This window comes from Podarcis gaigeae, assembly GCF_964106915.1.
Source record: "Podarcis gaigeae genome assembly, chromosome: 4".
Lineage (NCBI taxonomy): Eukaryota > Metazoa > Chordata > Lepidosauria > Squamata > Lacertidae > Podarcis > Podarcis gaigeae.
Window position 1 is genome coordinate 54,341,899 of NC_139677.1, and position 143,844 is coordinate 54,485,742.

Consider the following 143,844-nt stretch of genomic DNA (forward strand, 5'->3'; position numbering starts at 1 on the left):
GAAAAGGGGCCAAAGAGACCCTCTTGGCCCAAGCGCAGCCATGATTTCTTCTCCCACATTTAGCTGACACCTAGTGCTTTTAGCGGAAGGTTACCCGTAAATGGTCAGACTTCGTGGATGGAAGTTTCCAGCTAGTGTCAAAACAGCAGTGTCCAGCAAGAAGAGGTTGGAAACAAAGACTAATCACATAGCTTGCTTAAAGCTGCTTTTTGAGGAACTAAGTTCTCGCATCTAACTCAAGATAAACCGTAAGGTTTTCCTTTGGATATCCACGCCTAAGCTTAATGCTAATTAGCAACTGCTTGACTTTAGCCCATCATGTCTATGATCACAGATTTTTCACATGTAACAATGTATTGGAACCGTATAAGTGTTTGCCGTGCACTCTGAGGAGTTGTGCAGATTCTTTGGGTGTTAGTCTACTCTCTGCTTTCTGGCATAGCTAAATAAACACTTTGGCTTCCCACCTCGGTATGATTCTTTGGCTACCTTCACCCAAACTCAATTGGACGTTTGTCTACAACACTAGCTCACCATACTATACAGTACTGTCACCGTATAGCGCAATACCTCCAGTTTTACCGCTGATGGCTTGCAATGAGCTAATATCACACTCGTGCAGAGACTGCTGAATCTAGCCTTGCCATTATACCCACTGCTGCACGTACACACATTCCTTAGAAAAAGGGAGCGTGCATGAGTCATGCTTTAGGCCTTTGACCTTGGATTATTTATAACCACTCAGTGCGGCTGGGATTTTTCTCTAAACAGACTCCAGACATGGGAGATGGGCTATTTGAGGCATAGCCCAAGCACGTAGTACAATTACACCCATTTTTCAAAATGGCTGGTAGCAGTGGTAGCTTACAACCACAGAATTTAGAAGAGGGGTTAGCAAACTTTTCCAGCAGGGGCCAGTCCACTGTCCCTCAGACCTTGTGTGGGGCTGGACTATATTTTGGAAAGAAAAAAAATGAACGATTTTTGCCCGCCTGCAAAGAGGCCTGAAGATGCTTCGCTTGACCTGTCCCAGTTGTTGTCCCAATAGCCGCAGTTGGGATTCTCCAGCCAGCCAGGTGCCGTGGCAGGGTAGGAGGCTGTGTTGGCCAGCGAAGACAGAAGCAGCAGCCCCGGCAGAGGAGCCACGGACGGAGGTAGGGGAACCAGGGCATCGCCAGAGCTTTTACCCACCCCGCTGCTGCTTCCTGAGAGGCACTGTGGAGAAGACAACAGCTGCCCAACCCGCAAGCGGCAGCCCTGCAACAACCTGCCTGAACACCATGAAAGGAATGAAGGGACGAGGGGGGGGGAATGAAGGTAACGACCACGAAGAAAGCGTGTGAGGAAGTGGCGCAGAGGAATAAGGAAGGAAGGGCTGAGGGAAAGAGAGGAGGAGGAGGAGGAGGAGGAGGAAAACGCAGCAGCAGCTGGCGTCATCCCCCCCCCCCTTCTCAGTGCCACCCTGCTGAGGGGGGCAGGCAGGCAGGCCGACTCCTGCTGTTGTGGGACAAGATTGCTCTGTACCCGAGGAGAAGTGCCGCCGTATGAGGGAGAGGGAGGGAGAGGGAAAGAACTCGCCTGCTGGCGATACACAATTCCTGGACCAACCATGGGCCAGATCTAGAAGGCAATTGGGCCTGATCCAGCCCGTGGTCCTTAGTTTGCCGACCCATGGTTTAGAATATCTTCTAGGGGTGTAACCTCTACAGCATAGAACGTCTAATAAATTATGAAGCGTTTATATTTTTAAAAAGTCTGCATACATGTACGTTCGTTTAATTCTGTTATCGGTTTTCTGGCCTGGCTGTGTGAAACAGCAATCCGTGTGCGCGGACAGGCTAAATATTATCAGAGAGATCTCAGAATGCACTCCCAGTTGCTTTAAGATGAGACTATAAATTTGTAAGTACCCAGGGAACACCACAATAAAGCAATGAAGATTTCTGACAGGTCACGTGAGTCACAATATAATAGCCAGGAAACGAAACTTTTTAGAAAGAGTACACACCCTCTTTAGTCACATATTAGCCTGTATCTGGATTGAGTCCTACTTCCCAGTATTGGCACCATGGATGGAAAACAATGAACAGATGTACACCATATTAGATACAGCAGATATATTGTTATAGAAAGTGGTTCATCTAACCCGGGGGTTGTTGCCCCGGAGCTGGTTTAATTGATTTCCCTTCCATTGATTCCAAAACGAGACAGTCTGTTTTAAGGGGAACACACTACAGGACAACCACGGAAAACACCCCTACCTTTTGGCCTGCCAGCATGAGCAATCACTTTTTCTTCCTTGTCTGAAACTTATAAGCTCAATGCTGACCTTCAAGTACTGTAATTATTTAGACTTTAGCCTGATATCAGGTAATAGTACTGAGCTATAAAACAGCAAATACAAAAATATACCCCCCCATTTAACCCCCAAAATATGGTGTTTGCTAACACTGCCAAAGGAAAATTATTTTGAGAATCTTGGTTTTACAACTTGACTATTTTGTTATTTTACTGTTTTGTTGTTTATTTGCATTTATTGTTATTTAGAAAGGTGGAATGCAAGGATTAGAAATAACTAAAACTGCAAAATACAAGGAAAATTAACAGGAAAAAGACCAAGCTTTTGATGTTTCAAGAGGTATTTCTGAAGCCTTATTTACCTAGGGATCCATCAGCCTCGCCATCCCCGGACCTTGGAGGGAACAAAAGTACCAGGAAAGCAACTTCTTTGGAGAAAAAGAGTTTATTGAAATCTGTGCACAGAGACAATCTGTGCACAGAGACAACCAGCAGGATAGCTCCTGAAAACTGGCTGTGTCTCAAGACACTTCAGCAGACTTTCTTATACTTTTCTGAACACTCTCCCCCCTCCCATACCCTTTACAGACTTTCCCCATCAGCTGGCAAATGTTCAACTTATTATTGCTTGCTTAACACATCTTTCTGCCGGCTAAGCACTTCCTCATACGTGTCTTTCTGCTAGTTAAGCACTCCCCCCTCCCCTCTTGCTTGTATGTGTCTTTTCTTATTTTTGCATTAGTAAGCATAAGCACAGGAAGGGGGCCTCTTTGGCAGGCCTGGTTAAATCTGCAAACAGCAGCTAAAATATTTCTGCAAGCTAAGAGACGGACTCTTGACCCGCCAGCCAATTTTAGCAATTAGTCACTTGCTTTGTGCTAACCGTCTGGCCAATATTTGCAGAAGTGAGATTAGCACAGGATTAGCACAGGAATTTGCTGCAGATAGTAATTGAGAGCAACCTTTCTTAGGTACAAAGTACAAAGCACAGAGAACCCCGAGAGAAATCCTTCCCATCTCCCTTTATTTCAACACAATGTTTAATATGAAAGTTACATTCAATTACACAGTACAACTTTACACAGCAGCCATTCTCTCAGTTACTACATTAGACTCTTCTTTGGCAATATATTTTAATACCACAAATGTCTCCTGTTTTTTTTTAGTACTTTAAGGATGTTTTCTAAGGTGTACCAACTACAAAACCCATAATTTTTAAAGTAGTAATATCCATTAAAGCAACAATCAAATTTGCATTTTCTTTATATTTTATATCAGTAGTAGGAAAACAAATGTCAGTAGCAATATGAGAAATTATTCCCCAAATTAGCAAATACAAATATTTAAATCAATTTAACTAATGCAGCTGTAAGTTATGAATAGTAACTCAGAAACATTATAATGGACCAGAGAATCACAAATCTAACTCCGTGTTGTTATTCCTATTCCCAAAATGGAATTATTTTTGCACAACAAGATGTGGGAAACTGGCCCTGAAGAAACAAAGGCAGGATGCTGTTTGTTACATTGAATGTGAACCTGCAGTATGTGATATTTAGTAGACATCAAGCAACAACACTTCTAGTAGACAGGTTGATGTAATTTTGTAGAAAATTAAGAAAATGTTTAAATGGCATGAACTGATAAATAGGATAGTCCTCAGATGGTTTCAAAGAAAGGGATGGTTTCAAAGAAGAATGAAAGTAGAAGAAAGCTTAGTGAGAGATGTAATCTTGATTGGTACAGCAAGTTACTAATTAAATGCCAAGTATCTACCTACTTCTGTGGGTTGAAAATGGCGTGAACTGTATTGTGAAATATCTGAGATTAGCTGCACTTCACAGTACTAGTAATAGGACAAGAAAGAATGGAATACACAGAGAGTTCCTTATCATACAACTAAGGTTGCAAATGAAGACTTTTCTGTTTCCCTGAGTGTTGGCAACATTTGCTTAAAGTTTTGAAATTGTTTTAAAATTCCAATGAACGCGTAATATTGGAGCGGCAAGGTATGCTTTAAAATGGATACACCACCTTCATACCTTTGATAAAGCAGCTTATGAAATTAATTTACATTCAGATGAATTTAATTTCACATTCATAATGAGGGTTTAGCTTAGAAGCATAATTTCATCATCACTTTACCAAATATATTAACAAGCAAAGGCTTATTTTAGTCCCTTTAACATAATTACAATAAAGCATGTAATGCATGTATCAGCATTTTATTTAGTATCAAAATGAATTCCGAAACCCCATTATTAATTGGCCGGTAGATAAGAACACACAAATAGTCTACTATATAAAATGTTGAAAGAATGTTGTCAGAAACCTTTGTACTATACACCACGTGTTTTTGGTACTGGTGGGCAGTTTTCTAAAAAGTGACAACACTGCAATAAAAAAGGAAAAAGGAAAACACCTCTTGGCTTTAATTATTCAAATCCAAGTGTTCCACAAAAATATTGCACACACACACAAAAACGTGCGGCACAATTCATCCATATCCAAGGACTTTTAAGCCCCATTGATTTCAGTGGAGAGATTTAAATAGATTAAAAAAATTCCTACTGAAGGAAATGGGAAATAAAAGTGCTCAGGTTTGGCTGGATTCTGCCAGGTCTTTTTTTTTAGGAAGTGAAGGTGCTAGATATATCAATATTGTGGGGGAAAGGAAATACATGCTAAAGAAATAGTATTATTTACATCAACAGTTATAAAAATAGGAAAGCATAATATCCAATACATTTAAAGAACAGGCTAGCAATTCTGTTTATCTAGACTTCTTGTTTTAACACTTTTTCCAGTTGAAGCTAGCATAACACCCATCTAGCCAATACCCTCCACAAATCCTAGTCTGCTTGTGCATTACAAATGCTCTGCCAGAAAGATGGCAGAACCAAAACCTTCTCCCTCGAATTACCCTAAATCACAACAAAAGCAGTTGTTTCCAGTCTTCTGCAACACTTTAAAAGAGGAAATATTTATCTGCACAGATGTTTTCGTGCAGCACTGTGAAGTATTTGCTTAGAAAATTAAGTACCTCTAATGCTACATTTTATCATATATACATGCCTTTCAAGAATTGTGCAGTCCCTATGCACACAATTTTTAATGTTTTTCTCTTTTGTAATTAAAAAAAGAGAGATTTTCCTGATTTTTAAAAAATGTTTTTCTAGGCCTAAACATAATTCAGCAATGACTCAGCAAACTACAGAAGACAATAATGACTTTAAAACCAGTCAAATAAATTTCCAATAATTTCTTTTTTCCTTCTTAGTTGTATATATCCTATGCAAACATATCCCTTGTAACCTAAAATCTTATGAATCTTTACCAAAAAGCAATTTCCATTAAGATGAGCAAGGCCTACTCCATATGCTTGTAGGCTTAGGCTGTAAAGGCTACGGCAGAAGGATCACAGATATTTTGTTAGAAAATATTTGTTAAAAGATATTCGTACCACATGCTATTTTGTTTGCATCTGCTAACTACAGAGATGTTCAGAGGCAGGACTAAAATAACTTCAGAAGAGTGTTCCCATCTGCCAACAAGCCTGTTATAAACATTCCATGTTTATATCTTGATCCTGTCTTTAAAATTTCCTATGAATTATAGTCTTGTTCAGATTGATTTGCTATCTATTGCCTTCATTACATGAGGAACTAAAGTATGCTTGTTTTACTTTGGAAGTAAAACAAACAAACAAAAATCATCTTAAGACATGTGCACATTCATAATGCTAATTTGCTTCCACAAAACCTGAGGCGACATGCAACTTATCAACAAGACATAGAACAGGTGAAAGATTACATCAGTGGGGAAAAACAAACTGAAGTAAAATTGGCAACATTAAAATGTTTCATTCTCATATTTACATTTTTTCAATACAATTGAAACTGAGTGACAATTACAACCTTCGTATAATGCAAGTACTTTAAAGCATATTAACTTTCCATATTTTCTATAAAGTCATGCTCCACACACTCTTCCAGTAGTTTCAGTGTCCTTGTTCCACTGCCAGTTGGATAGTCCAGTTTGAAATCCTTTGAGCTATGCGTATTCAGTGCCTTGCTGCTTTCAGTTTTAAAAGCACAGCTTAGTATTCTGAAGAATGGCATTAACTGTGTGATGCTCGAGATAGAACGAAGGTCCAAAAGAGGGAAGCTATAGTGCTTTGTTGCTCTCTCATTGGTAGTTTGATCCTGTAAGAACACAAAAAAATTAAAGTTGCAAATACACATTTACAGGAATTTTGTTTAGTATATAAACTGAAACATGTATTGAATACTGGGATTTTAATTTTAATTCAGCAGTTTTTAACACTGTACAATTAGTTTATTTTACCAAAGCTTAGATAACAGGTTTTTCAATTCCAACAATTCCAACCGCTTTCCTTTTTTAGATTACAATCATACCTTAGTTTTCGAACAGCTTAGTTCTCAAACATTTTGGCCCCCGAACATCACAAACCTGGAAGTGACTGTTCCGGTTTGTGAACTATTTTTGGAAGCCGAACGTCTGGTGGGGCTTCTGCAGCTTCCAATTGGCTGAAGGAGCAAAAAAGCGGCTTCCGGCGCTGACCACCATGGTGATCAGTTGTGCCCATGCCAGCAGAGTCGCTTCGCGTGGCTAATTGAGGATGATATGGGAGTAATTATCCTCACAAAACTCCCCCAGGGCCGGGGGATGCTAGCTTCACCCGCAGATCGTCCAATACCTCCCACCCGTTCCGAAGGAATGCGGGGGGGGGGGGCAGGGGGCTCTGGGTGTTATGCACCACGCATAATCGACAACTCTCCAAAGCCAACGCCATGAGTGGAAGTACTCCTGTTAAGGTGATATTTGGATTTAATTAACAGGCATGCTCTGAATTAGGGGAGATAGAGACTGATTCAGTTGGCAGGTTGTCTTGAGGGCTAAGGTTTCGATCTGGAGAAGGACTTCTGTCACAATTGGAATGGTATGTTGGTGGGGGTGTGAGCCTCCATTTTTTACTCTCGATATATTTTATACTTGCTGTTTTATTCAACAAATCTCCCCCAAAATGTTAAATGATTTGAAAATGCAAGCAGGATTTAAAGCCCATTTGATTATTTCTATGGGTTAACTAAAGGATGGAACTGTGTAGAATCTTGATTAGGATTTGGCAACGACCCTAACTGGAACGATAAAAAGAATTCTTGACTAGATTTATCAGGGTTTGGGGAAGAATCTGCTCATTAACAGTTGGAATGAGATCACAGTACAAAATCTTGGATATCTGCCCGGGGTTAATGGCGGGATGCCAGACTTCTTTGTTTTGGAGTGATGCACTGAAAATTACCCTTGTGTGCAGAAACGAAACCAACAGAGTTGCTGAGACTTTTGGATGACAACAGTAAGAAGAAGCTCAGAAAATATTCTACACAGAATAACACAGGATTAACCCTCTTGCTAAATTAACAGATGGACTATTTAAAGGCGAAAGAAAATTGTCGGATCAGTGACTGACAAAATAAAAGAAGGATTAACACAAGAATTGTATTATTTGGACTAAATTCTATTGCAGGTCATTAGATCATTATGGCCCAAACCTCAGAGCATGGGAAGCCACACAAAGTTATGTGATATGGTATGGTATAATTGGTTATTTTATTTGGATTATATTATAATTTGGAATTGTATTAATGTGGCCTACTGGATTATAAAAATAGAATATTAATAAAAATATTATTTAAAAAACCCACAATTGGCTGAAGTAGCTTCCTGCAGCCAATCAGAAGCTGCGCTTTGGTTTCTGAACGTTTTGGAAGTCAAATGGACTTCTGGAACGGATTCCGTTCAACTTCCAAGGTACAATTGTACTTCCCTTTTTTTTACTATGCTTGGGCATGGATTGTGCTAGTTGCACCATATGCTAGGCCACTATTCTGACTTGGAAGGCTTATTTAATATTGTTGTCAAGTAAGAAACATGATACAAATATACTATATAAAAATATAATCTGGACAGTCAGGATGTTTAGGTTTCAAAATGTAGCTAGGTAATCCTTCTAAACAAACTATGAAATCATTAGAACTATGAAAACCAACTGAAATTTAGACTTTACCCCATATTTCCGCTTTATTAAGTCCACAATTCTAACAATATGTGGTTTGCATTCCTGATGATTTTCCATTAGATCTGAGGATGTCATGCTGTAAGCCTGTGTGTCTACCTCTGGAACAAAGGCCCACCTGTACCTGGAAACAAAAAGCATTTTGATATCAGGAAGCATACACAGGAGGAAACTATTTTGAGAACATTGGTTAAGAAAGAAAAGAATAAACATTCTTGCCCAACTATTGTCAACAAGCAGATTTACTTAATGAGAAGGATGGTAGTTCAGGTCCCTCTTTTCCTGATTCTCATTTGGCAGAGCAGAACGTATTTACTGACATTTTCTCCACATTCATCCAGATATGCTTGTCATTTTGAGATGCTTTTGGATTTATATGCAAAACATATGTTGGGCCTTCATTCCAAACCAGAAATTCTATTCTACTACAAGGACAAAAACTAATGTTTCCATTGGTTTCAAACACTGAAATGAAGCACCAATGTGCAAACTCTAGTTTGATACTGCAGTAATTACTTTGATGTAGCAGGCCTCTTGTTTTCTGCAAGAGTGCTTAACCTGCAGCCTGGATGCAGCTGCCAAGCTATGGTGTGGCATCTGATCAAGGCCTGTATTTTAAAATGAGCTTAAAGATATATTTGCAAATGTTTGTATGCCAGGCAGAAGACCAGCTGGCTAAGGACTTTGGCAGATGTTTATCCTCCTGGACAAGGGCCCCCCTGATTTATAGCAGGAGCCAAAATTCTCAAAGTTGTAAAAGGGAATTATAGGCTGGGAGCAAAAAGGTTACACTGACCCCACATATTACAGAATACAATCAAGCTGCAAAAACACTAATTAAGAGTTAGTAAATAGTAGGATTTATTGTTTAACAGAAAATAATACCATGTGCCTCCCATTAGAGACTTTAGCCACATTTTCCCAAGGTTAAAGGGCAAGAGCTAATGGTTAAAGGGCAAGAGCTAAGCAGCTGGCCAGGAAAGGGGGGTGTAAATTGAAGAGTTTTACTTTAAAAAGCTATCTATGTTAATGTATGAGATTTGTTGGCTTAAATGTAATGATGCAAAGGATTTAGAAAGTAAGAAATGTTAGATTCTTATTTTAGATTCTTATTTCATTGATGGTGTGTGAGAATGTGAACCCAAGATCTCTGTTTAAGACAAAATGTAAGACAGAATGAGCATCTATTTTAGCCATCTATTTTGGAATGGAGGGGCAAGAAGGGCAAAAGGTGATCTGGTAATTAAGGTGCCTTGTTGAGGCAAATGTAAGATATATGGCTACTTGTTTGCCATTTATGGATAGAAGGAAATATAGCTCTTTGTCTCCCATAAAAGGTAATAGGAAATGGGTGTATTTTTATGATTGGTTCTAGCAAACAGCCAATAGGAATTTCAACCAGGCTGATTGGACAGAGGCAGCCAAAGGAGGAGCAAGGGGGCTGGGTTGAGGAAATATAAGTGCTGGCCATCAGGGCTGGAGCATAGGCAGAGCTTTGGTAACCATATACCACTGTGCCTATCATTTATTTGTCTGACAAATAAATTATTATTTTAATTTCTCTATTGCTGCGTTGAATATTTCATTCCAGCTAAGCGTTAACCACAAGCAGGGTGCTACAATGGGAAATGACCTGTCAGCCCCTACAGGCTTATCTGCTGATTTGATTGAGTTAAAGTATTCTCCCTGATCTTTAGACGGCAATCTCTACAGACCAGCCAGAGTACGTTATCTCTTGATCTCAGGAAATAAGATCCCTCTGGCTGCTCTTTCAAGAGTAAAATGCAGTATTTTCCCTCATCCCAGCAATGGATGGGATATGCTGCCTTTTTACTTTGTACAGATCCTTTTGTGCACAGTAAAAGGAAGTTTGTAACCACCTGAGTGCTCTGGGAGGAAGGGCTGGGAATGCTGATAATGTGTGTTTGTGTGAGTGCACATGAGAAAGTGAGCATGAGCTGTGTGACTGCATGTCTGGTGAGGGTCCATGTGTTCTGTACATGTAGTTTGCATGTGTGCGCACTCCCACACTTGCATTGGCCATGTTTGTCACTGACCCATGGTTCTCAGAGGGATGGATGACCGTTAACACAGCCCACAGGTTGAAAAAGGTTAGCCACCCCTATTCTATGGGGAAATGCTGCTGATGAAGTTATGCCAGTTCACCACTGTTCTTTATGGCCCTTTCACTTAAGAAAACAATTTTATTATGGGAAGCCCTTCTCATGTAAAAAGTTGTGAGGTTCTCTACACAGTCCTTCTATGTGACAAGTGTAAATGTCTATTCCACTGTGGTGAAAACCTATTCCTGGTTAAGGAATGAGTTAATCCTCCATAAGTTGGTAAAAAAATGTGCTGTTTTCCCCCAGGGTGCAGGTACAGACAACTTGTGACTGTCTTAGTCTTTGTGCTGTGCAGCCTTAGCATGTAGTTCTGGCCTATATCAGAAGCATTCTGCATAGAGACAACTTGTGGAGAAGAGACAGAAGACTGAAGTTGCAGGAGTTTGGTGGCCTTGGACTTGCTGAGAACTTTAAGCAAGGACTCTGAAAGCTGAAAACCTTCTCTGGGCTCAGAGAGAGAAGCCTTCTTGAAGTAACTGTGTAGAGTGTGTTTTGTATTTATTAAGTAAAACCACCTCTGTTACACTTTGGCTGCTGTGGGAAATTGAATCACTTTGCTGAACTTCTAACAGCACACAATCATCCAACAGGTTATTGGGCACAATCATTCAACTCGTTTCGGTTCAACACACATGACCAATGGACAGCGCCATCTCTCTTCCTTCACACCATCAGGGTGGGAGCAACTAATGTAGGTTTGGCAGTGAACTGTGCAGAGGACATTAGTGGGGTGCCTATTCTTATTGCAGCACCATAAACTAAACTATCACACCACAAAGGCAAAAAGGCACCCACCACATTTTCTACTTATGAATTGAAAGTTTCCAGGTGGCAATGGGACACTAGGAAAGCAGGATACAATCTGGCCTCCCTGCATATGGATGGCTCACAAAGAGAAAAAAGGCCAGGGGGAAAATGCAGCAAAGGGATGTACAAGGGCTACCTGATGACCTTCACATGCTCTCGTGTCTCAACATGCTGCGCTATCTGACTGTCATAGGAATAAAAATAAGCATGCTTACATCTGAAACAATTGCATCTTGTCAGGTGGGAAAGAAAGTGCAGTGTCCAAGAATTTGCAGGCTGATAAATACAAGGAGAGCTCATTCTGCTGTATGTCACCAAGCAATGGGCCATTGCCCTCTGATGTTTTCTGTTTACTTATTTTACTGTTGTGCCTGTGAAATTAATAAATATGAAAATTAAGGATTGAAACACATACATGGCTAGCTATATTTAATCTTGGATTTTTAAAGAAAAGGTAAATGCTGAATAAGAGGCAAACCAAAAATGACTTACAAATTTATATCCTTGCAGTTATATCCCACCTTTCTTCCATCATGTACCTCAGGGAGACCCTGGGGTTTTTCTAGGAGGTCTCCCATCCAGCCACGTACCAGAAACCCATTTTAACTTCAGCAAGTTGGTGGCTTCATGTGCTTTCTTACCATATCCTAGGTGAAGCCCTGCCTAACAGGTACATACATATAGATCTGATGCCCACTTATGGGGAAAAGGCGGGAGGTGATTTTAAAAGGGAAAATGGCAAACTGGGAAAAGACCAAAGAGCGCCCTACTCAAAATCACAGTTTCTCATAAAAGGAAAATGAGAGAGCTGGGACTTTGTGTGTAACCTGCAGCTTGCTTCTGCGAGGTAGCAGCTATTAGACATGCTATTTATAAAACAAATGTGCTACATCTGAAAAGACTTTGGAAGGTGGTTATCGAGCCCCCAGAGGTTCTGTTCCACAGGGACAGGTCCACTTTGGCCTCAAGTGTTTTCTCGAGGATTTTCTCCCATGTAAGCAAATAGTTGATATTCAAATATAATGCTAAGCCAGAACAATTTATCAGCAATAGCAGTATCCATTATAGCATTCAAATTTCTGATGTGAAATTTGATCTTTTATCAAATATTCCAACCCATCTAGCAAAAAAGGGGCACATCACTATTCTATCCCACATATCTTACTTTTCAGCTTTCAGAAATACAACTTCTAAATAAGGAGCTATTCCACTACCAAATCTTTTGTGTATCTGCAAGCTTTGGCTTCTCTTTTTCTCCCTTGAAATTACTGGCCTGGTTTCAGACAAATGTTCATTCCCCGAAGTGACTGCAGTATAAAAACTATGATCTGCATTTGTGAATCAGCCATCACAGTCTAGTAACACAGACAGAACTCTCAAAGTCATTTCAAGTACATTTATTTTCAATTTAGTCTGGCCACACCTGTCAGCTGCCATCAGGTGCTGAGTTATCAGATGTTGAGGGGGAAATATATATATAAATACATGCGTGGACCAGCCCATTGTCTTCCCTACAATGATCCTCATCCTATTTTATTTGTGTAAACCTGGGAACACAAGAAATTACCTCACATCAGGATCAGACTAACAATCCATCTAACCCAGTATTGCATATTGAGGCTGAAAGTGGCTCTGCAGATTGTGCTCCCCCCCCCCATCCCAATTATTTGCTATCTGATCCTTCTAACTGAAGATACTAGGGACTGAACCAGACAACTTCTGCAAGGACAGCATGCACTCTACCACTGAGCAATGGCTCTTTCCCAAAGCAAGCAGACTTATGAAACAGGTCACAAGGTCGCAAGCAACTACAATTGTCATACTGAATGGTCTCGCCAAGCATCATCTGTTTATTATGTACAGCAAAAAAATCTTACTTTGCTGGTTCCTCCTCTTCAGCTAAATCTTCCTCTAGCTGTATAAATGCTTGAATCTGGGTAGCAGAATTGAAAGAAGAAACCAACAAGGTATTAATATATACAATTCAATATTAACTCAGCTTTACATTACATTATGCATATAGGAACTATCTCAAGGCTCAACTGTCAACAGTTTACTGAAATTTCCTATTAGTTACACCAGCGATGGGAAAACCTTTTGGCCTGGTGCGCTGGATTTTTATCTGCCCCCAGATAAAAGTGCTATAGGTCTGTTCATGTGGGTCATTCATTTTAACTTTTTCAATAGTGAGACAATTAACTTCTTTAATCTGCTTGCTAGTGCTTTATTGCAAAATGGCTTCCTCAGCCATTCTATTTAGGATTGTTCGGCTAGAAGAAAGAGAAGTGCAAAATATAATGAAAATGACATATATATAATGGGAACAACCCTCTGAGGGCTGGCTTTGGGAGCTATAAATTTGGTGCTACGTTTGGACTTGGATTAGGGTCTTATCTTTAGGGTTCAATCCTGGTGAGAATTTCAGCTGTCAGATTGAAAATCAGCTGATATTGTAAAACCTTACACTATAAATTTTCTTTTCTGCAATGTTACTCTTATTCTTCAACAAACAACTCTTTACTTTACTCTTGATCTGAACTGGTGATTAACTGGGCCAGTCCATTTCCCCTCAAGGCCTAGAGTCTATAAGTCTGGCGGTCTAGAGAGCTACCTACACAGGAATCTATTATGATTCTGCTAAAATAAGGCACCTTCCCAGAAAGCAAGGCCTCAAATGATGTTTCTTTATTGCTTAGCATTGAGTTCTGTGAAGTAGATTGATCTGCTCTAGCATGAAATGATCTGTGGGAAGGTCCATTTTGCTTAGTGTTGGGTTTTGGTGTGCAAAGCCTCTTTAGGCCAAGCCCCATCCTTATTTGCCCCAGATATGATGCCAGGTATGATGTCAGGGACGTGGGTAGTGCTGTGGGTTAAACCACAGAGCCTAGGGCTTGCCAATCAGAAGGTCAGCGGTTCGAATCCCCGCAAAGGGGTGAGCTTCCGTTGCTCGGTCCCTGCTCCTGCCAACCTAGAAGTTCGAAAGCACGCCAGTGCAAGTAGATAAATAGGTACTGCTCCAGCGGGAAGGTAAATGACGTTTCCGTGCACTGCCCTGGTTCGCTAGAAGTGGCTTAGTCATGCTGGCCACATGACCCGGAAGCTGTACGCCGGCTCCCTCGGCCAATAAAGCGAGATGAGCGCCGCAACCCCAGAGTCGTCCACGACTGGACCTGATGGTCAGGGGTCCCTTTTTATGATGTCTGCTGTAGGGTGGGTGGCCATGGCTTCCTACAAAAGGGCTTGCAAGCCAAATGCCAAGACCTGGGGGGCCAAGTATGGACTATAGAATGGAGATTCCCCTGATATTTTGAAGGCTATTGTCTCATCTTGTTTCTAAGGACCATTTACCAGCTCTGTCACCATGATCGGCCATAATGAAGTTAGGTGCTGAGGGGAAATTCTTAGCAAAAGAACCCTGAAGAACAGAAACATCTGGGCAGCTACTACAGAAGTCTGTCCAACACGCAGGTTGTCAGTCAGTCGCTCTAGAATAAAATTTACAAAAAGATTTAAGACACTTTTGTATTGAACTGTAATGAATCAGGAGCACTAAAATGTATCTGGCTGGCTTAGTTATATTATCCTGGGACTGATCAAACTTCTTACCCATTGGAAAATTATTACACTTATGAACTAGGATAACAATTACAGTTGCAAAATAATGTCAAACTGCATAATATGATCATAATGCTCAGTCCCAGTTAGTAACCTGGCAGCCATATTTGGCACTAATACAAAAGAGTCTTCAGAAGGAAGCCCACAAATGTGATTTGACTCCAACATAGAGGTTACCAGGGATAACTGATGTTGCAAGCATATAAGGAATACCAGTTGCCCACTCAAAATGTGTCCAAGAATCGATGGACGCAGCAGTGGCGAAAAAGAAGGCAAAGTTTATTGCTGAGCAATAAAGACCCAGTGGAATATTTTCCAGAGCCTGGGTCCCGGAGCCCCTTGGGCATTGGGTTTATATACCTGATTACAAACAGCATTAGATATTACATATTCATATATTGCAGCAAAATCAAGCCAATGAGTGGGGCAAGAGCCCTTCCTATGCCCATGTAAAGAATACTTCTGCTTTTCCATATTGTGCATCATGATGCCCTTTACCCTAATTTTCAGCTATAAAGAGGAAAAGAAACCTATTTGACAGTTGAAGCCTGAGTAACCCTCCCATCTGTTATTGGGCTAGAACATTGCATTCTGTGGCAGACTTCTCTTTTCTGTCCCCCATCTCACCCTCTATCTCGTGAGCATGAAACAGTCTGGGGAAGGTTCCCTATAGAAAAATGCCAACACATCAGATTTATTGTTGCCTTCAAGCACAATATCAGGGCAGAGAGAAATAGGGCAAAGGTAGACTTTGCATTCCTGAGATTTAGGCACTTCTAGCTCTACTGAAGCCTTAGTGATTTAAGCATCATTAGGATACATGGATATATAGAAATCAGCATTAGGATACATGGTTATATAGAAATCATAAAGGTAAAATTCTCCCAGGTGGTCTTGCCACAAGGCAAGGGTCACAACTAGTATACCAGTCTAAGCAGGTTGAAGGAACCTTGTGCTCCAGAAGCAACTTGTGCCTTTATCTTTAATGATGGACCAAGGATCATCCTTAAGCTGCAGGCTTGTCCCTCCAGGGTGTGCAAGGCTGTCTAACATAAGACAAACACCTCTCCCTTGAGCAGAAGAATCACTGATCCACATTACCTCTGTTTTGTCTTGACTGAGCTTGGGTTTATTGGTCCTTATCCAGTGTATTAGTGAAAATATAAGCACTGATTTAGTACTTCCGCTGCTTTACTCAGATTTGATAAAAATGGGTCTAAGAGATGGGTGCCACTGGTTTATTGATGATAGCTCATCCCAAACCTCCAGAAGACCTCACTCAGTGGTTTCGTGCAGATATGAAATAGAATGGGGGGCGAGGGAGAAACATGCTTGACCCCTTACTAAGGGGTGGAAGACTATTCCCCCAGAACCACCTCCAGAGACTGCCTATCTAAATAGGGGTGGAACTGCTGCAACACAGTGTCTCCAATTTCCACTCCAGTCAGACTATTCTGAAGGGTATAAAGCTCTGTCTCTAAAATCAGAAGATGAATTTGCATCCCTCAGATTTAGAGAAAGTCAAAGCTCAACAGACCCTCATTTTGTGAGCAATGCACCTCACTGCCAACTTGGAACCTTCACTTGGCTCCGTTCATATGTAATATCAAATCATAATTTGGCTTATGCATAAGCAAGCATCAGGCTCATTTTCCCACCCCGTCCCCCTTCTTGCATGCTCCAATGCCCTCCCCTGCATGGCAGATCATAGTTTGTTGTTGCATTTTAACTGGCAAACTATGCTTTGTGATTGCCCTCCAAATCAGAATTTCAAACCTGTTTTATCCTGATTTGCAGTTCTTTCCATTTCATATGATTTGGTTTAAAAGAGGAAGTGCAGGAGGATATGAGTCTGTGGATTGTTTATGGAACACAATGGTTTGTTGTTGTTAAATGAACTGAGCCTATGTGTATGCATGCTTCTTTCCATTCACATCTTTTACTGAACATCTGTGAACAATGCAAACTTTAACACTCACCTTGTATTAAAGGAAGGTAAAGGTGATATTGATCAATTTCTCCACTGAAAACTGCAAAGGCCTGACGCTTTAACAACATTGCCTTTTGCTCAAAACTTGGAAAAAGTTTTAAAGAACTGCTCTGCATAGCTGTAATCAAGAACAGAATTGCTATTAACATCAAGTTGTTTTTATATATAAAAACAGCTGCTATCTTGATAAAAAGTTTAATTGGTTGTTTTCTTCTTGATTTGAACTTTCTATTAAAAGGAATGGGATAATAATTATGAAAAAATACTTACTCATCAAATCTTTAAACATAGTTTTCTCATGTGTCAGAAGATGATCGATAATGGCTCGCCAACTGAAGAAATTTAACAATTAAGTAAAGTTTAGTGTAATTTAAGTTTAAATCCTCTAGGCCCAAAGGAAGCACAAAGGAAGATGACATTTCTTTCAAAGTCAACCATGTGCTGGGCAGTAAAATTGTGCAAATCTTGTGCTTAGTTTATGATGAATGCAGATATTGACAACTCCAAGCTGCACAGTTTATCGCAATTTCCTACACATGACAGTCTAACTTCTCTTTAGAAAATTTCATATTGCTACTGAAACAGTCCTGAGGGACAACTTTCGTTTTTACCATGCCTTGCACATCTTTAAAATAATGTATTAGAATAGATGCAGAAGTATTATAACCAAAGTTTTAATTAAATATACTCTCTCAACACAGTGACGATAACCTGCTCTTTTTCTAAAGACCAATATTCATTTTTCTAAATGAATTCACTGGAAAATTAGCAACTTTAGAGAGATTCCAAATTAAAAGTACAACTTCATTGTAATCTACTGGAGTTTATCCATTTGTACATTCAGAAGCCAATAACAAGACTGCCCGAGTCATACACCTTACTGAATGCATGAAGTATCCATCTGGAAGAAAGCTGGATCCATATATAGTTCTAAGACATCTTTCTTCCATGCGCGCTTGGTATAAGCATAGCCACTTAAAGAACTGAGCAACTGTGTACTAGCACGAAAGCTAGGAAGATTGTAGGCACTGTAAACAAACATACACAACAGACAAATCACTTACTTTCCAAATACGTATGTCACTCACATGCTCCCAAAACTGACAGACTTCACCGCAACACTCTACTTTAACCTTGTTGATATTCAATTAAATATTTATTGATTGAACAAAAAAATTATGTTAGTTGCAAGGAAAATTCATGCGTTATCTTTTCCAAGCTCAGATCTGGAGTCAGTACCACCAGCAAGCAGAGGAACCCTATCATGGCTGATAAATTATTATGTTCCTCTTTTGACATTTCTAACCTCTGGCAATAAGATTGCTGCTTTGCTAAATTTGTATTCAAGGAGCAACCTTAAACCAAGTCATATCTTGTAAGCCAGGACTGTCAACTGGAGAGGAGTACCTGTTTCCATAGTTGAACCTGAATTCTCATTGTACCCTCCCAAATTCCCACATACTTCCATGCCAGTCAAGCATCCATTTCACCACCATCAGAAAAAAGCATCACAATTACTATTCTCTTGACTCTCAGGAAGCATGTGTGCTATCTTGGAAGTAGGCGCCAGTCACTTAATGCTTGGCAGATCTATGAAGTATATTACGGAACAACAGTCTTGGAAGAGCTTTGACCTTGAAGCAAGGAATCTGCCCAAGTTAGGTCCCCAAGTATGGTGCGTATACTGCATGAGTTACATATAGGTGATGTAAGGAAAAATTTATTTACCTGTGATTGCGTAAGTAAGGAAACACATAATACAGCAAACGTGAGATCAAAGGCACTGCTTTCTCTTTTTCATCACTCCGGTAAACCATATCCAGCAGAGAAGCAAGAACCTATGGAGAAAGTAAGATCCATTTAAAAAAGAACAGCTCTTCTGATTTCATAGTAATCCTGAAAATTGTGAAGTGTCACATTTCCAAAACAAAATAAAAAAATTCCTTCCAGTAGCACCTTAGAGACCAACTAAGTTTGTTATTGGTATGAGCTTCCGTGTGCATGCACACTTCTTCAGAGAGATTTCCAAAACATTAGCAATGCAACTGATCCATCCCCTTTTCCCTCCTCCATGGCTGGCATAATGCTGTATGCTCAAGCAGCTCTGCCTGTTAATGGAGGGTCAGTGAACATGCAGAGCTTTCACTTATGGAACATATATATAGGAAGGATAGTGGCTATAGAGCAGTTTCCCTCTCAGAGTAAAAAGAAATCAGGACTCACCTCTGCAAGGATAGAGAGGGCCTGAACACTGTACACTGATGGGGCAGAGGCAGAGACCATTGAAGAAGGTACTGCTGATGTATCTGTAGAAGAAGGAACATTTTATTGTTCTTTCATGCTCTCCCTTAAACTTTTTTCCACTGGTAGTAGGTGGGTTTTTTGGGGATGGGAGGAGACCGATAGTTAGAAAATTGTTCTGAAGACATTGGGCAATACTTATCTAGTCTGAATGTCTAGCCACATGCCTTTAAAACAAGCAAATCTGCCTGTTCTTCACCAAACAGAAGGCAACAAGCATTCAGAACCCAGTGTGGGGCATTAAAAGCAAATAAAGGATTGAGTACCCCTGGGTCCCCAATGGCTTTTCTGCTCTAAAGTTCAACCTCATGGCTTTGCTCCCCTCCCCCCTTAAACACATTAGCATTTAATGTGTAGTTAGAACTACAAAGACCCCAAGCTGCCTTTCCTTATGGAAAAAACAGCTGCTGGGGGGTCTTTATTTATGCACACAAAATGCAATGTGTTGCCAGTCCCTGAATTTAGCAGTTTAAAATGCCCTTTAAAGGGAAGCTGCCTGGTGCCACCCCCATTTTCTTTTTGGCACCAAGTGAAAACCTTCTCAATTATATTGGCCTTTTAGCGATCCATTTTATGTTTTTATTTTTGCAAGTCACATATTTTGGCTGAAGAGTAGCTGATAAATCAAGTAAATTATTTAAAAGAGAAGTTCTATAATGGAAGGAAGGAAGTTGCTGGATATTTGTGTCATCAAATACCTGCACAATTCTGAGGAGACTTCGCCTCTTAAAGTGTTTCAGCCTGACTTGGGAATATCAATCCATTTATCTTCTGATTCTATAACTAATTTATCTTAAAAGTCACACACACACACCTCTCCAGCTTTGCTAACCTAATGACTTTTACTGTTTCCTTTTTTCTATTATCTACCTTCTAAAGAGTCTGTGTGCTGTGGTCAGTACTCAAGGGGCAGACAGAAATGAAAAGGCATATTTGAAGCATCTCTGCCCCACCTTAAGCCAAAAATAGGGTTCCAGAGGGGCTTACAAAGATTAGTAATAAGACAGCCCCTGCCTTCAAGCTCACAGTACCAAAAGCATGAGACACACATGGAAAAATGAATGAGGAGAGAGGAGGGGGAAAGGGAATCTCAGACATTACTTCTCAAAGTCACATATCTTACAGTAACCATGTGGGACAGAAATAGTTCAAGTAACTTGACTGAATGAATGTCTCTAGGGAACAACTGGGGAAGAGCTAAAGGCAACTGGTCTCAACAGATGTGATGGAAAAGCTCTGCTGTTTCTCCTCTCCAGTTCTATATTATCAGTTATCTAGCTAAATGAATTTGTGCTCCAAAATGGAAGCTGGTGGAAGGGCATTGTGTGAAACCGAAACATTCCTTATATGGCCAGTGTTTTAGAATTGCCCAATCCTACTTCTTCCCTCCACCTTAAGCAGACTTGTGGGACTAAAATGCTTGTATAAAACAACAGCTAGCCCATAGAACTGTCTCCATTTTTCTTACCGCAGAAATCATCTTCAGCCATGGGCTCATCTAAAGCAACCTGAGGCTGAGCTTTCACCTCCAGATTCCTGCTCAGCCAGCTAGTTTGTTCTAGCGAAGAACCAGCAACATTCCCGACGGCTTCCAATATTTTCTGGGTTACCTCCTGAAAGGGAAAGCAGAGTAAGAGAGACGAGTGATTCGTGCATATAGACATCACTCAGGGCATTTTGTCTTATGGAAGTAATATTTGTTTTACTGTGAAGAGGGAGACAAGTGGCAAACCAAAATATCACTTTACTCCATTTGAATTCTGTGAAGGCAGTGCATGCTACAGAGTCATTCCCCCTCCCCACCAAATACTGGTTCAGTGTGGCTAATGTGTGATGTGCAGTTTGCAAGGCATTTGTGATATGCCTATTGGCCCATTAGAATAATGAAATTTTCATTTTTCTATTAAAAAGCCATCCTAAAAGTTCTGTTGGACATATTGTAGATCTATAACTACATGTTGGCTATGTTCTTTTTAGACTTGTTTTCTGAGTTCAAGGGTAAAGTACAGAAGGAAGAGCTCCACTTATGGTATGGACCAATGTTTGGTAAGAACTGTTTGCTGTTTGATTACAAGAAGCCATGATGATCATTATGCCCAGGCTAGAGGAGCAGGAAAGATGCTGGCTAAGCATCTCTGAATACAAGTATCATCTTTACCATACAGAGCTTGAGATAAACACAGCAATGGGCCCTATATCTTCCTTTGAAGATGGGTGTTTGAAAGTTCTCTAATAGTAGCACCAAAGGGACCCCTAGATGAGCAAATTCTGGTTACTCCCTATGCTAATTAAAAATAGGTTACTCCCTATGCTAATTAAAAAAGATAATTTATCTCTGTGATCTTTTTGAGTTTGTGCTGGAACAAAAACAGACTTTGTTTAATCAGGAATAAAATACCTTATTACTTTCATCCATTTTTATCTTTGGGTACCTTTTAATACCATGCTTCCTGTTCAGAGTTTAAGAATTACCTATGCCTCTGTTTAATTAAACTGGGAAAGAGTATTCAAGGGAAAACACCCCAGATATAAACTGTGGGGGGGAAGAGGGGTAAATGATATGAACTAGGCACTTGGAAGGTTGTGGTGTTGTCATGTCCCTGGTGATGCTTGTTACATCATAAGATTCTTTTTACTTTTATCAACATTTTATTCCCATTTTAGAGTCAGAAGCTTTTGTTTTGTGCAATTAATGTAAGGCAGTAGGGCAAGATCTTAATTAGAAACCAGTTGGTTTCAATGTTCTTCATCCAGATTTTGGCACAATTTATGACTTAGTTGCGATAAGGAAAGCTGAAATATTTAAGGATGAAAGTGAAGGAAAAGAAACAAAGAAGGTGAGTATCTTGCTATAAGTCATAAATTAACGAAGGACTAATTATTAATGGAATATTAATAATTAATGGAATTATTAATGGCGTTTCCGTGTGTTGTGCTGGTGCTGGCTTGCCAGAGCAGCTTCGTCATGCTGGCCACGTGACCCGGAAGTGTCTCCGGACAGCGCTGGCCCTTGGCCTCTTAAGTGAGATGGGCGCACAACCCTAGAGTCGGATATGACTGGCCCGTACGGGCAGGGGTACCTTTACCTTTAATTATTAATGAGAAGTGAAATTGTTCAGGGGTACCAGAGAGAACCAGAATGTGGTTTGAGATCTGAAATGAAAGGGGGGTTTCTATTAGGGAAACACGAAGACAGTGGCGTAGCGTGGGGGGTGCAGGGGGGCCGGCCGCAACATCTGGGGGTTACGAGGCGCAAATTCACGGGTTAGGGGGTGCAAATTACTTGCCTTGCCCCGGGTGCTGACAACCCACGCTCCGCCACTGCACGAAGAAGAGAGAGACTTTGGAAAGGGGGGGGCACTCTCTCAATGTTTTCTTAAATCTTCTAGCTTACACTGGTTTCCCTCCCTCTCCCAACAGCCCCTTCCATGAGGGTGTGCTGATTTGGTGTTACGGGGAGGGGGAGAACAGGTCTGTGATTTCTGCATTTCCTTGGGCAAGCTTGTCTGTTTGCTAAGAGGCCTTAGAGAGGCTAGATTTTTCTCATGGTGTTTACTATTTCATTATGTTTTTGATTCTCCCTATTTTTGCTCAGGAATCTTCCAATGGAAAACCAAAGCCCTCATTTACAGCAAGTCTGGTAGGTATGGACCTTTGATTTATCATCCCCCAAAGCCCCCAGTACTGCCTCACGGGAGCAGAACCTTTTTGAAACCATGGGCCAGATGGTTCTGCCTCAATGGTAAAATTTGGCAGGTGGATGGGGCTGCCCATCTGCCAGTCAGCTGACATCACGTGACTTAGTGCTTTGAAGTCCCTAATTTGTACCTCACAGGTAGCAAGATCCTGCTAAAACAAAGGTTTTCCCCTTTTGTCTTAGTACCCGCTTCAACGGAAGACCCTGCTGATGCAGTCAATTTATATGGATTGAATTTAGAACCCGTTTTTCACAACAAGCTGGTGGTTTGGGACTATTAAGCATATATCTTTCATTAAGTAGTCGAGTTTAGTGCATGACATGGGGGAGCAGGGAGAAATCAAGATCTACATGTATGAACTGAAAACATGCTATGGAGTACCTGCAGGTCTTTCTGATCCTTCTTGTTTTCCTGGTTTGGAGTTCTAGTCACAAAATCATTCAGAGTGCTGCAGAAGAATAAGCCCAAGTTAGTGTACCATTACACTACTAGTGTACACTATGAGTGTGCTACAATTGTAGTGTGCAAAAACAACTGCCGCTGCCGTACCTGAGAAGCAAGAAATAACCAGGTGGTGCCAAATTCAGCTGCACAGATTCCTTCAACACTCCTAACAACGACTGGAAGTTCTCTTGCAAGGCTATGACAGGAAGTCTGAGGGGGGAAAAAAGCACACACAAAGCCATCAGTTCCAGTGCTGAAAAATACTGAAACCATGCACACAGCAAGTATCAGATAGGGGCTTACAGAAGAGGCTATTTAGTTCAGTTTTATGTTGAAGATTAACCATTCCTACATATTGTTGCTGTCAGGCAATTTATGCAATTCATTGAGGTAGCAGTGAATACACAAGTGCTCTAACTTACTTCAGAGCCTTCATGGTGAAGTGATGAATAAAAGAATCCCTGAGTGAATACATTTCTGGGACATTTACAATGACAAAGGAACACTGCCTTCAGCTATACACGATGTTGGGTACCCTATTAAAAACCCAGTTTCAGAATGGATAAAATCTGATACATCAATAATAAAAGTATGATTTAGGAAAGAATTTTTTAAAAATTGTTTCATTGGCCCTAAGAGCACTATTGACCCTAAGAGAACTGAATCACACCAAAAGGACCATGAGTTTTGCACACAGAATATGTAAATAAGATTGTTGCAAACACGCAATGATTGCTAGCTGCTTGAAAATTGTATCTATGTGATACATGTTTGTTGCACTCATGCAATATGCCAACATGTGCAAAGAAAAATAAAGCAATGCCAAACTAAAGTCAGGAAAGCATCATCCTCCTAGCCAGCATTTATTGTGCATCAATACTGTACCTATCACATGAATTGCCTAAGTCCCCTATCCAGAAATCTTACAATCCTCCATACAATCATGTAGGTGTCCAAGATTGGACTGAAATTATGACCTTTTTGGACTCATTTTCTGAGCTCTGTGCAGAGGGAGCAGACCCAATAAGGGCGTGAAGCAAAGTTTGGTTTCAGGAAGCAATAGTGATCCACAAGGCCTGGGAGCAAAAAGATGCGGGCCAAGCATTCTTTTTTGTGTTTTTATTAAAATATTTTTTTTATGAGTAACAAATGTACATTCAGTTTTCAAAACGTTGAGTCCTTCGTCAGTTAGATTCAGTTTGATACATTATTGTTAGGGGACGTTTTTGTGTCAGTATCACATGGGCGGTATGATTGTACTTTGTGGATGTCTTTGAACAGCTTTGAGATAGAAACTATTTTGAAGGAGGAGCACCAGGTTTCAGGACCCCTTTATGATGTCGTTAAACAGGCTAGTCATGTGGGGCATCAGGGTTTCTTTGAATTTCTTGTTGAATTCTGCTGTAAAGCCATCTGGGCAAGCGGCTTTGTGTTGTTTTAGGTCTTTGAAGACAGTCTCTATTTCCTCTGGGGTAATAAAGCTGTCCATGTATTCTTGTTCCTCTGCTGTTAATAAGGTTGCCACGGGCAATCCTGCCAGGAAATTTTAAATTCCCTGTTTGGGCAGGTTCTGTGAGATGTATATATTTGAGTACAATTCAACAAATTCTGAGATTACTTCTTTAGAGGAGAATGTTACATTGCCATCCTTCTGGGTGAGGCAATGTATTTTTGTTTTGAGTGGATTTTTTCCTGCATCTGTTTGCTAGTAGCCTGAGGTTTATCCCTTCATATTTGTAAAAACATTGTTTTGGGAACAGGATGCTGATCATTGTCCTATTAATTTCTAGTGAGTCAATCTCCCTTCTTTTATGTTCTATTAGTTTAAGGAGTTTTTATAGTTCCTTAAATTCTTGAGCACAGCGGGTCATTCTTTTACAGTTTTATTGTTGGAAGGTTGACACTGCCTTGCTGTCAAAACTGGGGACTTTGTACCTCAGGAGAAATTAATCTTTTATTTTACTTTATTAAGAGAGAGGGCTGGATGGCCTAAGTTTTGAAATGTTCCAAATGTTTTAATAAATCCCACCATATGGGACACTACAGAATTACTATTTTTCTTTTAAAGAGCGTATTTTCCCTGTTTAGAGGTAGACACCGTTAGTTTGGGCAATTAGGGTGACAAAGGGAGGGGAAAGATTTACAACCTCTCTCTCAGCTAGGTACCAAATGGTGTCAAGATTCCTCTTCTTGGTCTCAACAATATTTATGACCCAGTTATGATAATGAAGCTGAAGGAGCTCAGGTTACAATGAAGATGAAAAGAATAGACAATCCAAAATCTGGAGACTGTCGTCATAAATTAAGTATTCATTTAAATGAGTAGTACATTCTTCAGAGGTGAAACATGACAGAAAGAACCAATGACCTCAGTGTTGGAAATAATCTGAAATGAAAGCAGTCTTTACAATGAAAACAAATACATGTTACTCCTTATCTTTCTATCCTGATCTTGTGTCCTTTTCACAATCCTTCAACCTACATGGTGTTTTTCCTCCTCTCACCAAAGAGCCTCTCTCCTAAATGCTACAGCTTGCAGGTTTGGCGCTCCCTTCTCATTCTATTTTGGATTTTTGGATGACTTTGGACCAGGAGCCTTCAACTGAAAACCACAGCAAATCTTGTAGAGGTGCACACTTTGACTAGCTTGTTAATTAGATAGTTAATCATTCTTACTGTTTTTGCAACGCATTTGCTACCTCTGGTAAAATGAATTAAGTTGCTACTATACCTCACAATATCTTACTGCAGCAATAGGGCACTTGGGAGCTGTTTGTATTAACTCTTTTGCAGCTCATGCTATTTGAACAAAGTAGTTCTATAGTTCTCAGCATCAGGACCAAAAAAAATCACTGTAAGCATGCTGTGCAATTAAAAAAAAGAGGAAATAATAGAAAGCAAATGCATTAATGTTTGTAGTTAAAGGTAAAGGGACCCCTGACCATTAGGTCCAGTTGTGGATGACTCTGGGGTTGCGGCGCTCATTTCGCTTTACTGGCCGAGGGAGCCGGTGTACAGCTTCTGGGTCATGTGGCCAGCATGACTAAGCTGCTTCTGGCAAACCAGAGCAGCGCACGGAAACACCGTTTACCTTCCCGCCTGAGCGGTACCTATTTATCTACTTGCACTTTGACGTGCTTTCAAACTGCTAGGTTGGCAGGAGATGGGACCAAGCAACAGGAGCTCACCCCGTCATGGAGATTTGAACCACAGACCTTCTGTGGTTTAGACCACAGCGCCACCCGCATCCCACCTAATATTTGTAGTTACTGGATTCAAAAAGAAGTAGAAATGTATAACAGCCTAGAAGCTCATTTACCTTTGTATGAAAGCATAGCAGAACTGGAGCACTGGGATATCCACTAGAGAAGATTTCTGGAAATAAAGAAAAAACCCTATTACCCAATTCCAAAGAAAACACAATAACGCAAACTGAAACATATTACAGGCAAAATAATCTACAAATTATTTCAGTGATGACTTGCTTCTAAGTAAACTTGTTTAAGTAGTGGTTTTGTAGCAATAAAACTGTAATTTCAAATTTCCTACAAGTTGTTTACAAAAACCAGGGACACCTGCAGTTTCTTGAAAGATACTTGGGTTTGAATAGAGATCCCAAATTAGCCATGCTATCCCAGATATATACCCTTTTGTTTACTGTCTTGGATAACCCTCAAGTTACTATGTGACTGGCCAAATCTGAATGCTAATCAATTCTGTATGCTGCTCACAATCCTTTAAAGAGTGATGAGGCAAAAACCAAGAGCTCCTGGTCTATTCCCACCTTTCAGCTCATTTTATCCTCTCACTAACTTCTTCATTAAAGAACTAATCAACTTAAGGAATTTATCAGGTTAAGATATCTCTCAGAACTACAGCCTTTTCTTTCCATGGAGTGTGGGGACAACAACCACGAATAATCCATTTTTTAACCTTGATATAGTAGGCTGATGAGCAATTGAAACTTCCTAACTTGTGAGTAACAGAAATTATAGACAGAGTAAAAACGACACCTACCTCTTCACCTTTGATTTGGGATGGTTTCTTTACAACTTCTTTTACAAGCTGCAATATAGTGTCTGTCTTCAGGGTATTTAGGGCACAAACTAGATCAACAAGTATAAGCTGAGATGCACTCGCGGCGGGAGGAATCTGAAACAAAAACATACATAAAGGACCACCCCTTGTATATTGATTTGTAACATGCCTTTTCAGAAATATCTGGTTCTATTCTACAAGCATGCACAGAAGCTGAAACTGTGGTGTTCAGACACAGGAAAAACAGGAAACCAGGCATACTGTGTGTGTGTGGGGGGGGGGGGGGTCCGGCAAATGCTTTGAAGTAGTCTTTGCCAACCTGGTGCCCTCTAGATGTTTTGAAGTTTTCCCTTATCATTGGGCAGGGGAATGAACTATTTATCACACCACATTTGTGATTTCTTCTTCTTCTTTACCTTTGTTTTGTTTTGATGCCTGTGAGATTTTTTGCTGCTCCACACTGCTGCTACTGCAGCTATAAGTTGCACCCCAAGCTGCCCAGTGAGGGGATTCAAGAAGTCAAGGATTTTATTCTTCAACGTCTATAAAAAAGAAAACAAACACTTCTTCTAGAATGGGTTTGGATGGAATTTGTTTTCCTACAGACAGGTGCCTTGATAAAATGTCATAAGCAGCTCACTATTTTTAAATCACACTTTTTGTTCTCATACTGGGGGAGGGGGGAGAGTCTAAATTCCCATTGTGCATGTATTTATCATTATAAGCAAGAATTTATCATGCAGCAGTTTTCCCATGTGGCACCTGGAAGTTGCTTCTGAAAATGAACATTACAGTTGCTGTTGAGAAAACACAGTCCATAACTGTGTTGCGTGCATGCACAATGTGCTTTATACCAAGGCGATTTCCTGAAGGCTTGTTTACTCAGGGAGGAATCCTAACTCCCAGCAAGGGAGCGGTGGGGATAAGCACAGTGGGAGAGCTATCGCTATCAAAAAGGCTATCAGTGACTACCAGTTGCTGGGAAGCACAAGTAAGAGTACTGTTGCATTTAGGTGCTGCTTACTGGCTTTCCATAGGCACTTGGCTGGTGACTGCAAGAACAAAATGCTGAACTTGATGGGCTTTTGGTGTGATCCAGCAAACCTTTTCTTATGTACAAATCTGAAACTCTGGCATTCACATTGGCTAGAGCGGATGGGATGTGTGTGGGGGGGGGGGAGGTACTAGTTTGAGGCTTATATTAGGCTTGTCTCTAGTTACTGTCCAGTGAATCCATGGCTAGTCCACCCTCCCCCCACCTCATTTGGGGGCCTTACACCAGGCATTGCTGGTGGCTGCCTGTCAATAGCTTGCGCTGTCATTGGGGCAGCAGGGCCCTACAAGGAAGAGCCCCTATGATGACACATCCTACACAGTGCCACATCCTGGGTTGACACCAGCAATGCAGATTAAGGATAAAAGCCTCCTCTGTATTTGGTGTGACTCTCTGACAAATAGAGATGTATTTAAAGTGGTTGACTACATCTGCAGATATTCAATGGTGTAGGCACCTGAACTTTATCTCTATGGCTTGTTGCAGAAGCATTGCCAATCACTTCCAAAAATGCCTATTAACCTAAGCAACTTCCTATCAGAAAAATGTGGACAAGGTTTTCCCAGCTGTGGTGCACCTGCCCACAGATCGCCCAGGCTTAATAAAGCTTACTTTGGTTGCCTTAAAGTAAACCGAAGAAGAGCCTTTTGATCCAAGGAAGTCAGCTGGTCTTTTTTGAGAATCTTCCTTTTTTATGACACCCCAAAGGAGAGACATGGTGTTAATGATACGAGGAAACTCTTCCAAAATGGCATTCCTGGCATTTCTTAGGTTTATAGGGTCAACATTCCACGGTGACTGGGAATACAAAAATAAATAAATAACCCGTTAAATCCAAATATGACCAACACTGGAGATCACCCACACTATAGATATGCAGCAAAGAAACAACACATTCAAAATCCTAAACAATATAATATATAAAAAATAAGCAAGGGTGTTCTTTGCAATAATGACATTATAAATCAGACCCTGTTTTACCACATTGTAAAATTCATTCCAATTTTTTGGCTTAGCCTTGTTTATGCACATATATGGGTACAAACAATTGCACTACACACCACCACTTCCTATAATTTGCAAAAAAAAAAAGGGGTCCAAATCAGAATTTGTTTCAGCAGTATTACTACCTTGATAATGGATAGCCATCTTGGCTTTGCAGTCCAATTTAAAAATAAAGTGGAAAATGAGATGTGTTGGCAGGAAAGATTTTCAATATCACCTCTAATAAATCGAGTGCACATTCACTTGATATTTTAAAGAAAATCCTATATGGGATTTCAATTTTTTTAAAAAATGTCTGGCCATATTTCACATCTCATAGTATATTGGGGCATAGACTATATAAACATACTTTAAACTAAAATACCTGCTGTTCCCCCGGCTGCATTTTAAATCACAAACTCAAAGTAGTTATCTTTGAAAACATGAAATTGATACAGAAGAACATTTTCACAGTCACATAACGAAATTTCTAACTGTGGCTTATCTTGACCTGACAAAAGATTTCACTATTCCATCTTTTCCTAATATGAGGCTGTCATGGTTTCAATCCAGTAACACCCTTAAAGTTCAACATAGTTTGAATGGATATTCTTTAATAACTGGAAACATCACCTGTCAAAAGTATATATTAGACAGCAAAAGAAAGCAAGAAAAACAACAACATCATTACCTTTTTGGTTTGATTTGGATGATCCAAAAGACAAAAATGGCCAATAGTGGTTAGTCCTTCCAAAAGGGTAAGAGGATAATCTGGTGTGATGTTTTCCCTTTTAGAATTCATGCTTTGGGGAGAAAGTTAACAATTCAGTTGGTTGTTTCAGTCTTGTAAAGAAATTAGGGGATAGCCCGCATTCACTTCCATTAAGCTAGAACCTTTCCTTTGCACGCTATGCTTTTAATCCACCCAGCCAGTTATCTGCTGATGCTTTGCTATCTAGGGAGAGTTTGCTCACTGGCTAACTCATAAAAGCAAAGAGAGAGCTGTGTGTAGATTATCTGTCCTGGATGGGAGGGGACAACAACAGTGGTTTTTGGGCGGGGGGAATACCAGACAAACCTTGCAAGATGGTGAAAATGTGGCAGGGAAAAGCCTGTTCTGATTGAGACACCACAAGAATTGAGTGGGACATTTCCCCTACTGGTGGAACTGAGAAGCTGAAACAAGTCTTGCCTGCATAGCTCAGTGGCACTACATGTGTTGCATGCAGAAGATCAGCTGCCCATTTCAACCCCAGACACCTCCAATTAAAAGGGTCAGATAGCTGAGGCTGGGAAACACCTCTTTCCAGAGACCTAAGAGCTGCTGCGAGCCAGAGTAGAAGATAATACTGGGCTAGAAAGTCAAGAGTCGGACCTGATATAAATGTAGTTTCTTATGTTCCTACATCCTTCTGCTCCCCAAGAAACCAAACAAATAATTTAAGGAAACTTACAAATAGAAAATGAGCCACTGACCAACAGCTAAATTAGCTAAACATGAAAAAGCCAGATTTTATGAACAACATTCTCTTACCTTACAGATGACTTTGGTGACACTTTCAGAGTTTCATATTCATACTGTTTGACAAGTTCGTCTAGGTTCTTGCATATCTGTACAATAAACGGTGCCACTGTCCAACCTAAAGATCTCCCAAAGAATGGCAAGGAATATGCAACCAAACCCACCCAAGCTGGATGCATGCCATAACCATACTCAGGCTGCAAGCCTCGGACTACGGCAGACACAAATAATCCCTGCGAGGTTATAGGGTGTGGATGCACATACTGCATTGCACTAATGGCCTCCTGGAAGTTAAGTGACTTTTGCCATTCCTTAGATAGGCCTGGTTGATTTTCCACCTCCTCCTGAGTCTGTCCAAGGTGATGCTCCAAGACTATCAACACTTGCAGAAGTTTAAGCAGCTCAATCTGCAACGGGTGCTCGCTCCAAATCTGATCAGGACCAAAGTTGATTAGGCTTTCCTCGAGGATGCACTCTTCACTTAACCCATTAGTCTTACTGGCCATTGTATGTCCATAGCACTTCTGACTTACATACATAGAAGCGGATAGAGAAAGGAGGACAAATTCTTGAACTTTGCATCTGCCAAGCAAGTTGCGTATAAATTCTGTGTTCCTGCTCTCTGATGATTTGGCCATTGTAGCCAGCTGCGTCATCATTCTTATCAAGACTTCGACACTTTTGACCTGGACATCCCTATTGCCAAGCACATCTTTGTGAGTCACTTTTAAGTAACAAGGGTAGTAAGAGCGCAGGAAACTCAGACACAGGTATGTCAGCAACTCTATTAACAGTGAATGGGGACACACAGTTGGTGACTGAGTCTGAAGCTTTCCGTAGAAGCTCTGTCCCACCAGAGCTTCCTGGTGGCGGGCTAGAAGATTGTAGATGAGATTCAGATGAGCTGTGGAGCTAGTATCCATGCTAGTGCTGGCTACAGATTCAATAAACTCCCTAGGGTTTGTTTTGAGTACTGCCTCAAGTACAGAAAAAGCATATAGGACCCTTTTGGAATCATACGGCTGCAGGTACAAAAGAATGTGCTTAAACAGAGCCTCGGCCATTTCCTGTTTTTCCTTCTGCTGTTTTAGCAACCTAGCGGTGGTAAGGGCTTGAAGCTCCAAATCCACCTCATCATCGCTTGAGAGAGACTCCGATGCTTGAGTTTTCTCAGAATCTGCGCGTACCAGGTTGAGCATGGTGCTGGATTTGGAACTTTCGGGAGGATAAACATTAGAAGAACCAACGAGCTTCATGCTTTCTTTGTCGTCTGTCGAGCCACTGTAGTTCTCGTCATTGCTCATATCCTGCTGGTCCAGAGAAGGAGAAAAGGATGATGTATTATCACTATCCGTAGGTCCAGTGCTGGTATCAGCAGACTCTGTGTGTTCACTATTATCCTCCTCGTCCACGTATCGTGAAGCTTCTGCACACCGATAATGGTCACTTACAGCCAGTTCATTTTTAAGCAGGCATTTTTCTGGGTCTTTTTCAACTTCAGCCCAAATGGCTTCCCTGTCCACAGTTGTAAACTGGCTCAGTGGCAAACTTTCTTCAGAGCTGCTTTCAGAACGCCCCAAGGACTTCTGGAAAGGGACTTTTTTCTTTTTGTACCAGAAACGCATGTCTTCTGAAAGAAAGCAAAATTGCCTTTCTAAAAAAGTGACCACTCATTCAGTAGTGAAGGTGCAGCCTTCAGACAGCAGCCGCTTTCTCGTCCCGGTATCTGAAGACAACGGGTGACCCTCTTCCTTTGCAACTGTGCCATGTGTTCACAATAGACTGTTGTTAAGGGACCTATGTTCTGAAGCAATGTATACCTACTGTATAGTTTTAGGTGTCTGATTTTATTCTTCTTTTGGCCTGAAACTGTTGATACTCCAAACCTATTTTATAATGATATTTTATCATTTTATTTGCAAGCCACCCAGAGTCCAATGTTCTTGGGCAGCCATTTATAAATACAGCAAATAAAAATTAACACGTATTGGCTAGTATTTGTAGATTATGATCTTTAACAAACTGGACTTCTTACATTGGAAATGATGGCATCCTTTGTATCTTTGTGATGCTCATATGCACATCAAGTCATGAGAGACAAGCCACGCTCACATACTGATCCTCTGGTTTGTCCTTCCCTATCTTAAAACAACAAACCTTTAAATTGTTCCCTAGAACAATAACTAAGCTGGATAACACCTATCATAAAAGCTACAAATTACTAATTGTACCCAATTAGCCAGGAAATATTGTTTTCATAAAGACAGCAAAGCTGAAATAAATTCTCTAAATGACAACTCTTAGTATGCTCAGACACACACCAAGCATTTTGCTATGTCCAAAAGTTATAATATTGTTTAGACTATGATCAGACCTACTAATGCTGGGATTTAAATGCTGGGATTTGTTGCATTTAATGTAGCCAGACTATCCTTGTGGATTTATAGTCTCTCTTTTAAAATAGTTTATTTCTCTCTAGTAATTGGGTCAGATAACAATTAATTATATTAATGTATAATAAACCTTAAGTCTTCACAGGAAATTTGGATATAGATATTGTCATTGCTGGGCTATTCCTTCGTGCTCTCCTTCTGAGAGGAACACTGCTTGCATCCAGGTAACTAAAAATTTAACCTCAACCCTTTTTATCAATGCCTTGGATTCTGCATTATCTTGTTTATTTATGACCTTCATATGCTTGTCTACTATGTTATTGACTAACATTGTTTATTTCTTCTTTTGAAATGCCAAACAATTTTTATTAGTTAAAAAAAATAGAATTAAATGTCTGAGATTCACCCTTAGATACTGAGTTCTGTGTGCTGATATGAAGGGAGGAACACACACACATGGCACCTGTTACAGGTAAAAGCTAAGGCACAGCTTTTAAGTCCAGGTGTACTACACAGAAGGCAAATTTAGACTTCAACCCTGTGGAGGCCAACATTTTCTATGCTTGGGGTTTCTGTTTAGACAAAAAGGTGACATGCCTAACAAATATTTTTTCCCCCTCCTGCTCCCATACTACTATAGGCTGGGTCAGCCCATGAAAAGGACTAGGAGTGGTTTCAGGAAATACAAAAGAAATATACTGCCCACATGTAATTTATGGAATTTATGTCCAAAAAAATGTAGTGATAGCTACCACATTGAAATGGAAATTGGAAGCATTCATGGAAGGCCAAGTCTTATCACTTCCTGCTAGCCTTAATGGCTAAAGAAACCTCCAGCATTAAATATAGCATTGCCATGTGGGGGGGGAGGGAGATGTGTTTTCATGTATGGTTTGAAGGCTCTCCAGGGGCATCTGTTGGGAGACCAAATGCTGGACTAGGTGGACCTTTCACCTGAAGGAGAAGGAATCTTCGTAAGTGAAATCTTACCTCCTGAATTTTTCTGCTTGACACAGTGAATAGAGGTACGCTGTGTCCTGGGATGAAGCAGAAGCAGAAGGATGGGTTCCAGAATTCGTGCAACATCATTAAGTGACAGCGCTCGTATCAACCAACCCTGTGCGGCAGCACCAATAGCTCCATCCGAATTATTAAGACTGTCCAACACAACGAACAGAGACCTGGATGGAGAAATTACAGTAATATTTGTTCAAGGTGACAAGGCTAGAATTACGTTAAAATGTTGAGTTGGAAGACTAGTTTACAAAAAGGGACACACACATTTTAAAAATAGCTTTTCCAGCAATAGTAACATTCTCTGCCTTCTTCAATTTGTTTGTTAAGGACCAGCAGTAGAAAATGAAACCTTTATGGTGGTGTTGGGAACATAAGAATCTTTGAATTGGAGAAATAGGTGAATGTTGTTTGTGTGTGTATGTGCGTGTACACACACACACTCACACGTATGGATGTTCACATCAGATAGGGAAGAAGCTATGGCTGGCCTGCAATAATGGGTTGAAAGCAAACTTAAGTATGCAAATGTGGGAGGTTTCTGTACAGTGCTAAGCACAATGTTAAAGATGCCCATCAGAAAAAAACAACAATATTTTTGGCTTAGGTATATTTTGGGTACATATGAAACTGTAGTCTTTTCAGTTCAAGGACCAAAAGTAAATTTAATTTAAACCTACACCATCAAAATAGACATAAAAGTAATAGCAATACCTATCAAAAGAGCGATTGTGGGAAGTGACTCTGCTGCCTTGGATTTCTCTGGTCAAATGCCACATGACAGAGAACCGGAAGAGTGCCTCCAGCCTTGTCCCCTTAGGAGGAAAGAACCCAAAGCAAAATCAGAACAAAAAGAATGTTTATGAGCTAGTTTGAGATATTCAACTACATAGATTTAAAATTGCAGCCTTGCAGCCTACATAAATTAGTGATAATTATGGAAAGACAAGAATACGCTGATGAATGTGCACTTGCCCCTCAATACAAGAAAAAATGTTTGAGATCTCTTTGAAAATGTCAGAATGAAATGAATCATTATATTCTTCTAAAAGCTTAGCTCTATTTCCTTTTAGTTTGAGAAATATGAAGCCTTGATGGAACGATTATAGTGAACATGTGGTTACTTGTGCTTCCGAAAATGAAGAAAATCAGTGTATTGTTAGCAAGTAGGCTGGTTAATTAAATCTGCTCTTCATTATCCAGTTAATTACATCTACTCCTCAAAACCCAGAAGAAGGGATAAAATATAAACTGGTTTGAGGAAAGGCTTCTCAGTCCTTGCCCTAATGAGCTACCCAAAGTGCTTGCCAACCTAGGGCTACAGGTAGCCTACGCAGTGTTAAGAAAGAAGATTTTTACCATCTGTCTACTGGACAGAAGAGCCACATCTAACAGGGCAGCAGCTAAAGAACTATCTGAAACTGCATGAAGCCAATGGCTGATTCTGTTTAGGACTGCCTACTCTGGTTGGAAGCAACTCTTCAGGAGTTTCCAATTGGTTTGTCAATGCTCCATTATTCAAGACACATTTTGATTTTCAGACTGGACATGCCATGGATTGAGTCTGTGACCTTCAACATGCAAGGCATATGTTCTACCACACACAACTGATCTTCCTTAAACTTTGCACACCTTTTTATTTATTTTTAAACAGTATCAATCTGGGGTCTAATGGAGCCCTTTAAAGGTCTTAGCAGAAAGGAATGTTAAGCGCAGATTTCAAAACAACTCCAGTTTAACATCAAATATATTTCACTGATATTCCAAAAACATAGGGTGGTAGCTAACCAGTGAACCCTATCAAGCAAGGATTTCTATTCGGGCAAAGGAACTTTCTCCCTCCTATACACATGCTCCCCCAAAGTCTGTTCTAGGAGTGATTGTGATGTGCCACCCCCCCCCCCGCCCCACAAAACTAGGGTGCTGTGTTAGGCTATACAACATTTAATAACTCTTACTTTATCATGATCAAGCAATGCATGGCAGATGATGTCTTCACAGATATTAGCAGATGGAGCTAGGCAATGAAGACGGTAGAACAGCTCTACACAAGTGTTGTGATGCTCTCTCGTCTCTTTGTTTAACTGATTCCAAAGCACTTGAGCAACTCTCTGTAGTGAAATTAAAAAAATAAAACCACAATTTCAGGCAGGTTTAAAGGAATCTGTATTACTGAAAATAGTTCATGGTTTTCTATACCACACACCATCATACAGCACCATGTTTATTAAGGCAATCGAAAGAGAATGTGGACACAGAAAACAGTACACCTCGAGTCAAACTAAGCCATTTTATAGGACAAAAACGGATTTCACAGTAACTAGGTTTAATACCCTTAACATACACAGCGCCACCCCACATCCCTATACAGCAGAATAATCTAGGTGATGAATACCACTGGGAAGCACATTTGTTTTAAAGGGCAGTTAAGATATAATAATTTATTTAAAATGTTACAATTTCTTTCTTTCCAAAATTCACTTTGTTGTGGTGGAAAGCAAGTCAGCGCACTCTCATCGCACATAAACTCCCTGCCCCACTGCAGTAGGCAAGGAAGAATTACAGAATTTGGGTGCCCCAACTTGCACAAGCAGAATCATTTTCTGCTAAAGCAAAGCCTCCACAGGATATGTGTGTACATTAATATAATTTGTGTTTTGTATTTTATTAGTTCTATGCGACTGTGAAGCAAAGTTTGATACAGAATTGTTACTAAGGATTATTTGTAAGTGCTTTTCAAAGTTAACACGGCAAGGAAATGGGCAATGATTTGTACTTCCGCAGGATGTGTCTATTTACTTTCTTGGCCAGTTGCAATGGTTTGGCCATCAGCACTGGAGAATGGAATGCTGAGCTACCTTCATCCTTTTTGTATCTCTAGTGAATATCCTCCCGTGCTATTTCTGCAAGTTGATGTCTTTTCCCTTCGCTTCCCTTCCCTTCCCCACCCCATAACACCAGTACGGCTGCTTTTCCAGAGTCGCAGTTGCCATTTTGTTTAAGAGGCGCAAGTGCCAGCTAGAAACAAGTAAACAACATTAAACCACCTGCACATTACAAGCATTCCATTTCCATGGAAACAACAATGCCCGACGCACGATGAAAAGTTTATAATGCAGCTTGGTGGGCATTTTAGTACATTACCTGGTAGAAATCAGTTTTTTCCGAAATAAGTTTGAGAATCCCATGTGCAATAGGAGGAACTGTGACCATCTGAAGCCTTCCAAAGAAGGGGTTCTGCCCAGGAACTTTATACCGCTTTACTCGGTCTTCAATAACCAGTGCCAATGATTGGGATTGGTTAATTACTTCTAGCAGCACAGAGATGGACACATTCTGAATGTGGCAGTCATTGACACAGCAACATATTGTCATCAGGGATTTGAGCCACAGGGGAAAACTGGATTCACAGCCACCTGAGGAGAGCAGACAAATAGTTTTAGCTCCAGTTTTAGTACAATCGTTGTTCGGAACAGTTTGTCCCCTTGACAAACATTTATCATTTAACATATGCAAGTGCCACAAAATGTTACAATGCATCCTTCACCTTTGAGTGCATAGGAACATAGAAAGCTGCATTTAGATCAGTGTTGTCTACACTGTCTGACAGCAGCTCTCTAGGGGACATTCCCAGAACTGCCCAGAAATGCTGGGGATTGATCATGGGGCCTTCTGTTTGCAAAACAGATGCTCTGCCCTTCTCTAATACAGATGTGATCCTGCTCAGGGTTCTAGCCAGCCCAGCCATTCCTTTCCCCCACAACCACCACTTTCCTTTCTAACCAACAGTCAACATTATTTAGTTATTCAACATGTTTAGTCCACTTTGGGCTGCTTTGGGTTTGCTTTTTATCCTATTAAAGATTTTTTAAAATATATTTTTGTACTTTCTCCAAACATACTGATACCTCTGATTTCGTTCTTAAGAGCCCTGGCAGTGCTCACAACCTAAAGAACATTACTAGGTAAGTACATTACATTGCTAGACAATGGAAGGATCAACCTGTTTTTCGTCTGAAAGTCATTGGCCAATTGTGCATGGGAAATGCAAATTAGACAGGGATCTCATCCAGACCTCAATATGCCAAGCAGAAGAAAGCAACCAAGGTATGAATGCACATTTACCTAGCAACAAGTCCAACTATGCTCAGTGGGACTTACTCCTAGGTAAATATGCATTGGAATGCAGTCAAAGAGCACAAGCTCTTTCAGAAAACACCACTTTAACAGAATCCTGGCAAATCTGAGATTGTGCCTAATTGATCCTTTAACCTTCAATCCGCTCAACACATACCTGGCTATCCTTTCTTCACTCAGGGCTTTATTTGCTCTTTGCCAGCACTCTGAAAGCCACTTGTCCTAGGCCTTAACTGGTCCTTGCCCTACACTTACAAATGTATAGCCCTATCACATTACTATTTTTGCACAATTCTAATGGAAGATTACTGAATACAGAACACTGCCTTATTATGTACAGTCATACCTCGGGTTGAATACACTTCAGGTTGAGCGCTTTTGGGTTGTGCTCCGTGGCGACCCGGAAGTAACGGAACACATTACTTCCGGGTTTCGCCACTCACGCATGCGCAGACGGTCAAAACGACATCACGCGTATGCACGGAAGTGGCGAATCGCAAGACACGCAGTCGCGGGTTGCATTCGCTTCAGGGTGCGAACGGGGCTCTGGGACGGATCCCGTTCGCATCCTGAGGTACCACTGTACTCTTCTGCAAATTATAATGTTCCTCTTACCAGGCACTTGAAAGAGAGACAAATAGAGCTCCTCAGTTTCCTCCTCAGAAAGATAAACAGGAAATGTAGTACAATCCAATAAGAGGTAGCACATAGCTGCAAAGGCCTCTCTACAGTCTTCTCTCATATCTCCCAGGTCAAGCATAACTTGGTCAATGTCCCATTCTTCTTCCTTTTTCCCCCTTTCACCACCAAGCTCTTCTGAAGGAGATGGAGGATCCAGATCTTTCTGTTTAAAAGATGACCCTCGGACAGTGAATAAGTCTGTTAGCATCTGCTTAAACTGAGGCACCGTTATTTGCTTGGAATCCCATGAGCTCCTTTTCTTGGAAGTATTTCCAGCAGCTTGATAATGGTTTCCTTTTTTCTCCTCTTGTCTTGAATGCACTGAAAGAACACTGCCATTACTGGGATCTTGTAGATGAACGACAAATACATATTTACTGGCAAATTTTGCCACCAGCTCCTGGATGCACTGCAAGGTCTTCTGCATGCTTCCACCCTTTTTCCAGACATCATCTTTCTCAGGAGTTACCCTAGGTATTCTCAAGTGCTGAGCGAACTCTGGGGATGAAGTGCTAAGGCCTATACCACTGTCTTCAGACTTGAGGGGAGGAAAAAGAGCGTCATCTTCATTCTGGAGCACTTTGGATTCTGAAGTCAGTTCCTGGTTTTCTTCCCTCATGGGGCTCTGAAATAATCCAAAGATGTGGACCCAAATGTGAATGTTGAGGTTTACTCTATACAAAATCCATACATGAGTAACATTAAAATATCCTTGCATGTTTTAACTGCATGTTTTAAATGCCTGGTAAAACCTTTTTCTATTCCACCAGGCTTGTGCAAGCAAACAAGAAATATATATGTCCACAACAGCTATCCAATTTCTGATGTAAACTTTTTATATGGTTTTTATTGTATGGCTTTATGTACGGTTGTGAACCACTTTGCTATTTTCTTTATAGGCATTTTTTATAAGTAAATAAACAGATGTGGGGTGGAACACTGCCTTACATGAAACAAAGACACAAATCTGGTAGAGAACAGTGGGAATTTGTATTTGTCTGGAACTATCCTTGTGCTATTAAATGCAAAGGCATATTCTGCTTTAAGTATTACTCAAATTCAGATGTTACAGAGAAAGAGAGCTGAGTTTCAGCGTACTGATGCCATTTTGCCCTCATGAATGTTCCCAGCAGCTTCATATCAATATTAAATACCATTTGAGATAAAATAGTGTCCTGCAGCATCCCTTAGTGTAACCACCAGGGGGCAAAAAAAAGCACTCTCTTAATACAACTTTCTGGACTTGGTCCTGTAGATAGGACCAGAATCACTGTAACACAGTGTCCCCAATCCCCATCCCATGGGCTGGTCCAGGAGCATATCACTGTCAGTGGTACTGAAAGCCACAAGAGATCTAGAAGCAGGAGCAAGGTTGCTCCCTGTAAAAGTCAAACTCTCCACTACCTTCCCTGAGAAGTGGATATTTGTAGCGGTTGATAGTTATTCCAATATTAATATTTTTATAGCAAAATACTGCACTGAAGCACCTACACCTCTCATCATGTATGAGACTGAATATTCAGCCTTTTGGGCCAAGTGCAGAAAGCCACCATAAGCATCAGACTCTTGACATGACAAGTCAAACTGAATATTTGTGTTATTTGTAAGAAACATAGTAGTGATACCTAGTTTAATACTTAGGATGGGGGGGGGGGGAGGCGAAGCATCCCATTACAGCATAAGAACTACAGTACAGCATAATGAAAGACCATATTAACAATCTGATTAATCAATTCACAAAATGTATTATAGACATAAACTCATCTCTTAATACCTACAGTGTCTGAGCTTCCTGTATCAGTACCTAGGTAGGCAGGGGGCATCTGCACTTTGCTAAGTACTTTGAAGCATGTCCTTAAGGCATGAGTGAGCTCTGGCAAACTTAGTGTTTCCATGTTTTCAAGGAGAGATTGCACTATACAGCAAAGCATCTGTGGCAGATAGAGAGACTGCACTTCGGAATAAAGTTCCTATAAAAACAAGACATTTCAAATAAGCAAATCTCTTAAATGACGTACATCTAATTTTGAAATCAGTTCTTTTTGCTTATTAAGTTTTATGTATATATATGCAATCAATTACATCTTTATTCTAATCTTATTTATTATGTTAACATTTTAAAATAAAGATTGATTCTTGTACACTTTGGTGTCATTTTTTAAACAACTGCTTTTACTCATGTTGCTAACATTCTGGGGCTTGTTGAAGAATGGCAGGTTATATTAAATAATTTTAGTAAATAATAAATAAAATAATTTGTAGACCCTAGAGAAGTCACTTTACTTGAACCTAAAGAACACAGCACAGATATAGCTATCCAATATTATACAAGGTTGTAAAAACAAGTTTGCAGATTATTGCATATTCTGCCCGCTCAAATTATCAATATTTTGTTTTCTTCTAGGGCACAAAAGTTGTCCATAAATGTACAAAATGTTGAACAAAACCTATCATTCCACAGCTCTTTAGTAAAAGTTGAGCAAATCATAAAGACAAGACTAGTATGCAAAAAACACTCTTCAAATGACAAATGTGTCCATGCACCATCAGATATTTGGCAATTAAAAATGTATTTTCTTAATAATTAGTTTATTTGCAGGGATACACATGGAAATTCACTTACTAATGGTATTACATCTAGAAGAAATATCAGTAGAGTGCAGAGTTCTGAAACGGTTGCAACATTCCTCATCATAAGTTGTGTCTGTGTAGATTTATTTCTGCAATTGAAAGGGAAAGCGTGGTTTTGAGAAACTTTTTAGAAATTGAACTGCATTGATGTTTTATCTTGCTTGCTACTTTTGGTAGAAATGCAACTAAGAAATGTTTTGATATTTATGGCTGAAATGTAATAAAGCTCAAGCATTGAAGAGATGTGAAAGTGAACACTGCAGCAGCATATTATCCCTAAGTTTTATACATGATATCAATGGCCAGGATCTTGTATGCCAAGACATGAAAATACACACATTTAAGGATCAAGGATGAATTAACCTGACTCCCTTTAATAAGATAAAAAGTTAACAAACAAAACAAGATTTTAAAAACCTGCATATTATGAAAACTATTGTTTCGGTTATTTATGCTTTTATTGTTAAAGAAAGAAATTTCATAGTAAGCAATTCATCAACAATATGAAATAAATAATCAAATAGAACTAAGATTCAAACAATATGTTCAACTAAGCTGTCCAACAGGTTCATAAGGATATATCAAATATTTTTTAAAGTAAAGTAACCAACTCATTTAATTCAAATTTGTTCTATCATTCTCTCAGCCATTTATTTACTTACTCACTCACTTATTTAAATATATGGCTATTGAAAGATTCCTATAATGCTTTTCACAAAATGTATTACAGTGGTACCTCGGGTTAAGTACTTAATTCGTTCCGGAGGTCCATAATTAACCTGAAACTGTTCTTAACCTGAAGCACCACTTTAGCTAATGGGCCTCCTGCTGCTGCCGCACCGCCAGAGCCCGATTTCTGTCCTCATCCTGAAGCAAAGTTCTTTTTTTTATATAAATATTTATTAAGAATTTTTATAAGAAAAAAGCATAAATAACAAACAACATTGCTTATGTCATATACAAAATTTCATAACTCGTTTGGACTTCCTCACATCTCCCGCTCCCACTTACATTGTTAAAAAATTTTTTCAAGCAAATTATCATCTTGTTTACAATCTTATATCCACTCATTTAAATATAATCTGATAGTTCTCCCAAAGGATTTGTCTTTTCCTTTATCTCGCTTATCGTCTAGTTTCAATCTAGTTTAGTGGTGGCCAATTATTTATGATCAAGCATCCTTCTTAACATTCAATCAAATTACAATATTTTTGTAAATAAGTTTTAAATTTCTTCCAGTCTTCTTCCATCCTTTCTTCTCCCAGGTCTCGGATTCTGCCGGTCATCTCTGCCAGTTGCATATAGTCTATCAGCTGCATCTGCCATTCTTCCAGTGTGGGTAGATCTTGAGTCTTCCAATTTTTGGCAATCCTCTTGGGTATTGTCGGCCAGGGGGTGTTAAAGAAGGACCGAACATTTTTTATGTATGCAACAACAGCAGCAAGGATACTCATTGCCAAAAACTGAAGCAAAGTTCTTAACCTGAAGCACTATTTCTGGGTTAGCGGAGTCTGTAACCTGAAGCGTATGTAACCTGAAGCGTATGTTACCTGAGGTACCACTGTACAGTGGTGTACAACAATAAAACTTCATAGGAAATACATACAACAGACAGTAGGTCAAGAATAAGTAGCGAAGTTAAGACTCTTAGATTAACTCTAACAGCATAATATATATATAGAGAGCGTGCGCACGCTACCTGAAGCAGTCTTCGAAACATCTGGTCATATAATCCCAGAGAAAATCCGTGCTTAAGGATGTGATCAGCAGATTAGCTGTTTTAACTATCTCAGATGCATTCTTGTTTTCTTTGATTGCACTAAAAACAGCAAGAGTCAAGCAAATGTAGTAAATATTCAGCAGTAAGCATTCTGAAGTATTAAGCACAGACGTCAAAGAACAAATATATATTGCAAAATAAGAAATCTAGCAGGGTAATGGGAACTATGTCTCATTGCATTGGCTGTTGTTAATTTCTGATGCATATGCATCTGACAGCATCCTGGCCACAAGACGGGTTATGTACTGTAGTTCTCATGATACCATAAGCCCTACTGGACTACCAGCATCAATGGACCTACATTTCCAATTGACTTTGCAGCTGATAATCCAACAAGGGGCCCTGCAGCCATTTCCCCCTTATGTCATCATCAAGAGAATTGAGAGGTCTCAGCTCAGAATAAGGCCAAGCTGGATGCAGACTCAAATAAAACCAAACCCTTAATTACAACTTGCTTGCAGTGTGCCCATTCTAAACTGAGTGCAGGGGTGCTCACTCACCATTACTTATAAAATAAATAAATGATCGACATAATAAGTGTGTCTAACTATTCTAGTTTAATGCTCAATTTTAATGAAATTTACTTTCGAGGAAATGCTAATTTGGGTACTCAAATGCAATGACACAATAGTCATGGTCAGCAGGAAACTAGTGGGGGGGGGAGATAAATCAAATCCCAGTGGTGTTTTTCAGACACCTGATTAATGTCAGAGCAAAAAAAGAAAAAGACAGACCAAAGCATACCTTGTAAGGACATTTCCTGTTTGACTGTAACTAAGTTTAAGATCAGAACCCAGTGTATCCTTGCAATAAGAATAGAATGCTCTGATCACTTCAAGAAACAAATCCGCAACAACTGGTGGTCCTTCAACAAAAGAAAAATACAATGAAGTCTGATCATAATGAGTGGCAATATTTTATTTCAGAATAGAAGAGAAGGAAATAGAAACCCAACTTCTTAGTGGCTCAATGAATTATGTAGATAATTGTCAAGCCCTGTTCCAATTTTACTAGAATGATTAAAAACCGACAATGTGATCAGAAATTGTTTCCTAGAACCGTATTATTCTTAGCGAGAAACCAAGTACTGTACTGTACTGGTCTCAGGTCATCAGATGAAGTAGGCTTTAGCTTAGAATGCTTATGGCATTACATTTTAGCCTTTAAAGCAACGGATTGTTGTTTTTGTTGCAACAAACTAATACAACTATTTTTCAGGAGCTTTTCTTCAATTTTATATTCTTCAGCAAGACCCACTGCAAGTACTTAGAAATATATGTATCCCCGCTCCCGCAATGACTGTAACTATTCATATTATACACCATTTATTTTGAGCTACTATTGTGGCCTGTACCCTTACCACAGATTTGTTATCTGAACAAAATGTTTTAAGCAGGCACTGAAAAGAGAACATCCAAGGTTGATGTCAATAAGCAGGGAGTTTCAAAGAATAGATGCTGCCAAGTAAGTAATGTTCATTAAATTCAATGGGTGGGTCTACTCAGAGCAGAACAAACAACAAATACAACCCGTTCCTTTGAAAGCAGAAGAGCTAGCACTTCTTTACATCTGCACTAGGTTTCCTCAAAATAAATTCAAACAATACTTTGAGAGAAGATCTTGCTTGCTATAGCGTATACACCAATTTCAAGCAGTATTTCAAAAGGATAGAAATAATGCCACAGGTTCTCTTATATTTAAATATTGCACAGATGTATGAAATAATGGTAGTATTTTTCTATTATATGTCAGGCTTTTAAAAGTGAAGTAACAGTAGCATGCTCATACCAATGGAATATACTTCCTTATTTCATTAGAGAGAAGGAAAAAGCAGGATTGCAGAACATCTAACAGTTAAACCATAAGAGACCCTGAAAATGCAACATTAGTTTGGCAGTTACTTCTAAACATTTAGGAATAGAAATGTTATTTGCACAATAGAAATCCACAAGACCTACTCAAGTAGCCAAGGCTGACAGCCATTCAGAACATAATCTAGAGACAAGATTGTTTTAAAAACCAGTATGAAGCTATGGCCATAAAGCTGATATGGACAAAACAAAGGTCAGTTCATAGTGTGTTTCCTGCATATCCTGGAGGCATACTGAAGCACATAACTAGTGATTTGGGTACAAGCCTTATTGGGACTCATCATGGTAAGAGTAGACATCCTGCTACCTATTGGCAAAGAAGGTGTAAAGTTTGCCTTTTGTTTTGCTTAGCCATCTATTGGCCTGTTCACATGTAATGTTAACCCATGGTTTATTAATTGGTATGGTTTGTTTATAACCAACAAACAACACTCTGAAGTCAGGGTTTGATGTTGGCTATGGTTTGTTTTAGCTGTGACTTAGTATCTTTAACTTTCTTCTTTAACCATCATTTGTCATCCCACGTCAGATGCTTGCTAAAAGCACAAACCTAGAACAAATGGAAAACAAATATGTCGTAGCCAAGTATATTTTTGTATTAGTTCTCTTGAAAGACTTCCTTCTTACCTATTTCAGGTTTGTCAAGTAGGCTTATGAGAATGCGGAATGGTCTCAGATATGCATGATGCTGTTCCTCCAAGTCAGATTCTGCAAAATTTTGATGCAGTATTTCAATCAACGCCTGTTAAAACAATTAAATGTTGAATTTGGAAGCAAAAGGAGGATTAACATTGTCACTTACTCTAATCTTACTGCTTGAAAGATCTCAAAACACAGCCAAACCCTGACTGAAAAGAAGGGTGGAAAACTGACACCAGATTCCAAAGCCATTTTCAGAATTCCTCTTTTACAACCTAACATTGTGGTTCTTCTGCAACTGCAGAGAAGACATAGTGGCTTGTGCTGCAGCGGCTAAAGTAGTATGTGGTTTGGCATGGACAGGGGAAAGAGCATAGCCAATAGCTCCTACCCACAGCAGACAATTCCCCCACATTGCCTTTAGAACTAGGAATCAGCATCAATAGAAGTATAGTTTCCAGTACCGCTCTGTACTGCCTTGGTCAGACTAGATATGAAATACTGTGTTCAGTTCTGGGCATCACAATTTAAGAAGGATATTAACAAGCTGTAATGTGTGCAGGAGGCACACCTGATGAGGACTGTTTGAGGGAGTTGGGTATGTTTAGTCTCGCTAAGAGAAGACTAGGAGAAGATATGATAGTCATCTCCAAACATCTAAAGGGCTGTTACATGGAAGAAGAAGAAAGCTTGTTTTCTCCTGCTCCAGAGGCAAGGACCCAAATCAATGGGTTCAAGTTACAAGAAAGGAGATGCCAACCAAACATCAGACAGAACTTTCTGTTCAACAACGGAACAGACTCTCACAAGAGCTGGCGGACTCTTCTTTCAATGGAGGTTTTCAAGCAGAGGTTGGATGGTCATCTGTCTTGGGTGCTTTAGCTGAAATTCCTGCATTGCAGGGGGTTGGACTAGATGACCCTCGGGGTCCCTTCCAACTCTACAATTCTATGACTATGAACTGAAGGGAAATGTTGATTTTTCTGCAGTTCTAGTATACTGACCTGCTTCCTCCTTGCACTCAGAGCTACAATACAGAAGCATAGCTATGTAGAGACAGTTGAATGATGTCAGCAATGAAATGCAGTTGCTGACATGGCTGTGCCACTTCCTCATGCTGTACCTACACACTGAGACTGGGACTGGATTCTACCACCAAAATTCCCATATGTGATCCTATGAGCTGCTGAACTTGCACACAGGTGATTAGGCAACAAGGAATGTATCTTTCAGGGAATTTATTATACCGTAATATAGGTTACATTCTTTAAGGAATATTACGCACCTCAACTAAAAGATCTTTGGAATATTTCCCAAAAAAGTAGAAGGCATGGTCCTCTAAGGACATAGAAATAGACGGATCTGGTAGAAAAGTACCTCCCTTGATATCAGAACCTGAGAACATGATAAAGAAAGAAAATATGAAACTGGATTAAATATAATGAATGCAATATAATATACTTTTAAATCAATGGCACAAACAACTATGACAAAAGTTGAACTGCTTTTCCCTTCTGACATTAATAGCACTTGAGCCATCAGTGTGGAATCAAGGGATTTTGCTGAATTTGACAGCAGGACCCATCTAAAAGAAAGTGTGGCAGTAAGTTTAACTTTCTTTGGTCTTTTGTAGAGTCACATACATGACACATTCGATGCTGTAGGTGGTTATACACAGCCAGACCACTCACTCTATCCAGTTCAGTATCATCTCCATTGCCTGGCCACAGATCCCTAGGGTATCAGACAAAAGCATTTGTTTCTCAGCTCTATCTGAAGGTGCCAAGGATTAAACCTGGGACTTTTTACATACAAAGCATGTCCTCTACTACTGAACCATGGCATTTACCTGGTAAGTGAAATATAGACCTTTAATCCCACCAGTCTTACAAACTCAACTGTCCGGGCTTAGTATTGATTTCTATTTCACAAAATAGTTCATAATTCAGTGGACACGGAGGCTTCTATTAATTTAAACTTTCTACTTGGTACTCCTGAATTACTGAGAAAGCAAGCTGTCAATTAAGTCACTGAGTAAGCAATGTATGACAATAAAGGGTGCAATTTTTCAAAGACGAAGGCAGTGGTAGCCAATGTGGTACCCTCCAGATGTTGTTGTGCTACAGTTCCCATCAGCCTCAGCCAGCTTGGCCACAGGTGATGGCGGGGGGGGGAGCATGTTGGGTACCCCTGGTCTAATTGATACTGTGGTACTCCCCTTCCATTGAGGAAATGTTTGTTCACACAAAATCTTATGCAAGGTAACACAAACGGCACTTCTCTACATACAGTATAATCATAACCCCGCATACTCAGAAGTATGTCCTATTGCATTCAGTGTGGCTTTTTCCAGGGAAGTGGGGTTAGGACTGCAGCTGTAGTTGTGTAAGGCAATTCTAGGAAAGATGCATATAATACAGTGTTTGGGGATGTCTGTATACTCCCTGAATATCCTAGGACAAAAATGTTGTAAAAAACGGTATTCTGCTGTAGATGGCCCATAAATACACATGAAACCTGGAGTTTTTAAACATTCTATTTCAAGAGTGTGCACTAAAGTTATCTGAACACCAATAGCAAAAATTACACACAAAGAAAATGTGGCTATAATTTGTACAGTACCTAGCAGCCATGCATATAACCTTCTGTTAAGTGACATATCTCTTCTTAAGAGAGTTTGGGCAGATGCTGAGAGAAGGTGGACTATATCAGATCTAGATAGTGTAACAGCACTTTCACTGGGATCCTAAACAAAGAACAGACAAGTCAGATATAGGTGAGTCTCCTCGAACAAAAACCAGGAAATGCAAAAACAAACAAAGCCACCACACTGTGGCAATAAAAAAATTTGCAATATAAAACTCCTCTCACTTTAATGCTGCAATCTGTTCGTGTCTATCAGAACTGATACTGGCAACTTCAAGGCTTGATTTATTGCAATGCAATCTGCATTAAATGTCCCTTGAGGCTGGCCAAGAAACTGCAGTTACTAAAGCAGCATGTTGTTTTGGTGGCAGATACGGCAGTGAACTCCTTAGAGAACCAGAATTTTGTACAGAGCTGCCCCTCCTTTAAACATCTTCAGAATACTTACACAGAGACCAATGGTTTGTTTGATTTTGGGATGGGTGGGGGAGAGCTAAAAAATAAACCCAACCGTAAACCAGGGCACCACTTGCATGTACAGAAAATGTACGAAGCCTAGGCAGTTTCCCCTTGCGCTTGCCTGTCAGTGTAGCGAGCCTTAGAGTTGGACCACAAAAAGTTAAGTCTTTTCCTTACCAAAGAGGAATAAAATGGGAAGAAGAAGAGAACCACTTCCAAAGTGTTCCTTTGCACAAGAACATTTGAATCCAGCATTGACACACAAAAAGCTTTGACCTGTAAGAAAAGAACAGAATTGCATTTGAGGAATGCACCCCTCTGCTGCCAAGGAATATACCTGGTAGCGGAGGGCATGACGGAGGCACAAGCTCCATGTGGAGGGAGCTGGGGGACTTTGTGCGGGCTGAGAGAATGAAGTGCAGCTCATCTTCCCCTCTCCCCAAGCTTCCCTTGGGCAAAGGGAATGGGAAGTTGGTGGAAGTGTTGGGGGTGTAGTAAGGCTGATGGGGATAAAGTAGGTAAGAGAGAGTAATCCCCATGCTTCCTAGACTGCCTTTCTCACCTAACCTGCAGTGATTTTCTTCAGATGCCAGACTCTTGGGACTGCTGACCTCACTTCCTACTTCCCCCTTCCTTGATCCCACCTTTTGCTTTTCTCTTCTGCAGAGATGACAGAGCAAGCATGGCTCTCCGCATCTCCTTCTTAGTTAGGCAGAACTAGGACCAGCTTTCGATCAAACATGCATTCCGTCTAACTAATGTAGCTTTCTTATTTTTCTATACTCAAGACTCTGTGGTTGCCTTCAGCAAAAAGTGTGTACCTCCAAATAGGGATTCAGTGCAGTTCCAGTTCAAGGTTCTGCTGCTGCATATAAACTCCCCCCCCTTTCCAAAGCAGTCAATCTGGGGGAGATTTCAATTGGTCCCCATTATTCTTAGATTTGTTGCTGTTGATCAACACTTAGCCAGAGAAAATGATCTGAGAAAGGACATCCAAGGATGGCTACGTATCACCTTCATGAGTGTATGATTGGTTTGCAGTTTGCCCATGCTTCTAGAATTGTTTGTTTAGAAACGCATACAAAGAACACACATTACCAGTTGTGCAACCTACCATGAGCTTAGTATCAGTTCCCAGCATATACTTCTGCTGTTTTCCAGATAATTCTCTGTTGATATGACTAACAACAAAAAGGGAGGCAGGCAGTCTTATGGAAGGACTAACCAGAACACTCCCCCATAATGCTGAATAAAACACTTCTTTGCCAATCACTAGAGACAACTTCACAAGTAAAGCATCTGTCCTGTGAAAACAAAAAGAAGTGGAAATGAAAAAGGGAAGTTTCTATACCACTTCCATCAAATGACCATTCTTTTTTTTTAAAAAAAACCACAGCTTAATCTAAAAAAGATCAAACTCACTCCAGTTTGGGACTGTCACTGCATTCACATTTCCACATAATTTGTCAGTCTGTCACAAGTTATACCCAGTCTAGGCCTGCTCTTTCTATAGTAAATTAGTATTGCCACTCATATACGTCACAGGTACTCAAAATTGGGAACTGATGTTATGGAGGAAGATGGAGAAATGATTCTAGGGTTGTGCTGAAGGAAATTACTACTCTAGTCAACCCTACCACATTTTACCAATTGTGACTCAAAGGATCATGGGACCATGCCTTCAACCAAACAACTTAGATAAAAAAAGTTCACCCTTTGGCTGCTAATTATTTAATGCTGTCAGTATTTCAATATAGTAAGGGGCTACTTATGGCCATCTGCTTTAGATCTCTCCTCCCCGCCAAGTCACATCACTAATGGGCAAGACTTAATGTACGAGTCACCCCATAATTGCTCATAATCTGAATAAATTAAGGGGACAGAATCTCTTGATCGGAAAGAAGTAATCACTTCAAGAAGTGCTGATAAGAATAGGATGCAAGCTTCCCATCTTTGTTTCTTCTCTTTCAAATACAGATTTTTGCAAAGACTTGGCTTGGGGGGGGGGCGGGCAGTACCAACATGTGGTGGCAGCAAAACATCTTGGAAAGTTAAGTACAGTCATACCTTGGGTTACAGATGCTTCAGGTTACGCGTTTTCAGGTTACGGACGCACCAAAACCCGGAAGTACCAGAATAGGTAACTTCCGGGTTTCGGAGCTCGCGCAGAAACACTAAATCGCATTTTGCGCATGCGCAGAAGCGCCGAATTGCAACCCGCGGGATCACATTCGCAACCCGAGCGTCCACTGTGATACTAACAGTATCCCATTCACCTGCCTTTGGTGGATTTTGGTGAAGATCTGGTATCTGAGAAGGCTTTAATATTTGAAAATCATTTCTGATAGTTCAGTTGTCTACATAACTGGATTAATGTATACTATGAATTTACAGAATTAGAGAAAGGAAGCGCGCATCCTGAGAGCTTAACCAAAAGCAAACCACCCACACAAATTATGTGCATAATTAAATAATACATGTAGTAGAGACAGACTTGATGGCTGACAAGGCTCTCAACTACAGTGCATCAGTTCTGCATCACTGATGTTCCAAATCTCATACCAGTCATAATCTTGTTAGAGGCCTTAAGTCTCTATGTTTCATCCCCCTCCTATCTACAATAGGCAATAGTGACATACTTTGCACTCTTATAAGATTGAAAGAAAAAAAACCAAAAATGCTTAGGGTGAGTTTAGTGGATAAAGCTCAAGCAAATGTTTCCATAAAACTCTGAAAAGAGACAAGGCTTTCTCTAAATTCCATTGACAGAGCTTGTAAATATTAAGCAGAAGGGAGTTTTTCCTGCTGCTTCCAGATGCCTTTTGGCACAGCGAAATTTCCATTTGTACCCAGAAGAACCTGCTTGTTTGCACTTATGATTCTGCAGCCACAGGCACTTCCTGCTCAAGTTGTCCTGTGGCCCTTGCCAAATACAAACAGAACGTCTTAACTCTAAATCCGTACGGCTCTGCCCTTCCTGTTTCTTTCAGTAGCTTGTCTTCTCTGACCCCACCAAGAGCCTTTCCACATGCCCCATACTGCACAGGTGAGCAACTCTTGGAAGTGGGGGGGTTTCTAGTAAATAAATATATTTTTAAAAAGTTTTTAAAATGCAATGACATTTATTGTAAGAGCAAGTGATACCAACCTGTCATAGATTTCTGACCCTTCCTCCAAACCGGGCAAGAGTCCAATTAAGAAGGCTTGAAGACTTGGCAAGAGGCACTTCTGCAGTGGGATAAAGTATTTCTCATACAGGCCAAGAAGAACAGGCCTCACCGACATTGCTGCATTTGCCAGCAATGGAAACAAGCCTGAGCTGGTGACACAGAGAGAATGAGAGATTTAAAAAGGGGGAGTGGGTGTCAGCCATTGGTTGCATTTACACATTATGTTAAATTATGGCTTAGAATTACAACGATGAGTTGAACGGGGTCTTGGGCTTGTGCACTTCCTTCCCCCTGAGGCGGCTATGAGAAAGTTTAGAAACATTTGTTCCCATTTGAAATTAATCCCAGCTTTTTGTGACTACTGGAACCTGGAAAACTGTGGCTAATCTTAGTTATTTGTTCAAACAGGTTAACCTCAAACCACACTTTATGAAGTTGGCTCGTTTCAACAACAATAGTGAAGACTAACTACAGTTCAGGGTTGCTACATGACATTAAACTGTAGTTTACCTGAAACAGAAGCTCCCAATCTGCTTTTTGCAGTCACACTTGAGGGGAGGGGAAGCGTGAGCTTGAGGCCCTTTTCTGCAACTCATCCTTGCAGCGCTAAACCAGAGTTTACTATTATCTGCAAGCACAGCCACTAATATTAAATTCAAGCCTTACTTTTTAACTAGAATGTTTACCTGTATAGAAACAAGTCCTTTGCAAGCCATTTGGTCCCAATGATTTTAAATATTATTTCATAGGTCTCTAGTGCCTTTAGGTGCACTCCACTGGGCAATGCTGGATGTAAACACTGAGATAACCTCTTGCTGATAATCAGACGCCTTGGTAAAAGGGAGTACTTTAAATTACTTTGAAGAGCCTGTAAAATAATGGTAAGAATTAAATGGTATAACTTATATCAACATTAGTCAGCAAATGAACTTAGCTAAAGCTTTACTGTAATCTTCTACTTAACAGAACTAGCCTTCAGAGAGCTGAGGATGCTGAAGAGGCCAAAGATCATCTCAGCTGTGAATCCTGGAGAACCTGCTCCCTGCCTTGATGGCCTTTTTCCACATGGCCTGAGAGGGTGGGGCCTGGACTGACTCTAGTTGCAAAAACTGAACCTGCTGAAAACACTCTTGGGCTGGAGTACTGTTTGTGTGTGTGAGGGGGCTATTGCTTTTACTGGTTTTAATTGTTTTGTACCTTTATTTCAGATCTTATGTGGAAATTGTTTCAATTTGGTTGTGTATTTTTGGTGTTTTATTTATTGTTTATGGCTTTTCTAATGTTGTAATTATGTATTTTTTCATGCTGTAAGCCACCTTGAGCATGGTTTTGACTATGGAAAGACAGCACAAAAATCAGATTATGTATGCATGTTGTTACTAGCAGACTTATGGGGACATGGGTAGCGCTCTGGTCTAACCCACTGAGCCTCTTGGGCTTGCTGATCAGAAGGTTGGCAGTTTGAATCTGTGCAATGGGGTCATCTAGTTCAGTGTTTCCCAACCTTTTTTGGGCAAAGGCACACTTGTTTCATGAAAAAAATCTCGAGGCACACCACCATTAGAAAATGTTTAAAAAATTAACTCTGTGCCGCTAGATTAATGTCCCCAAACATCATGGTTTGTGCCAACCTACTGACACTCCACAAAGCTTCTTAACCATGTTCGTATGAAAAAAAAATGGGGTGCTGCGGCTCTCCCAACCCACTAACTACCAGCACGCTTCAACACAATGCCGCGCGCGGCAAGAGCCCAGGCTTTCTGATCCAAGCCGCTTTCCGTAGCACCCGGCAAAGCCGAGCACATGCTACGAAGCGCCCACACGTGTACGAAAAGTCCTGGCTCAGCCGCGAGTTGGCGCAGGCAGATGCCGTCCTGGAAGCAAAAGCTGTCACGTGGGGATTTTCTTCCTCCCTCCTTTAAATTTGGAACTTACGGCGCGCGCTCCCTTCACGCCTAGGGGGATTCCCCCCTCCCCTTCCCGCTCTCTCTCTCTCCCTCCCTCCTTTGGCGCGCGCTCCCTTCACGCCTAGGGGGATTCCCCCCTCCCCTTCCCGCTCTCTCTCTCTCCCTCCCTCCTTTGGCGCGCGCTCCCTTCACGCCTAGGGGGATTCCTCCCTCCCCTTCCCGCTCTCTCTCTCTCCCTCCCTCCTTTTCTCCACCCACACGCCTCCCTTTACGGCTGCTCTGCGCGTGCGCGTTGCTGCGACGCTCTTCCAGTCTTTCCCTGCACCGTGGGAGGTAAGTGCTGGCTCCTGACGCGGGTGCGTGCGGCGCCCCCTCCCCCCCGACCGCCTTCCTCCCACGGCACACCAGAAAACATCTCGCGGCACACTAGTGTGCCGCAGAACACTGGTTGGGAAACACTGATCTAGTTCACCCTGCTGCAATGCAAGTATCTCAAAATGTGATCCCCATACAATTTGACTATGTATACAGTTGCGCTACCAACCCCTGTTCACCACTCTGAATCTAGGGGTTGGTTTCAGAAGGACAGAATTGTGTTAAACAAAGGCATGTTTTGTGGCATAGAATAGTAATAGTTCTCTCTTTTCACGGACGTCCTAGAACAGGCAGAATATGTAAAAGCTAGAATATATACCGTAACTGGGTTGGGAGCAAGTAGACAGAGTGTAAATATCTGGACTATTTGTTAAGGGTGTGTGAATTGCTATGTTGAGTTTGCAAAAGTAAGCTGATCAAAGATCCAAACGACTGCAGCTAATTTGTGATCCATAATGCAAAAGAATATGGCATTGGAAAAATATTTAAAAAATTCATTCAACAGGGTTCCCCCCCCCTCGTGTTTTATATTACAAATTTAAACCCATCTTGAAAATTTTGCTAATCGTTTTCATTTGTACAAACAAATGGATATGGGTGTGCAAGGGCTGTATTGCTATGTCACTCAAACATTCAGCTGAACAGCTCATGGGGGCACTAAAACGTCTTATCAGAAGGACTCAGCTACCCTATTTGTCACATGATAAGGAAGTAGTATGAAGCAATGGTCCACACTTCATGCGAAGCCAGGCCTTGCCTCAGTGCAAATATGTGGGTTCTCAGGAAGGAGCTCACAGCCACTTTGTTCTTCACTGGTCCTTTTTGGTGCAGGAGTGAGCTAAGCTAAGGTTTTCTTAATGCGTCATCTGAACCTGGCTGATAGTTAAGCTCTTGCCTGACTAGCAATGAGCTGTATTATTATTAATACTAACAGTAATAGTAATAAGAGTAAGAATAACCCACCCTTCTGTCTATGTTCCCAGGGCAGGTCAAAACAATTTAAACTGCAACATTAAAAATAGCTTAAAGCAAACTACCTAGTAGTTTTAAGGCAGCAAATAAATTTTGAAATACTGTAAATCAAACACTGTTCAACATTACTATGACAAGTTAGCCTGGTCAACATCCGCTACAACATCAAGACCTGTCAACTGGAAAATCCCCACTATCCTGTTGAGAACTTAGTTTATACCATTAAATCTAATTAAAACCAATTACAATCACTGCCCGTAACACCAACGGGGCATTTAAGACCCAGAAGCTAAGCATGTGATTTACTATCTGCAGCAGAAAAGACAAGAAAAAACCCCTACACATGCAAGTTTGAAGCAGATGGGGAAAGAGTATTAATGCACATTTAAGCAGAGGAGTTCAAGCTAGTACTGTACTGCTTTGCTTGGCACATATAAATTAAGTGTGTATCTCAAACTAAGATTAATTTGCAAGTAGTCATTCTGCCTTGACCACTGCATTTATGTGCCACAAATACCCATGTTTTAAGCAAATGGATCACATTCCAGTGAACATTTCAAAGAAAAAACTTCTTATTTTCCAAGGTTTTCCTGTTGTGTTATGCCAGTGCCCAGCAGCTACTGTACAGAGTAGTTTCTACTGAAGAAGCAAAGAACAAACTAGGTGAGTATGGTCCCCAATGTTAATTTTTCTCTCGCTCTCCAAAGATGGGGAAGTTAAGCAGTTCATTTCCCTTGCCGTTTCTCTACTTAACTTGTAGCCTTGTAGCCTCCCAGAGCTGTTCTTCATTAAACATACTCACACAAAATGAAGAGACTGTTACATGCATCTGTTGCATAACGTATGCTGTGGCCATGAATAAGAATGGCTCTGCATGATTCTATTCCATTGCCAATAGAAAGAAAATGCTACCGTTCCCATACCAATGTGAATAGTCAGTACATAAAAGCCCATATTAAAAATAGGTAAGAAGGTCATGGTAGAATTGTTACAGAAAACTTCAAGAAAGAACTGTGAATAAAAGAAAGCAATAGGAGCTGGCTTATGCACATTCACAGAGGCAATGGCAAAAGTGAGATACGGCAAAGATTTTTTTAATATTTTATATATGCCGTTATAAAACTTGCAGCTGGTAAACATATAGCAGGGGAAAAGCCTGCTATAAATACATGCAATTCACCTACAAAAGGAAGTACCGTATGTTTCCTGATTAAAAAATTACCGACAGTCAATCAATACAATTTGTATAAAACTCACTGACTGATCAACAAATATATTTTAGGACTATCAGCCCGCTATTAGGAGTAGCTACTACAAATATTTTTGCACATGCCTGTTAACTCAGACCAAGCTCAAAGTGTACAGAGTAAACTGGGATTGGTCTGTGTGGTGCCACACCACTACCCTCTCAAGAGCTGCAGCTTATAAGGACTGTGAAGAGATGGGTCCGGGTGCTGGTGAAGTCAGGGCTACACGGGTGCGCCAAGAGTGCCAATCCAGCGCTGCCTGTGCAGTCTCTACCTTGCTGCCACCCTGACCTAACTCGCACCATTTAGGTAAGTGGCAGCAATGCTTTTGTCAGAAGGATGGTAATATGGCACCACCTCATTACCCCAGATACTGCCTTGGCCCACTTGGGACACTTGAAGATAAACAAGCCAGCACACTTTCTGGATCCTGCCGCCCCCCCCCCCCCGATATACTGCAAAACAACGAAAGGATTAGTAAGTATGCATCTGTGGAACAAACAGGTATTGAGGAATGTGCAAGCAAAGCATAGCCTAAACCAGGGTTTCCCAAGCTGTGGCCCATGAGCTAAATTTCAGGTGATCTGCAGTGTTTCTGAATTAGGACTAGGCGATACCAGCTTTTCAGCATCACGGTGTATCGCCAGCCAATATACCGTGATATACCGTGATGTTGAAAAAACAAGCTGCATTGGCCTCTGCCCACGAGACACCGGGTGAAACTGCCCCAGCTCTCATCTCGAGGGGTGAGGTGGTTTCACCCAGTCTTGTGTGCTGGGACAATGCAGCCTGTTTGCACCGTTCAGCTGGGGGCGGGGGGGGGGGGACATCCTCAGATGAGCAGTTTAAAGATGCAGAGGAACAAGCTGTATCAGCACCTCGCCGATATAGCTTGTTTTTCCCTCTCAGTCGCATAAGGGCAGAGTGGGATGGTGGTTTCACTCAGTGATATATTGCCCAGACCTAGTCTGAATTTATGGTTGAAGATGAAAGACAGCGCATCCATCATACTGAAGATTCATACTGATTTTTAATAGTATTGTATTTTTATTGCTTCTTACATTGTACAACTTACCATTTGAATTCTATGAAACTACAATTGCTGCAACAGGCAGAAAACTCATTAAATGGTCTGCCAAGACCAGGCATAGGTAAACTCGGACCTCCAGATGTTTTGGGACTACAGCTCCCATGATCGCTAGCTAACAGGACCAGTGGTCAGGGATGATGGGAATTGTAGTTCCAAAGCATCTGGAGGGCTGAGTCTGCCTATGCCTGGCCAAGACCTTCAGCAATTGTCAAGTGGTTCAAAGGGGGGTGGGAACTGATCTGTCAGGCTGTATGGGAGACCTAATTCCCTTGGCGCTAACTCAAGCTGAAAACGAAATGAAGTTTGGGACAGGACAGAGAACAGTGAAACTAGAGGAATTATTGTGGAGATAGAAAAAAGGAAGCACAGATATTTCCCTGTTCCAGGGAAAAATGGAACGTGTGGAAGTCTTGTCTTAAGGCCTCACAGCGACCTAGGAGTTTATCGCAGCTGATTTACCAAAGCTAAAGGGAACTTTTCCTTTTGGTTTTACTCTACAGAAACAAGTGTCATGCAGGCAAAGGCAATGATGGGAAACTGAAAGTAAGCAAGGTTTTAAAGGTTCCTTCAGTCTCTAAAGGAAGGCAACTTGTTTCCCTTGAGACCCCTTAATTGGGGAAAGGAAGAGATGGGTTGAAAGGGCAGCAGGGGGCTGCGCATTCCCCTTAGGTACACAGCTGGATCAAAATCAAGTCAAAGATAGAAGAAGGGTAGGGGGCGAAAGGAGGTAGGAAGGGAAGCACGCCAAATTAGGGTTGGAGAATTCGTCTCAGGAGATATCGCACGAAGACTGAAGAACACCAGGGTCCCTGGAGAGAGAACTCTTAAAAGATTTTGCCTTCCTTGGGATAAAGCTTATCCCAGCACAAAGGAAGATGAAGTGATCTACAGTATTTGGTAAGCTGGTTGGACGCAAGCCTCCCAGCTACTGGCACTGAGTGAAAAAATGGAAGCAGGTTCCATGTGCATAACTAGACAGAGGATCAAGTTCAACAGAGCCATCTTCTTGCATCGTAATGACATCAGGTGATTGGCATGGAAAGTGCATCTTCAGAATAGGTTGCCATAACCACCAACTGGGAGTTACACAGACTTCCTTTGATCTTTGACAGGTGTCAATCAGCTGGAAGGAACTGGGAGAGTGCCTTTAAAAGAGCTTGCTCTGGAGAGAGAGAAATGCTCTGTTTTAAACAGGGCATTTCCTGCTCTGCACAGGAAATGGTTTGGATTGGAAGCACTGTGAATCGTTTTTCCAACTCTTTTGGATGCACTAGGGAGCTGCAGACAGGGAACTCCCCAGGGCGGCTACTGACTGGTCTTGATAGGGAGCTCCTCTTGCAAAGGAAGAATCAGGAGCTCTCTTTAAGATCCTGACAGTTTCTTCCTAGCTGCATATGTAGGAGTGGTTTCTGACAAATTCTTTCATAGGTTAAATCTGGACCAGAACCAGGCCTAATTAGGCTTGCAGGGTAGATAGAGATTCCCCACCTCTGGCATAAGGGTAAGCACATATTCTGTTTATGATAGCTTATATATGCTACTGTTTAACTATCAGCCCTTGCGTTGCACAGTTGCATCCAGAAAGATGCTTTTTTGGAGTCAAAGTTCTAAGGCAGGGATGAAGAACCTTTTTAATCCCGAAGTGCCACATTCCCTTTTGGATAACCTTCTGCAAGGTGGCACGTGGCTGTGGTAGGCAGTGCCAGAGGCTAAAGGAGGCAGAGCAATGAACATGAATTTTACTTTTGTACAGTTTCTACACATACTCACACACCCTTCTTGTATCTTCCATCCAGGCAAACAAGAAGCATTACCCAAGCTTAAGGACACATTCTAGCCAGGCAAAAAATATTAATAACTGAGTGTGTAAATCAAGGCAGGAGAGGGATATGGCTGGGGAGAGCTGAGGGCCATATAGAAAGGCCCGGAGGGCCGAAATTGGTGTTTGACCCTGAGACTCCCCCCCCCTTCACTGAGTGGTACACTTAAGATGGCAACAAAGCTGAGCTCCTTAGTGACATGAAATACGAAGTGATAATTTTGCTGTTATATGTGTAATTTGGTTCCATCACAACGTATTCAAACCACAACAGAAAAGTGACCAACCATTCTTGAAAGTTGTCACACTACACAGGGTAAAAAACACTGCTAACTCACGTTAGTGATATGGGAAGTTGTATCACAGTAATTCATGACTTAGGAAATTTCAAAGAAGCTACAATTTCAAGAGAATCAACTGGATTTTTGGAAGCATAGTTGTCCACACAATCCAGCATGGCTATTTGGAGGGTTTTATTGGTCTGCCACTATCTGTCCCTCCAAGCTATCATTTGCAGCTGCTTTTTGTACTTCTGTAAAAATTGGTTTGTTTCATTTTGCAACTGCCTTTTGTACTAGAATACCATCCAGAATCTGCTTATCAACAGCTTGTCAAAATGATATACAAACTGCAAACCTATCTACTATCTGTCATTATATGCTATAAAAATTTCATTTTTATTTTTTTGAACAACAGTAAGAACAGCAAAAAAAACCCAGATACTGTACCTTGTTAAGTTTACCAAGAGAAGATATAAGATCTGCCCATTCACTCGATGATTCAAAGTTCCTTAAAGCTTTATCAATTGCTGAAGAATAATTTCTGTATCTATAATCACCAAGCAGCTCCTGCTCTTCAGGGTCCATTTTAAATTTTCATAGCCAAAATGTTCTTTGAAATAGAAACAAAAACAAAGTCTGATCAGATCTTAATGGCATTTTATGTACTGTACTCATTATTTGTGAAATGTGTATGCAGTTATCCTTAATGAGGGTCACTAAACACACAAAGATTAGCTGATTTAATGCTAATGCTGGATTCTTATCTCATTATACATGACAAAGCCATTTTTCACCTTCTCACCCCTTGCTTTTTCCTGTAAGACCTATTGCAGTCGTTAAGAGTCGTCAACAGGCTCATCACAGCTATCTGCCAATCACCCATTCCCACCACCCTTCTGAGTAATACCCCTCCCCACCTTCTCACTATATAGAAGGGTCTGGTGACTTCTGTTTCAATGTATCTGAAGAAGTGTGCATGCACACGAAAGCTCATACCTAGAACTAACTTAGTTGGTCTTTAAGGTTTTTAATTATTCACTGTAAGAATGACAATAGACAATTGCTCTACTCGGTACTCATAATTTATGAATCCTATGCTGGTTCAGTTGTATAACCAAAGCATGGTGTTGCATGTCAAACTACACTAATGGTTAACAAACCACAGTTTTTCAGGCTCAAATAAGCATCTAAAAATTAAGATTACTGCAAATTGGTTCAGACTACAACTTGGCATTTCATGCACAAACAGGCTTGAGCCTCGAGTTTGCGTGGACTCTCTACCACTTCATGCCATGATTTCTGCACTTGCTTCCGGATTCTCAGCAAACCATAACTTGCCATTTTGTCTGAACTGGGGTAAATCACTGTTTGCCTACAAGTCAGGGATTGATTTTGGCAAACAAGTAAGCAATGGTTTGTCCAGTTTGGACAACATGACAACTCGAGGCAGGGTGCGTACAAGAGCCTGCCACCCAAACCTTTTCATGCACATAATTACAAACCATATTTTGGGATTAAATTAACAAACATAATAGGAAAAGGCAGTATATATGCTACTTATGTTGTATATAAAACATTTTAACCAGCAGCAATGGAAAGGAATCCATAATTATATATAGCAAGCCTGCCATTAGGGTCTAACAGTACACACTTCAGTATTAAAAGAAAATAGGTTTTAGGCATTTGTTGCAATTGACTCAGAGTGAAATTTGAAGCAGGTGTGGCTAGCCTGTGGCCCTCCAGATGATGTTGTACTCCAGATGGGAGTTGTAGTCCAGAAACAGCTGGATGACCACAGGTTCCAAACTCCATTCTCGTGTGCATTACTTGGTTCAGGCTTCTTCAAACTCGGCCCTCCAGATATTTTGGCCTACAACTCCCATGATCCCTAGCTAGCAGGACCAGTGGTCAGGGATGGTGGGAATTGTAGTCTCAAAACATCTGGAGGGCCGAGTTTGAAGAAGCCTGACTTGGTTTAATTGGTTTGCCAAACTTAGCAACTGTATATATTGCTTCTGATACTATGTTTTCATTTACTTAACATTTAATAAAACAAATGTAGTGATTATTATTTTGTCCATCTGTCAGGAAACTGAGATATGTTTTAATTCACAGAGGCAGATGTAAACAGGAACTGAACACTTTCCCGCAAGCCTCAGCGAGCAAGTTAACAATTAACTCTTTATGAAGGCAAAAGCAAATGTAGATAGAAGGAGTTGCTTTCTTAGATTAAGAAAGCTGCTCAGTATGCTATATTATTTAGTGGAGGATCTTGGAGAAACATACCAGCCATTCTTATCATATGACTTTAGAAGCTATGGGCTGTATTTGCTGTAGCGTTAAGGGTATCTTTCCATTGGTGACAGCATTTTTGCTCACCATATGTAACAATACTCTCTATCCCTTTCCCCTGCACACTGTTCCAAGGGTTCTCTCAAGGGAAATCCCATTGTGCTAGCAGAAGGCCTTGTCCTGGCTTCTGCAAGTTCAATGTCCTAGTTGAATATGGCTCATATATTTTAATAGTCAATAAAATCTTCATGCTGGGCCTTTCAGCAGCTTTCATTACTATCAACCACGTAGAAAATGATGTTGTATGTGCCACATCTTAATAACCATGAGAGAAAGCGTTGTGTATTTTTCAGGCAAATGGCCATGACTTCATGGTGGCAGGGGAGTTTAATAAGGGAAAGACACAGTCAAAAGAGGCCACAAGAGAGACAAGATCAACTCAGTATTCAGAACCGCTATTTGGAAACCCTAACGGCCTCCCAGAAACCAGTTTGAAGAAAAAGCACCAGCAAAAGTATCTATGTGTGTGGAGGTGAATTGTCCCACACAGCATGAGCCCCAGGTGACCAGCTATCATCTTTCTAAAAAGAGTAAGCTTCTAGCAGTCAAGGAACTGAAATATAAGACAAAATGTACAGCTGCTATTTTTCTCATTTTACTAGCCTTTTTCACTAGCCAATGAAGACTCTAGTTTAGTAGAAGTCCCTCTAAGCAGCTGCATTCTTATCAATACCTCCTGTGAAGCAGGCAGAAATATTCCTGGTCAAGGACTGCAAGGACAAACATCCTCTATTATCAGAAGTGTGCAGAAGAAATAAAGTGATCAGATCTGCCCCCTAATCCAAATTACCTCTGGTTACGAACTTAATTCGTTCCGCAGGTCCGTTCTTAACCTGAAACCGTTCTTAACCTGAGGTACCACTTTAGCTAATGGGGCCTCCCACTGCCGCCATGCGATTTCTGTTCTCATCCTGGGGCAAAGTTCTTAACTCGAGGTACTATTTCTGGGTTAGCAGAGTCTGTAACCCGACGTGTTTGTAGGTGTTTGTAACCCGAGGTACCACTGTATATGTTCTGTCACTGAAATTTGATGGCTATCATTCAGAACCTTGATGGCCCTTTGCATACTCTAAACTTGAAGTCTGGTTTTCAAAACCCTAATTAAGAGTGTCGCCAATCACTGGTAGCCTGGCAACTCACCCACTGCTAGTTTACATCTTGGATATGGTCCCTATGCCTCTATCAGTAAGTGAGAAGGGAAAACCTTCATCAATTACAACATCTTGAATCAAATGGTGCACTACACCATGTAATGGTGTACTGCTAAAATTCTTATTTTTAAAAGGCCACTAAATGTTTGGGAACCATGGCTAATGTCTAATCCAGAAATCCCATCTTCTGCAGCCTACTATACACATAGTGCTTTGAAGGTTCATTATCAAAGTATGACAGCCTTGAAAATGAACAAAAAACACAGGACAATTAGGAACTTATTCTGGAAAAAAATATCAAGGAGTGAAAAAAGAAGTACAGAATAAAACAAACTGCACTAAAAGAAAAACAGCAACCAGACATTTGTTTTTAAAATGCAACTTCTGGTCAAAGCGCACACAAGACTCATAGAACGGGGACAATAGACCATTCATGTAAATATTGTTACAATGCCCTCTACTTCTCTCCATTTTGCTTACAGACAGGGAAAGACTGCAGCGTTTGGCAGTGATGCATTGTCCTGCGGAAGCCAAACCTGTTCTACCGAGCCTGTTTACTGGTGCTAAAATCAGTGCTTCTCTCAAATCATCCCCCCCACCCCTTCATTTCAGCTCTACCAGATCATTCAGACACACAACGGTGTGCAAATAAGGCGAGGTGGGGAAAGATACGGCATCGATTATGCAGTAAAACAGCTTTTCCTCCCCCCCGCCCTTCTCTCCCTCTCCTCGCCTTTGACAGGCTGCTGCTCCTACATAGCAAACACAACCCAACAGCTGTTCTCCAGCAGCAGCAACATAACAGGCAGCTGCAGAAGCACCCGAGAGTGGGGCGGGCAGCAGGATGCAGACAACCTGTAGAATCACAGGCACTGCTAAACACGTAAACAAACAAAACAAACAAACACGTGTTTATGCCCTCTACATTTCTACGCCTGCCTATGTGGAGAAGTGAAGGAGGGCGCTGGCTTCCACATTTCCCCCCTCCTCGGTTGAAAATCAGGAATAAGCACCATTTCAGAAATATAGAGAGATCCCGAAGGGATGCTTAAGGGAGAAAATGGAGTGTTTGCTTTGTTCCCCCCTCTCCCCACCTGCACTTCATTGGTCGGGGGGCAAACTGGTCCCTTCGTGGAGGGAAGAAGGTTCCCCCGCACCCCCCCCCAGCCGTCCTCCCTATGCAGAAAAGGGAGGGAAAAGAGGAAGCACTGGCTGGCTTGACTTCCTCAATTGCAGCAGCACATTGTCCCCCATCTTCCCTACTCACCAACTGAGGAAGGAGCAGGCGGTGGCGGCGGCAGAGGCGTCGCGATGGCTGCTGCTGCTGCTGCTTCCACCGCGGAGGAAGGGCTCGCGTCGCCGCCGCAGCTTCGCTGAGGCTCCCCGGCCGCTTCCCTCTCCTGCGACGTGTCCCGCGGCTGGGCGGGGCCGAGGCGGGAGCCAGAGACTACAAGGAAGGGCGGGGGCGGAATCTCCCGTCGCCATGGCGGCCGGGCTGCTACGCCTCCTCTTCGCACCCTCCCCCTGCCCTTGCCGGATGGGGGAGTATCATTTCGAAGCGCGGGGGGGGGGGGAGAATGGTGACAGCAAGATTTACGGGACCCCGCTTTTTCTATAAAGTGGCGCGGGGCCTCGCCTCGTCCCCGTTATCGCCTTCCCAGCCGCTTTAGCGTGGACAGCTCGCCTTGGCGATGTTTAAGCCGGACTCAAAGGCGCAGCTGCCCACCCCCACCCCGCCCTGATGAGATGGTGCGTCCCAACATCGCGCGTTTGGGCACGTCTCTAGCTCCACCTGCTGGCAGAAGCGGAGACTGCAGGGTTGTTTTGGTTCCACTAATCTCGGAGTACACAGGTCGGACTGCTGCGGGCAGTTTGGGAAATGCCAATCTCGTAATTAAAAGAAGGGCTTAATCTGAGTCCCTGGATCCATTGACTGGATCCTGCAAAAAAATCGAAATGAGACTGTTGAAAGGTTGGGAGATGAAGGTTAGCGATCCTTTTCAACTCTTTGGCTTTTGGTTGTAAAGCTGTTTCCAGAAGGGGCTTTATTAGGTCAGTCGAGTCTAATTTTTATCTACGTATGACTGACATGTTTCTGTCCACACATTTTTTTAGTCATCAGTTTTGCATAGGTATTCCGTTATTTCCCCAGCCATCAGTGGGTGGCCCCTGATGAAATATTTCCATGCTGTGTTTTCTCCGCTCAGTCAACTACTCCGTGCTATCCGCCAATGGCTTTTCCTGTTTGGGGCATGTGGGCAGCTATTTGCACAAGAGAGCAAAAGCAAATGTTACCTGATGTTTCACTATTGGCAAAATTGAGGATTGTGCTTTGGGGGTCGGGGAAGAATTTGGATTTCCCTTTGTAGTATTAATACTACTACTACTACTACACTGGACTTATATGTTTTAACTATGGTTGTAGATTTTTAGAGCTACTTTGGGTTTTTTTGTAAACCACTTTATAAATACAGTGGTACCTCAGGTTACATACGCTTCAGGTTACAGACTCCGCTAACCCATAAATAGTGCTTCAGGTTAAGAACTTTGCTTCAGGGTGAGAACAGAAATCGTGCTCCGGCGGCACGGCAGCAGCAGGAGGCCCCATTAGCTAAAGTGGTGCTTCAGGTTAAGAACAGTTTCAGGTTAAGAACGGACCTCCGGAACAAATTCAGTACTTAACCAGAGGTACCACTGTAAACCATATATTGCAAAAAATATCACAGCCTCCTGTGAGCTGAACCTTGTTTGACTGCTGTATCCCTTGAATAATTCATTGCTCAGAAATAACACACACATACTGTATGTATATTAACCTAACCCACCTTTCATATCCCTGCTCACTAGGATTGGATGAAACTAGTAGCTGAGCAGCAGCTCTCTGTGATTTTCAAATGAGGACCTCCTGCATCAGCAGCTGGAGGAATTTAGCCAGGGCTACAAATGTAGAACAGCCTAGGAGAGACTAGGCTGAATCTGCATTTCTGCTTGCTCAAGTGTCAAAGCTGAGCCTCGAGCCAAAGTGAGTAAAGCAGCCAAGCGAGTTCAGCAACAGGGCAGACTGTGTCCCTCCCCTTAGTGAACTTACAAGCGCCAGGTTCCCAAGTAAATTAACTCACTCAACAACAATATCTGCTGGTAGAATGCCAGCAGAGGTGTGGGAGCTATCCAGTGTAGCACAGAATGTTGTATGTCTCCCTGATGGATAGAATCAGGGGTGGGATACTCAGTGCAAATCAGTCCTGGACCTCAGGGAGTTAGTTTGCTCCCTTGGGACCAAGGTAGTTGACCTGGATAAACAGAGGTTTGTAGATGAGACCTTCATAGGACATGATAATTGCATCCCAAACAATCTTTGTTCCACCAACAGTTTTGATCCTGCAAATCTGCTCCAGCTGCTGGAACAGATCAGTGAGATGGGAAGCATTCTGGTGGGGGCGTCTCTGGAAAGCTCGCCTGTTTCTCCCAACGCAGCAGTTCTGGTTTCCTTTTCTGACCATGGTAGTGGGTGATTTGATCTTTAGGGACATGGATAGCTGGGTTTGTGATTGGTTTGCTGATCATATGCTAACTTGGCTTTGAAACAAAAATATTTAAAACGTAACCTAATTAAAAAAAAACTTTAATCATGACGTTAAGAAGCTCTAAATAAGCAGGTTATTGTAACAGTTCATAATTTATTCAAATCTCACAAAAGTTCATGTAAAATACTATTTGCCTGATTCAGAGTTACATATATAGGTTAGCCGTACCAATGTAATTGCATTTAATTTCTCCTGCAAAGTGCTTTTGCATTCTCATTTTCTTACAAGTAGTAGAGGTGTAAAAGAAGGAACAACAAGCTTTTGGGTCCACTTCTTTTTTTTACAGGAGGGATATAACAAAATAGTAGGATTTAAGAGTTTAATTATAGGGCATCATTTTAGCCAGCAGCTGGTTTTCAATGCAAGGGCTCATATGACAGGGATCTTTATTTTGTTTTGTTTAACTATGTTGGCTATGTCTGTATTTTCCTGCACACTGAATAACTACAGCTGGCACCTATTAATCTAGGGTTACAGGGCATGGTCCCTGGTTTAAACACCCAGCATCTCTATTTTTTTTTAAGCGTGAAGGCAGCACTAGAGATGTAAAAAAACACACCACATGGGAGTAGCGACAGGAGGTGTTTGTGTATGTGGGTGAGAGAGATGCACATGTTTCTTTACGTGTGAAGTTGTACAGTGTTTAAATTAATATTGTGATTGTAACTGACCACAGAGCAACAGGGAAGGTTAAAAAAAATTCTCCATCCATCCTCCTCTTTTCAAGAGCTCTACTCATTAAAAGCCAGCTGCAATATCTCAGATAAGCTCCAGTTATTTTATTCATTAGTTATTATTAAAACAATTTATATAGCACTTCAGTACAATAGCCTTTAAGTGATTTACAAAGAATACAAAAAATAAAAATCAGTTAAAACTATAAAAGAAAACTACAATTAAAATGCCTGCTGGAATAAAATTAATCTTCAGTAGGCACTGGAGGCTCAGTAGGGAGCAGAAGCCTATCTGATCTCAACTAGAATGGAGCTCCATAAAATTGGGCACATGCCAAAATTCACCAAGGTTGAACCGTTTTGTCACTAACAAACTGCCCGTGGGGCCCATCGGCTCCCGGGGGTAAAAGGGCCAAATACACTGGAGTCTCAGCTCCCTCATCAGGAGATTTGGGGGCTTTAGGACCTGCCATGTCAGTCCTGACCCACCCAGGGCAACAGGCATTCAGGAGAATACCATCACCTTTCCTTGTCTCATTCAGGCGCCTTGCTTGAATTCTGGACAAAACCGTTACCCCGATTTTGGTCACCCCATAAGCTGTATTTGGCCAACCCTCCTTCTCATGCACTCCCTTCTTGGTGTCTTCTACAAATTTTTCCATGAGTTTCACTAGTTCCTCTTCAGTGATTGTCTCACTCCGAAACTTCTGCTGTAGTTCTGGGCCGCACATGGCTAATGCCCGGACACTCACGACACTGGAGACATTCACTACTCTTCCTGTGACAAAAAAAAAGAAGATAATTCCATAATAACCAATGAGCCATATCCAACTCAGTTGCACTCAAAGTAGACATACTGGGCAGACCTAGGTTATTTATAACGGGTCCCCTTGGAGTAACACTAACGTTGGGTACATGGGTGTAGCCAGGATTTTTGTTAGGGGGGCAGAACCTCAGATTTGTATTTATTTGTATTGTTACCCCAAATTTATTTGTATTGCTACCCCCACCCCCCCTTGGCTATGCCCATGATTGCGTACAAGCCCATACTCTGCAGAGCAAGTACAAATAATAAGTGTCATACAGCAAGTAAATGATGAAGAATTAATCATAAGCAAGTTTCATACACAGGAACAGAAACCTTTCTATGATGCCATGGAGATATTCTAAAATAAGAAAGGGTTGACGGAAAATCTAAAATATATATGCTGTGTAGTTTGAGTTTAATAGTTCTGAAGGCTATCGCAGTGGCATTTAACACATACACACAGTGCTTTTTTCTGAGGGCAGTGGCGTAGCATGGGTTGTCAGCACCCAGGGCAAGGCAAGTAATTTGCGCCCCCTAACCCGTGGATTTGCGCCCCCTAACCCTAACCCCCAGATGTTGCGCCCGGTGCGGCTGGCCCCCCCTGCACCCCCCACGCTACGCCACTGTCTGAGGGTACTCAACGGTATGCAGAAAAAAAGCACTGTATACAATGTTTGGACATTTCAAGATAGAATGCAGCAGTTACTCAGAGTTGATCAATAGTGCAGTATGATGCCAGTAATTTCACTAGCTTCTCGAAATAGCTAGAAATCTGAATCATCTGACACGCTGCTGATTGTACAATATTGTATCGTACAGAGCAGGAAACAAATCCAGTTTCCTCCCCCTGCCCCTTCTTCTTCAATAAATCCATGTGATAAACCTCACTAAGCCCTATCTGGCTTAGTTCAACTTCTATTTGTCTCGTTTCATGTACTACATAAAGAGTGCTATCCTATCGTCTTTACACGATGGCTGTAAAGAACAGGATCAGACTTGAAAAGCTCAGTTGGTCTGTCTATCTGTTTGTCTGTTGTTATTAATACAGTAGTGCCCCGCAAGACGGAAAACCCGCTAGACGAAAGGGTTTTCCGTTTTGGAGGTGCTTCGCTAAACGAATTTCTCTATGGGGTTGCTTCGCAAGACGAAAAAATCTTGCGAGTTCCCGCAGGTTTTTTTCCGCTCCCCCCCCTTTCCTAAGCCGCTAAGCCGCTTATCAGCTGTTCCGCTGATAAGCCGCTTAACAGCTGATCGCTAAAAGCTGCTAGACTGCTAATAGCACTAATCCGCTAAGCTGTCAATGGGCTTGCTTCGCAAGACGAAAAAACCGCTAGACGAAGAGAATCGCGGAACGAATTCTTTTCGTCTTGTGAGGCACCACTGTAGTTATTCATTTAGATTTCCTACCTGCCCTACTATAAGGTCCCAGGATGGGTTGTGACTATTTAAAAATACAATATTTAGTCCTGCAGGATGAAAATGTAAAGCTCACCTTGTGGTTTAATAAGTGGCAATAACTCGTTGCAAATATTTCTGGTTGCAAAGAAGTTCGTTTTCATGGACACGTCTGCTTGTGTAGGAAACGGTGTGGGGTCCTCCACTTTTTATTGAGCAAAGAAAATGGAAATACAAAAATATGAATTAAGGTACAAATGCACTGTCTTTCCAGCACATACACTAAAAAGACAAACAACATAGTCCACTTATGGTCAACGTTAGTTGAAATTACATTGTGCAGCTGTAACATTATTGAAAGCCTTACTACAGCCTTTAACAACCTGGTGCCCTCCAAATGTTTTAGACTATCCCATCAACCCCCAACCAGCTGTTGTATATTTTACTTGTTCGATAACCTGTCTGCTTGTTTGGGGGATTATAGGGTTAACTTGGAAACCTAGCAAATACCTCAAGGCTCAAATATCAAGTTAATTAAAACTCCTTGGTATGTGAGAGTTGCCTCATCTCTGGCTAAGGTGCTTCATGTGATTGACAGCAATCTATATTATTGCACACCACCCCAATCTCTGAGTAGTAGAAAATTCCAGGGGTTCAGGCATCGATGAAGGGTTCATGTTTCCTTTTGGAATAAGGCATGGCAGAGGCTGTGATGTCTTTATGACATACAGTATATATACATAGGTAAAGGACCCCTGGACGGTTAAGTCCAGTCAAAGGCAACTATGGGGTTGTGGTGCTCATCTCACTTCAGGCCAAGGGAGCTGGTGTTTGTCCACAGACAGCTTTCCGAGTCATGACTATACCGCTACTGGGGCAACGGGACATCATGAGGCGTGCCAGAGCGCACAGAAACGCCGTTTACCTTCCCGCCGCAGCGGTACCTATTTATCTACTTTCACTGGTGTGCTTTCGAACTTCTAGGTTGGCAGAAGCTGGGACAGAGCAATGGGAGCTTACCCCGTTGTGCGGATTTGAACTGCCGACCTTCTGATTGGCAAGCCCAAGAGTCAATGGAGGGGTTTACAGCATTAATGCCCTAAGAGAGCTTTGCTTCTCCCACAGCCACAGCCTTGGATTCCAGCAGAAATCAGGCCTGGCTTTCTCTCTGACTTTCCAGCCTGCAGCTTTTGCACCCAGCTTCTAGCTCATATCACTCCACCCTCCACCCTGGCCCTCTGGCACAGAGCCACTCCCTTCCCGTAATGACTCATTAGCAAGCCATTTCAGTAACTGAAAATGTGCTGGATCCAGGGATTAGAAGAGGGGGGTCAGGCATACAGCCTCCCCTCCTCCTAACTCATAACAATATAAAAGTAGGAGATGGGCAGTTCAAGGTAGAACTCAACCTGACAAGGAAAAACTTTGTAAACCTGGATTAAGGGACTGTTTCGTCCAGGGAAAGTAGATGGTGGTTTAATCCATTTTGCCTTAAAGGGAATATACTGCTTTTCTGTAACTTTTGCACTGCATATCTTTTTCTTAAATCTCCACATTTTTCCAGGTTTAGTAAACTTTAGAACTTGTTTCATAACCCTGTGTGGTCTTGGCTTATTGTTAACACCCTCAGGCTTAGAAGATAGAATACCACACTACCTTGCGAGGCTTCAAGGGGACCTCAGGGAGATTTGGAGGCCGGCTGATAAAGGACAGCCTTGTGGAAATATTTAGTGGCACGTATTGTTTAAAGGGGGAGACTTGGCTGAGTAGAAGGGTGCACTCTATGCTAGCCGAGCACACCCTCTCCCCAGATGGCACAAGACCTAGTGTGGCTGTCACAAACACACATGTCAAAACTGTCTAGGATGTCATACAATTTTTTAAACATGTTGAAGATGTGCAAAGCTCCCACACCATCTGCATTCACTTGAGTTAGCATTGTTTACCGCAGTTCTGGCTGCTTGTACATGCCAAGAGAGGGAATGACATTTATTTTATTGTGTCCAGATGTTTAAATTACAAAATAACAATAACACACAAACCCACATTAAATATAGATGGAATAATTTTCATTTCTGTTGTAGAACATGACATTGTATTTGCCTTGTTGATAAGTACAATTGATTTTATGTTTGTGTACCCATGGTTTCTGTGTGCAAGAATAAAGTTAAGAGCAGGCTAAAAGTATCACCTCTCATTCAGAATTACTACTACTACTGCTAATTAGTAATAATAATAGATAGTTGCCAGCTATCCACCAGGTACCCTGTGTTTTTCATTACTTACTTCCTGCATGGGACAGTTATGTATTGTATAGTGAGAAAGATCACTAACAAACATTTAGCTGCTTCTGTCTCTGCAACTAACCAATAATCAAACTGCAAAGTACCTTTTTCTGAATGATTGTTTGATTATCTAACTATTCTGATTATAGTTTCCACAGGAAATGCAAGAAGCAAATTGCATTTTTATCAAACATTAATTGTATATGTTTTGCAGTTTTCCATCACAGATTATTCTTTGCTGCATGCAAAAGAATTTATCATGTATTAAGAAACATAGGTTCAAGTGTAGCCCATCAGAAATGAAGTTGCACATGTGTACATGCAGTGAATACAGGGTTACGAACTTAATTCGCTCTGGAGGTCTGTTTTTAACCCGAAACCGTTCTTAACCTGAGGCGCACTTTTGCTAATGGGGCCTCCCGCTGCTGCCGTGCCGCTGGCACACGATTTCCATTCTCATTCTGGGGCAAAGCTCAACCCGAGGTCCTACTTCTGGGTTAGCAGAGTTTGTAACCCTAAGTGTTTGTAACCCGAGGCGTTTGTAACCTGAGGTACCACTGTACTCATATGCAAGATTGGTACACTGGATTATTTACATTCAGCTCTCACGCTTAGTCCTATTGATGCATTTTCTGTGTTGGAAAACAGTAATGTATGAAGCTGCCCTGAGCTGCAGGAAGGAGCAGCACCAATGAAAATCGCAAGCAGTGTGGCGAATATTTAACTACTGCACTGTGTCCAAAGTACACTGTTAAAAGTACTTTTACCCAGTTCTTAACTTTGGTTAGAGGGCTCAGCTCAGCATCTGTTCTTAGCCCTAGGCTATGCCCAGAATATATGAAATAAGGTGAATGAAAGTTTCCTGACCACCAAGTAACTGCAGTGAGTTCAACTTCCCACTCATCAGGGAGCAACAATATCATTTTGTATCAGACTGTGGTGCTCCCAGGCAGACCTGATCCCCGTATACTTTCTTTCCAGAAACTGAACACTGTTTTTACCTTTGAAAGCAATCCCTGCATTGTTGATCAGCACATTTAATCCTCCATACTTCTCCTTCAAGAAATCACGTAGGGTTCGGATACTCTGCAGGTCATTTATGTCCAGTTGGTGGAACTGTGGCTTCAGCCCTTCTGCCTGCAGCTTGGCCACTGCCTCCTTGCCCCGTTCCACATCCCGGGCTGTCAGGTAAACATCCCCACTGAACTGCTTGCATAGAGCCCGCACGATGGCCAGCCCAATGCCTTTGTTGGAGCCAGTCACCACAGCCACTGGAATGCTCTTAGACATCTTCTCTGCCAAGCGGATTCTGATCAGGTAGGACGGGAGACACCTTAGGAAGAAACACATCCACATAACCGAGCATGTTTTCTGTATGGCGTCAGAACAGCATTACTGCATTACCCAAAAGCACTTACTCTGGGGTAGCACAGCATAATCAGCAAGAAAACTTCAAAAACAATTTGCTGGAGTAATCCCATAAACATGTTTTTTGCAGCAAACACAAAAAATCTTGTGACACCTTTAAAAAATCCTGTGAATTTATTGTGGCATAAGGGTTGTTGTTTTTTTGTCTGAAGCCAATATGCCAGACACATGGAGTGGCAACTTCACTGGATGAGTATATTTATACCTGTTGCAAAGATGAAGGACTGCCTGGGTTGGAGCGTGTGGTTTGGAGTATTGCTTTGAAACCTCCATTCCCAGGGTGTGCCTATTGGCTCTTCCTGACCTTTGAACATTATTTTACACATTATTTTATTTTGCAACTTACAGAGACGTAGCAGGGAGGCCATAATCTACCCTGGTTGTTTTTTTAGATTATCAACAGAATTGAGCAGGCTCACGCAATCAAAGAAAAAGAACAAGAACTTACTTACCCTGCTGATTCTGTGCAGCGCCTGCTGTTGACTCTCTTCTGCCTTCCCTTGCACAGAGCAGGCAGGACAAGGTTGCTATGGTGGAAAGGCTGGAGGCCCGCCTTTCCTGGCAGCTGTATAGAGCCTCGAGCATTTAAGGAGGAGGGGGAATATTAGAATGTAGCCTATAGGAGAATCTGAAACAAAACAGATGCAGAGTGTTGAGTAACTCAAAGATATATCTGCTCCTCTGGGTATTAGCTTTGTGCCCTCTTGTTTGTTTATGCAACAGTCTGAAGTTAGGTAACATATTCTACATTCAGGAGTATTATCTGTGTATGGGAGAAGAGACATGTACAAACCTAAAAGCAGCTTTTATGTTTGCAAGTATGTCCTCAGGAAGAGGGAAGGGAAAAGCACTTTCCACAGCCTTATGTTTACTTAGAAACAAATCCCACTGAGTTCAAAGTGGATCATTTCTTAAGCTAAATGTCCTTGCAATAGGGGTGTTTGCAAGTTACATTCAGCTTGTGTACAACCCGTGTAGCAACAGGCACAAACTGCAACACAACAAGCGCACACTCTTCACACAAACTCGAAGATGTGTTAAAATAGTTTGCGCCTGTGTTCAGACCTATGTGTAAACAAGCTAAAAATGGTACAATTCATATGTGTCAAATTCATTATAATTAATCATTTATAATGTGGCTAATATGTGCTTGGTGCTGTAAACAACAACAACAACCCAATATAAGTTTCTGCTTGCAGGCTCACCATTATTATTATTATTATTACTGTATTTAGTGGTAAGCCTGAAAACAGACACTTGTATTGGATTTTATTTTTCAAAATAAGAAAAGAAGGGAAGGAGGAATTGGAGGGAGTGTGGAAACTTTACAAAGGTTGAACAAAGTAAAAAGAAGAAAGAGAGACTATATGCATTAGCCTAGGCATAGAAAGAAAATGGTGGTGGTGGGGACAATGCAAGGACAATGCAAGAGAGAGAATGAGTTTAGTATTATTTATTAAATTTGTACACTGCCCATCTGAAGATCACAGAGTGGTTCACAACATAAAAATACAAAATAATTACTTAGGGAAGAAGTTAGCACAAGAAATAAACCTTGAAGATAGAAACTAGCACAAAGGAAGGGAGATATAAACGGAAGATTTGTGGTTAGCCAAGAGGCTAAGGAGAATAGAGGAAAAGGAACAAAGATAAGAAGCACCAAGGCCATGAAGTTGATTAGCGGCTAGAAGAAGTTGAAATCTGACATGAAGCAACAGAGGAAGTCAGGAAAGGGAAACCTATAGAGAAGTACAGTACTGTAACTAAAATGAGGAGAAAATAAAATTACGTGAGCGGAAGAGTTGAGATTATGGAAAGCATTTTTGCTCATCCAAGCTCATCTCCTTATTTACTGCAGCCCCCTGTGCTGCAGAAAGTTGCCAGATCTTCCACAAAAGTGTGGGATATGGCACAGAGGGCTGCAGGGCAAGTGGATAGTGGTACAATTGATGAAAATTGGGTGCTTCATGTTTTACTAGCAGAAGCAGCCATGGGTGGTGCTCAAAGGGACTGGGAGGGCAGCCCAGCAGTTGTTGTTTAGTCGTGTCCGACTCTTTGTGACCCCATGGACCAGAGCACGCCAGGCACTCCTGTCTTCCACTGCCTCCCGCAGTTTGGTCAAACTCATGTTAGTAGCTTCAAGAACACTGTCCAACCATCTCGTCCTCTGTCATCCCCTTCTCCTTGTGCCCTCAATCTTTCCCAACATCAGGGTCTTTTCCAGGGAGTCTTCTCTTCTCTTGAGGTGGCCAAAGTATTGGAGCCTCAGCTCCACGATCTGTCCTTCCAGTGAGCACTCAGGGCTGATTTCCTTCAGAATGGATAGGTTTGATCTTCTTGCAGTCCATGGGACTCTCAAGAGTCTCCTCCAGCACCATAATTCAAAAGCATCAATTCTTCGGCGATCAGCCTTCTTTATGGTCCAGCTTTCACTTCCACACATCACTGCTGGGAAAACCATAGCTTTAACTATACGGACCTTTGTTGGCAAGGTGATGTCTCTGCTTTTTAAGATGCTGTCTAGGTTTGTCATCACTTTTCTTTCAAGAAGCAGGCGTCTTTTAATTTCGGGACTGCTGTCACCATCTGCAGTGATCATGGAGCCCAGTAGTAGGGTCAAAGCCAGTCACAGGCCCAGTCAGCCCCTGGCTGTGTGTAAGAAAGAAGGGCAGGTGGGGCTGCCAAATTAGTCCAGAAAAGGAGGCTTACCAAAACGAACAAAACATGCTCCTGCATTTCATTGCTTGGGAAGTGGGATCTGCAGCTAAATGTTGCCATATGGACTATTCCACTTCAGGATTCTAGTCCCCACCTCCATTCCAACAGTCACCATTATGTTCACTTAAGTTCCCATTGGGCTATTTTCTCCACTGAGCCCCACCACCCCAGCCCACTTTTGCAAATCTTAAGTTTTTCCCAAGCTAACTGCTACTTATTTCTTGTGTGTGGATGGCACTGTTTTGGCAAGTACTTGGAGAAATGATTCCTATCATACTGTGTATGATGATAGGTCAACTTCTCAAGATTCAAAATTAAAATTAATTGATTATTCCAAAAATAATGCCTAAGTATTATTGGTTTTTAAAAATCATTGAAGTCTATTGGTACTGAGCAGGAGAAGGTGGTACAGCACTGTTGGTGAATTTATTCCCACAGGTAGTGTTTCCATTGTCATTGAGATGGCTCTGTATAATATGGCTTTCATAAGATCATTTATATGTAGAAAACACAATTTTTCTCATCACTTGTACAATTTTTAAAAACAAAACAATACAGGATAAGTGCATCTCTCCCCTTCTGCTTTATGCAGACCCCTTAAAATATAACAACAAAACCAGAGGTAAACATGGTCAAGCCTTTTATTTTTAAATATGTGCTTTATCATCAAACATATGAAAATTGCATGCATGTATATTGTTTAGAAGACATTTTTATTAATCAAAAACAAAGATCCATGAATATTAGTTCCAGTTTAATTTGTACGGGTGTTAAGAGATCCTTTAACAGAGAAAATATTCAACTTTTATTTTCTAACAATTATATAATGTATAATAACGATTCTTCGTGTTTTCCTGATCTTGGAGGATATGTTCCACCATGCTAACAGTGGAGCGAATTATTTCTAGGGGTTTAAGAGTGCAAATTGGTTCTCTTTATACAGCCCACGTGCACCCTCCCCACAACAGCAGCCCAAATTAAATTTGCTAAGCCATCATGTTCATTTTACTGATTTCATGCATTCATATTTGCAATAAAGGCTGTAATGGCTTGATTTCTGTATTAAATAAAACAGCCTTGCACAAGAGAGAAAATCATGTATACACATTTTAAAATTCAAAAAGCAAATGGTTTTCACACACTGTGAAACAAAAATAATTCAAAATAGCTGGAAAATACATATTAAGCTAAGACAGCTTCCCAAATCCGGGGAAGAGCAAATGTAGCAAAAAGATGCTCACAAACTGCCACATGCACACACCAAACCAAAATAGTTATTTGCACAGGCGCTTAACAGACAATATGATGCATTTATGAAACACTTTCTTCCTTTGCATGGGAGCCTGCCACGACTGTTACAGCAGATCCCAGCGGAAGAGCCCATGTCGGCATTTGCATTATTACTGCTAGTAATCAAGCTAGAAGTAACAATGCAAATGCATGTACGCTGAACAACTACCACTTCTGCACTTTCTTTTCACTAACATACTGCCCGTGGGGCCCATCGGCTCCCGGGGGCAAAAGGGCCAAATACACTGGAGTCTCAGCTCCCTCATCAGGAGATTTTGGGGCTCTGGGACCTGCCATGTCAGTCCTGACCCACCCAGGGCAACAGGCATTCAGGAGTATACCATCACCTTTCCTCGTCTCATTCAGCTGCCTTGCCTGAATTCTGGACAAAACCGTTAATCCGGTTTTGGACACGCCATAAGCTGTACTTGGCCAACCCTCCTTCTCATGCACTCCTTTCTTGGTGTCTTCTACAAATTTTTCCATGAGTTTCACTAGTTCCTCTTCAGTGATTGTGTCACTCCGAAACTTCTGCTGCAAGTCTTGGCTGCATTGGGACAATGCTGAAGCCCCGCACATGCTAGATACATTCACCACTCTGCCTATTAAAAGGGAAAATGTTAAGGAGAAGAAACTAGCCTTAGTTAAGCTTGTTGCCTTCACCCCTCCACCCCACCTCATGTTGAGTTCAATAGGCCTTGATCCCAGGTAAGTGTGCATAGGGTTACAGTCTAAATCTTAATGTATTTTCCCCTAAAGTCAGTGTGGAGCACTTACCATTAGGTTTCATCAGTGGTAGCAATTCTCTGCAAATATCCCTCGTTGCAAAAAAGTTTGTTCGCAGTGTGACTTCCGCTTGTATAGCAAATGGAGTTGTATCTGCAACTTTTTGCCAAACAAAAATCAGAATGGACATTATGAAAATATAAACTTTGTAAAATCCTGCTTTTGTTTCTTCATTAGTTTGGAGTTATTTTGAATATTCATGAGAAGTTTCTTTTTAAAGGGTGAGATTAAACATCAATAAAACAAATAAATAGTTTATAAGAAAAAATATTATGTCCAGATGATATGGCACACCATTACAATTAAAGTATTAAAAGGGGTCCACCCAAAAGCCAGCCTCTGCCCTTGATACGGCACCAACCTCCCTCTTCCAGCACAGAGCTTTCCAATCAACCCACTGGAAGTACCACTGACAGGATTCCCACAGCTGATGTCCCACAAAAAGCCTCACTAGTGATGGGGCTGAGTCGGACCAGGATCTGGTGCCTCTCCCATCACTATATGGCACTGGACCTGATTGCTATGCCAGTTTAGACTTTTCCCCTGCTCCCCTCAACTTCTATCCCAGCCTGCATGAGCAGAAGCACTGCGGGTATGGCTATGCTGCTCCACCACACTCTGCGGCTGGCAATTAGAAATGCTCTGCCTATTACCCTGGACAATTCTTCCTAACAACCTGTTCATAGTGCAGGTAACCAGGCAATTAAAGTGAGAAAGCACCAGAAAGTGACACACATCCACTCACCAAGAGAGAAAATGACAAAGGCTGGAGCCTGAAGCAGAGTTAACCTGCAGCCAGACTGCATGATTGAAGCCAAAGACTATAAATGTATTTTACCTTTGAAAGCAATCCCTGCATTGTTGACCAGCACATTTAATCCTCCATACTTCTCCTTCAAGAAATCACGGAGGGTTTGAATACTCTGCAGATCAGTGATGTCCAGCTGGTGGAACTGTGGCTTCAGCCCTTCTTCCTGAAGCTTGGCCACTGCCTCCTTGCCCCGTTGGATGTCCCGAGCTGTCAGGTAAACATCCCCAGTGAACTTCTTGCATAGAGCCCGCACAATGGCCAGCCCAATGCCTTTGTTGGAGCCAGTCACCACAGCTACTGGAGTACTAGACATTCTCCCTGCCAAGCAAATTTCAAAGTAACTCAAAAGGAACATTAATATCAAAAAGAATGAGATGGTTAATTTATTCACTGCTGAAAAGATTCGATCAAACCTTTTGCAACAATAGCATTGAATGGCTTTTATTTTAATTTTTTGTGATTTTGGTTCTGTAAGCTGCTTGAAAAGCTAAAAAATAAACGTACACCACTTTGGAACCTATGCAGAGTCCCAAGTTGCAATCTTATAACACCTACCTAGATGTAAGTCTTACTGAACTGAATGGGCCTTGCTTCTGAGTAGACAGGCACAGGACTGTGCTTCAAGAAAACTGCATTGGGCTGCTTGTTTGCATTGTAAGCCATGGCACCAGTTATGAGCCAAAGCAGAGTTTAGCCATGGCACTGAATGAGTCAACATTAAACCCATCTACAATTCAATTTAGTGGTTTCCAAAGTGGGCTGTACCTATGGGGGGGGTGCAAAGATGCAAGTGGGTGGCAGGGGTGGCACTGGAGGTGTAAATGACTATCATACTGGCATCAATGCATCTTCATCCACTTTGTTGAATTAATTAAACTAGTTTGGATTAGCTTTTCAATTAATATGCTATTTATTTTTACTGGTTTGAGTTTTACTGTGTTACAGTATCTTCCTTAGTGGGTCGTGCAAACCGCTCTTCTGAAAAAATGCTTTTCACAGGGTAGGGCAGTGCGCATTGAGGATGTGTTTATACAACCAAGATAACAGTGGCCCCCAAAAGTTTGAGAAGCACCGCTTTAGAGCGCCATAACCTTGCAACGGGGTAACCTAAGCGTGAACAGGGAGGCCAAACGAAGGGGGAAGAAAAAGACCTTTCAGTTACAAATGCAGTCGTGCAATGCAGGAGGGGAAGCCGAAAGTACGAAGCTGGCAACATGCTTTCTACTGTTATCACTTTGTACCCATTCTGGTCAAAAGCACATCTCTCAGCGGCGTAACTCGAAAGATAGAACAGAGAGCTGACTACAAAGAAAGAAGGTTCAGGGTCAATAATAAAAATAACTATTATTTATACCCCGCCCATCTGGCTGGACTTCCCCAAGGGAACTTCTCGCGTTACTGTACAGCTACAAGCCACTCCCTACCGTGACGCTGCACCCTAGAGCAGCTCAGAAAAATGAACAAGGGCAGTTCTGCAAAATGCTCCCTAGAGCAGAGCACAATCGTCCGGCTGCAGCCTTCCCAGTAGCCACGCGCACACGCTGAATGCATTAGGATCCAGACGTGCCAACACCACCCAGCGACAACTGCGGTCCAAATAAATTCCTTAGTGTCGCTGCGCGGCTACAGGTTAGCAAAACAAGAGTTATAATGTAGGATTAGCGCGAAAGACCTTTGCGGAAACCAGGCTGCTGCAAAGCTGCTCGACTTCCAACTATATCGCCTTAAAGAGCTGCGCCTGTTCTAAGCGAGGATCCCCCAGAATCGACGACTCAACTGCTGGGGTGAAGGAGGAAAGCGTGCGCCTTTTTCTTCTCCGCCCAATGGGAAGCTGCGCTCCTTCGACGCTTTCTCTCGAACCGCCAGGGGATTGGCCGACAGGCGGCCGTGGAAGGCCCGCCTCTTCCGGCCCCTTGCAGCCTGGGAAAGGAGCCCGCGAGGGTTTGGGGGCGGTGGCAGCCGAAGGGAGAAGCGCGGCGACCGCTAAGGGGCGCGTGGGGCTGCGGGGAGCTCGGTGAGTGGAGTTGCCGGGGCGCGGAGATGCCGCGCGGCTTGTTCCTTAGGGAGGCAGCAGATCCCTCTGCAGACGTCCGGGTGGCTGCGTCGCTCTGTGTTGCAGCCTTGGCCATGTGCTGTTTTTACATAGGCGGGAGCTCTGTTGCGTGCAGTGCTTTTTCCCCTGGGAACACGCAGGGGTAAACATTTTGTGAATCTATGTACTTTTGTCCATGTATTGTATTTATTTTCCCCGATTTGAACTATAAAATGGTGATTCTCCTGAGTCAAAATGAGAGTACCCCTAAACTTTTTTTTAATAGAAAAAAGCACCGTTATATAATATATAGGATTGGTCTTCGTGTGTAGTAGTAAAATGAGGGAATAGTAAATGAGGATTTGCTTCTGCTTCTTTGTAACCCCCCCCATTGCCCCCACCAATTATGGTTAGCAACATAAGCGTCCTCAGACAAAGGCTGTCTCTAGTTCTCCTTTCTACAGTGGCCTGTCAGTTTGCCCCCTTTCAATCCTACAAGTAGGGGTTGAAGGCCAAAACCCTGCCCTCCTTTTGTCCCCCAGCAGCTGGTATTTGGTGGCAAGAGCTAGCTGTCCTGATGAATAGTCTCATTTTATATGTTCAGAAATTAGTTTTGGAAATACAATTATGGTTGGAAACGCTTAATATTTTTGCCGACAATAAACCCACATGCAGTGCAGCTGTCACCAAATATGTGATCAGCTACTCTGCAGTATATCTTAACTTGGGGCAGATTTTTAGAGAACAACTTTAGAGAACAAGTATGGAACTTCTAAGCCCACTATGATAGATCTCAGTGCATGCTTTACACCAGGTGCGGTCAAACTTGGCCCTCCAGATGTTTTGGGACTACAGCTTTCATCATCCCTAGCAAACAGGACCAGTGGTCAGGGATGATGGGAGCTGTAGTCCCAAAACATCTGGAAGGCCAAGTTTGGCCATGCCTGCTTTACACAGTCTGTGTTTATTGGGTATTTTCTGTTTTCCCTCCCCACCCACCCCCTTAGAACCTCTCCCTCCCACAATAGTTGTGGGTTGTTTTTTTTGTTTTTTTTTTTTTGTTTTTGTATTTCTTCAAACCTTGTGGGTTCACCAAAGCCTACCAATGCCTCCCTCATCACTCTGTTTTGGCAATATGAAGATAGGCAACCAGCAAACTAGTCGGCTATTATTTGTCTGTTCCAAAATGAGTTAGTTCAGTGGATGCAAGAGGATGAGATTTTTGTTCCCTGTTTCATTGCACATTTGATATTTTTCGTGTTAAGCCATCTATGAGTGTGTTGGCCATGAAAGTTTCTTCCCAACATTATCATGGGGCAAAACATTTTTGTATCTATAGCAACTGAAAAAAACTACGGTAAGAAATGCATTTTGTTTCCATGCAGAGTTTGATGTACAGAATCTGAAGGCCTTTGATTAACATGAAGAAGAGTAAAGGTCGAACATGTCGAAAGAGGCGAAGAAAACAATCAAGAAGTTTGTCTTTATGTGGTGGTAATGTGTTTTTTGTTTGTTTGTTTCAAGGCTGGTCTGCAGGCGGGCGGGGGGGGGGGGAGAAGAGCGCTTCTTCCCGCTGCCGGCCCCACAAGCGCCTGGGGGAAAAATAAATTTCCCCCCCTTTATTTCCCCCCCAAAAAACTTGGTGCGTCCTATGGGCCGGTGCGTCCTATGGGGCGAAAAATACGGTAATTCAGTATTGCAACTGGGGTTAATGTTCATAAAAGCCATTGAGCCAACACAGTGTAACAACACGCTCCTGTACATTTTTTTTTTAACAGCGAGCCTCACTGTGTTCAGTCGGAGGTGCTCTGAATGTCTGGTGTGCTAAGGACTGCAGCCTAAGTAATTAGTGAACCCCAATGCACATATAGTGCAGGTAGGAAGATGGAATTCCTATCCCCTATTTTTTCCTGTATATAGGGTAACATTGATTCAATAGTTTTATCAGGGAGGGGCGCAGTCCTGCTCCTGTACTCCCAAGTTATTCTGTTTATTCTGCTAAGCCAAAGTACTTTCATGGCATCCATTTTTTCCCAGTGTTGTGATTTGCATGTTACGTTGCTGTGAAAAACATCTTTTGGTGAATCGTCATTAATGAAAAAATGCCATAGCACGATAATTTCTGTGTAATGATTTCAGTAAATCTTAGCCACAAACACGAATATGTGCTGCTAAAGAAATGGCTGAAAGAAAGAGGCTATGAAGATAATACATTACGGCCAGCACAATTTTCAGGTACTGATATAATACTTTTCTGACAAACTGCAGCTGTATTTGAGTGTTCTGTTTGTGTTTGAAGCTACAGGTGATCCGGGGAGAGCTGGGATGCCTCCGGGGCAAAAGTTTGAAGGCAGGAGCTTCCATGCCCTATTTATAATTCTGATTAAACATTTCATGAGTTTTTATGCTTTCTAAAACTCTTCTGTGTTCTTCCCCCTCCGTCTGCCTTGTTTCCTTGAGGCCTGAGCAGTCTATTTAGATATACAGTATGCATATGTATGAAATTGTTTTATACATGCTTTTCTTGTAATGTCAAATTTCTTTGAGTTGCTTCACAAGTCAAATAATGAAATAACGAATACTGCATATCTCTGGGGAACCTAGATAGGTAGTGAAGATACAAACCACTTCTAAATTCTTGCCCCTGACCTTGTTTCTTTTCTTGGACCACCAGTTAACAACCATTTGCAGGTTTGTGGAGAGCCCAGGAGCCAATTTCATTGCAGCTTTCTCTCCTTTGTCTTCTAGAGACAGGAAGAGGATTGATGACCACAAAAGCTCTTCAGGTTTGTATTACAAAGAAGAGGCTGGTGCACAACTTCTGGGCCAGGTTGAAAATATGAGATCCCTCCCTCTACCCGCCCCCATGGTATCCTTGTGTATAATACAGTGGTACCTCGGGTTACATACGCTTCAGGTTACACACGCTTCAGGTTACAGACTCCGCTAATCCAGAAATAGTACCTCAGGTTAAGAACTTTGCTTCAGGATGAGAACAGAAATCGTGCTCCGGCGGCGCGGCAGCAGCAGGAGGCCCCATTAGCTAAAGTGGTGCTTCAGGTTAAGAACAGTTTCAGGTTAAGAACAGACCTCCGGAACAAATTAAGTACTTAACTTGAGGTACCACAGTATAGACCAACTGTCTTAAAGCTGCCTTTGCCCTAGACTATACTGGATTCACAGAATCAAATTCTGAAGTGGGGCATAAACAGAACAACCATTTAAAAATAATTATTTCTGAGCTTTGTAGATTGGTGTACGACCAGTTTCTTAACATCATTTTTGTTGTGGAACAAGTTATTGTGAATGATTTTGCTCCCCCAGGTGGTAAAAGCTGGTATTTACCACTTCCTCTGAAATAATTGCCATAGGAGGTGGTCAACTCCTAGTAGTGAATTTGCTAGAAATACTCAGTATGTGAAATTAACAAAACTGAGGTAATCTTGTAATGGGTTGACCACAATAAAAATCAGAATAGAAGTTTCGACCTTCAAGTCATACATTCATGGCTAAATATAACTTCTAAACAACCAATTAAAATTGGTTACTGGCGTTGGTTGCTGACAACCAATTAAAAACTGTATAGTTCATCTGGTTTTTACTCAACTATTAATCAGAACAGAAATATATTTCTTTGTCGCCAATGCTACTAATCTTTCAACACTCCATTGAGTAATATAGTCTGTATCTAAAGTGCTTGTCTTGTTTCAAGTGATAACTTTCAGTCTTGGGGGGGGGGAGCCTCTTTGAAGTTAATGCTCTTTGTTAAGGTGCAGACAGGCCATACTATTTTTTTCTTGGATTCATCAGTGCAATATTTTTTCTTGACCCAGTAGTGCTAATTATGTGTGCACTTTGACATTTCTTACTGCGAATTGTATTTGGGAGTATGTTCATTCTGATTTCTTTCTTTTTAAAAAATCATAGGCAGAAGAGCTGATTATTTCATTGCCTGAAAAATGCTTGCTCACCACTGATACTGTCCTTAGCAGCAACCTTGGAGAATACATAATAAAGTAAGTTTACAATCCCTTAATACAATTTTGAATTCTGTCTATCAAGAATTCCCAGCTCTCCCTTGAATCTGCTCTTAGCATTCCTCACTCTGTACTTTTTCTTATCAGAATCATTTCCATCGCTTTCAGCATAGCCATGCAGATAGGGAAGTTATTTGATGCTATATATTTGAAGACACATATAAGAAAAGAACAGTGAAATAAAGTATGTCCACAGGAAATTCAAATATTTAGGCCACAACCCTAAATGCACTCAACATGGGAATATACTCTAGCCAGTAAATAAGACTTTTGAAGAAACATGCATAGGATTGTATTGCACAAAACTATTTTATAATGATAACTAATAAGGAAAAACAAGCAAGGGAAAGGTAATGGAAATTAAAAATAAAATTAACCTTTCCCTGCTTCTTTTTCTCTAGAATTATTGATCAGCATATATGCTAAACTTTCAAAAGAATAAAAACTAATAGAAGCAGAAGAAAAGTATTTTACTTAATAAAAACTGGTTGCAGCCTCACACACGCTTACTTTGGAGTGTAAGCTCTATTGGACGCAGTGGGACATACTTCTGAGTAGCCATGGGCAGGGATGTGCTGCAAATGTCCTTGCCCTTATAGTCTACTTAGAAACAAACCCCATTGATTTCAGTAGGACTTGCACTCAGGTAGTGGTTATAGAATTGAAACCTAAGCTGCAAGCAGATGAACAAGACTGAAGTCATTAAAAATCATTGACTCCAATAGGGGTTTATTTGGTTTCTATCTCTTTATTTATGCTCTTGCAAAATATTTGCAGGACATTATGAAAATATCTCTGTGGTGTACAAAAAACTGAAGCAACAACAGACGACTTAAACAAAACATTACAAAAATACAGTTGGATAGAAAAATGTTATTTGAAAACAAAGTTGCTAATAGATAAAAATCAAGAATATCGGTTCATTTTCCTTCTGGCATTTCCTCCCTCTCAGGCTGCGGGTTCTCACACATGGTTCAAACCAATTCTTGGCTCACCCACAAAAGTCTCACAATGAGAAGAGTTCCTGGAAGCCAGAGACATCACCCTCGTCTCTCGCTCTAGGCTTGCTTTTTATGGGCAGGCCCAAGGTGGATGGTACTTCCTCAGGCTGCCCACAGCCATGTCCCATTCAGTTGCACTCTCCACACCCAACTCCAGGTACAGTGGTACCGCTACTGATGAACGCGATCTGTTTCGGGGTGCCGTTCGCACCCTGAAAAACCCGTAAAACCCTGCAAAGCACGCAGATCTCTTCTACGCGACGAACCCGGAAGTAAACACTTGCGTGTTTGCTGCATTTTTAACCTGAAAAGCTGCAATGTGAAGCAAACCTAACACGAGGTATGACTGTACAGCAGGTTTGCTGAGTTTCCTAGGGGCTCCAGAGGATGTGAAAAGCCCCCCCTCCCCAGCTCTTTCTTCACCCTCTGTCCTCTCCTCTTCAGCTGCTTACATAATATTTTCCTTGAATAAATGAAATATGAAATATTTATACAGCATAAAGCATCTGAGTATTTTTACAGCAAGCCCAGCTGATTCCCAGCCAAACCCTTTCTAAAATCTACCACACCCTAAGCCCTATTTAAGACCTGACAGTTAAACTTTCCGTCTTTCAACTCTCCACCGCCTCCTGAGTGGTTGACACTCTGCCCAGCCACAACTGGCTTCTGGGTGTCCGTGAGGATGACCCCAAGGCCCATCCATCACACACGGACAAACTGGATCCTCTGGTTAATCTGCTTACTCTGGAGCGGGAGTAGTCAATGTAGTGCCCTCTAGATGCTGTGGACTACATCTCCCATTATCCCTGATCTTTGAGGCCATCCTGGCTGGGGTATTTGAGAGTCACAAAGTCTGCAACATCCGGAAGGTGCCATTTTGGCTGCCCCTACTCTGTGCTGCGTCCATAGCATTTAATGGGCGATGGTGACATAAGCTACGTGAGCAGCTTTCTGTGTCACTTAAAGCTATAGGAATGTAGTAAGGAGTGTTTGTGCTTCTCATGTTTTCTTCTACCTTTAGATGGAGACCCCCCATTTCTCCTTTGGCAGCACTGTGTACATTTTTAATAGCAGAAAAGTGTGCTTGCAAGGAGGAATCTCTGTGGAAGCCATACCTGGATCTCCTACCTGAAATATATACCTGCCCTGTTTATTTGGAGCAAGAAACAGTGAACCTTTTCCCTGAGCCCTTAAGAAGAAAAGCCCTTGAGCAAAGAAGACGGGTCCAGGAGCTGTTTGTTTTGTCCCAGCCGTTTTTCTTCTCCTTACAGCCTCTGTTTTCTGAAGACGTAGCATCTGTCTTTAGCTATAGTGCCTTTCGTTGGGCTTGGTGCACTGTTAATACCAGGACAGTGTATATGAAACATTCTCAGGGGGACTGTTTTTCTAGGGAGTCAAATACATACGCCTTGGCTCCTTACTTGGATCTGCTAAATCACAATCCAGCTGCCCAGGTAAGCTAATTGAAGCCAGGTTTCTAGAATATGAGGGTGGGAAATTGGCATAGGAACTGAACTGTGCAGTGCGAACGGTTCCAGCCAACCATGCCTTCTTTCAAGGTACCCTTCTTGCATTACTCCTCCCTGTGTTCCGCACAAAAAAAATCCACTTTTAATACTTTCCCAAATTAATCCGTGTGTTTTGCCAGAACCCAGGTAAAAGGCAAAAGGGGCCACCTGTCGTTCTGCTGACTATAGTACTTTAATTGTCGGAAGGCTCATTGTGTTTAATGTTCTGCTTTGACTATGAAGTAGATCAACCTTCCCCAACCTGGTGCTCTCCACTTGTTTCAAGCTACAATTCCAATCTGCCACAGGCCCCCTTGACCATTGCTCAGGGGTGATAGAAGTTGTGTTCTGCACCAGCTGCAGCCCCCAGACCAACTTCAAGGGCACATGGAGCACAAACTGACCATGAGGTTACAAATGCATGGACAACTGTGGTCGAGGTAACCTGACCCAGTAACGGCTGCAGCTGTCTTGCCGATAGAAGTTAGTAAGAAAGGCACTCCTAGCCATTGAGGATGCCTGTGCATCCAGCTGGATCTAGGAGCACCCCAAACTCTGCACCTGCTCCTTCAGGGAATGCACAACCAGGGCAGACAACTTACCAACTCCTTGAATTCTCCTTGGACACACATGTTGTGTGTTAGCGTTGGCAAAAATACACCTTTGCATGAACAGCTGCTTATCCTCAAAATGGTGTGTGTATTGGGGTGGTGGTGGTTGTGATCGTATGGAGTTCCTATGCAGGAGTTCACACATAGCTGCCTTTTTGTAGACCTCCGTGTTCAATGCATGGGCCAGGAGCTGAGGTCCTAATTCCCTTGCACCACACAGCGACGCTCCACATGAGTTAAGATGTGAAGGCGCCGTTTGCGGCACACAATCAAGAGATGGACACCAAACATTCAACATTTCCTCCAGCACTGGCATTTAAATTTGCCGTTACCACACACCCCTATTTTCTGTTGTCCTTGGTGTTGGGAAGAAGAGTTGTTCACAAATAGCTTGAAACATTTTAGGCTTGGTCTGTTCTCATGAACTTTCTTTTCAGATAAAACTGCCTTGTTCTCTCCCTCCTCCTCCTCCTCCAAGGTGAAAGCTGCATTTAATGAGAAGACAAAGTGTTATGAAATAAGAACACTTTCAGGCTGTCAAAAATACAAAGAAGTATTTATTTGTTATGGCCCACATGATAATCAGCGCCTGCTTCTCGAATACGGTTTTGTTGCGAACTCTAATCCACACAGCAGTGTTCATGTTGGGACAGGTAAATTTGAGATTTGATCTTGACATTGATGGGTGATGCAGTTTTACTGGGGCCAACCTGCCACTCAGTGGGCGGAGCTTATAATTCCACTACCATTTTTTAAGGGTTCCAGCTACCACTTTCAGCTAGCTCTGCACTGTAGCTGCCTGACTTCAGTTCATCTTGCAAGTCTTGGGCAGGGCTGCCTTTGAAAAGCAACCAGGGCAATGCATTGTGTAGTAAAATAATAAGACCACAGTGAGGTCATCCTTTACTTATAACTATTAGTGGCAGTATCACATCTCTCCAAAGCCTGCTGGCTCATAACTCTGGGAATGATGGGGGACAGAGTTAGAAACTCGTACATAAAAGTTAGGTGCCAAATGGCTCCTTAAACCAGGGTTAGTCGCCAAAATGGAATGCCAAGTTGCCATTTTGGGGCCAGATTGCTCAAAAGCCATATTTTTCAGTACAACTTTTTTGTTCCTGAAATTCATTCTGATAGTGCCAATGAAATATAACAGAATTACACAGGATGAGTTGCTAGTGTGTGAAAACAGATCCAAGGATCCCCAGGCATGCACCTCCAGATGGTGGAGATGTCAGGCATCATCCTGGTGCCCAGGCATCTTCACTTGGTCGCAAGTGGCCAATAGCCAGGTGCAAAATGTGCCAGGTGAATTTTGATCGCTGAAGGGGATGCCATCATCCTTTGCTGTTGAGAGCTGACATTATCCTGGTACACACATTATCCTAGCACACTGCTGTTAGTGCTAATGGTAATCTTGGCTTAGCTATGGAATTGGTTGAGAAAACTCAGCTTTCTACCACTCGTCATCTGTTTGTCCTTTAAGTTTTAGCTGCTGGTTTTTACACTCTGTTTAATTCTTTGGTATTTGTGTTCAGTGTGCTCTTTGCGGTCAGCTATTATATTTTGCAGCTGATGTTGTTGCTTCAACTTGGATTGTAAATCAATTAAATAATAACAACCCCCACATACTCTGGTTAGGGCTGGCAGGGAAAATCTAACCTGCAGGCAGATTCCCCACCTTTTTATTGTGCTTTTAAATAGCCAGCTTGTTTTCGGTTTTCCTTTTTCCTTGGTTTTTCTTTTCTAGGGTTTTGCATTTTGGTTTGGTTTTTTCATTTCCAACTCTCCACATCTAGGCTGGAGCCACTTGTTTTATATAGGGTTTTTTTTGGTGGGGGGAGGTGAGCCTACTCAGACACTTAATTTTATTGTGCATGTTTGTTTTTAAAGTGTAGATTGTATCTTCAGCTGATAAATTTTATTTATGTCTACTTGTGTTTAAAGTTTGATTTTATCAGTATTTTCTTTAACATTTCTTTATGCAAATCTCTTTGAAGTTTTTCTGATGGAATGGTATCTCAGGCATGTCGTTCATATATATATATATATATGTGTGTGTGCGTGTGTGTGTGTGCGCGCGCGGATATATATATATATGTATGTATGTTTGTGTTGGGAAGGCTTTTAGTCTCCGAGACAAGGCAACTTAAAGTACACCTGCCAAACCCTCCACAAAATGATCATATTCTATTCCATCAAAATACATTCATTTTAAACAATCATACACACACACACAATTTCCTTCTCCCTCCCACTGATCACATCCACACCATACATTAAATGGCTCTTTATAATAGCCATGGATTTCTCAGAATAATCCTGGGAACTGTAGTTTGCTTGCCACAGAAATACACTTTAACAAACTACAGCTCCAAGGATTCTTTGTAGGAATGTCCTAATGGTTAAAGTGACTTGTAAGAGTGCTTTAAATGTATGGTGTGGACATGACCATTCTTGGGGAAAGGAAAACCTGCTTTTCCTCCTCTAGTCGAGCAACCACAGCACGTGTGTGTTTCTAGATTCCCCCTCCGCCAGTGAAGTCAGTCAGTCATGCTAAAATTATGTGAGCACCCAGCCACAAGTGAGAGCGAATGTGTTCTTGGCTTTGTTTCCTAAAATATTTTCAGCAGAAATGCTAATAGTTAAACGTGCTAGAAACACACAAAAGGCTTCTTTGTTACCGTAACTCTTGTAACTTGTTTGCTTTAAACATTTTTTTTCTCTTCAGAAACCTTACTCAAATATATCCTTCCAGAAGATAAGCAGAGGCATACGAAACTTTCAATTTTACAAGAAAACAACCTTTTAGAGTTAAGTACACATATGCATCTGGGGACGCAATAGCCTCCCTCCTGTGATTTTAGTTTATAACTTCAGGTCGACAAAGAAGATAGGTTAGGATGTTTTGATCAGTGGGTGCCTCCCATGCTTAAACCTTAGACAAAAATTGGATAAAATATAATCAAGTAAAAAAATCCTTTTATAAATTGTACTAATATTAATAAATGTGTGTGTTATATACAGTACAGTGGTACCTTGGGTTACATACACTTCAGGTTGCATACGCTTCAGCTTACAGACTCAGCTAACCCAGAAATAGTGCTTCAGGTTAAGAACTTTGCTTCAGGATGAGAACAGAAATCGTGCTCCGGCGGCGCGGCGGCAGCAGGAGGCCCCATTACCTAAAGTGGTGCTTCAGGTTAAGTACAGTTTCAGGTTAAGTACGGACTTCCAGAATGAATTAAGTACTTAACTCGAGGTACCACTGTACGTATGTAGTATGTACTACATATTTTGGAAAGTTGTCTGTTCACTCTGGACATACCATAATCATACTTTGCATGAAGACAAGGAACAGGTTTTCCTCCAAGTTAGGGTACAATTGGATGCTGCTATTTTGAATCAAGAGGCTGGACTGAACTTTTCAAAACTGCACTAAGTTTTTATAGTTGCTTAGAATTCCCAAGTGGTGCTGGGTACGAGGCTGCTATTATAAAATATGTAGATTCTTTTTAAAATGATTTGTTATTTTTCGTCTCTAGTAATCTGACGTTTGACTGGGACGGGCCATCTTGGAGACTTCTTACGGCTCTCAAGCTGCTATGTCTCGAAGCAGACCAATTGTAAGTAGCAAATGTTTGCTGAAAATGGCCGCTAATGCAAAAGTTGCATTTCTTGAATGCGATTGTTGGACTTTGTTTAGCTATCTGATGGCTGGATCTGAAGCAAAATTCCTAAAATGTGTTTACATTTATTGACTGTAGTACTTCCTGGAAGAAAGTGTTGCTTGGCGATGTAATTTCAAAGAGGAATGAAAAGAAGAGTTTGGATCTCGCAACAAAAATATGTATGTCATTGACAGAGGAGACCCAGCATGCCCTTCAGAAGGTATCTATTTGAATGAATTAGCCTGCTGTAACACAAGGGCTGGAGGTGAAACTCACATGGGGGGGAAAAAAACCCTTTTCCTACTTGCATTTAAGAGCAATAGGATCCCCAAAAGACTAAAAATCCCGCACACTGATTTCTGTCATACCAGCTAAACACTCAGAAATGAAGATGGCTAAATTTGTATAGAAAACAGTATCATAGAATTATTTTAATTAAATTCATATATGTGTGTGTGTGTGTATGTATGGATATATAATTTAGCACTATGTGTGCTTCTATAATCCTAAGCACTTTGAGACATTTTTGTAGTAAGTGATAAGGAAATGCAGATAATAATAATGAAGTTGCATGGGGCCTTCTTCTTGGCAATGTAGACCTTCCTCCTCATTGATGCAAGAAATCCATCTGCTTGTACACTTCCAGCAAGGGAGAGCCCACCATACCTCTAGCTAATGGATTTCCATCAAGAATGTTATTCTAAATCTATGATCTGTAACTTGGCTATTATAGTTTTCAATGGATAACTGCATAATTGTGCAGGAGCCATGAATATTGGTTCTCTGCACTCCATCACACATAGGTGGAGAACCTTAAACTGCCCCTCTCTGTCCAATAGGATTTTATTAATGATCTTTTTACCTTTTCACTTTTCAGATTTCTCTGTTAAAATGTGATCGCCAGCATCTTGCAAGCCAGCTAACTTTGGTTGAGGCATTGCGTAAAGAAGACCTAAAGATTTTGCAAATGTCAGCGGAGATTCTTCAGCATTTACATTCTACCACAATCTGACCTCCTTGGAACAGAGTTGTATCACAGAATAGAATACCTGGTGTGCAGTGGGCCATATAACACGAGTCCTAAAGGATCTGTACTGGCTCCCAGTATGTTTCTGAGCACAATTCAAAGTATTGGTGCTGACCATTAAAACCCTAAACAGCCTTGACCCTGTATACCTGAAGGAGCATCTCCACCCACATTGTTCAGCCTGGATGTAGAGATCCAGCTCCGAGGGCCTTCTGGCGGTTCCCTCCCTTTGAGAAGTGAGGTTACAGGGAACCAGGCAGAGGGCCTTCTCGGTAGTGGCGCCTGCTCTGTGGAACGCCCTCCCATCAGATGTCAAGGAGATAAATAACACTGCAACTCTTAGAAGACATCTGAAGGCAGAGGTTTTTTAAAGTTTGATGTTTTATTATGTTTTTATATGTGTTGGAAGCTGCCCGGAGTGACTGGGGCAACTCAGCCAGATGGACTGGGTATAAATAATAAATTATTTATTTATTGGCAAAAGCCACCAGCTTGCTTATTTATTTACTTAAATTATAAAACTTAGTATCCCCCACTTTCTTTGCAAAGCAGACACAAGGCGACTTGCAACAATTTGAGTAGAACAGTACCACAGTAAAATAATTTTAAAGCCACTGAAGGGAACTTAATAAAATAGAAGAGAGGTGTGTGTGTGGGAAATACAAACCCATAAGAGTTAATCCTAAGAGTTACAATTAATGGTAGTGGGGGTGGGGAGGAACAAGACAGTTTTAAAAGTGGGCAATGGGGTGGGGGTCAGCTGCACCTGCCTGTGGGGAGACCATGATAAAAAGAGGCCTTTTTATCCCCACCAGCCAAACCTCCATCAGAAGCAAGACAGCAAGAAGGGACTTGGAAGATGAGCAAAACTCCTGAAATTCGTGTGGGAGGGTGAATTTCAGAATTTGTGTTAGGATCCCCATGAACAAGGTTAAATTGTTAGTTTTGAGAGCAAGGCATCATTAACAATATGGCAATTTTCCTTTTACGCAGTCTGTGTGTTGACTGTGTCTGAGGAATTCATCAGAGCTGCTTAGTAACCTGACTTTTCTCCATCTGTTTATAAGGCTTAACAACCCCCCCCCCCCCAAGCAAAGACAGATTTTACTCTTTTTGGCATTATTTATCCTGGAAGAGATCATGAAGCAGCTAGCACATTGCATAGCTAAGTATTTTTCTGGTACTTAGCATTTTTTTCGCAACTACATATTTTTTAAATGCCAAGAGGACTGACGTGTCGTGCGACGCTGTTACATTTCACTTTAGCGCATTATTTAAATTTAACAGCGAAACAATTGTGTTAGCTATAATAAAGTTACAGGAAAGAGTATATACCTTCTACCCTGAGTACATACCTGCTACAATGGAAGGCACCGTGTTTTATTCCCCCTGCTGGTTATTACTAGTCATGAAGAAAGGGGGAGGGTGGTGATCTCAGAAGCTCCCTTGATATCATTTTACAGCTATCATTAGAATGGTTTTTAGTTTCCCAGCTTCAGCTATAAAATGTGGGAATCATTCATCTTGCGTTAGTGCTTTTAGACCTGTCTATTCAGGAAAAGATAAGATAGTATCAACTTTCAAACTCTGTTAATTAAAGCTTTTAAGTACATTATGAATGAAATGTCAAAAGATGACACTCACTAAGGGGAAAAGATCAGTAAGTGATGTCTTTAAGGATTCACTGTTCTTAGAAGTGAAATATTCCTTAGAAATATGAAGCCACGTTAGAAGAAAGGGACTTTTTTTTTACAGCATGAATTATATGAAGCAATTTGCAGCATGGTGCATCTATGAGTGTAGATGGAGACGATAAACGGGGAGAATGGAAGAAAAGGTTGGCCCTGCTGCAAAGTGAAACATGCCTAGCTTGCTTTAATTGCAAACTAAACGCAGGCTGGACTTGTTACAGGGACTGTAAACCTAGGCTGTGCTTCACATCCACCTGGGGCTATTTTTGCTTTTGTGCTAATAGCACACACAAATTCCTAGCATTTTATGGTTGAAATGTGCAGCCAGGAGAACCTTAAAGATAGTTTGATAAGCATAAAAGCAGTTTAAATGTACGTTGTGGGCTGAATTTTATTGTCACAGCATGAATTTAATCCTTGTCCTTATTTGTTGCTTAAGGGTGCTGGCCATATTGGAATTCTGAAAGGCATGCTGTAGGTGGAATGGGTGGGTGATGTTGGTGGTGCGGAGAGATGAATGCAAAAGTCAGCCGAAACAATTAAGCTGTGAAGTTTGTTTGTCTCGACTCTCCTTAGACTGTGTGGCTGAAGAAACAAGACAGGATCAGAACAGAGGCTGAATGATTCCAGGCAAAAGTCGAATACAGCAGGAGACAGTGCTCTGCTATCTGCTCAGCTGACATTGGGTCAATGCAAGTCTGTCTCTGACCAGAATGTAGAATGAATCTTCCTTTGTAGGGCAAAGAAACCTGTCCCTTGCCAATGGCCCAGGGTCTGGGGCCTTTTAATGATGTTGTTTCTTGCCAGCGGGACTAATTAGGCTTGTCAGGGTCCCCCCCCCAACCCTGCTCACTTGCTTCTCACCTGATGCCGTATGTGGGGCAGGTACAGCTGTGGCTGCAGAGGAACAGTTGGGAATCTTACACTGTGCATCCACTTGTCCCTCTGTAAGCAGAACTTGCAGTCTGCACCTTCCAAATTTGGCCCCAAATACAACTCCTGCTGGGATTGAGCTGAGAGTGGTATATCCCCTCACACAAGCGTTGTTTTTGTTTGTAGAACAAGGTTAATTTAAAGGGCTAGAATGGAGGAATCGGCAGAGCACTTGGAGTGCATTTCCTTTGAGACATATGACAACAGCTGAGTGACCGCCTACCTGTGAAAAATGGCCTCCTCACTCCCAGGGCAGTCTTTACCATATGCACCACCGGGGTGCAAAGATCTGCCCAGCGCCCCCAAGTCTGACAAGCGCCACTGTTGTGAATGACAAGCACCGCCACTGGCATGGTGCCTCTTTGGTAAATGACCACACAAAGTCAAAAGTCCTTTAGTGAAACAGTAGGTATACATTTCAGTAATACCTAGGTATATATGTATTTTGTTTTTCTAGCTTGATCAAAATTATTTATTATTTCATAACAGGTAGATAGTTAAGAGCTTAGGCGGCTTCAGTGGCGGGCGCCTGGTGTCCCCCAGAATTTGGCGCCCAGGTGCCCTGCACCCCTGGCTAAGGACGGCTCTGCTCAGACCGCTTGAGGGTGGGTCTGTTCTGGATCTGGCCTAGTAGGTTGGGGATACTGACTAAAGGCCTTTGGATGAAGCTTGTTACTGATTCCAGTATATGGTGAAAAATGTAAATCAAATACCTTGAGGTGTTTTATATTTTTTGCTTGTATATATACACAGAGTCAGCACGACAGTGGGACTCTTAAATCTCAAGGTCATGGGTTCGAGCCCCATGTTGGGCAAAAGATTCCTACATTGCAAGCGGTTGGAGTAGAGCCTTCCGACTCTACCATTCTATGATTCTAAAGTTCAGCCACAGTGACCCCGGTTTTCAGCAAATTGCTGTCCCAGCCTCAGCGCTGCTGCTGAAGATTATGCATAGCATCTTATGTTGCAAAAGCACTGCAAAAGTGAATAAGCATCTTGCCCATTGAATGTGCAGAAGAAACTATTACTAATAGCTTGGTTTTGTTTGTTAGCTACTATGTCAGTAATATTTTTAATATGCTTAAATCATGGTGTCATCTTCCTCACAAGCCATAAGAAACAAACCTTTTTAAAAGGTGTAATTGCAAGACATGTCGACCTTCATCTAGGTCACATGCACACCAAACACTCCAAAATTCTGTTCACCCATCACAGAGCTACAATTTTCAGCACCTTTAACACACTGCAGTTTCCAGCATTGGGTGGGTGGGGGGGAGTAATGTACTTTAGACATGCCTTGCTTGCAACGGAAGCAATGTGCTAAACTCAAGACAAATGCAGAAGGCGTTGGCAAGATAATTTTTGAGAAACCACTGCTGTTTACATAGCAGTGCACTAGAGGGCACATGTATACTGCAGTGGAAGCTACCCTTTACTGAAAGTTTATTATTATTATTTTTAAAAGAACAATGCTTGAAAATATATTTGTTCTTTCACTAGTGAAGTTCTTCACTGACTTTTGCCATTCCAGAAAAAGTAAGGCAAAAGTGTATTTCTGAAACCTCTTCAAAGAGAATTGTTTGCCCATTTTAATAAGCGTACAGCATATTAAGTCCCCCCAAAGTAGACAGCACTAGGGGTTGGTCAGGTCAGATTGGATTTATTTATATGGGCTCATTGTAAAATAAGTGGAGTAACAGACCCCAGACAACATGGAATGTTAAACATCACATGAAGCTTAACCCAGACAAGACATACAAAATGTTACATATATCTGAAGCTCACTGTGAGATGATCTGAGCTCTCAACTTTATGACCAACCTTTAAAAGTCTGCCCTTCTGGTTATCTACTTATCCTCCCCCTTCAAATGAATTCTGCCATAATGCCCTCAGTCTACCAGGCATCTGCTTTAAAAGTGGGAGGTTCAAATCCTTCCTAACGGCATTATTTAATATTTGCAATAAAGCACAACATGATAGTGATTCCTGATAGCTTTCACCACAGGGGCCTGCACTTCCTTCCAGTGGAGTCCAGTTAAATTGACCATTAATGGTCTTGGCAGGGAATTGCAGCATGCAACCGTAATAGCTCTTTGAGGTTTTGGAAGAGTGAGAAAGTTTAAGTGCCTGTTCACTGGACAACATTTCCAGTTACCCAAATACACTGGGTTAAGTTTTGATAGAAGAGCCTTCCAGCTCTTAAAAATCTAAGTCCTAAATTTTGTTGCTTGATACACACTTGTCCCAAGCCCCTGGCCTACCTGGCGGCAAGTCAGCATGTCAAGTCTCCAGTCCAGGGTCAATCCATGTGTCCCATATCTCACAGAGATCCTGGCATATCCAACTGTCCATCAACCTGGGCAGTTGAGCAGACACAGCCCCTCAGCTCTGCTTCCCTTGAATACTTTACATGCTGATTGCAGATATTTGATGATACCTGTATATAAAGACTTTTATTTACAAACAAGTAAATTTGCTGCTTCCAACCTGTAATCAGTAATTTTCAAATACTTTACCAACCTGGAAACCTTTTACACATTGACTTATTGAGGAAGTTATTTTTGTATGTGACTGCTGAGAGAAGTGAGTTCACTCAAGATGTTGCTATATAGCATTCACACAAAACTCCACTGTTGCCTTCAGGTTGGAAGCAGCAAGTAAGTTATCTCCGGGAAGCATGTCTCCCATCACTAATCTTCCCATTGAGAACATGCTGATAACCTTTGAAAACCAATAACCCATTGATCTTGTATACCCAGTTAGTTATAATACTGACCTTCACAAGAACATATTGCTGTGGATTTCCACAAGTGCCTCATACAAGGGATGTGTGGTGTGTGGTTTTGCACACCCATGCCTGTTTGCTAACATGTTTAGTCCACAGAATCTTCCCAAGGTTCAGGATGTGTTTTGTTTTCTTATGCTGCTATTTAGGAGCAATTGGTTGTGCTATATTGACCAGCAGAGGTTTGTATTTTACATGCCCAAGGATCAGCTAAACTGGGGTTAATGACAGATGTCATCTGATTCCCCTTCCTGGTAATGAAAGCTGCAAGCAGCAGGCCAAGGGGTGTGTTTTTTGTGTGAGGGAGAATAGAATAAAGTATTATTCTTGTTTAGAACAGTCTATTCTAAAGTGGAATAGTAGAAAGAAATGAGTAGTGATGTATATTTGAGGATATGGGTGCAGTAGCAAGTGTTGATAGGCATAGTGGCTGTTTAGTTTGGCAAAGAAACCCTAATTCCTGCTTGTTTTAAGTTTTGAATAAAGCACAGGACATCTCATTCCTGGTGTCAAACAAAGGTTCATGTACACTTTAAGGGAGCTGTACTTCTATATCTGTATCTTTATTTTAGTTGCCCGTGATGATTATGCCTCTTAAAATGGCTGCTGGTTTGTTGTGTCCAAAGCATTTTATAATGCTAAAAGTATCGAGAGTCTGTATTGCAAAGATCCTGCAAGTATCCTATACACACGCACACACAGTAAGGAATCAGTTTACCCCATCAGAGCACTGATATTGTGAAGAATGATGTTGAACAGGGGTACTGTATTAGCTTCTCTTCCTTTGTTTAAAATTAAAAGAATATATGTTTTAGAAGTCAAGAAAATGAGTTCAGTCTTCCTTTCCTCTTACTGTCAAACAAAGTTTGCCTCGGCTCTTGACTTCATATGGAATTTGTCACGGATAGGAAGGATATACCTTTCCTTGTGAATATATAACTTGTAGTCGCCTCTTAGGAAAGGGGGGGGGGGAGAAAAGAGAAGGAGCCCTTTCATCATGTTCAGTTTTCCTCACTGTTTTATTTCACTTAAAACATCACTCAGGACCAAGTGGTATTTGTCAGTAGTAATTGGCAAAGGCTGCAGGCAGTTTTCAAGGCTGTCTGGGTGGAAAATCTCAAAGCAGTTGTCTGTGTTGAAAGAAAATATTACATTTGATCTCCCCCCGCCTCAATCTCTACAGACATGATGTATGTCTGCATTCCGTAACTTGAAGAGTTCTCCTTCTTAAACCTCAGGAAGTAGCTTTTCTTTAGTAATGTACAGTATTGTCTGGGAAGTAACCACAATGTACATACAGTTACTTTCTGAATTCTTTTCAAAAGGTTTTATTTTTTTAAATCAACCCCTTATTGTGGTTTTGGCTAGTTTGGAAAGATATAATATTTTGCCCGATGACTGCACCTCTTGCATGTTGACGCCCTCCCTTTTTTCATGCAGTCATAGATTTCTTCCTGGGTGTTTCCTTTTTGAGTAATGACTCTCACACCAAGACCTCTGTGCAATTAATCACCTTTCCTCTTAATGCAGCCATGAAAATTGAAAAATACTTCATCACCTCTTGTCGGTGTGCTTGTCTACAGTAATGACAAAAGATGGATTAACAAATACTACAGTTTTCACAAGTCAGGCTTGCATGGGGTTGGTTTCTCTTTTCCCACCCCCATTCTGACCAGGTGCATGATGAGGCTTCACTGAATCGGGCCCAATGTTCCTCATAATCTTTGAAAAATTGAATCTGAAATGAATTTTTCACTGAGTTCCCCCTAATATACACAGTAGGCCTATGAGCTTCATTCTAGGACAGTCACCCCTTGGGCTGGTATTCAACTCTGTTTTACTCAGAGTAGACATTGAAATTAATAACTGTTACTAAGTTAGGCCATTCATTCCAATGGTTCCACTCCCCATTGTTTTATTTAAGGAAATAATTATATATTGTAAAAAGAGAGAAGGCATGGTAATTCTTCCCAAGAGTCTGCAACAGTAAATGGATCAGAGAAAAAGTATATTAGGGAGAGATGGTGCCAATGAGAAATTCAGCCACATGCAGGAAATGGTACGTCCTGGGAGTTGTAGTCTAACTACATCTGGGGATTCAAGATTGAAGAACATTGGATTAGAGGGAGTCCAACAAGGTCCCTTCAGTAATTATATTATCTCTGTGAACCTTATCATTCTACAAGGGGTGCAGGACCCAGATCAACCAGGATGTCCCCTATGGAACTCTATGGAATTTTGTCAGTGCATACATAGGGCCCCTTCTGATGTATCCCAAACATACCAGACAGTGGAAGACATGGGTTTTGGGTGTGGTAGCCAAGTGAGTGGCACATTTCTCTAAACTCCTTTATAACCTTCCATACAGTATTAGCTGATCCCATTCTTCAGCAGATTGTATTGCTCTGTGGATTGGAAACACAGGACCTAAGTGACATGGCAAACTTTTAACACACTGTGTATTATCTATGCATAGACATGCTTTTAATACATCCATTCACCCAAATACTTTTTTAAGCCTGGAAATTTTAGCAAGAAACACTGGTAATTATTTGTGCTTTCATAAATAATCACAAGTGTATTTTAATCACCGGGAATATTGTTTTTATCATTAAGAATTTCCAATGTAAGGGTTGCTTAGAAGAAAAGGGAATGCTTACTGGAAATTGTAGATCATCATTTTTGTGTGTTTTTTTTAAAAAGGACTCTGAACCATATTTTAATCTTAGGTTGCTAAGGACAACTTTATATTTGCATAGCCCAAGAGAGCAAAAAGATTTAAACAGCAAAATCCTGATTCCACTCAACTAAATGGGAATGGATTCCTTATACTTAAAACATCTCTCTCTCTCTCTCTCTCTCTCTCTCTCTCTCTCTCTCTGTGTGTGTGTGTGTGTGTAAGAGTAAATAAACAATACTTTACTTTTTAAGACTGGGATGGGAATGTTGTTGCCCTCAAGACGTTGGACTCCAGGTCCCATCAGTCCCAGCCAGCATGGCCACTATTCAGGGATGATGTGAGTTGGAGCCTGGCAACATCTGGAGGCAACAGCTTGCCTATCCTGCCACAAAGTAGAGTCAGCTGGGATTCCCCCCCAAATTTCTGTTCACTGAGAGCTTTGCTGCATCCTTGTATGGCTGCCTGTGAAACACTGGGGATTGTATAGAAGAACATGCTGGGACTGAGAATGGAAGAAGGAATGAAAGGGTATCACCATCAATATGTTGGTCTTGCAAAGGTTGAAAAGTGTGGGAAGAATGAAAGCTTAATCTTTGATATGCAAGAATGTGCATATAAGATATAACAAACGTCAAGGTTCAGAATGACATCTATAAATTATTTCCTATGAGCTAAAAAGCTCAAGTTTTGGACCAATGTGGTTTTCAGCTCTCTATTAGAGATGCCATCATTTCTATCCTATCATAGTCTACTGGTATGAACAATTGTGTATGATTCTATCTGATTTATTTTTCATATATCCATTTCATATATCCATTGGTATATAAATCTATCAATTAATAAATGCAAGATAAACACAAAATTATTGGTGATTGCAAGCACAAATTCTTGCACACATTATTTTAAAGAGCAAAAGGATATAGAAACTCTTACACAAGCTGTATCCAAATATACATCCTATTAAAGGAGATGGAGTAGAATGAGAGCATCTGAAGTCAGATGCTGATTTGAATGCTCATCTGTGTGTGCTTTCTAATGCGCATCTCACTGAAAGTATGAAGCAGCTAGATGGCACCTGCATTTTGATGCACGTTCAAATCTACATTGATTTATGCTGGTGGTAGCCATGGATATATGAGATTTAATGGGATAGGTTGTCTGCATCCCTCAGGAGTTGCCACTGTAGCTATAGGCAAGTACCCCACAGTATGAAGCTATGCTGTAAATTTTCGCCATTATAATAGTTGTCATCCTATTCAGAATGGGGTAACAAAGTTGACAGGACACAAAGTGAGTGCCACTGATAATTCAGTAAACCACCACTTTTTAAAAACGAATGTAAACAATGTAATATTTTCAGTATGTAATAACTGGACATGTGTCCAAGGTGACTGAAGAAAAGGAAGATGCCAGTTTGCTCAGAGGCTTGGCGAGTGCAGTAAGCTAGGCAGATCAGATGCTGAACTGTCTTATTAGCTGTGTGTTTCCTGCAGCCTAACATAGCAAAAAACATTCAACCATTGAATATTGTGGTTCGAGGACCCGACCCCCGCAATGTGAAATGAATACGCAAGGACACGTCATATAAGGTTAATGGGCAAGAAAAGGCCACAACTTTATTGATTACAGCAGTGAAAAGGTATTGGCTTAGGCATTGGATGTCTAAAACAAGGGGGTTTATTCACCAGTAGGTGGAGCCTGTTGATGCTCATCCAACTATAGGCTCTCCCCTGATGTCACCGAGGGTCGTGCCATGGCCTCCCGCCAAGCAGGCATCGGACAGAATACACGACCGCCAGATTCCTTTAACGGAATACCCAAAAATTGAAGGCATAGGCGATGGTCACACCTAGCCCTTCGACACACCACATCACATTATTCCAATGCCTAACCTACCCACCAATACCACAAAAGTTGTGATGATTGCTATGAGGTAGGCGAAAAAACCAAAAAGCCTAATGCCAAATGGAAAAATTCCTACCAGGCCCCCTGGACAACCAGAGCGACCAACCTAAGGTCCATAGCAAGGCCAGTGAACTAAGACCCTGAGCTCAAAGGGAGTGGAGGGTGGGTGAGTGACTCGCGACGACGACGGAGAAGAATGAGGCTGGGGAGAGGCTGGCACCGCAGCAAAAGGCTGCTGTAAACGCCCCCTCGGAGGCACCTGGTTGGGTGCCTGCCGAGGGGCGTGGGCACCAGCCAGGTGAGAGGAGGAGGTAGGGGACTAACGCCCCCTGCTAGGGGCGGAGCTCGGGCTCCCGCCCACAACTACTCCCCTCTCTTCCAGGGAGGAGAGTCTTTGTGGTTCGAGGACCCGACCCCCGCAATGTGAAATGAATATGCAAGGACACGTGAAAAAACCAGAAAATCAGTCGCGATGCTTTTTTGCGCAACTGTTGATGAAGCCTATACATGTCGTGTGACATTTGGATCCCAGTATTAGGCCCCTTTAAAGGCCAAGGACCATTCTTTATTTGCCCTCTGCACAACTTCTTGGTTGTGTATATTGGGAGTCTGACCTGGATGTAGGAATAGTTTACTGCAGAGCTGAATCAGCGATCAAATGAATCACAGTTTAAAACTATTGCTTGCTTTCATCCAGTAGTATTCATTATGCTTAGGGGTCACGCAAGGTATGATGATGTTTGCTGATTTCTGAGATTATTTGAAGACCAAACCACAGCCATGCTGGGATAACACAAGTGTGGTTAGATAGTGTAACTCTAGGAACACTTCTCATGGCTTACCACAAAAACCTCAGTGGAGATACGCTGAAAAGTGGATAGGAGCTCTTATGTGCTTTGAGGGATGGAGCCACAGTCAACATTGGTGACTCGAGACTGTATTTGTAAACACATCTGCCTTTTCCTTCAGACAGCTATGAATCCTGGCTTCTTTTTGCTTCTCCTCTGAGATGGCCATGCCAGAAAGGGATAGAGGCACAGAATACAACCCATGCCTCATTATCAAATGTCTGCATGACTTTTAATGGATCTGAACAATTGCCACAAATGTATGTTGATTCCACGTGGTCAATGCCAGCCTTGGAAAACAGCATGCTCTATGACTACTTTGTCTTCCCATATATACCCCCATGTTCCTCAGTTATTGCCTCAACTTAGAAGAAGAAGAAGAAAATAACATTTGTTGTTGTTGTTAATCTCCCTTTCCAGGGGTTGGGGAGATTCTTGCTCACCACAGGCAACCAGGCTATTTACAAGTCTGGTGAATATGTTTACAAATGTGGCTTCCCACATGAGAGATTCACATGGTGAAGCCCACTCTTTGGAAATTTGCTCTGGGATGCTAAATTCCAGCTTTCTCCATGTGATCCAAATGACATGCTCTGCATGTGAAATCAAGGTTGTAAAATTCTCTTGTGGTCATTACACCACAACTAAAAGTAACATTTGAATGAAGGTAAGTTTAAAAAACAAAACCAGATCCTGTTAGTCTAGTCTCATTGCAAAATAACTAGGAGTGCTCAAAGCCAACTTCACAAGATTTTAACGAAAGCTTCATACATATGGTTTCAAGCACAGCCTTTGATGAGGAGTGCCTGCACTTCGGTGTGTGAAAGAGGGTCAGTGAGGTTGCAAAGAGTTGAGGATGCAAAGGAGAACTCTTGTGTGCTTTGTGCCTGTGTGCATACATTGATCTATTTAGTATATGTAGTTTCAGAGCATGAATGTAGTTCATTTGCATGTACTCCTGGCAACTTGGCTGCCGTTGAATGTTTTGAAATCTCCACCTTTCCCTCTAGAACAACTTTCTGATTAGTTATTTTGGGCTCCCACTAAGACACAGAGCACCTTCCAAAGCAAACAAACCCTGCCTTATTGTGTCATGAGAATTAGCTAACATTTCTTTCAGTATTAGCACCTCAAACAACAGGTTAAATGGAGTTCTATGATTATTTCCTCCTTGAAAAAAGACAAACAAAAACCCCACTGGCAGGCTGGATCTGAGCACAAGAAGGATGGTAGGGAGAGAGGCTGCTTAACCCTTTCCCTTCTGCCTGCTTTTAAAGTTCAAAAATGCCACTTTTGCAAGCTGCTTTTGTTCCTGTGCTGTTCTTCTGCACAGACTTTGTATCCAGCTTCTTTAAGTTTTAAAAACAATCCTGGAAGAAAGTAGCTTGCATCTGAAGAAGCATGGGCCTGAAGGAGAGGGTCCATGGCAAACAAGGAAGCAGGCAGGTTGTGTGAGACAAGACCTTTCTGTTCTCTGTCTCCATTTGCAGCCAAACGGCTGTGTAACTACAAGTGTTTCATCGAAGCTTTGTTTGAACTGGCCTCATGCTCTGAATCTTACTCAAGGAAAGCTCAGTGAGTTTATTCTGTATGGCAAAACTTCAAGAGTGCGTGCCATGCCATTATTCTTCTGCATAGACTGTATGAAGTGTCTCGGGCAGGCCATGGTCTCAAAGTTCAGGATGCAAGGCCAACTTGCTGAAGCTAAGCAGAACTGGGTCTGGTGAGTGCCAGGGGACCCTATGTATGTCAGTGTCAATTTCACAGAAAAGAAGATGAGATATGAATAAAGTAAGTGTCTAGAGAGGCCCCGGCAGGAGAAATATTACAGTATGAGTTAGGTGCAGAAATGAAAGAAAGTGTCAGTGTTTGCACATTTTGTTTGCCAATGCTCACTATGTCCAAATAGTTTACTTGGTGGAAGGGTGTGGGGTGGAACTCTATCAAAGTTTGATGAAGCCCCACGGGTTCCTATTACTGTGGATATGAGACAATAAGGCAGCTGATGCTGCAAAAAGGAAACAAACAGCTTCGCTGCACATCTTCTTTCCCAGCTGAAAGTTGTTGATATGGCTCTGGATGTTGCAGTGAATCTGCTGCTTTGGCCCTCTGACCCCTGCTTGGGTTTGCTCTGTAAAAACTGTAGATCAACATCATCGCTCAGCATTGAGTCTAAATTTGCAGAGAAGTCCAGCCATGCACTTGAGAAACATGGAAATCTGTTCAGCAACGGAAGTGGCACAACAAGGCCTGCACAGGGGTGGCACCCTACCCCTTCAAGAGATACAGATGGGTACCAAACAGTTCTCCCTAAGGCTGATGACTAAGCAGATCATTTATTGTTGCACAGATGTGATATAATGTTGCAACTCCAGACAGCATGGGAACTGACCACAATTCTCGCCGTCTGTTTAGATCGGGGCTTTGTACTGTTTGTTTAAAGTCCCTTTCTTTCTTAAATCCTCGAGACCGTACTCCATCACTCTGATTTTCCAAAGACAGCCTATGACAAGCCACATAAAAGAGTTCATTAGCGTCACTCAGGTGTATGATCTGATTGAGAATGCCTGGGTTTCAAATAAAAGAGAAAACAATTTGGCTTATTTTCACTGCTGGGGCCTGAGACTCCGTATCTCAGCAACGCAAGCTGCAAACACAAAAGATAGAAGAGCCACACACCCATTTTGTAAACTCAGCACAGGTGGCTAGAAAGAATACGTGAGCAAATATCAACAGTCAGTTTTGAAACTTCCATTGTGTCCAAGTTTGCTGTAGGTGTTTCCTGTAGATTTTCCTGCATCTATTGATTCAGAAACGTTGGGGTGGGGGTGAAAGCATGGCTGGTACTTACAGATAACTTTATTAACATTATATGTTTTTATTGCTGCATTCGGTGTGGAAGACACAGGGGCAGGGACCTCAGATCCTACTTCAGGTTAGAAACATCAGTGATGTCTCTATCTGGTTAGTTTGTCTTGAGGCAGACTCCAAAATGGTGCCACCTCCCCACCAGGGAAGAAGGGCCGAAGGAATATCTACATCAAGAACAGGCAGGGGGAGAGGAGAGAAAGATTGACATTAGGATCTGCTGTCCCTGTGCATCTTGCTGCCTGAGGCACTTGCCTCATCTGACCTTATACGTGGGCTGGCCCTGTACTGTGAGAATAGAATGCTAGAATAGATGGGGCTTGGCCCTGATGCAGCAGGACACTTGCATGCTTATGATCTTAATTCCAATCATTGCATTTATTCATTCAGTATGCTTTAGGGTGTTGTTCCAAAGAAAGAAATGGCTGAGAATCTCTCATATTCCAAGCAAACCTTGATTAAGTGCATATGAAAGAGAGCATGATGAAGAATCAGAATTTAATCAGTTCTGACCTTTCCCTGTGATAAATGATTGGAAGTTGATTTTCCAAAGCTTTTAGGCAGCATGTAGGTGTTCCGGTTTGACAATCACAGCAAAATATGAACCTAGGCTGGTTTTGAGATTAATTAATGATCTGCATCTCATACAAACTGTAAGTCTCCTTGTCTATTAAAAATATTTATAAAGGAAGGAAGAAAAATAGTGGCAGCAGTGTTTGACTAATACCAATACATATTAAGAGATGTCTTCAGCAGCAAGCAATGCAAAGGAACATTTACGCATATGAAAAGAAATACCACTTTCCCTCCCAAATTTGTCATTTAGATTATGTACTAACATTTGTTTTCATTTGGTGCAAATGGCATACAGATTATTCACTTATTAAATCAGTGTATAAATCAATTCCTTGGTTGATCTTTATGGTAATTCACCCAACACGTGGCATTTTGTATAATTCAATTGCAAAGAGCAAAAAAAACCATACTGGTTTGTGTTCCCCATTTCCCCAAGCGACGAGACGCTCCAGAGCAGATTTTCAGAGTCAGTTTCCTTTGTGAGATTTGCTGAGACCTGGCAGTATCTCTTTATTTACTTATGAACAGGTTGAGCAGAGAGAAGCAAGCAGCAACACAGACCAACAGTGTTGGTTCTGAAGCAGGGTTCAGAAAAGCCACAAAAGCCACAAAAAGTTACAAATCCACAAAACAAAATACCTGACCTTTTAAAGATAAAGGCTAGAATAATGAACCATTAGTGGTTTTTAAGGAAATACCTGTGGTTCACCAACAGCTTTGAGCCAAACCAGAGGTGATGTAGGACAGCCATGATCCAGGGTGTGTTTAATCCTTTCTTCTCATGTCCCTCCCCCAATATTATGAGGGAGGGGAGAAGACAGGAGCAGATGCCACCCCTGTCCCCACTGAGCTAATAGCTATGTCAAGGGATGAGGGTAATCTTGCAGAGCAACACGCACTTCTAGGGATGGAAGAATCGGTCAACTTTGGTTCTCTCAGTTTCTCATTTTTCCAATCATAAACCAGTCCTTCACGATTCCATATCAGTTCACTATTTTTTTTAAAAAAATAAAAAGTCCTTATTAAAATTCTTCAGCATTTTAGGGCAAATTTCTGAATTTATATGAAGTTTTGACTAATCTACACATCTTTGCAAAGTATTTTCCCTAATATTTTTTAATGCTCTTTTCACTCACATATGCATATTTATGCACTCTTCCTCCTAATGTAGGCATTTCTGTAAATCTTATTTGGCTGAAGATCAGCATCATAAAATTTGGATAAGTGCTAATTTTGAAGGATGGCTGTGTTTCAGTTCTCATACTGTTTCAAAAAGTGTGATTCAGCTTTAAACGTGAACCCCTACCACATCCCCAGAGAAGGAGGGCTGCAAATAGGAAAAGCAGAAATCACAAGAGATCTGTTTGATGGTTGCTCCTAAGAAGTTTGCTATGACATTTGGCACACACAAAATAACACAACCCTTGGCATGGTGTCCTCCAGATATTTGGGGCTACAACTCCCATCAGCCCCAGTCAGCACAGTAAAGAACAGCTTACAGGACATACTCTGCCCTTAGGCTTACAAGCTAAAAGGATATGATACAAAAAGGAATACAAATTGGTAGCGAAGAGGAAATAAGCAAACTCAGGTTTAAGTTCTTAGTTCCAGATCTGGAAACTGATCCTAGTTTGATTTACTTGTATGATGGATCAACCTTAAAACTGTTTTCACATTTATTTCCTTTCTCATTGATGTTTGGGCTTCCTCAGCTATATAGCTTCTTAGCTAATAAGAGGAATGATGGTGTCTTTTTTAGGGAGATGCTGGCAGTATCATTATCCTCCCTGGGTCTTTGCAGTATCCCTTTGTTGCAAATCTTACTTTTTATGTTCTTTGAAGGTTCCAAATTTCTGAAGGTGACTGGAGGTGTGGTGTTGAAATGTGCAGGTTATGCTTTCTAAAGATATCTGGATCATCCAGAAAATCTCCTGGGATTATAGCCAAAGAAAGACCACTGTCTAAGAGCTAGCATGTCATAGTTTTTCTTTCTCCCGGTGTGTATTAAAATGAAATCCAATTTTGATACATGGCTTAATGAATCAAAGACAGATGTTTAGAGGTGATATAACGATACCATCTGGGAAGTTTTTGTCCTGTGAAAGCCTCCTAATCACACTTCGGTATTTATTTAAAAGCCAAAATGTATTTAACCCCTGAAATGTTTCAGTGCCAATGATTTTCAGTATCACATTGCATCATTATTGCCTGGCAAGCTAACGGTGCCCTCCAGATCTTGCTTGACCCATTATCACCCATCGTCCATGACTGTGGTTCAAGTTGCCTGTGGCTGATGGGAGCTAGTCATCCAACAATATCTGGAGGACCACAAGTTCTTCATTCTTGACATGAATGCATTAATGTTATCGGTACAACAGTGTGTGCATGGAAGAGCTGTGCTTTCTGATTGCTCATAAAAGATACTCATGTCAGGCCTTGTTTACAAATGACATTGACACAGAAGAAAGCCCCTGCTATTCAAAACTTTCAGCAAATCTTGTATTCCCTACAAATTCCTCTCAGAGCCCAAGGAGAGCTGCTGGGTTATATATGAGTGTAAAGGACATCTTGTTGCCAAATGGTATTGTTTGGTAGTAAACTTAAGAATGTAAGAACAGCCTCCTGGGTCAGGCCAAATGCCCATCTAGGCCCGCATCCTGTTCTCACAGTGGCCCATGAGATGCCCATGGGCAGCCTGCAAGCAGACCCACGTTTCTCCCCACTTGTGATTCTTAGCAACTGGTATTCAGTAGCATACTGCCTTTGATGTGGAGAAATGTTTTCCATTATTTCCTCTCAAGCCCGATTTCAACTGCAGCTATTCTGGGATAATCACCTGGTGAAATATGCACCAGCTGCAGGTTGAAGGGTCGCTGGTTAACAATCCCAGTTTATCATTTGGAAATATCACTGCTTCCGATTCTGCATTGCCCGTACAACCAGGATCAGCAGCACCTGGGCCCTTGCCATTAACCTTCATGGTACTGATTAACTTCTATACAGAAAAGGTACTTCTTTCTATAGAATTACTGGCTTCCCTGTGTGTAGCTATTGGCAAACGTTTCAATATTTATGTTAATGCCGCATTCACTCAAGCCCAAATGCAGTGTTTGATGATCCGTTTAGCTTTCTCCTTTTCAAGTTTACACGCCTTTATCTTTCAGTACTTTGGAATGTTATCGAATCTTCCTCCACCCTCTATTCAACGTGGCTTTCTGTGAGCTTTTCACATCCATCCCATTCTATGCGTGCTGTCTAACACGGCATTATAGACCTGTCAACAACAATGTATTTTTTCCTGGCTTGGCTTCCAGAGCAGGCTTAGCTGCCGACCTACCTTTACCTATCACATTTCATGTTGATTTGTAAGGCCTCACATTTGAAGGCCTAGTGTGTGATATTTAGTAGTGCACCAAACCTTACAAACTCTTAAATGCAGAAGCAAAAGGGACAATAACCAACATATACATGCTGTTGTTGCTGCTGGGGCCATTAAATTTTATATACTGTCCTTCATCTGAGGACCACAGGGTGGTTTGCAGTATAAAAACACAGAGCACAAACATAATAACAAACAAAACAATACTCCCCCCCCCCAATTTAAAAGGTCATAGATTGCTTAAGAGGAATTTTTTTGCCTGGTGCCTAAAGATAATGTAATGAAGGTGCCAGGCTCTCCCTAGAGAGAGCATTCCACAAATGAGGGGCCACCACAGAAAAGGCTCATTCTTGTGTTGCTGCCCTCTGGACTTCCTGTGAAGGTGACAGGTGAAGGAGGGCCTCAGATGATCATCACATTTCCTATTTTGAATAACCTATGTACATGCACATAATGGCAGGAGCAGCAGATTGGTTCCACAGTACTCCACTGCGCAGTGCTGAACTCCCCACACCTTGCTCCTCCCCCTCTGGTAACTGCAGCAGTAACATGCTGTACTTGTAAGCTGGGAGAGTAGCAGCACTTTGCATCCGCTGCCCCACCAGTCACTATTGGAGGGGATAGAAATCAACCAAAAGCAGTGCTCAGGAGGAGCATATATCAAAAACTACAATCAAATAACACCCAGAAGAGTAAACACTTCCATAATAAACCCATAATACAGTGGTACCTTGGGTTTAGAACTTAATTTGTTCCGGAGGTCCGTTCTTAACCTGAAACTGTTCTTAACCTGAGGTACCACTCTAGATAATGGGGCCTCCCGCTGCCACCGCACGATTTCCATTCTCATCCTGAGGTAAAGTTCTCAACCCGAGGTACTGCTTCCGGGTTAGCAGGGTCTGTAACCTGAAGTGTCTGTAACCCGAGGTACCACTGTAGGTTGAATCCTTTGCAGTATGGTATATTACAGCACCCCTGCAATGCATTTCAATACAGGATATTTATTATCCTGGGAAGGTTTACATTGATGGCTCAGTTGATGAATAACAATATGGTAAACTTTGAGAAAGGTTAATTTTGTGGTTTGGAATTTGCTCAGCTATAGGTTTATATTATTTCAGTTAGCAATTGTTGAAAATTGCATGTTTGCCCGAGTTGATTGTTCATAAGAGGCTTTGAAGTGAATTGTCTTGTCCTCTTCCTTTAAAGTTTCATATACAAGATCCAAAGCCTATTGGTTAAGTTTTATTCCAGAAATGCTGACCCATTTATTGTTTATATTCTTTTACAGAACTAATATGCTTAGTTCATTGTGGGAAACCACTTTTGTCTGGTGAGCCAGATTAAAAAGTGGCCACGGCTTCTGCTGGCAGGTGGGTGGGGCTGCCTACCTGTCAATCACCTGATATCATCAGGTGGATCTGATCCTGATGGAAAGCAACGGGCTGGCATCCAGTGTCAATTTAAACAGCACCACATGCAAGCCCTGTTGCAAATCCTATCCTCATCTGTGTGTGATTCCTATCCTCCTCTGAATTGAAGGGCTCAGCAGTTAGAGCCAAAGACATTTTATAATGTAAGTATAGCAGCATTCTCAGGCTCTGCTATATTGGCATTGAATAGAGCACATTCAAGAGTGATATCCATCCATCACCATTACATCTGAGAGACATTTTGGGTTATATCCAACAAAGTCATCCCTCTCCTCTTCCTTTGTGCTCCCTGCTCAAAATAAAATCAAACAAAAACTCTGCTCTGGAGAGTTAGAGGAAACCTCAGAACAGACCTGGAGATGGTTTTGTTGGATTCAACCCATTAGTCAGAATTTGCTCTGCTCAGTGAAGGGAATACCCTTGAATTTGTCTTGCCAAAGATATAACAGTTGCCAACATGATGGTAAAAAAATGCCGCTCTTTGTGGTTTGTTTGAATTAGTTCAAAGTGTTTCAGCTGAACACAGCTCCTTTCCGAGAATCTATATTAAAATGTTTGGAGATGTCTTTTGTGGGGTATATCAATCGAACATAAACAGTTACAAAAGATGTTACTTCTGTAATGCTTTCAGTGTTACTTGATTTGTAAAACTGATTCTTCTCCGCAGTTATTGTTGGTGGCAGCCCAGAAAACAATGCTACACCTTTGAAAAACAAAACAGGCCTCCTTCTTTCAAGGCTGTCAGGTTATTTTTTTCCTGAAGTCTTTTAAGGCTGCTAAGTTGTTGTCTAATCCTTACCTCAGGGCTAAAAGCCTTTCAAGGGAACAAAAACACATGTAATATCAAAAAGAGAGAGTCTATAGAGCTGTTTGTCTGCTGAGAACTCCTTAGAGGCCGCATTCAGATGAGCAAAATGTGACAGAAATTCATTCAGCAATAACCATTCCCTCAGTCAAAAGCATCAATGGCATTTCCATCCATTGAGCTTGACTTCTGAAGCCTTTAAAGGAATGGAAGCTGGCACACAGTAGGTTCTGCCCAGCACTGGAAACAAGGCCCAATCTATGTTCAGTCACAGGGAGTGTTGGGATTGACAAATATGGGATTCATGAGGATTGTATGTCGGGCACTTGGAGAACTGCCTTAGAGAACAAGAAAGATGGGGAACAGAGCCATCTTTCCTATTGGGCTTACTGGCACGTTGCGCCAGGGCGCTGGTGTCTCAGGGGCGCCCCAGTGAGTGGGGGAGCTATGCAGTTTTCCCGGCAGCCTTCCCTTTCCCTGCACGCCTGCCAGCTGTGCCCCATCAACCATATGGCTGGCGGGCGTGCAGCTTCCTTCCCAAGGCTCCGCAGGAGAGCGATCCCCGCAGAGGCTTGGGAAAAGGTTGACAACAACTCTGGAAAATGGGGGGGGGGGTGCTGGAGGGATCTTTGCACAATGGTGCCAGATATGCTTTAGATGGCCCTGATGGTGAATGGGAACTGTTAAACACTTCACTTCACACACTACTAGGGGCAGGCACATCTCACCTCTTCCAGTTGGGAGTTTCCATTATACGTATCAAGCCTGAGGGCCTCCCAAATCCTGCACACATGTTTCTATCCAGATAGAGGGGCCCATGCCAATAGGTGATGTTGATGTGCATCTGGAATCCTTATGAGTGCATCCTGATACTTATTCCACACCTAGAGAACTTGATGGGGATGAAGATGCACTTCCCTTCTGGTACCCTTGGTTGCATGCAACAAGGCATAAGTTTTTTTAAAAAAATAATGTTTATTATTTTTTTGTTTAATAATAAAGACACATAGTAACATAACATTTTCCAATATCCACATTTCATACACTTCCTTGGACTTCCTCACGCCTCTTGTTCCTGCTTTCTAAACTCATAAAAATTTTGCCAGCAAATTATTAACTTAATTTAGTATATATAATAAAATTTTCCACTATTAATATCTCAAGTTTTGAAATTTAACGACTCTCTTATTGGAATTCAATTATAAAATACTGTTTATCCAAAGTTTGTCTTTTCTTTCAATTACCTTCAAATTTGTATTCCTTATTACTAATTTGTTGGAGCCATGTTATTACAAATCTTACATATTTCTTAGCATTCATACAATTTACAATGTTTTTGTAGATAATCCTTAAATTTCTTCCAGTCCTCCTCCACCAGTTCTTCTCCCAGGTCTCGGATTCTGCCAGTCATCTCAGCCAGTTCCATATAGTCCATCAGTTGCATCTGCCAATCTTCCAGTGTGGGCAAATCTTGAGTTTTCCAGCATTTCGCAATGAGTATCCTTGCTGCTGTTGTAGCATACATAAAAAAGGTTCGATCCTTCTTTTGCACTCTCTGGCCGACAATGCCCAAGAGAAAGGCTTCTGGTTTCTTAGGGAAGGTATACTTAAATACCTTTTTCATCTCATTATATATCATTTCCCAGAAGGCCTTCACTCTAGGGCAAGTCCACCAGAGGTGAAAGAATGTTCCCTCAGCTTCTTTACACTTCCAACATTTATTGTCAGACAAATGGTATATCTTTGCAAGCTTGACTGGAGTCATGTACCACCTATATATCATTTTCATAATATTTTCTTTCAAGGCATTACATGCCGTAAATCTCAAACCTGTGGTCCATAACTTTTCCCAGTCAGCAAACATGATATTGTGCCCAATGTCCTGTGCCCATTTTATCATAGCTGATTTGACCGTTTCGTCCTGTGTATTCCATTTTAGCAGCAAGTTATACATTCTTGAAAGTATCTTAGAGCTGGGTTCTAACAGTTCTGTTTCTAATTTTGATTTTTCCACCTGGAATCCTAATTTTTTATCTGACTTAAAAACTTCATTGATCAGAGCATAATGTAACCAATCTCGCACTTTCCCCTTTAATTTCTCCATACTCTGCAACCTCCAGTTGTCTCCATCTTTTTCTATTATTTCCCAATATTTCGGCCATTTGGCCTCCATATTGAGTCTTTTCGGGGCCTTAGCCTCCATTGGTGATAACCACCTTGGGGTCTTGTTTTCCAATAAGTCCTTATACTTTGACCAGACCCTGAACACTGCTTTTCTGACAACATGATTCTTGAAAGCCTTGTGTATTTTAACCTTGTCATACCACAGATATGCATGCCAACCAAACGCATTATTGAATCCTTCCAAATCTAAAACATCAGTGTTTTCAAGAAGTAGCCAATCTTTCAACCAGCAGAAAGCTGCTGATTCATAGTACAACTTTAAGTCTGGCAGGGCAAAGCCCCCTCTTTCTTTAGCATCAGTTAATATCTTAAACTTGATTCTGGGCTTTTTTCCCTGCCAGACAAATTTAGAAATATCTCGCTGCCACCTCCCAAAACACTCCATTTTATCCACTATCTGCAAAGTTTGAAACAAAAACAACATTTTTTGGCAATACATTCATCTTGATAACAGCAATACGTCCTGACAAGGAGAGTTTCAATCTTGACCATACATCTAGATCCCTTTTAATTTCAGACCAACATTTTTCATAATTGTCTTTAAATAGATTCCTGTTCTTCGCCGTTATGTTTACCCCTAGGTATCTTACTTTTTTAACCACATTTAATTCTGTCTCTTTCTGAAACCTTTCTGGCTCTAAAGGAGTCAAATTTTTTTCCAAGACCTTAGTTTTTTGCTTATTAAGTTTAAATCCCGCCACTCGACCAAACTCCTGAATCAATTGCAATACCCTTTTAGTACTAGGCTCTGGCTCCTGTAGGGTCAAAACTAGGTCATCTGCAAATGCTTTCAGTTTGTATTGTTTCGCTCCGACCTGAATACCTTCCACCAACCGGTCTCCTCTAATCATATTCAAGAGCACTTCCGGGACCGATATAAATAACAAAGGGGATATAGGGCAACCTTGTCGTGTTCCTTTCTCAATTCTAAACTCTTCTGTTACCACATTGTTAACTATCAATTTTGCTTTTTGCTCTGAATAAATTGCCTCTATCCCATTATGAAACCCCCGCCCCACTCCCATTCCTTCCAAATTTTTCTTCATAAACTTCCAAGAGATGTTGTCAAAGGCCTTCTCCGCATCTATGAAAATTAACACAGCTTTTGTATTAATATTTGTTTGCAGGAGCTCCAAAATATCAATAATGTTCCTTGTGTTAGCAAACAAGTGTCTACCTGGGAGAAAGCCTGCTTGGTCCTTATGAATTACTTCATTAAGGACTTTTTTGAATCTTCTTGCTAAAATATCTGCAAATATTTTATAATCCACGTTTAAAAGGGAGATGGGGCGGTAATTCCTAAGTTGCGTCTTTTCAGATTCTAGTTTGGGTATCAATGTGATGAAAGCTTCTTTCCACGACTCCGGTGCCTTCTTCCCCTCCATAATTTCATTGCAAACCTCCATTAATGGATGCATCAAATAATCTTTCAATGTCTTATAATATTTGGAGGTAAGCGCATTTGGTCCTGGAGACTTGCCCACTTGCATGTTCTGAATGGCCTCCTCAATTTCTAATTGTGTTATTTTATAATTCAGGATTGTTCTGTTCTTAAGAGACAACTTTGGTAAACCATTCTTCTTTAGGAACTGTTCTATCTCTAATTCATTTTGAGGCCCCTGTGTATATAGTTGTTTGAAATATCTCTGGAAGCACTTTCTGATTTCCACCGGGTTCTGAATATTTCTTCCCTCAATTTCCAAATTTGTTACTGTGTTCAACTTTTGTCTCTTTTTCAGCTGCCATGCTAGCAGCTTTCCACATTTATTTGCCGATTCAAAGGATCTTTGTTTCATTAGCTTAATTTTCCATTCCACTTCTTGATTTATCAATTTTGAATATTGTGCTTGATAATGTTTAATTTCTCTTAAAATCTCCTTTGATTTCGGTCTCGATCTTAACTTCCTCTCACCTTCTTTAATTTTCTCCAAAATCTTATCTTTCTTGTCATTCTGTACTTTTTTCTTAATTGTATTCTGTTGTATCAGAAACCCTCTCATCACCGCCTTACTTGCGTCCCAGACAGTTCTTTTTTCCACCATAGTGTTCAGGTTTATCTCAAAATAGTCCTTCAAAACTTTTTGGGCCTCAACAAGGCATAATTAAACCTGGATCAGGGTCACTGTGTCCATATACTGAGCATCAGAAAGTCAACCCATGCCCTTTTACGCTCTTACTTTATAGGTAAAAAGGTAAAAGTAAAGGACCCCTGGATGGTTAAGTCCAGTCAAAGGCAACTATGGGATTGCGGCGCTCATCTCGCTTTCAGGACCAGGGAGCCAGTGTTTGTCCACAGGCAGCTTTCTGGGTGATGTGACCAGCATGACTAAACCACTTCTGGTGCAATGGGACATCGTGATGGAAACCAGAGCGCACAGAAATGCCATTTACCTTCCTGTCTCAACAGTACCTATTTATCTACTTGCACTGGCATGCTTTTGAACTGCTAGGTTGGCAGGACAGAGCAACTGGAGCTCACCCTATTGCGGGGATTCGAACCACCGACCTTCTGATTAGCAAGCCCAAGAAGTTCGATGGTCCTACTTTATATGCAGAGACAAAGTGCTTAAATATTATTATTTTTATAATATTTATACCCCACCTTTTCCCCTGACAGGAACTCAAGGCAGCTCACAGATAAAATAAGAACAGCTAAAAACATGGGGGGGGGGAAAATAATTTTAAAACAATTAAACATTAATAGGATCGAAACACTCTCTCTCTCTCTCTCTCTCTCTCGTATGATTATTAAAATAGTATAGGAAACCCTAGACTAACAAAAGCTTTCCTGAAGAGCTAGGCACTGCTGCTTTTTCATTTTCCTTGTTTGATTCTGCAACTAAATAGGAAACTCCTAACAGCATGGCTGGGTGACCCACCAAACCTGTTCCAACACTTGCAGTAGGGAGGAGTGAATGTACACATGCAATCCCAGGTCTCAAATCTTGAAATCTCATGTAATTGGTTAAGTGATTTATGATATTTATACCTTGCATTTCAGTCAAGAAGGGCTCCCAATCCAGCTCACAACAATTAAATACCATCACAAATATACACAATGTGGTGTATGATGACTTACCAGCCTAGGTTCCAAGCTCTTCTCTCCAGAGGAAAGGAGCAGCTGATGGGCTTAGGGCTATTGGCAAAGCTGCCAATCCACAGAAAAACCCCTTCAGCTGAACTGCAGACTTATCAGGACCCAGGCTGTTGATCAATAAGTTTTCCTACGGTGACTGCAAGAGCTGGTCTTCCACACTTTTAATCAAGGTCGGAATTTTGTTGGAACATTTTGTGCATTATATAAATTGCTCACTAGATGTCACCAGTTATCTATACTAAACATTGCTGCTTCCACACATTTCCTATCAAAGAGAGAATAAGCACAGTACTCAGTTGGGCCTGGTCCTTGGCCATGGCTTAACCCAGCATGATTGGAAATCCAGAGGCTATTCTGGCTTGCAAAATGCCAGTACTTGTACTGGTCAAAAAGCTATACATGCAAATTTGCCTGCAAAATCATTGGGGAGATGGCATTATCTGGCAACATATTTAGAGCGCCATTAAATTTGCTGGACATTTTACCATTGACTTCAATAGGATCTGGGCTGCATCCTTTGAAAACAACAGCTGTATGGAGAGAATCAGAAGGATTAGAGGCATTCTGTTACTGTGAGAATGAAACTTTTGGGACACGTTGTTTAAAGCAAAGCCTATTATATAGAGGAAGTAATGGAAAACCTATTATACAGCTGTATAATTAAGCCAGCTGAATTTTCTAGCATTGTCTAATGTTATAAAGACTGAATATCCACATGTTTTGTACTATCCATATGAAGTTGGGCATCGAGGATCTTGTGACAATGACAATCTGACTAAATTTCCGAAAGTCCTGATGAAAAGTGGCTGAGGCGCAGGCTTCTCATGTTTCCTACCATTGTTCACCTCCTAACTCAGTGGTTCTCAAACTTTTTTCTCTGGGACATATTTCCAGAATAAAAATTTGCTCACGCCACACCAATTTTTTTATTGATAAGAAATACATTGGAAAACAAAAAGAAACAATTAGCAGTGCTTGATTTATAACATAGAGCAGAATTACTTTAACATATGATCGCAGAGCATCCAGAAAGTATAAAACAATGCAGCTACATCAGAATACGAATCATTCCCAAAATATAATTATAAATGAGGCGCTTACATATGCACCTTCAAACTCAGTGAGAGGTGTGAGCTTGTTTATGCCAGGTAATTTCATTTATATTAGGTCTTCAGTACAAAGAAGCTTTCTCCTTTTCTGATCTTTCATATTTATCAGAATTGAAAATCCCTGTTCACAACAATATCATCATAGAGAACTGTTGAATAATGGGGTTCTTGAAGAGAGGTATGGATACTCTTTCTGGTTGTGTGTGTACCACACTGAGATGTTTAAATGTTTCCTTTATTGCCATTCTCTCCTGCCACACCAGTGTGGCATGCCACACCCTTTGAGAACCACTGTCCTAACTCTTCACTTTCTTCTTTGGGCAGTTTAGGTAATAGCAGAAACTCAAAGTGATTGCAGAGCTCTCTATTGTGCAACAATAACCCCATAGTTCTTCAAGTTATGAGGTTTGAAAGTTCCAGATTTAATTGGTTGTTCATCGAGGGCCAGTTCTTGCTTATTTATTCCGTCAAGATGCCTTTTCCACCCCTTCCTTCCTGCGGTTGCAGTGAGTGGCTTGCATTTGTGGAAGGCAATGAGGAAGGTAAGCTGAGGTGCTCTGTCTGTGATTGTGTGAAGCACCGTTTCTTCTCTTAGTGTGTCTTTGTGGGGGGGGGGGTGTGAGAGAGACAGACAGAGGCAGAGGGAGAAGCTGCCACAACTCCATTGGTTTAGCTCACTTCCTCCGATGTTCTGCTATGTCTCTTTTGAGACCTCTGCTATGTCTGCTTGATTTACACCCTACAGTTCTTCTAAGTCTCCTTTTCTTAATTTTCTACTCCTTCCCTGCTTGGGATAACAACAATAGACAGCACTGTATGCCTAGTACAATTCTCTGTAGGGAATTGTGGATCACTAATACTGAGGGCCCTCTGGGGACACCAACCACTTAACTGGACACTGACCCCCTGCTTTTCCCATATACTTCCATTTAGGTTAGAAGCAATGACACATATCAGTGGTGGGCTGAGTATTGGTGTATGTGTGTGTGTGTGAACGCACAAGTTCTGTCACAAGCCTGACAGAAGGAGAATGCAGTTAGGAAGCGGCAGATATGGAGGTGAGTGTTTTTATGGCCATGAGGCGATGCACAAACCATTAGGTGAAAGAACAATGGTAAGCCCTGCATTTATAGGTAACCAAACATAGGACTGGTTTAAGAGGCTGGCTTTGTTTAAAACGAATGAATAAAATTCTTGGCACTTACAAGCAGGGCAAGACACAATGTCTGATGGTCTCACTTGACCATGGTTGGTATCTGTTGTTTTGTTTTGTTCTAGTCCTATATTTTATTGTTGTATTTGATTATATTATTATGTTTTAATTTTGCTTTGGCCTTATTAATGTATGCCACCCAGAGAAGCCATGTTATGAAGTGTCTAATAAATGAACATAATAAACAAAAAAGCCAGCAAACCGGCATCTGATTGGCCACTGTGAAAACAGAACGCAAGACTGATCCAGCAGAACTCTTCTTAAGTTCTTAGCAAACACAGAACTGATTCACACTTGCCCACAGTGATACGGGAATTGTGGAATTGTGTGGAGAGAGGAACTGTGTGGGTAGAGCAAATGATAGGTTTTCTTTCCATGTGAATGTCAACTAGGGTTGGAGAAAAGGTAACAGCTGTGTGGGAAGAAACCATATAATTGTCCTTGTCTACACGATTTCTTCATAACATCTTCCTGGGGGTGGTGCTGGCATCAGTTCACACCACAAGGAAGGAAGCGACTCCCACACCACCAGGAAGGAACCAACCCTCCTCCAGCTTCACTAACTTTAAGCTTCCATTTGTCTTAAAGCTACAGTTTTCTTATTTGCTTCCAGACCTGAAATTACTGGAAAGGACACTTATAGACTGTGCCCAAGTATCTTTACCCATTTTATAAATATAGCGCCGTGCAGATTGCCAGAAATGAATAATGGCATTCACATTTCCTTCTTCTAAAAATGTTCCCTTAAGACACGATCCTTTCAGGGCAGGATAACATTTGGAAAAATCCATTCCTCACACATGGCGGTACATTTTTAAGGCACACGTCTGTGTCTGGCTTTTAGGACTGAGAGGAAGGGCTGGAGATCAGTGGTGGGGCATCTATTTTGTACACAGAAGTTCTCAGCTTCTGTCTACAGACTCTCCAGCTACAGCTGGGAGATAACTTGGTCTGAGATCCTGGGAAGCCACTGTCAGTCAGTGTACTAAGCTAGGTAGACCAAAGGCCTGATTAAGACAGTATAAGGCTGCATCCTATGTTCCTAAGCAAGGTCCATTGTTGATGGTTTTAGAACTGATCAGAGAACTCCTTATGAAGCCTTCATTCAAAGGAAATAGTCCATGTTTCTATGGCATTGTTAAAAAAAGAGAGTTTGCCAACCCTGCTTACAAAAAAAGAGTAATTCTCCAATACTCTGAGAATGCACATTTTTGCATTTTAAACTTATTTAAATAACCAGTCTGGCGAGAAGTTAAATGGCGTTTCTGTGCGCTGCTCTGGTTTCAGTGTTCCATTGAGCCAGAAGTGGCTTAGTCATGCTGGCCACATGACCCGGGAAAACTGTCTGCGGACAAATGCCGGCTCCTTCCTCCTGCAAAGTGAGATGAGCGCCACAACCCCAGAGTCATCTGCGACTGGACTTAACTGTCAGGGGTCCCTTTACCTTTACATTTTTAAATGTTAGCAGCAGCATGACCACCAGAATAAAATGAGTGTTGCTTCTGCTGCCCTGATGGGACTAAGCACCATTGTGTTTGAGAACAAGATAAATGTTTTCATAATAACAATAAAAAGAGAGCATATGTAACAATATATACGCCCAGCCAGGTGCCTTCTGGCCAACATGGTGCTGACATGGGGCCTACTTGCAGCTCTCTCCTCATCCGCTGCTCTCTGGGTGTTGGAGCCCTCCTATGATTTGTGGCTCTGGGCCTAAGATCTGGCTCTAGCTGCACCACTGCAAACAATGATTCAGTGGAGGGGATGTTCCTCCTTCTCAGGAACCTCTGGCCTACAAAGGCATTTCCCCCCAAACACACCTTTCTGTCAATCAGTTGATGTCACTGGGTGATGTCAGCTGATGTGTGGGGACATGACTGAACCCTCTGCTTACTAGCTGATGAGCAGAGAGTTCAACCTTGCTGAGTGCTGCTTTGCCAGCTAGTTTCTCGCAGAGATCATGCCGATGATGCAGACCCTCGTGGGAGCAGGACTGATCTATCGCAGGGTTGTTGTGAAGATAAAATAGAGAGAGGGGTGAATGTGTATGCCACCTTGATCTCCTTGGAGGATAGGTGAGATACAAATCTAATAAGAAATAACAACAAAATATCAGTATGCTGTCAGATGTTGAATCTGTTGCATGCCAACAATAGATATGTATCAAATGTAAAAATCAAATATTATAGAATGTCCAATAAAGACTCCAGAGAATGTATCTGCAGAAAATTTGACATGAGGAAATTTTTGGGAAGGGGAGATTTCTTCCAGCTTAATGGAAGGTTTATTTATACCTGGAAATGGCAATTGAATGTTGATGCATATGAACCCAGGGCAGCTTCCAGTTTGTGGAGATTTGTGAACTTGTGTTAGCATGACACGTGTATTTAAAGTGCCCTCTGTATGCTAGAAGTGAGTGTGAATCCATACTGCAGGGATATTGCAAAGTGAAGAAGATATTGTGAAGAAGATATAAGTGAAGAAGTATATATGTGTATTTCAATTTAGACTAAAAACTGTGGAGAGAGAGAGAGAGAGAGAGAGAGAGATTCTCTTAATTTTAAAATTAAATGCTTCATATTGAGTCACAGTATTAAAAAAAAAAGCCCTTTGCCGATGAAAATGTGTCAAGCCTCCACACAGTTAACAACATGTCACTTTGCGAGAGAATTTTCATAATTAATGAACTGGTTCAATTTGCTCTGCCGCTTGACTTTGATTAATACATTTTTGAGTGTTCCCTCTGGGACTCTGTCCAGTTTGTTTAGTAAGCTCTTATGTGTATATCCAGTTCATGCATATGGATCAGAGTGTTGGCACCAAATACCTGCAATAGGCAGGGAAGGCACAGCCACCCTGGCTCCGCTTACAACGGAAAGAGAAATATATCTTATACACCAAGTCTTTTATGAGTCATTAAAAGCAAAGAAAAAGGGAATTTTACACTTGATTATGAAAAGGTTAGATGGCTGCAGAGTATCACTTTATGCGAGTCTGGCCATTAAAACGGCATAATAATCCTGGTTTTAATTTCATTTTGCCCTAAAGTGGCAGTTTCATTGGTATTAAGTAGAGACCTGTAGAACATTTATAATTTAGCAATGGGAGAAATATTATCCAGTGTCCTAAAGTATCTGCCCTTGAACTGGCTGGTGTTATTCGAAAGACAAATCTGTCATTGGAATGGTGTGAAAAGTTGCTTGAAGCAGTTTATAGGTCAGTGGGTCTACCTGAGAGTAAGTTGCAGATGGTGAAAAGATAGAAGCCAAGCAATCGGTATACACTGGGGAGAGGGGACAAAATTGCACCCGTTCCTAAAGCAGGTAAGTACCATGTGCCTACCTAACTTGAACTTCCTGAAACAATAAATGGACTGAAACTTACAGTTCTCCAATTTTTTCTGTGCAGTTCTCCAACCAAGTAATGGGTACAAAGCTGCACACGCTGAGGTAATGTGTACATAAAAAATCATTAGTTGGCGAAAATATCTACACTAGCTCCAACAGGACCTCTCCAAACTTGGTGAATGGGGTTAAAATGGCAAATGTAATTCAATGTGAACAAGTGTAAAGTGATGCATGTTGGGGCAAAATATCTTAATTTCACATATAGTCAGGAGGTCAGAACTGGTGGTGACTGAGCAGGAATGAGATATTGGAATTGTATGAGACAGCTCAAGGAAGATGTCAACCCAGTGTGTGGCAGATGTAAAAAAGGCGAGTTCCATACTAGGGAATTGAACAGAAAACTGTCGATATCAGAATGCCATTATACCAAATCTATGGTGCAACTGCAACCACATTTTAAATACAGTGGTACCTCGGGTTACATATGCTTCAGGTTACAGACTCTGCTAACCCAGAAATAGTGCTTCAGGTTTAGAACTTTGCTTCAGGATGAGAACAGAAATTGTGTTCTGGCAGCATGGCAGCAGCAGGAGGCCCCATTAGCTAAAGTGGTGCTTCAGGTTAAGAACAGTTTCAGGTTAAGAATGGACCTCCAGAACGAATTAAGTACTTAACCCGAGGTACCACTGTACTGTGTACAGGCAGGAAAGAGTAAAGAAAGCACTTCTTCATGGAACTCACTGTCACAGGAGTCAGTGAGGGCCACCTGGATGGCTTTAAAAGAGATTTACACAAATTCATGGAGGACAAGGCTATCAACAGTAACTAGTCACAATGGTTATATTTTACCTCCACTGTCAGATGAAGTAGGTCTCTGATTACCAGCTGCTGAAGACTGCAGGAGTTGTGCTCAGGTCTTCCTTGCAGGTTTCCCATAGGCATCTGTTTGGCCACTGTGAGATCAGGATGTTGGGCTAGACAGGCCATTGGCCTGATCCAGCAGGCTCTTCTTGTGTTCTTATATAGCCTTGGACTTGTCTCCCACCTCCTTTGCTCACTCCTCAGCTTCCAACAGGCTTCCCCTTTGGATTTTGAGCAGCTCCTGCCTGCCTCGCTCATGGAATTTTCCTAACCCTTTACCAGAATTCGACAGTGGACTCCCCTCTGCCATTGGCCTCATTTGCTGGTCTAGTTTCTGACAGGCTAACTCTGTTGCTTCTCGTTTTTTTTTTTTTAAATAGGATTTCCAAATGACACAAAGGATTCTGAGTCTCCATGGGTGGCCCTTTTGCTTCCAGCTGTTTCCATTAATTGGCCTGCTTAATACTGAATATGAGAAACAGATGCTTTGATTTCCAGCTTATGGTACTCTTTTCATCATCAGTGGGTAACTTTGCCATAACTCCTTAGTCTTCTCCCTTGACTGAAACCTGAGTGAAAATCTATATATGTGTAAAGCGTGTTCTCCTTCATGGAGAGCACGTGTTGTGGTGGGGTCTGCTGAGCCACCCCTCTGTTACCAGGCAGGGTCTCTAAAGATGGCCTGGGGAAGTGATTGGTTCACTGGGTTGCTGGGGTAAAAGTTATGTTGCAATTTCGGTGGGAGGGGTAAAATGTTTAAATACTCTGCACGCAGCCTGGAGCTTTCTCTTTGCTGCGTGCAATGGATCACCCGCCCACCCGCCCTTGAGTAAGGGGTTGTTGCATTGACCTTGCTATGCCTGTCATGGGGTCGTCTGCCGTTGGGGCAGGGGCCTGGTAGGAATTTTGTCCATCTGGCTGATTGGCTGGGCCATTTGGTTTTTGCCTACTGCGTAGCAAATCGTCACAACTTGTAAGGTTGCAGTTAGGCATTGGTTATAAATTGGTGGAGGAGGGGTTAGGGTAGGCTGGGCCTGCCCCTCCATGGTTGCTGCGGAAAGGGAATTCCGTTAAAGGAATCCTGGGGCTTGCCATCTTTTCATCCAATCCCTGGAATGGGACTAGGGCCGGCAAGCCTTCGGGGAGCATGCGGATGAGAATTGAGGATCTGTGACTCAGCTCCATTTCTCCTCGACTTGCTTTCCACCGCACTGTCTTTCGTGGTACCCGGAAGTCAGTTCTGTCCCCAGGCGGGGGGACAGATAGTCTTAACCAATGCCTAAACAACAACTCACGGTTTTGTATTTAAATAAAGTTGTGGCCAAAATTATGGCAAAAACCTTAAACAAAAATTAAGTGTGCATTGTGAGTTATTTAGGGGGTGGCTTGGGGACCTCGACACGCAACAGTATTTCCTTTCTTTCATCCCTTGTTATCCTTGCTTCTCCAGTCTTCCATTTACTGCATTGCCCTTCCAGTTGTTGCTGGACTATAAATCCCATCACCCCTGAACATTGACCATGCTGGCTGGAGCTGATGGAAGTTGGAAGCCAAGAACATTGGGGGGGGGGGGGGTTGGCTACAAATTTCCTAACCCTACTTTACTCTCCACTGTTTCAGGTTTAGCCTGTAAGCCCCATTGAAATGAAGGGAACTGGCATCAAGGTGCTTTTTGTAAAACTACTCTGCCTTTCAAGGACACCTTTTCAGGGTTGGGTCATTCATGTCAAAGTTGGTCTCCATGTCATGAGGTTTCTTTCAATCCCGGGCTTCAAACTACTGTTAAGGGAGATTCTGTGACTTTTTTTTTTTGCCCGTGCCTGTTTTTCTTTTCAAGCAGCCAAGGTAAGATGTAAGTCTGAGATTTGGCTGGCTTCAATGCTGGTGAGTTTTCACCACAATCTTATTTACCCATGAACTCAGGAATGAGTTTTCTGTGGATTTGTTGTGTGTTGTATTGGTTTGCTAATGTATTTTCTGCTCCCATCCACCCTTCTTCCCCTTGGCTCTAGCTTGCCCAATCATGCTTTGAGTTAAAAGGAGGAAAGAAGTGGAGACATGAATTATGGAATTCTACATAACACATAGCTTGAGCCACACTTTCACAGTGGAACTAAGAAGGAATAGTAACCCATTTCACAATGGTTGCTATGGGAAATGAGACCTCCTGCCTAAGCCTCCAGGTAAGTGAGTATATGACTGCAGTCTCTCTGTTTCAGCCTAATGTGTCAATCAACCTGGATTTCTCTCTTTCAGTACTGCTTCCCACATGGCATTTCCCCTGTGTGGATCTCTGTTTAGTGTAGGCAAAAGCATATATACACTTTCATCATGGGTGATGAATGCATATGTTTTTGGAAGCTTGACCTGGTGGACGTCTCTTTTCCTACCTGGCAATAATATCATTATATCTGACATAGTTCTTGGAAGCAGCCAGTTCTGGATGATTAAGAGGAAGTGTTAATCCCAAGTATTTTTGATTTTCAGAATGATTTCAAGGTACAGATATAAGCACGTATCAGTGGAATGCTTGCTGGCATTTGTTTGCATTCTTTGGCATTTAGCATAATGGCCAAGTATTTTGTAGCCTCTGGTGCCTGGAACACAGCTATTGATTTTGTCTTTCTAAAATAAGCACTTTGAAATCCTTCTCTCTTTTTTTGTGTGTGGCCAGTTTGTACTTGTCTGTGTTTAGACTACGTCTAAGGTAGCAAACGCCTTTTGGAGCAATGATGCTATGTGAGGCAGCAGCATCCAGCATAAACACCTGGATAATAACAAGGAACCAGTTAGTTGATGGCAATCGCATTGGTTAACCTGTGCAGCAATATGACTTTGTTGCTAGAAGCAAGGTTCTGTTTTCTTCCTTGGTCCTATGCATAGGGCGAAAAGGAAACCATCTAAGAATGTTGTTTTTTACGTAAGAGGTATAACCTTGGATTATTCAGAGAATTGTAACTTTTCAAGAGGAATGCTAGCCCTACTTACATGAATAGACAACACAAGTTCAATGGGACTGTGGGGCCACTTCTTTTTTTAAAGAAAAATGTTGTTGTTGTTGTCATATTCCTTCTCTTTCCTTTCCTCCTCCATTTTTATATCTCACCTTTCCTCCAAGGAGCTCAAAGTGGCATATATAGTTCCCCACTCTCCCTTTTATTTTCACAACTCTATGAGGTAGCTTAGGCTAAGAGACAGTGACGACCCCAAGGTCACCCAGCAAGCTTCATAGCTAAGAGAGGATTTGAATCTATGTCTCCCAAGTCCTGGTCTAGCACTCTAACTGCTACCTCACACCACTTTCGCCCCACTGACATGCAGCTCCTTTTGGTTTCCTCATGTTCAGAGCTAACATCTGCCGCAGAGATCCTCCTGGACTCATGTAGAGTCCCTGTGTCATGTAGAGTCCCTGCATGATAATGGTTCTAAATTGTGTAGGAAGCCTACAAGAGTACAGGAGAATCTCTCCTGCAGATGTTTGCCCTGAACATGTGGAAAGCCTGAAGGGCCCATGGGCTATGGGGGTGTGGCTAAAAGCCCTTTTGTACTTAAAGCACTCATTCGTGCAAGTAACAAGAGGGGTACTGTGATCTAGTGAAGGGGACCCACAAGCAGAAAACTGCTGTGCTATGCTGAGAATAAAATGGCTGGCCGAGGCGAGGGTGGAGGTACGTCTAGCATCTGTGGGTGGGTTCTGCATGGGCATCATTCAAGAGGTGGTGAGATGATATCCTTTAGCTTAAGATTCAGGGGGGAAATGTGCAATGAATATTATGAAACAAAAAGGAACTGGAATACTGAGTTTAAATCAGAAGTAAAGGTGACAGGAGATCTCCTGTTAAATCCATTAAAACGATTCTCACTAAATTCAGTGGAGCTGTCTGGACTGTACTAAAATAAACTTCCATAGGTGGCTTGTTACACTGTTCTTGTCTGAGGTGGATGGTGCCAGCCATCTTCCAGTTTTATTGATCATTGTTAAGTTCATCTTGAAAAGGAAATCAAGAACTGACATGTCTTTCAACTTGTTCCTGAGGGAAGTAGCTGATCACTCCAATCCTCTGTAGTATAACTTCTGCAGCCTACAGGAGATTTAAGCAAGCATGTGGAGGGGAGAAAGATCCACCACTGTGTCTGCAGAGCTGTGGACGAAGGAGTGCTAAGGGAACCAAATGCACAGGATCTTAATTTCATCCCTCTCATAGTGGTAGTAAAAAAATCCCTCTCACAGTGGTCGTCTAATACAGGGCTGGGACACCTTTGGCTCTCCAGAGGTTGTTGGATTACAATTCCCATCATCTATGACCATTGAAGATGGTGGTTGATAGGAGTTGGCATTCAACAACATCCTGATGGCCAAAGGTGTTGGTTTCTGCTTCCTTCACTGAGCAGCGAAGTGCTTGTCACAAGACAATGTTTACATTCCACAGTCAAGTGCTGTTGGGTTTTCTCACGGGAAAGGAGACTGGATGTGACGTACACTGGTTTCCTGTTTTTCACTGTTCTTTGCAGTTCAGTGTGATTCTCTCCGTGCTTTAGAGGAGAGAGGATGCCTTTCTCTGCTCCGGCAGAGGGAAAATGTTTTTCTGTAAATTACCAGTTTTGAAGTGTAAATAAAGTAATATAGAGCATGTTGGCACGTACTTTTCATCATTCCGCTGTGCACTGGACACTGCTTATCTCCAACATTTGGTTATGGGCCCAGAAAAACGCAGTGTTTTGAGAATGGACTCCAGAAGTCGGGCTCCTGGCAAAGGAACAAAGGAGCAAAGAATTGGAGTGCCGGCAAAGGATCGGAATGCAGAGGGCCGGATCGGACGATATCTCTGCGCGTCAAGATGATTGATGAGGTATGTGCTACAGCTCCGGGCAGCCTGCCAGCTTCTAATTAATGGCTTTATGGCTGGACTTTGAACTTTTATAGCCGGTTTTGCCGTGGCACAGGCAAAAGGCTAGAAGGATAAATTTTTCCTATGCTGGGGGAAATCGAAAGTAAAGCAGCTGCAGCAGTGTCGCAGCATGAATTTAAGACAGCAGAGAGAACTTTCACTTTTGAACTTGCCTTTGGAATGCGGTTTGAAGCAGCTGTAGATAAGCAAAGCAGTTAAGCAGAAAGGCACAGGTTCACAGGCAGAGGCTGGAAATCGAAAGTACTTTTGAATTTGCTTTTGGATTGAAGCAGCTGTACACAGACGCAGCATGTATAAAGCAGCCTGATTTAAAGCAGCAGAGATGACGCAGAAGGCTAATGCCAAAGTCATGATGGCTAGCTGCAGAAGGCTGGATGAGGCAAGTGGGGGATTTGATACCACTGATCAGCCAAATGCTCAACTCAGAGTAGCCTGTGATACTGCCATGATTCTGAATGAAGCGGATCGCCGGGGTGCTAGCTGCATCAACAAGGGGGAGACTTCACAGACGTCATCCCATAGTGCAGTGGAACCACCAGATGGCGCCAAAGCTTTGAAGGCAGTGAAATGCTACACGTGTGGACGTCTAGGCCAGATGAAGAGGGAATGCAGATATCCCAGGGCCAAGACAGAGCAGCGCAGCGAAAGCTCATCGCGTGGAAAAGGCCGAGGCAAAGGCAAAGGTCCGGTGTCCAGGACAACGCAGCACAAGGCAATGGTCTCACGCTTCACTCCAAAGGTTGCAGAGGTCCAGAAGACGTCTAGATCTTTCTTCGTTGTTGATTCAGCGGCGACCCACCACATGTGCAACGATAAGCGACTCTTCGTGTCTTTTACACCGCAGGAAGGTGCGATTCACCAGGCGGATGACCACACAATTCCCAGTAAAGGCTACGGAACTGTTGTTCTTCACAGTTTGGACTTATCGATACAGGAAGTGCTTTATGTGCCAGATGCTAAGCATAATCTGCTCAGCGTTGGACAGCTGAATGAGCGGAAAATTGACGTTTCCTTTAAGAACAAAAGGTGCATCATCACAAAGAAAAATGATTATGTATTGCATGCTGAATATGTTGATCGTTTGTATGTTTTGTATTTTGATGATGTTGTGCAGGATGACACTTGTTGCATTGCAGGTTCTAACAAAAGTTTGCATGCAGAATGTATTCACGATTTTCATAGAAAATTTGGTCATTTGCATTTTGAGGCAGTATCTAAAATGCCTGCCTTGGTTGAAGGTATGACTATTAAACCCTGCAGGTACCACATGAAGTGCAAGGCATGCGCAGCAAACAAAGTGAAAATGGCTGCGAAAGGTAAGGTGTCTAGTAGGCAAGCTACAGAACCATACCAGGTTGTTCATGCTGATTTGGTTGGACCACTAGCGCCCTCTTTGGGTGGAAACAGGTACTTCATGGTTCTCATTGATGCATTTTCCAGGTATATTTATGTGTACAATCTCAAGCAGAAATCAGAGGCTTTTCCAAGGTTCAAGGAATTCTGTGCTTGGTTGGGAAATGTGCATGGTAAGAAGGTAAAGATTCTTTTCACTGATCGCGGGGGAGAATTCACTTCTCAGCAGTTTGAAGCTTTTCTGACTGAGAAAGGAATTCAACACGATTTGTCTAGTCCTCGCTCGCCATGGCAGAATGGACTTGCGGAACGAGCAAATCAGACATTGCTTCAAGGGTTAAAAACCTTGCTGCATGATGCAAATCTTCCAGAGAGTTATTGGGCCGAATCTCTCTCGTGTTTTGTTTACAGTTATAATCGCAGGTTATCTTCAGCGATTGGTTGTACCCCCTATGAGAAGATGTTTGGCAAGAAGCCATACATCAAACACATGAAAATTTTTGGTTCTGACATGTGGGTTCACTCACCACAAAGCTCCAAGTTAGACAAGCGTGGATTGCATGGTATCTTTCTAGGTTATCAGAAAGGGTCTTACAGAATAATGATGACTGACTCTAAAACAATTAAGCTCACAAGAAGTGTTGAGTACAATGCCAAGTGGGGGGAGAATGTGGGAATTTTCCAATGTTATCCTGATGACAGTGATGAAACTGAGGATAGTCAAAAGCAACCGCAACAGCCCACACCCACTGATGAAGGTTCTGATTCTGAGTCTGAAACTGAATCGGGTGATTCAGAGGATTTCAAGAGTGCGAAAGCCTCTATGCGACCCTCTGAAAGCTCTGATCAAGAATTGGAGGAACCATTGTTCACAATAGGTCACTTTTCTCCTAAGAAGGAAGAGGAGAGTATTGAAGACTTAAGGCTAATTCGTAGGTCACAGAGAGCAACAAAAGGCAGACCTCCAAAGAGATTTGCTGATGAGTTTGCTAAGATAGCAGTAACAGCTGTTAAAAGCTCCAAGAAGGTGTTTGAACCTTCAAGTTTCCAAGAAATCCAGGATTTGGATTCAAAGGAAGCTGAGCCATGGTTAAATGCCATGAAGGCTGAGCTTGATTCCTTGGAAAGGAACAAAACATGGGATCTTGTTCCAGTAGTTCCAGGAATGAAACTGCTTGGAAGCAAATGGGTCTTCAAAGCGAAGACAGATCAAAATGGCAAGATAGTCAGACACAAAGCCAGATTGGTAGCCAGAGGTTTTGCACAAGTACCAGGTGAAGACTATCACGAGACCTACTCACCCACCGTGAGGTATGAGAGCATTAGGCTTATGCTCAAGCTAGCTGCAGAAGAGAATCTACACATTAGTCACCATGATGTGAATACAGCTTTTCTGTACGGATCTCTAGATGAATCACTTTATATGCTTCCACCTGATGGCGTACAGGTAAAACAGGGATTTGTTTGTGCTCTGAAGAAGTCCCTTTATGGTCTCAAACAAAGTGCACGGTGTTGGCACACAAAACTCACTGAAGTATTGTTTTCTCTAGGTTTTAAGCAAGGGAAAGCTGATCCATGTGTATTTGTCAAAGAGGAGGGGCAAAAGAAACTGTATTGTTTGTTTTATGTTGATGATCTTTTATTCTTTTGGAAGGATGTCACAATATACAATAATGCCCTAGCTCAATTGAAAGAGCACTTTGACATGAAAGATCTTGGTGAGGTAAACAACTACCTATCTCTGGAAATAGAGAGAGATCAAGATGGTAACATTCTAGTACACCAGTCACGTAAAATTGCTGATGTGTTAAGCAAACTAAACCTGATGGATGCTAACCCTGTAGACACACCGATGACAACAGGTTATCAGGTAGATGACACTGGAGAAGCATTTTCTGATACTACACTGTACAGAAGTGTGCTAGGCAAGCTAAACTTCATTGCCAGATGTTCAAGACCTGACATTGCTGTTAGCTGTAATTTGCTAAGCAGACAAGTCAACAATCCTACTGTTAAGGATTGGAAAGCTCTGAAACGCATAGCGCGGTATTTGAAAGGCACTATGCATTACAGACTGAGATTTAACAATCAGAAGTCTGGTGGTCTTGAGATATTTGCAGATGCAAGTTTTGGAAGTGACACTACAGACAGAAAGAGTACGTCTGGAGTTTGCTATAAGTACAATCAGGGTCTATTTGATTGGTCATACAAGAAGCAAACAACAGTTAGCTTAAGTACTTGTGAAGCTGAACTGAATGCACTGTCTTATTCACTTAAGGATTGTGAATGGTTGTTACAATTGTGCAAAGACATGAAAATTCCTGTCAAATGTCCAATCCAGGTTTACCAGGACAACAAAGCATGTTTGGCTTTGCTGAATTCTGAAGGTTGTAAGCAAAGCACGAAGCACTTGCAATTAAAGTTGCAACATGCTAGGGAACGTATTCAAAAGGGACTCGTAACGGTGTCCTATATGCCAGGTAATGAAATTCCTGCTGATGTATTGTCCAAGATTGTATCAAGGGATCAACACTGTACCTATGTGCAGAAGTTGGGTTTGTACTGATATTGTACGAACACGCTGCCCAGTGATGTTCACAGAAAGGGGGAGGATGTTGGTTTCTGCTTCCTTCACTGAGCAGCGAAGTGCTTGTCACAAGACAATGTTTACATTCCACAGTCAAGTGCTGTTGGGTTTTCTCACGGGAAAGGAGACTGGATGTGACGTACACTGGTTTCCTGTTTTTCACTGTTCTTTGCAGTTCAGTGTGATTCTCTCCGTGCTTTAGAGGAGAGAGGATGCCTTTCTCTGCTCCGGCAGAGGGAAAATGTTTTTCTGTAAATTACCAGTTTTGAAGTGTAAATAAAGTAATATAGAGCATGTTGGCACGTACTTTTCATCATTCCGCTGTGCACTGGACACTGCTTATCTCCAACAAAAGGTTCCTCAGTCCTGGAATAACAGACCATTGTTCCCCAAACGCCTTGGACAAACACAAGACAAGTCTTAAGTAATTAATGATATGATAATGCATAAGTGTGCATGGCCTTGGGCTCTCTCTGCACTGTTGGTCTCATGGTCCTTTGATTCCAACAGGTAAAATGTGCTGGGTGAATTAAACTTTTTGAATGGTGAATACATCCCACATCATCATCTAATTATGGGTGCCATTGGCATGGAAACTCTTGTGGGGAAGCAGTTCCACAGGTTTGACTGCCTCACTGAGGCTGCTTTAAGTGCCTCTGTGCATCACTTGTATCTTGCAAGCTGAATATACATTGCTGCAAAGCCCAGTTTCACATTGTATTACATTTATATATGGCCCTTCATCCGAAGATCTCAGGGCAGTTTTGCTACCTAGTGATTGGTATTCAATGACACGACTATGTCTGATTCTGGAGGTTCCAATATCCATTTCGTGAAGCCATTTTCTTCCTGTCCTTTGAGTTGCAAGTGGGAAAGTGGATTTTCAGACACAGTAAGGAATCTTTCTATGCTTTCGGAGGGCTGTTACTTTTCTGTATTTGCATATCCCATACATATATTAAATGAGGACCTAATTTTTAGTAGAGCTTTTTAAAAGGCTAATGCTCAGACAGAAGACAGACAGAGCTTTTAGTGCAACCTCATTTGACTCATGTCAGGTATAATAAAATAAAGCAAAATCTCTTGTGTGTCCTGTATTCTTCCTTTTGTTGTGAGCTCAAAATAGAAGAAAAGGGCCTTTTGCTGCCCTTGACTAGTGTCAGATACAATTAGCATAATTAATGTTCAAGAACAAATCAATCAAATTATATAAGTGCTGTTACACTTTTGTTTTAGGCTGTTTCAAATTCTCTGGTATCCTCAGCAAAAAGCACAGCCAAGGAGTCCTTGTACTATGAAGGAATGACCCATAGTTTGACGCATAGTTTGGGGAAATGGCTTTTTCCATCTTAGCCATAGCCATTGACCAATCAAGGGGAGACTGAGCTAAATCCGGAAATCACTGCAAGCATAGCACACTTCCCTGGGAATCAAGTCCAGTTCCGTAGCTCGGAGTTGGGGGAATCTAGTGCATTCAGTAAAGTAACAGCTGTGCATTCAGTGTAGTGGACCCAAGTCTGTGGAACTCCCTCCCAGCTGAGGTTAGTCAGGCATCCTTCTTGCTGAACTTCAGGAACATAACAAACACCAGGCATAGGCAAACTCGGCCCTCCAGCTGTTTTGGGACTACAACTCCCATCATCCCTAGCTAACAGGACCAGTGGTCAGGGATGATGGGAGCTGTAGTCCCAAAACAGCTGGAGGGCCTAATTTGCCTATGCCTGACTAAGACTTCCTTGTTACAGTAGGCATTTTAAGGTAATGCTTGGTTTCACAAATTTGTTGTCCCATTTCCAGGAAATAATTGAGCAACACAGAAATATCTTAAACAAAATAAATAGTGCTTCTGTTGCTGCTGTGTGGTGCTTGAATGATAGAAGCACCTACTGTGATGAAAGCTTGTTAGATTAGAGGGCAATTGTGAAATCAGCTCTGCCTGTACACTGTTATACCCTATGCTCCTCTCCCCATAACTTCTAAATGTAAAATACTGTTCCTTTAAAAAAACAAATATACCATACTAAGGGCTTCTCCCCCGCTTGCTCCACTGACCAGCCTCCTGATTTCATACAAATCCAGGATTGTGCACTAGAAATCTTCCAATTGGAGCTCCATGCTGACAGCCTTACATTTATATTTATAGAGGAAGATATGGCAAGTAACGGCTCCTCCAAACAAAAATAAGGTTGACCTGAATGTCTATCACTTGAAGAACTATACCTCAATGGAGAACTTCCTGACATTCATGGGGTGCAGTCCTCATGTAGACCGTAAGCTTCAGAGCCTCCTGACCCTATGTGTGCTTTGAGGCAACTGAACTGGGATATGAGTTTAGAAAAATCATGTTCTGAGCCAGAATGTTCTCTTTCACAAACCAGAAGCAGCTCTCTTCTAAGATTATATCTTAGTGGTAGATCACATACTTCCCATGCAGGCAATCCCAGATTCAATCCTATGGCCTCTCTAAGTTGACATGATCAAGTGACAGTTGATGGGGAGAGCCACTTCCAGGCAGAGTGGACAATACTGGCATAGATGGACAAATAGTTTGATGTGGTTTAAGGGTATCTTCCTATGTTCCAATAATGCACATTAGTAAATGCATTCTAGTAAATGGGCTATCTGGCAAAGTGTGAGCAAGGAGAGCTGGAAATGTGCAACCTGAGGTTAGATTTTGGGAGACTTGACTGATGCTGGTAATGATCTGGAATGCTGTGTGGTTCTTTCTGATCACCTAATGTCTTCAACCTGTGCACTGCGACTTCTAAATCAACAGCTTCACTGGAAGGGCAACACAAACCTCCTGTGCTTTCATTTCCAAAGGAAACAGTGATCCTATAAATAATTTCCAGAGCGGCAGCTGTATTAGTCTGTTGTATCGTAAATAACAAGGCACTTTCTTTAAAGTCTTAACTAATTTGTTATGGCATAAGCTTTCACGCACTAGTGTCCATCAGATACAAGACTGAGTCTGATGCAGTGGACTCTCGTCTACGGAAGCTTATGCCATAATAAATCTGTTAGTCTTTAAGGTGCCACAACAATCTGGAACCTGTGGCCTTCCAGATGTTGTTAGACTCCCAACTCACATCAGCCCCAGCTTGGATCGCCAGTGTTTAGGGATGATGAGACCCGTAATCTAGCAGCATTTGTGGGGGGGGGCACAATCTCCCTACCCCTGGTTATAAAAACTACCTCAGGAAAAGTTGAGGGTAGAGGATGAAATAAAATAACTGAACGGATTCTGAAGCAAATACAAATTTATGTATGTATGTATGTATGTATGTATGAATTTATTTATTTATTTAGGGAATGATTTACTCGGAATGATGATGGATCCCTTAAAATGGTGGGATTTGTGAAAACAGGCCCTTCTGCTGATAAAGAAATATGAGCCAGTTAGCTATAAGTTGTTGTTGTTGTATTTATTATTTATTTAGAGCATTTGTACTTCACTCTTTAGCCAAAAAGGCTTAAGCGATAATGACAGTCCCTTCCCGCAGGCTTATAACAGAAAACAAACAAAGCAATATGACACACAAGGGGGAAAGGACAGGGAGGGGAAAGGAGGGCAAAACCGTCAGGCACCAACAGTTGTTCCTATAATGACCAGTTGGCCCAGTTATGAGGCAGGAAGTGCCTGATGTAGCTGGGTCCCCTACAAAGTAGCTGAAATGAGCCCTGAAGTCTGATGAAATAGCTGCCCCCAGATGGCAGCTGAGAGGAGAGGAGCCCTGATGGATCTGGCTGGTGTCTCCCCACACCTGCAAATGCCCTTGGCCCTTAGGATTACCAGCTAGTGTGGGTATGACTAATGAAAAGCAATTACACATGTTTGTTTAGTGCTACATAAAACAAATACTATAATGTGCACAGAGCTGAATTGCTCAGGAGTGCAGCTATTCCCTGTCTCCCAGGACTCCTGGGAGGCAGCATATGAAGTAGAGAATTCCTGAGTGGCAGAGGGAATTCCCACTCTGCTTGTTGTGGTTAGAGTCAAGCTAGCAGGGGCCAAAATGAAAATGAGCACTGAGCATTGAGGATTTACATTGTGAAGTGAAGCGGCTGTAACTGTCTTTTCTTAGCACCGCTGTTGGATTAGTGCCGGTGGACTTGTTTTTGTTTGATCACAATGGCTTAGAACATTTTTAATTGACAATGTGAGGCCAAATTATGGTCCATTGGATAGGATCCTAAGAGAAGTGGATTTAAGGAGGTCAAGAGAATAGTGTGGGCTTGCTTTCCCCATCGAAGAGAAAAAAGGCACTTGTATCAGCCGCCACCACAGTCACTCACAGAGAGAAACTCTCTGCACCTTTCCACTGTTTAGAACACATGAGAGATGGGTGTCTAATCCTGGCATTTCATCCAGTGAAATGTGGGCATGTTTAAAGGGACATATTCAGTACAGGAGATGAGTCTACTGAGCCAGGGCAAACAGGAACTGAGCAGAGAGAGCAAACACTCTCTCATGGACTGTGGATTTTAAAATAGATATTTGTTTCCCTATTTCATTTTCTTAATATACAAAATCAAATAATACTTTGAGATTGGAAAGCCTCTGACCACATAAAATAAAAACTAGCCAACAAAAAGGAACAAACATTGAAGTGGACCACTTCATCTTGAAGAAGATTCTTTGGGAGGTAATCAAATATTTCATAGTGGTAATGTTGTGCAGTTCTTAAGTAGCCATAGGGTTTATTGTAGGCATATGTGTATTGTGGATTTTTGAGGGGGTATTTTCTGAGGCGTTTCACAGGTGACATGGGAGGCACCATAGAGAGACTTTGGTGGTGGTGGTGAGGGCAGTGAAATCACAAGTAGATGCAAATCAATTTCCTTCACTCACCTTAGGTTGCAAGCCCTTGATTTCAGTGGGCCTAAACAACTTCACTGTGTGTTGGATTATGCCCTTCTTTTGTGAGATTGCAACCTTTTCCCCTTTTATTCATTTGTGAGTGTGTGTCGAGTGGTGGTGGGGAGCTGTTCCTGGGCTGATAAACATCTATTACAAGCTCCTCAGTAAGGTAGAAAGCGCAGCTGTTTAAACGTTTCCTCACAAGGAAGATTAGCCATCCCCATTCCGCAAGCATACACTGTGATGATTTATTTGGCAAATGGGTTTGCCACCTTTTCTTTCTCCAAACAGATTCTATAAAAGGAAGGCAAGTTCAGTGGAAAAATGTGTCCCTGACTCATCTATTTTATGTCTTTTTTTGAAGCGAACCCTGAGCTCACTCTTCTAGTTCAAATTAGATGCATTTTCAACCCATTCAGCAAAGTTCTATTAGTATAGGATGTGTGCAAATGAGCTCATGATCAGGCCAGAGTTCCTTAGTGCATTTAGTTGCTTTTATATCAACAGCCAAAAAGATTTATGGGGAAAATACAGGGTATTTCCAAACATCTGATTCTCAGCTGCGTGAAAATATAACCGGACTCCCTATTTCCTTTCACATCTGCATCATTTTCTGATTAGTCAGGGAGTTTGCAGCATGAACTTCCTTTACAGCATGGCTTTAGATTACAGTGTCTCTTTTGTTTTATTTTGTTTTGTCAGAGTTCTTGCTGAATTCCTTTTTCATCAGCATGGAAAATGGCAGGTTACTGGTTTAAAAATAGCTTGTGTTGAAACACAAGTCTGTGGGAGCAAATATTTAATTTGGCCCTTTCAAACAGCCTTGCATTTTAAAATATATTTAAATGCAGGTTAGGATTTAGATCCAAAAGCTCCCCTGTGCCTTTTGGCATGTTTGCTTAATTCCAGTAGAAAGTCAGTGCTTGAGCAGAGTTAATATGCATTACATTTTGAAAGCTGTAGGACATATTGGACCAGACTCAACTAAACAGTTGTGCTACCAGAGCCAGCACAAGTCCTACTAGCAAAATGGGGGTTTCCCCTGTCTCTTCCCCCAACATATTCCACCCTCTCAAATCAGCTCTGGTGGGATGGGAGCACCCCAAGAACAGAACATAGGGGATGAAGAGGGGAAATTACTCTGTTGGGCAAGCAAAATGCTTGCAATGATGGAACAATATTAGCACGACATTGAATTCTACCCATTTAGAAACACAATTTGGATCTTCTGTCTCCTCCACCCTTACCAAAATATTACAACCATTGTATGTGCAGTCTGTTTTCCATTTATATAAACCAATATTTAATTCATTGGTTATATTGTACAAATCTCTACCCGTTAATATTCATGCAGTTTGAGATGCATGGGAGAATTTTGTGCAGTCCTCAAGTCTTCGTATTTGGAAGAGCTCAGTGACAGAACACATGTTCTACATGCAGAATGCCCTTGATTCAATTCCTGATGACCCTCATTAGAGGGACCAGGCAGAAGATGATGGCAATTAATTCTGCTTGAGACCCTGAAATGAGAAGACAAGGCTGCATTCCTGTTCCTAGGCACTTAGCCTTTCAAAACAAAATAAAGAATCATAGAATCATAAAATTGTTGAGTTGGATGGGACTCCAAGGGTCATCTAGTCCTACCCCCTGCAATGAGGAATCTCAACTAAAACATCCATAACAGATGGCCATCCAACCTCTGCTTAAAAGCCACCAGTGAAGGAGAGTCCACCACCTCCCGAGGGAGTCCATTCCCATGCACAGCAGGCAACATCTTAGAAGAGGCATGCCCTGTACTTGTGAGGGGAAGGGGGAACTGGTCACCTGCGGTTTATCTGTCTCTCATAAACTGGCTTCAGTCAATGGGCAGAGCAATCCCTTGGAGGTATGAAGGGAGAGTCTACAACAGAAGAGCCACCACTTCCTAAGCCCCACTGGGTTGCACCAGCCAGGGTAGAAGGCAGGCCTGTGTGGAGGTGGCTTTTCCCCTTTCCCTTCTTTTTATTGTTCTTGGTTGTCTTTTTAAAATTTCCCCCCTCTCATTGCTTTAAAGCTCCAGGGCTGGCATAGTTTTCCTCCCTTGTTGGGTTTATGTGTGTGTGTGTGTGTTGGGTACATAGATATTTATTTCTTACATTTATATATCACCTTTTCTTCCATAGAGCTCAAGGCTGTGCACATGGTGCCCCCCCTCCCCATATTATTTTCACAATAAACCTGTGAGTTGACTGGCCCAAGGTCACCCAGTGAGCGTTGTAGCTGAGTGGGGATTTGAACCCTACTCTGCCAGATCACAGCCCAACCCTCTAACCGTTACACCACCCTGGTGGACCCATGGGCAAATACAATATAGTGCAGGGCATAGTCCACACATGTGAATAGCTATAATTACATACAGATAACCCTCTGTGAATTTTACACTCCATACGCATGATGAAAGGGTAAGAGGAATTGGGAATGCACATTTATTTGTTTAAAACCTCCTGTCTTTATATCAAAAACATTCAAGGAAGCTAACAATATCATTTTTAAAAAAACATATTAAAGCAGTTGAACAATACAGAACAATAAAGAAGCCAATAAAGAACAAAAATGGAACAGCTAACATAACCTGACTATGAGGAGGAGTACATGGGGCACTAAGGGCACCTAAGATTGACTCAGGCAGCCAACAGTCAGAAGAACAGTGGTACCTGGTTTACAACCATAATCCATTCTGGAGGTCCGTTCGTAAACCAAAACAGGTTGTAACCCAAGGCATGCTTTCGCCAATGGGGCCTCCCAAAAAAATTGTTTGTAATCCCCCCCAAAAAGGGTTGTAATCCCCAAAAAAGTTCACAAACCAGGACACGCACTTCTGGGTTTGACGTGTTTGTAATCCAAAACATGCAAACCAGACTGTTCGCAAACCAAGGTACCACTGTACATTGAAGCTGCAGGACCTTGGATAGCTCCAAACAAACAAATGGCTTCAAAAAGGTAGGGAGCTCAGCAGAAGCTACTTATCCTACTTTGGCCAGACTAGCCTTCCTTGGGTTCCACCCCCTCCTTGAGTTGCAAAGAGCCTTGACGGGAAGGTTTCTTGGCCTGGCGCCTATGGTTCTGCCACCTCTCAGTCAACTGCACATTTGTGAGTGAACATTGGGGAGGCCTCCAGTGTAAAATGTGCTGGTTCCTTAGAGGGTCTGGCTCAGGTTGTGCTGTCTCTAGAGGTCACAGTTTGGATTACAACTCAAGGGATTCCTGGCTGACTGTTTCCAAATCAGCATTTCAACCACCTCCTGGCATGCATACTGTTTTTCTGATGGGTTTTCCTTCTTTGTTTCAAGGTCAGAGCCATGGTGCAACAGGTCAAAAGAGGCAACAAAATCAGTTAATTCAACTCCAACATCTTCTCAAACATCTTGTTGCTTGCTATAATGGTGCTGAGAGCTGTCAGGAGATCGCTATTCTCCTCACAGGACTCCAATTCTCAGAGTTCCATAGTAAGAACAATTAATTGTTAAACCACTTTGCAAATTGTAGCCTTATATGGGGAACAGGGGTCTCTTTACAACTCTCAGCACCCTTAATGAACCAAACTTCCCAGGATTCTTTTGGCGAAACCAGGACTCTTAAAATGGTATTACAGTGGTACCTCGGCTTACATACGCTTCAGGTTACATACGCTTCAGGTTACATACTCTGCTAACCAGAAATAGTACCTCAGGTTAAGAACTTTGCTTCAGGATGAGAACAGAAATCGCGTGGCAGCGGCACGGCAGCAGGAGGCCCCATTAGCTAAAGTGGTGCTTCAGGTTAAGAACAGTTTCAGGTTAAGAACGGACCTCCAGAACGAATTAAGTATGTAACCAGAGGTACCACTGTATAGAGTTTTAAATGTATAGTGCATATGTAGGCAAGCAGTCCTCTCCAAGGAGAGCATTCTAGAGTAGAAAAAGCACTCTCGTGTTCTAAGTTATAGTTGCACACTTTACATCAGATATTAAATCAGATGCACACAGCTCCTTTGCCCTATCACACATACAGGATTACAAAAATGGCAAGGATGTAGACGAGCTTCAAGGCTGAGGTAATGAACTTTTGAAAGATAATGCATGTGAAGACTGGCTGCTAGGGACTATGGTTTTTTTAAAAAAGGGTAAAATCACAAGTATAATGACATAAAACATAAATTACAATATGCTAAACGGAACCATTTTTATCCACCTGAGCATTCAGGGCTCAGTGGTAGCTGGTATGGGCAAGATCAAGTCCAGCTGGAAGGAAATTCTGGCAGGATCAAGTCCAACAGTCAGCAAATCATATCCAGAGTTCAAAAGTCTATTTCAGGGGCAGTTCCTAGGCAGGAAATATAGTAGAGAAGGAAAAAGATTGAAATCCTGATAAAAGTTGAAGACACCTGTGGAGCAAAAATATAAAACCTTCCCACATCGACATGACATTTTATTGGCAAGGAAGGGTTTGTTCACTTCAGCTCAAATGCAACGTCTGGGCACTCTTTTGAGGAGGACATAAAGCCTCCATTTGGCAATCACAGCTTGCTTGTAAATATAGAAGCCCACTTCTGAGAAATTTTATTCTGAAGCAAACGGCTCTGAACACAGGCCCTGTGGCTCTGTTCTTTTCTTAGCAAAATATAAATAGCTGCAGACAGGTAATGAATGATCCTTTGAGGTTGTCTGCTTTTCATTATAATTTGTTTCTGATTTCCAAAGGGGGCTCGTTTAAAACAGCAACAACAATTTGCATGTAATGGAAAAAGACATTTCAAAGATAGTAAGTTCAGGAGACGCTTAGAGACAAATTCCGATTACTACAGTGGAATAAGTGGAGGTGGCTGTTACCCAGCCTGAGTAAGAGGGAGCGATGGCATCAAAAGGGAACAAAAAAGTCCCATAACATGCATGCAGAGACCTATTGTAGAGTGCTTCTACTTTGAAATGGCTGCCTTTCAAATCACAGTGTTAACATTTCACAGACATGCCTGAATTCATGCACATGGATTCCTGTTATACACTATATTCTAAGTTCTCAAAGTTCTCCCTTGAGCTAAATATCACACCCAGAGTTTTATGTAGAGCAGGGGGATCCAAAACGTGGTCCAGGAGCTTCATGTAGGTGGTTCACGGTGGCCACTCTATGTAGCATTGCGTGTGTGAAA

At 41.7% G+C, this 143,844-nt stretch overlaps 4 protein-coding genes and 2 long non-coding RNA genes across 11 annotated transcripts; 3 read left to right on the forward strand and 3 right to left on the reverse strand.

Moving 5' to 3' along the window:
* Positions 1–3,320: 3,320 nt before the first annotated feature.
* On the reverse strand, positions 3,321–65,086 carry DOP1B (DOP1 leucine zipper like protein B). 3 transcript variants are annotated; one of them, XR_014563364.1, is made up of 37 exons: positions 64,857–65,086; positions 60,534–60,696; positions 53,082–53,263; positions 52,374–52,544; positions 50,340–50,529; positions 49,403–49,501; positions 48,743–48,866; positions 47,406–47,515; positions 46,109–46,223; positions 44,355–44,475; positions 43,530–43,649; positions 41,823–41,919; positions 40,978–41,169; positions 39,134–39,824; positions 37,526–37,797; positions 36,340–36,492; positions 35,096–35,196; positions 34,358–34,548; positions 30,987–32,604; positions 30,144–30,255; positions 29,081–29,266; positions 27,831–27,956; positions 27,394–27,528; positions 26,696–26,751; positions 23,482–23,586; positions 23,314–23,380; positions 20,703–20,847; positions 19,157–19,239; positions 18,662–18,771; positions 17,810–17,961; positions 17,204–17,265; positions 16,923–17,051; positions 14,677–14,813; positions 13,206–13,261; positions 11,544–11,699; positions 8,390–8,522; positions 3,321–6,503 (listed from the first exon to the last, which is right to left on the reverse strand). XR_014563364.1 is itself a non-coding variant. In XM_083735075.1 (37 exons), the coding sequence occupies exons 2-37, from the start codon at positions 60,669–60,671 to the stop codon at positions 6,246–6,248; spliced, it is 6,888 nt and encodes a 2,295-aa protein (XP_083591201.1). In that variant the 5' UTR covers positions 60,672–60,696; positions 64,857–65,086; the 3' UTR covers positions 3,321–6,245. The 3 variants fall into 3 exon arrangements, 2 of the variants coding, with proteins under 2 accessions (XP_083591201.1, XP_083591202.1); XM_083735075.1 differs by having other exon boundaries at positions 17,815–17,961; XM_083735076.1 differs by lacking the exon at positions 64,857–65,086 and adding an exon at positions 63,795–64,444 and having other exon boundaries at positions 17,815–17,961; positions 60,534–63,748.
* On the forward strand, positions 6,511–11,049 carry LOC310842892. The gene is made up of 2 exons (XR_014563372.1): positions 6,511–7,261; positions 10,768–11,049. It is a non-coding gene; the product is annotated as an uncharacterized lncRNA (long non-coding RNA).
* Positions 65,087–67,252: 2,166 nt separating the features above from the next.
* LOC310842879 (carbonyl reductase [NADPH] 1-like) lies at positions 67,253–75,603 on the reverse strand. 2 transcript variants are annotated; one of them, XM_083735110.1, is made up of 4 exons: positions 74,216–75,603; positions 73,337–73,668; positions 70,148–70,255; positions 67,253–68,625 (listed from the first exon to the last, which is right to left on the reverse strand). In XM_083735110.1, the coding sequence occupies exons 2-4, from the start codon at positions 73,623–73,625 to the stop codon at positions 68,189–68,191; spliced, it is 834 nt and encodes a 277-aa protein (XP_083591236.1). In that variant the 5' UTR covers positions 73,626–73,668; positions 74,216–75,603; the 3' UTR covers positions 67,253–68,188. The 2 variants fall into 2 exon arrangements, with proteins under 2 accessions (XP_083591236.1, XP_083591237.1); XM_083735111.1 differs by having other exon boundaries at positions 73,337–73,644; positions 74,216–74,433.
* A 1,501-nt stretch (positions 75,604–77,104) lies between these two features.
* LOC310842880 (carbonyl reductase [NADPH] 1-like) lies at positions 77,105–81,183 on the reverse strand. Its single transcript, XM_083735112.1, has 4 exons — positions 81,041–81,183; positions 79,396–79,686; positions 78,549–78,656; positions 77,105–78,373 (listed from the first exon to the last, which is right to left on the reverse strand). Exons 2-4 carry the CDS (start codon positions 79,679–79,681, stop codon positions 77,937–77,939), a joined length of 831 nt encoding a protein of 276 aa, XP_083591238.1. The 5' UTR covers positions 79,682–79,686; positions 81,041–81,183; the 3' UTR covers positions 77,105–77,936.
* SETD4 (SET domain containing 4) lies at positions 79,840–94,584 on the forward strand. 3 transcript variants are annotated; one of them, XM_083735098.1, is made up of 11 exons: positions 79,840–80,997; positions 82,786–82,894; positions 83,540–83,635; positions 84,149–84,186; positions 85,328–85,416; positions 87,460–87,892; positions 89,036–89,210; positions 91,289–91,370; positions 92,103–92,183; positions 92,325–92,448; positions 93,106–94,584. In XM_083735098.1, exons 2-11 carry the CDS (start codon positions 82,822–82,824, stop codon positions 93,238–93,240), a joined length of 1,326 nt encoding a protein of 441 aa, XP_083591224.1. In that variant the 5' UTR covers positions 79,840–80,997; positions 82,786–82,821; the 3' UTR covers positions 93,241–94,584. The 3 variants fall into 3 exon arrangements, with proteins under 3 accessions (XP_083591224.1, XP_083591222.1, XP_083591223.1); XM_083735096.1 differs by lacking the exon at positions 79,840–80,997 and adding an exon at positions 81,260–81,382; XM_083735097.1 differs by lacking the exon at positions 79,840–80,997 and adding an exon at positions 81,438–81,563.
* Positions 94,585–105,782: 11,198 nt separating this feature from the next.
* LOC310842890 lies at positions 105,783–120,606 on the forward strand. Its single transcript, XR_014563370.1, has 3 exons — positions 105,783–105,820; positions 120,021–120,090; positions 120,482–120,606. It is a non-coding gene; the product is annotated as an uncharacterized lncRNA (long non-coding RNA).
* The last annotated feature ends 23,238 nt before the right edge of the window (positions 120,607–143,844 follow it).

What these genes read in the sequence shown, in the direction of transcription:
- DOP1B (XM_083735075.1), bottom strand. Translation starts at nt 60,671, where the DNA reads ATGGACCCTGAAGAGCAGGAGCTGCTTGGTGATTATAGATACAGAAAT. An exon ending in CCAAAGATCTTTTAGTTGAG is followed by an intron (nt 46,224 to 47,405) that starts GTGCGTAATATT and finishes TTGTTTTAACAG; the next exon opens with GCGTTGATTGAAATACTGCA. An exon ending in TTCTAGATGTAATACCATTA is followed by an intron (nt 41,170 to 41,822) that starts GTAAGTGAATTT and finishes TTGTTTTTATAG; the next exon opens with GAACTTTATTCCGAAGTGCA.
- LOC310842879 (XM_083735110.1), bottom strand. Translation starts at nt 73,625, where the DNA reads ATGTCTAAGAGCATTCCAGTGGCTGTGGTGACTGGCTCCAACAAAGGC. An exon ending in TGCAGGGATTGCTTTCAAAG is followed by an intron (nt 70,256 to 73,336) that starts GTAAAAACAGTG and finishes CTCAATAAAAAG; the next exon opens with TGGAGGACCCCACACCGTTT. An exon ending in GCCACTTATTAAACCACAAG is followed by an intron (nt 68,626 to 70,147) that starts GTGAGCTTTACA and finishes TTTTTGTCACAG; the next exon opens with GAAGAGTAGTGAATGTCTCC.
- LOC310842880 (XM_083735112.1), bottom strand. Translation starts at nt 79,681, where the DNA reads ATGTCTAGTACTCCAGTAGCTGTGGTGACTGGCTCCAACAAAGGCATT. An exon ending in TGCAGGGATTGCTTTCAAAG is followed by an intron (nt 78,657 to 79,395) that starts GTAAAATACATT and finishes TTTGGCAAAAAG; the next exon opens with TTGCAGATACAACTCCATTT. An exon ending in ACCACTGATGAAACCTAATG is followed by an intron (nt 78,374 to 78,548) that starts GTAAGTGCTCCA and finishes CCCTTTTAATAG; the next exon opens with GCAGAGTGGTGAATGTATCT.
- SETD4 (XM_083735098.1), top strand. Translation starts at nt 82,822, where the DNA reads ATGAAGAAGAGTAAAGGTCGAACATGTCGAAAGAGGCGAAGAAAACAA. An exon ending in AAGTTTGTCTTTATGTGGTG is followed by an intron (nt 82,895 to 83,539) that starts GTAATGTGTTTT and finishes TAATGATTTCAG; the next exon opens with TAAATCTTAGCCACAAACAC. An exon ending in ACGGCCAGCACAATTTTCAG is followed by an intron (nt 83,636 to 84,148) that starts GTACTGATATAA and finishes TTTGTCTTCTAG; the next exon opens with AGACAGGAAGAGGATTGATG.